Source organism: Peromyscus maniculatus, chromosome 8 (genome assembly GCF_049852395.1).
Source record: "Peromyscus maniculatus bairdii isolate BWxNUB_F1_BW_parent chromosome 8, HU_Pman_BW_mat_3.1, whole genome shotgun sequence".
NCBI lineage: Eukaryota > Metazoa > Chordata > Mammalia > Rodentia > Cricetidae > Peromyscus > Peromyscus maniculatus.
The window spans coordinates 82,827,942-82,968,743 of NC_134859.1; the positions used below are offsets into that span (position 1 = coordinate 82,827,942).

General features: G+C 48.1%; 5 protein-coding genes and 1 non-coding gene across 10 annotated transcripts; 2 read left to right on the forward strand and 4 right to left on the reverse strand.

The window, feature by feature from the left end:
• Positions 1–927: 927 nt before the first annotated feature.
• On the reverse strand, positions 928–1,034 carry LOC121831843 (U6 spliceosomal RNA). Its single transcript, XR_006075447.1, has one exon. It is a non-coding gene; the product is annotated as a U6 spliceosomal RNA (small nuclear RNA).
• Positions 1,035–13,293: 12,259 nt separating this feature from the next.
• On the reverse strand, positions 13,294–56,967 carry Igf2bp1 (insulin like growth factor 2 mRNA binding protein 1). Of its 3 annotated transcripts, none has more exons than XM_006971914.3 (15): positions 56,489–56,967; positions 55,270–55,330; positions 30,210–30,258; positions 29,771–29,822; positions 25,125–25,188; positions 23,925–24,206; positions 23,044–23,178; positions 21,090–21,212; positions 20,286–20,421; positions 18,757–18,879; positions 18,249–18,368; positions 17,284–17,358; positions 16,405–16,536; positions 16,008–16,121; positions 13,294–13,746 (listed from the first exon to the last, which is right to left on the reverse strand). In XM_006971914.3, the coding sequence occupies exons 1-15, from the start codon at positions 56,661–56,663 to the stop codon at positions 13,654–13,656; spliced, it is 1,734 nt and encodes a 577-aa protein (XP_006971976.1). In that variant the 5' UTR covers positions 56,664–56,967; the 3' UTR covers positions 13,294–13,653. The 3 variants fall into 3 exon arrangements, with proteins under 3 accessions (XP_006971976.1, XP_015863369.1, XP_076399325.1); XM_016007883.3 differs by having other exon boundaries at positions 18,249–18,365; positions 56,489–56,774; XM_076543210.1 differs by lacking the exons at positions 55,270–55,330; positions 56,489–56,967 and adding an exon at positions 32,878–32,897.
• Positions 56,968–74,121: 17,154 nt separating this feature from the next.
• Gip (gastric inhibitory polypeptide) lies at positions 74,122–84,134 on the forward strand. The gene is made up of 6 exons (XM_076577771.1): positions 74,122–74,228; positions 75,495–75,602; positions 78,817–78,963; positions 79,492–79,581; positions 80,883–80,984; positions 84,017–84,134. The coding sequence occupies exons 1-6, from the start codon at positions 74,125–74,127 to the stop codon at positions 84,024–84,026; spliced, it is 561 nt and encodes a 186-aa protein (XP_076433886.1). The 5' UTR covers positions 74,122–74,124; the 3' UTR covers positions 84,027–84,134.
• Positions 84,135–90,066: 5,932 nt separating this feature from the next.
• Snf8 (SNF8 subunit of ESCRT-II) lies at positions 90,067–102,708 on the forward strand. 2 transcript variants are annotated; one of them, XM_006971912.4, is made up of 8 exons: positions 90,067–90,219; positions 90,497–90,547; positions 94,501–94,639; positions 97,304–97,408; positions 99,034–99,106; positions 100,616–100,757; positions 101,516–101,590; positions 102,496–102,708. In XM_006971912.4, exons 1-8 carry the CDS (start codon positions 90,166–90,168, stop codon positions 102,631–102,633), a joined length of 777 nt encoding a protein of 258 aa, XP_006971974.1. In that variant the 5' UTR covers positions 90,067–90,165; the 3' UTR covers positions 102,634–102,708. The 2 variants fall into 2 exon arrangements, with proteins under 2 accessions (XP_006971974.1, XP_076399326.1); XM_076543211.1 differs by lacking the exon at positions 90,067–90,219 and adding an exon at positions 90,249–90,353.
• Positions 102,709–104,022: 1,314 nt separating this feature from the next.
• Positions 104,023–124,897, reverse strand: Ube2z (ubiquitin conjugating enzyme E2 Z). Its single transcript, XM_042282680.2, has 7 exons — positions 122,536–124,897; positions 120,560–120,632; positions 118,451–118,638; positions 115,697–115,808; positions 111,378–111,490; positions 110,370–110,460; positions 104,023–105,953 (listed from the first exon to the last, which is right to left on the reverse strand). The coding sequence occupies exons 1-7, from the start codon at positions 122,865–122,867 to the stop codon at positions 105,783–105,785; spliced, it is 1,080 nt and encodes a 359-aa protein (XP_042138614.2). The 5' UTR covers positions 122,868–124,897; the 3' UTR covers positions 104,023–105,782.
• A 6,767-nt stretch (positions 124,898–131,664) lies between these two features.
• On the reverse strand, positions 131,665–134,297 carry Atp5mc1 (ATP synthase membrane subunit c locus 1). 2 transcript variants are annotated; one of them, XM_006971911.4, is made up of 5 exons: positions 134,255–134,297; positions 133,618–133,664; positions 132,617–132,694; positions 132,124–132,302; positions 131,665–131,879 (listed from the first exon to the last, which is right to left on the reverse strand). In XM_006971911.4, the coding sequence occupies exons 2-5, from the start codon at positions 133,654–133,656 to the stop codon at positions 131,765–131,767; spliced, it is 411 nt and encodes a 136-aa protein (XP_006971973.1). In that variant the 5' UTR covers positions 133,657–133,664; positions 134,255–134,297; the 3' UTR covers positions 131,665–131,764. The 2 variants fall into 2 exon arrangements, with proteins under 2 accessions (XP_006971973.1, XP_006971972.1); XM_006971910.4 differs by having other exon boundaries at positions 134,185–134,292.
• Positions 134,298–140,802: the final 6,505 nt, after the last annotated feature.

The window sequence follows — 140,802 nt, forward strand, 5'->3', positions numbered from 1 at the left end:
TGGGAACCAAACCTGGACCCTCTGCAAGAGAAGCAAGTTCTCTGAGCCATTGAGTCATGCTGTGGGATGTTCTGTATGTTAAATGTGTTGCTCTGATTGGTTAATAAATAAAACACTGATTGGCCAGTAGCCAGGCAGGCAGTATAGGCGGACAAGGAGAGAAGAGAATCCTGGAAACAGAAAGGCTGAGGCAGAGAGATGCTGCCAGCCACTGCCATGAAAAGCGAGATGTAAGGTACCAGTAAGCCACGAGCTACGTGGCAACTTATAGACTAATAGATATGGGTTAATTTAAGATATAAGAACTAGATAACAAGAAGCCTCCTGCGGCCGTACAGTTTATAAGTAATATAAGTCTCTGTGTGTTTACTTGGTTGGGTCTGAGCAACTGCAGGACTGGCGGGTGAGAGAGATTTGTCCTGACCATTGGCCAGGCAGGACTGGAGAAAACTCTAGCTACAGAGTCATCTCTCCAGACCCAAGGTGTAGAAACTTTGTGCATCCCTGTGAGCCTCATGAGTGCTAGGAGAGTGCTCTATTGCTGAGCAACTTTTATTTCTTATAGAATTAACTCACGTCCTCAGGTCAACTGACTCAAAGTGATTACATTAAGTATCACAATTCTCAGTTATTGCTGTTTTCTAAATATAGAAACGTTTTAAGTCTACAAATGTACCTTTTTCTGTTATGCTGGCTGTAGTGGCTCGTGCCTTTAATCCCAGCACTCGGGAGGATCTCTTTAAGTTTGAGGCTAGCTTGGTCTACAGAGTAAGTTCCAGGACAGCCAGAGCTATTACACAGAAAAACCCTGTCTTGAAAAACCAAAGAAGGAAAAAAACAAAACAAACAAACAAACAAAAAAAAAAAAAACAACCACCATCACAACAAAAAATGTATAATTTTTTTATAATTTATTTTCTATTTTTGAAAAATACAGATTGCTTCATGAATTTGCATGTCATCCTTGCTCAGGAGCCATGCTAATCTTCTCTGTATCATTCTGATTTTAGTATATGTGCTGCCGAAGCGAGCACTATAACTTATTTTATAAATTGTGTGTATGTGCATGAGAGGGGTACACACACATATACACGCCATCACTAATGTATGAAAGTCAGAGGACAACTTTGTGTAGTTAGTTCTCTCCTAAATAAAAACAAAAGGATTAATTTTTTTATTTGTTTTTATTTTATGTGTACAGATGTTTTACCTGCATGTATACTATGTACTGGGTACTATGTGCATGCAATGCCTGTGTAGGTCAGAAGAGGGCGTCAGAGCCCCTGGATGGCCGAGAGAACTGAACTCAGGTCCTCTGCAAGAGCAGTACACCTATTAACCACTGAACAATCTCTCCATCCCCTTTCTACTTTTATGTGGGTTCCAGGAGAGCCAGAGACCAACCCTGTTTTCTTTTCTCCCCCCCTCAACCCCCACCCCAACACAAGAGTTCTCTGTGTAGCTCTTGCTATCGTGGAACTCACCATGTAAACCAGGCTGGCCTCGAACTCAGAGATCCACGTGTCTCTGACTCCAGAGTGCAGGGACTAAAGGTGAGTACCACCACATCCAGCTTCCTTTCTAGAATTCACCTTTACTATGCTAATTAGTAACAATGGCTGAACATACGGAATGAAAATATTTTGTGTCGACATTCTGTGTTGTAATCAAAGCTGTCTTAGGAAGAACATTGACAGGAGCTGGTTTAGATGGGTCAGCAGGTAAGGGCACCAGAGCTACAAAACAGAGCAACACTGCCTCAAAAGATAGACAGACAGACAGACAGACAGGTAGGTAGGTAGATAGGTAGGTAGGTCGATCGATCCTTTTTGGGAAACGGAGGTCAGTGATAGACGTGTGCCTAGCATGCCCAAAGCCCTAGGTTTGAACGCCAGAACGGGGAAAAGAAAATAAGCCATGTACCACAATGTGAGGGAGTACAAACAAATCTGTTTGACTCATTCTGAGGGAAAAACCAACACTAAGGAAAGGACCTCAAGAAAACGAAAAAAAAAAACTACGATGACTCACCCTCACTTCACTGCCAATCACTAGTCAGTGAGACTGTGGCTCCAGAGGAGTGAGTCTCTTCATGGCGACGGTTAGAGGACGGTCTCTTCGTATGTACCATCACCAAGGGGTCTGGGGTCTGCAGCATCCTCCAGTGAGGGCCACCTGAGGCCGACCATTCGAGTGTCTCTCTCTCGGACACTCCCAGAAGATGCCACCTGGGGCTTTACCTCCGAGAGGATGACCTCTTCTCCCTCAGGTAATTTTCTGATTATCCTTTTACTGTTCCCTGTTCAGGCACCAGAATATCTCGGACCGTGGTACCTTAGGGTAATAAAAGGAATGCCTCCGGGCAGCGAGGGATTCTTGTTATCTGAGGGTATTTAGAAATAAGTTTCTATCTATTTGGTAAAATAAGAAAACACACACACTTTCTGACGTTAACTTTCTCTTTTACTTCATCTTAAGAATGATCTCTGCTACATATCTCCACACAGCTACATATCTCCACACTGCTGCACACAGCTACATATCTTTACATACATACATTTTTCACATGGCTACACATCTTTCTTTTGCATACATTTCTCTTCTACATTTCTTTTCTATACAGCTTCATCTTCTTGTCTCCACAGTTACAAATATCTACCCAGCCACAGCTAAGCAAGCATCTCATTACACAGCTCTCTCCCCACACTGCACTTTACACAGTTCCTGGGCACAGGTCCTCTACGTGGCAGCAGCCCCTTCACACAGCTCTCTCTCACACTCACTCACACACACACATACTTCTACATTATTCACTTTTCCCTCACTCTTTCACCCACTCACTTCCTCACATTTCTCCCATGCTTCTTATTCTTTGTCTCTCACTCGGCACACACACACACACACACACACACACACACACACACACACACACAAACACACACACACACACACACACACATACACCACTGCCTCCCAGATCAGGATGTAAAGCTCTCAGCTACTGCTCCAGTACCATGCCTGTCTGCTAGACTAACACTGTAAAACAGTAAGCAAGTACCAAAATTACATGCTTTTTAAAGTTGCCTTGGTCATGATGTCTCCTTACAGAAAAAAAACAAAAAACAAACAAACAAACAAAAACCCAGTAACTAATGCAGATAAATAGCACTCGGAGAGCTATGGGAACTCCAGGTGCCTACTGTTTAAATGATATCTAAATTCTAATCATGGGTCTTCCCACCTGTGTGTTCAAAACTCAGCTAGCAGCCTAGCTCATAAACTTGTTTTCTGAGGCAGGAAACTTCTGAAGGATGGCCAGTCTATGAAGTCTCAACATGTTCCATGCCCGGAACTACCTTTGGTCTCCTTCATCTCCTGCCTCTGAAAATCGTACTGAACCTGTGTTCCGGGTTCAAGTCTCCACTGACTCCTGTTAATGCCTCTTTATGAACCCAACTCCAGTACCACCTACAAGTATCCCATTAAGACCCAACAGCCTAGAACACCAGGCTGTCAAGGCCCTAAACAATCCTCCTTGTAGGCAGAGTTTCTCTGTGTCTTGGCAGCTGCTCCCACATAGAAACTTAATATTAATTATAAATGATCAGCCGATAGCTCAGGCTTATTACTAACTAGCTCTTACAACTTAAATTAACCCATTTCTATTCATCTACATTCTGCCACGTGGCATTACCTCTCTTTCATCCTGCACCTCCTGTTTCTTGTCCTTGTCCCGCTGGTGACTCCTCTGACTCCACCCCCTCTCCCCAGCATCCTCTCTGCCCCCCAAATCCTGCCTAGCCATTGGTCAATCAGCTTTTTATTAACAATAAGAGCAATACATGTTTACAGTGTACAAAGATCGTTCCACAGCACCTCCTCTGCCACAATTTCCCTCCACAGCAGCCCCCTCTCTGGTCCCTGTGTACTTTCCATTCAACATGGATGCTTATCTTCTCCTCCTGCCCAGCCCTGTGCTAAACTAGACGGAAGAAGCCTCTCCTCCTGCCTGAACCGCTTTTCTGTCTGTCCACTGCCAGTCCTTCCAACCCATGTGCTCCGAGTGGTTACTCACTCTCTGCACAGCTCTCTCTACATTGGCACCGAGGGCCACTCAAAAGGTTTCCATGGCTGTCCCTCCCCCATGAGGCTCTAAGCTGCTCATGCACGGGGAACCAAACCTCGGAAAGGACATAAATTGCTAGACTTTTTGAAAAAAAGAGTTTCCCCTGTGTAGTCCTGGCTCCTGGAACTTGTTCTATGCACAAGGCTGGCCTCAAATTCAGTGATCAGCCTGCTTCTGCCTCTGCAGTGCTGGGAATAAAGACGTGTGCAAACACCCAGGGTGTAATTTTTATTAAAATGTTTTTTTTTTTTAAAAAAAAGGGGGGGCTGGAGAGATGGCTCAGTGGTTAAGAGCACCAACTGCTCTTCCAGAGGTCCTGAGTTCAATTCCCAGCAACCACATGGTGGCTCACAACCACTTGCAATGAGATCTTGTGCCCTCTTCTGGCCTGCAGGGACACATGCAGGCAGAATACTGTATATATAATAAATAAATAAATCTTTAAAAAAAAAAAAATCAGTCACTAAAAAGAATTTTTTTTTTTGGTTTTTTTTCGAGACAGGGTTTCTCTGTGTAGCTTTGCGCCTTTCCTGGAACTCACTTGGTAGCCCAGGCTGGCCTTGAACTCACAGAAATCCGCCTGGCTCTGCCTCCCGAGTGCTGGGATTCAAGGTGTGTGCCACCACTGCCCGGCTTAAAAAAAAAAAAAAAATTTTAAATAAAAAAAAAAAAATAGTAAGTTAGGCTAGGCTGGGAGTGGTGGTACGCTCTTTTAATTCCAGCCTCAGAGGCAGAGGCAGGAGAGTTTCTGTGAGTTTGAGGCCAGCCTGGTCTACATATTGAGTTCTAGGACAGCCAGGGCTATGTAGAGAGACCCTGTCTCGATGATGATGATGATAATAATAATAATAATCAGTAGTAGTAGCAGTAGTAGTAGTTGCCAAGGTGGTTCAGAGGTTAAGAACCTGTACTCTTCCAAAAGACCCGAGTTCAGTTCCCAGCACCCACATTAGGCAGCTCATAGTTGCCTGCAATTCTAGGCCCAGCAGACCCAAAGCTCCTGGCCTCTACAGAGCATTTGTATTCATGGGCATGGGTGCACATGTGCATCTTGGGAGCTAAAGAGATGGCCCAGTGGTTTAGAACATTTGTTGCTCTTCCAGAGGACCCGGGTTTGATTCCCAGCATCCACATAGTGGCTCACAACATCCTTAATTCTAGTTCAAGAGGATGCAACACCTTCTACTTACCTCCGCGGGTGCCAGTCACATGCAGTGTACATACATACATGCAGGTAACACATTCTACACACACAGTAAATAGATCTAGGGGTTTTGCTTTCTTTTCTTTTCTTTCTTTTCTTTTTTTTTTTTTTTTTTTTTTTTTTTAGGCATGGTCTCACTGGAATTCACTTTGTAGACCAGGCTGGCCTGGAACTTGCAAAGATCTACCTGTCTCTGCCTCCTGAGTGCTGGAACTAAAAGGCATGTGCCACTAGCAACTTTTTTTGGGAGGGAGGGGGGATTTCGAGACAGGGTTTCTCCGTGTAGCTTTGTGCCTTTCTTGGAACTCACTCTGTAGTCCAGGCTGGCCTCGAACTCAGAGATCCGCCTGCCTCTGCCTCCCAAGTGCTGCGGTTAAAGGCGTGGGCCGCCGCCGCTGCTGCCGCCACCCCCCCCACCCCCCCACCCCCGTCAACCTTTCTTGGAATACTTATTCATATGGTTTCTTTGGGTCAGTGGATTTTCTATGGTGTATTAAAGCAACGGTTTTCACCCTTCCTCCTGCTGGGACCCTTTAATATAGCTCCTCATGGTGCGGTGACCCCCAACCACAAATCTACCTTCATTACTACCTCACAACTGTAATTCTGCTACTGTTATGAACTATAATGTAAATATTTTCTGATGGCTTTAGGTGACCCCTGTGGAAGTGTAGCTCGACCCCCCCAAAAGGTCTCCACCCACAGGTTGAGAACCACTGTGTTGCTGACGAGATAACTCTGCCCTCCAAAAGTGGGAGTACCATTTTTCACTTTGTAAGCTTAGGTGTGGTGGGGCACAACTGTAATCCAGCCCTTGAGAGGCAGAGGCAGGGTCTATCCCAACTCAAGACCAGCCTGATCTACATAGGTTCCAGGACTACTCAGTGGGACTTTTGTCTCAAAGAGGGAGAAAAGACTGAGGACAGGCTGCATTCCTGTAGCCTTCAATGGACAAATCTCCTGCCCTCTGCAGGACGGTCCACAGACCGGCCAGGAAGTGTCTCGTTCCAGTGTGAAGCAAATTGGCAGATCTTAAAGAGGGGGCCCAGAAACAGCTTAACACAGCTTCCAGGGAAACTCCATGGTTTCCAGGTCAAGGTCACCGACTCTCCCCTTCTCCAGTGGCCTCAAGTCCCTCCCATGGGTGAATGGCATGCAACCACTGAATGGGTGTGGTAGATGATGGAGGAGTCCAGGAACTAGCCCAGGCGGTAGAAACCAACTCCATGTGAATGGCAACATTCCTGTTGGGGTTTGCCAGAAAAGGCAACTGTAGTAAGAACCAAGGGAAGGAGCCAAAGACTCGGGGACAAACTAGGGTGGTAGAGCCAGAGAGAACAAAGAGAAAACACCTTTCAGGAAGCAGCGCAGGCAAGGTTTGAAGTAAAAGGAAAGTGGCCGATGGGGGGGGGGGGTGTTCCGCTCCTCTCCAGACCTCAGCCATCAGAAGCTGAGGCCCGGCCGGGTGGGATGTTGTTCATATACCTGGCATACCAGCGCTGAAGATTATAGCAGGTGATTAAGAGTTTAAGGCCAGCCTGTGCTACACAGTCAGACTGTACCTCAAAAGAGCAAAGAAAAAAAAAAGTGGGCTTGAAGAAAGTTACCCCCATTAGACAAATTAAGTTTATTAGTTACTTTTATTTCTATTTCACGACAAAACAACCAAGTGTTTTAACCCGCTGTTTCGGGTCATCAACGGCAGAGCCGAGCACAGCTGCCCCTCAAGGCAGGAAGGGAGCAGAGGGAACCTGGGCTCTGATTCCTTCCAGCCAGGCCAACAATGGGGGCTCTTCCTCTCCAGTCAGTCCTCAGGGAGCCCCCTCAGGCACACCGAAGGATGCTCTCTCTCTCTCATGCTGAGCATCTCACCTCCCAGACTCCTGTACCCCTTCACAGACACACACACACTCGGGTTTCAATAGACGTTTCCTTTTATTTCGAGACTGAAACAGTGGAATGAAATTGCTTTGTGGCTGAAACAACATTCACCGGGAAGGACCCCGAGTGCTCATCCATTCAAAGAACAAACTTGCCGCGTCCGAGCCAGTTACCCACCTCCCGCAGCTTCCAGAACAGACAAGGAGGGGAGGCGGGCACAAACAAATTCAGGGTTTTGACGGCTGGCAGAGTTCCGGTCAAGTACAGTTTTCAAAGTTGTCGTGATTACAGAATACAACAGTCACAAGCAGCAATCCTTCAATCCCTCCCCGATTTCCACCCAGAAAAATTAATTCCTCACTGGAAGCCGTGTTCTAGGACTGCCTATCCATCCATTCTGCCTTAGGGGAGTGGGCTCTTTTGACTTAACTGGTTTTGGGGACCGGAATCAAGATTCTAAAGGGAGACGCCAATGGTAGCCATGTTTACTCACTGTGTTAATTTATAATCGCTTCAATTCATTTCAAATGAGCTTTCTTACTAGCAATGGTCCACACAAAACTGTCGTCACCAGTGGCCCCCCCCAAGCCCCTGCCAAGCGGAAACACCAAATCAGGGCAGACACACCCCAACCCAGTGTTCCTTCCTGCGGAGTGACAGGAAGCACAGGTGAGGCCCGCGGGCAGCCGTGGGGTGGGGTGTGACAAGCCAAGGCCACACTGAGGACACCGTACCTGTCCATAGCCATCACACTGTCTTAAGTGAAAAAGACTGCCAGAAAGTGAAACTTATGTATGGGGGGAAAAAAGAAACCGGATAGGAAATTAATCCATTGGTTACTGGAAATTGTCTCCCTCCTTTAAAAGAAAAAAAAAAATTTTTTTTTTTTGGTTTTTAATTTTTTAATATTTTTTGGGAAGCATTTTTTAAGGTAATATTTTTTTTCCTTTGGAAAAAGAAACCTTTTTCCCCCCCTAACCTAAGCACGTTGAGTTGCCGCTACCTAATTTCTCTCTATTGTTTTCCTAAGAGGTAGATAAAACAAAAGTGAAATGGGGCTTCTAGAAGTTTCCTTTCGAGGGTGGGGAGGGGCGAGGTCACCCACTGGAATCCGCCCACTAGGAAGAAGATGGCCTGAGCGAGCCTGATAGACTGGGCCGGGCCCCAGGGCAGGATCCTGCTCCATCTCTTCTCCTCCCAGAGCCAACTGCCCCCTCTTGGAGAAGGGGGCTCGGTGGAGGTAGAGAATCTTCAAGAAACCCTGTTGAAGAGGCCCTGGTTCTAGGACTTGGGGCCGCGGGAGCTGGGGGGAGGGGGGGGCCCGGGCTCCAGGCCAGCTCTCTAAGGGAAGAGCTCACCCCTTTCCTCCCCTGCAGGTGAAAGACAAGCTGGGAGATGGGGGGAAGCTCGGGTGGGGGAACAGAAAAGGGGGGACGGGACGAGGTGACGAACCCTGCCAACCCGACCGATATGAATGGGGATCCTGGCAGGCCTGCCCGATCCCCACGACAAACCTTTTGTGGCCTAAGCCTCAACTCTTCCGGCTGGGACTCACGCCCTCATGCATGAGTCCCTGCCCTTATTTCCAATCTTACTGTAAGGACTGAGGTAGTTCATCCATTCATACTCGTAGCATTCATCATCTGTGATCACAAAAAACACGCGCTCCAGGAGCTTCCTGCTAGTTAAGAAGAACAAGCGCTCTCCTCTGTCAGTCCAGATTCAACCGTTTGAGGTCATCAGCTATGGTGCCGTCAGACCATGCAGGCCTGAGGCTTTAGCCCATCCACAGACCCCTTGGGCGTGTGATCTCTCCCGTATCCTGTACCCTCACCGAGAAGTACCCAAAGGAAGGAAACAGGGAGTTTCGGCTGGTTTACACTCTATGTCTGAATACAAGAGAAACATTCTGCACCTAAACCATCGAGTATCTGGAAGGAAAATGGCTTTTACATCCCCTGGCGTTGATGAGGCTTTCTCTTCAATCTTTCTACAATGTCCTGTCAGGCGGAAATGTTTTCCTTCTATTGGTTTTCAACAAACAGGCAAAACAGTTGTGTGGTCTGAATGGCAAAGCCACCAGGGTCTCCCCCCACGAACACTTCGGGAAAGAAAAGGAGACCTTGCCCCAAGAGAAGAGGTGCCTGAAGGCTCCAGCTCCTCCTGGGGCTCAGCGAGGCTTGGCGCCCTCTGGGGCTGAGGTAGTTAGGAGCACTGACGGTTCCCAGTTTGGCAGAGGGTGTCTGGGAAAGGAGGAGGGGAAGGCACCCTTGAGAGCTAACTGAGGTCCCTCCTCACTGCCAGTCTGCCAGGCCTGAAGGGAACCCCACGGTGCCGTCTCTGCAGTGGGGACAGGGGAGGAGAGCTGTCCACCAGGAGCCTGAAATGTCCCTCCTTCCCCAAAGTGCAACTGGGAACCCAAGGACCCCCTTTTTCCTGCTCCCTAGCCCTTGGCAAGCACCACTCCCAACCCCCCAGGAGCTTAAGAAGAGTGGGTCCTTGTCTTTAGCGGACACTGTCTCCAGGCCCCTCCCCTTTGCAGACAGGCCTAGGAGATGTAGAAAGATGGCCGGCCATTGCTTTTGTCTTAGGAACAGCCTCTCAGCCTCTGTCTGTCTGTCTGTCTTTGGCACAAAGGAAAATGGACACACAGAACCCACTGGAGCATCCTGCCCCAGCGTCCTCTGGGTTTTTACATGGGGTCTCTTCGGCCAACAGGGAGGCATGAGTTTTCCCCAAAAGTGGAGAGCTTGGGGAGAAAATGAAAGCAGAAAGGACTAGAGAAGAGTCAAGGGCCACAGCACTTTCCTGTCCTCAGCTATGGCTCTCTTCTGCCTAGACACCCCCTCCAACAACTGAGGCCAGAGCCCAAACAGCAAAGGCAAGCAGACCCCAGAGGGGGTTAGAGCCTCCACGGTGTGACCAGCGGGCACAGCTTCAAAGTCAGTCAGTGAATCAAACCATTTGGCTTCTTATGTGTTTCAAAGAATTGAAAAAAAATAGATCCTTAAAGAGATGGTCCTTTCATAAAAATATATGTGTGGCGCACACACATACACCTCTTTCTATATATATACACCTTAGGGCAGGAAGCATTTTTTTTTAAAGTTGCTTTTCTCAATACCATCCAAATCTCCCAAGTGCTTTTTGTAATAGTTTTGCTTTCTTACCTAGGATGGGGGGAAAACAGGTGACCAGAAGGGCAAGGAGCTGCCCTAAGATCTGGCCTTCGGGTCACAGGACAACTCAAGACAGGACCGTCTCTTCCCGCCTGCTGACCTCTGACCCCTAATCCGTATTCTTGCTTTCTAGTAAGCCAACTTTCACAATCTTCCTGCTGGGTAAGTCCAGCCACAGTGGAACTTGGCCCAGTCCACGTAAGTTTCCAGGTCCCTTGCCACACTCTCTGATCTCTTCTGGGAGCTCAATCAACCAAAGGAAGAGGGCTCGGGCTGAAGGTGTGAAGGGAGCAGGCCCCCAAGGAATGGAACACTCCAACAATCTCATTTCAGGTACTCTGGGATATTCCCCCACCCCCCAATGATCACTTGAACCGTGTATCAAAGCATGCTTGCTGCAAGAAATCCACTTTAAATCACTAAATGGCCGATGTCTGAACATTGTCTGCTTTGTTTAGGGACAAAGCATGTAGAGCCAGCTGGGAAGTCGGGAGGACCCTTTCTTTGTGTCTGGGACAGGCCTGTTACTGTCCCTTCTGTTCTCTCTTTGGACTAGATGGTCTGGAGGCTATGGGGGCTGTCACAGGAGCATACCAAAGTTAAGACCCTGTCCCAGTCATCGTTACCATTTCCCCTTCCCTCTTGGCTACCCACCACCCTCTATCAAGAATGTCCTACCTAACAGGTTCACTTTTAGTATCAGCCAAATCAACCTGAAGAAGACCGGGAGATGGGGGAGGGCATTCACTGACGATCTGCCTGCCTTCCAGTCTTATGAATGATACAGACTAAGAATAGGTCGGATGGAAACGAAACAATAACCAAAAAATAGACACGGAAAGCACCGCACTGAGAAACCAGGTGGGCCTCCCGCGGGGCGAGAGGGTGGCCTTGTCTTTTTTCCCATAAATGGAATCTTGGCTCCCATAATTTTTAAGAAATACAGGTTTTCTTAAAAGGTTATATTTTTTAGTTATTATTTCTCTCCTCGATAAAACGGAGGCAATATCTTAAAATAACAACAGCACCACTGGTAGGAAAACCTAGCTAGGTCCTGTTTCACCACAGGGGGGGGAGGGTGCCCACGGGCCATCTGGTTAGTGGACACTGCTGTTTGCTCCCCAAGGGTCCAAGCTCTGCCAGATCTTAAATCCTACTTCCAGGTCAGAGATCAGAACCCAGTAAGGTCCCAGGCCTGGGGACCTTTGGGGTTATCCCCTCCTCCCCTGGATCCAGCCCCCAGCCCCCACCCTTCCCCACAGGGCCTGTTCTCCACAGAGCTCCTAAAGTTACTGGCTCATGTTGTAAGAAATTATGAAACATAACTTTCTCATTTTTTTCTTTTCATTAAAAAAATAAAATATTCAAGACTATCAGCTTCTCTTTTGCTTTTCTTTTTTATATAAAATATCAGCAAGCCGCAAAGAAAAAAAAAATCAGAAAAAAAAAAAAGAAAATAAAAAATGAAAAACCAGGGTTCAGGGAACAAAAGGAAATCATTGCTGAGGTAACTTCACACCTTGAGGTAGTTCACTTAGCACAGCACTGCCTGACTCCGCCCACATCATGGTTGCTCGTCACTGTTGTCCTTGCAATGCCAGGAAGAGGGGAGCTCTGTGCATGGGCTTTTCCACACGCAGAGAGAGGCCTTCCTTTCTTCCCAGCACGCATGATAGTATTGTCCAGGGGAGCTAAAGTGCATCACCTGGCTAAAATGCATTACAATCAGTACAGTATTAGGAGGGAGGCCTAGCCTCGCTTAACTGATGGCCACTGTCCTCCGGAAGGGCTAAACTCCCACCAGGATCTTACGGAGCCTGGTAAATTAATAAATTAAGTGTGTTCACCCTTTGTGTACAATGCTGCTGGTATTCTGAAGTTTGCTTTCAGGCATGCCTTTCCTAACGACAATGGCAGTTCATGGAGGCATATGCAGTCAGTTAAATACTCCTCTATAATAACAGAAACAATATTCTCCAATTCACTAAGTTTGCCAGATGATGGCCTTTAAGCTTTCTCGGGAGCTCAGGGTTGGGTGGTAGGTCCCACCACCACAAGGAAACAGTGCCATGGCGGGAAATACACCACAATGCTGCCTCAGCCCTTCTAAGAGCACATGGGTTGGAGGGAGGGTACCTTTGGACCACTCGACTCCTCCATGGAACTGAGACTTTATCAAAGGGAGCTCACACCCCCTTTCCCAGAGCTCATATATCCAATCATTAAAATAGACTTTAAAAAAATATAAAATCCGCCTGAGAATGATAGGAATCAGGGACAGTGGTCAGCCCTCACCCTGCTGAGCACGCGGTACCACCCATGTGTACCAGGGCACCATGCAGGACCCACAGGGTTAGATGGGCATAAATGTAGTGGGGGAATCTCGGTGGGGAAGTCCCAGCTGAGCAGGAGAAATTTCTGTTGTGCCAATTTTTCTAGATGGCGATCTGCAATAGCCCACCCACAAGGGTGTGCTATCTTTTTTCTTTTTGTGATGCCAAGGATGGAACCCAGGGCCTTGAACATGCCAGGCAAGTACTCTGACCACTGAGCTCTATCCTCAGCTCAAGGACTCCTTTTAAACGTGGATCAGTATATATTTTAATTATCATCTCTCCTTCTTCTTTATATCTTGCTGTTTGTTACCACTGGCTGGTTGAGGAAGGATCGGAATTGAAGTACTAATAACAAGTGTTCTCCACAGTCAATATTGTAAACAGAGTTGTGTTCCAGCCCCCCAACATCACCCCATAGTAACAAGGCTAAAACAGTGTAAATGAATACAGGAGGCGCTAAGTAAGGTATTGGGTCAAGGCATTGAAAATAGGAGGAATTTTCATCAAGTTAACCAAGGAGTCAGGTTAGAAAGATTCTGGGGTCAAGAAACAAACCATCCTTTGAGGTTTAGTAAAACCTGAAGGAAATTTTATTTCTCTCCCCCACTGGGGGCTTACCCATCTTTCTGATGGAGGCTGGAGAACTTCCTCAGAATAATCCACGTTTAAAAGTAACCCAAGCTACATCTGCAGCGGTGACATTCCAAGGGTGGCCATGGTGGCCACCTGACTGAATTGGGGGCAAGAGATCAGGATTCCTCACTGGGACATTTGCTCAAGACAGTGGGCAAACCTGATCTCCAGCCAGACCCAAAAGCCCTGATTCCCACTCATTCTCAGGCCTGCTGGGAAGAGCACACTGGCCCTCCGCCCTCCAGTTCTGCGGTCTGCCTGCTGATCTGGAGCCAACGGGACAGGAAGGGGTGGTCACTTCCTCCGTGCCTGGGCCTGGTTGCACTGCCCCTTCTGGTGCTGCTGCTTCACCTGAGCCAGGATGTCTCGGATCTTCCGCTGCGCCATCTGCATGGAGAAACAGGCAAGGATGAGGCCGATGGGGATGCTTTGCGTACCAGCAGCAGAAAGCAAGGGCACCTGGCACTCAACCACCTCTACCGAATAAAGGAAGACCTGAGTCAGGGAGGGGTGGGCGGGTGGGGTGACACTCGGAGATGCTGCTACCGAGGCGGAAATGGAACCGCAGCTCCTAGGCATAAGTAAGCGTCATGATGTCCCCATCATATATTACAGTGGTGGGACAGGTCCCCTATGAAATGGGTGAAGCCCCCGAGAGCAGCTTCCACTTTCAGTCTTAAAGTCCTTCCACTGGGGCTAGAAGGACGGTGTAGCAGTCAGGAGCACTGGTGGCTTTTCCAGAGGACCTGGGTTCATACCCCAGTTCCTACATGGAAGCCAACAACTGTTAACTCTAGTTTCCAGGACAACCCGATGCCCTTTTCTGGCTTTTGAGGGCACTGAGTAAATGTAGTTCACACACACACACACACACACACGCACACGCACACGCACACGCACACGCACACGCACACGCTGGCAAAACACCCATTCACATTAAAAAACAAAACTATAAATTTCTCCCCACTAGGTGTAGTGGTACACACCTTTGATCCCTGCACTTGGGAGGCAAAGGCCAATGGATCTGGGAATTAGAGGCCTGGTGTATGTAGAAATTCTACATCGGGGCCACATAACGAGATCTTTTCTCAAATTTTCCCAGGAATAAGAATAAAGTTTTAGCCAGGCGATGGTGGCGCACGCCTTTAATCCCAGCACTCGGGAGGCAGAGGCAGGCGGATCTCTGTGAGTTCGAGGCCAGCCTGGGCTACCAAGTGAGTTCCAGGAAAGGTGCAAAGCTACGCAGAGAAACCCTGTCTCGAAAAACCAAAAAAAAAAAAAAAAGTTTTAGAAGGGAAACGGACTGCAAAGTGGGATCCACATGGAAGTTTCCCTGGCTGTCTCTTCTCCATAAACCAAGGGCTTGGTTGAAGAGGAAGCTGGTCTGTATTCAGTATTTATGAGTTCAGACCAAGTATGGTAATCCATACACACAGTCAACATGTGAAATGAAGGCCTGAGAGTTCGAGGCCAGTCTAGGCTACATAGTGAATCCTCACGCACGGACACAAGCACAGACACACAAGGGAGGGAAGGGAGAAAGGAAGGAGGAAGGGAGAGAGCTCACTGGCCTTTGAAGCTTTTTATTTACATAGATTTCCACTGTTCTTGTGAACAGCTGAAATGGTGTCGGCAATGCACCTGGAACCGTGTGAGCGGGGATCCACCACCGTCCTTACCAGCCTCGTTTCCCTCATTAGAATAATGCAGTTCTTGTGAGGCTTAACTGAGTTAATGATAGACAAAGCCCGTGAGACAGGGCTAGGTCCAGCATAATCCTAACCCTTAGGTACCATTCCCGAGGCTGTCACTGTTTCTCAAAGATCTTAAAAGCAAGCTACCCGTACCAGGTGCCTCAGCAGAGAGGGTCTTGGGTTGGGCTGAAAGTTCTGGCCCTGCCTGCTCCAACAGCCCCCAAGGGCCACAGCACACTGGTAAGCTGGAGATGTGTACACTGGGACGTGCTGAGGGTTGAGGAGAGGCCCTTTGTCCACCTTTTCCTCCCCCTGCTCAAGGTCAACCAGATCTGAACCTGAGACTGGCACTGCTTTCTGGCTTCAGAGTCGCCCTGTGACAGTGGGAAGGGGATGATGAAGAGTTGCAGACGACACAAAGCCAGGTGCGGTGACGTATCTGCAAGCCCAGCTTTAAGGAGGCGGAAGCAGGATTACTCCGAGGGGAAGAGCAGCCTCATCTGTATGGCAGGCAGAGGGTGAACTGGGAGCAGGAGAGAATCCAGGGGTTTGACTGTTATCACTCCATGGACAAAGTTGAATACTAACTTCCTATCCAGTGCAGACGGGGTTCAGGACAACCGAGGCGACGATGAGTATATACTAGATACACAACCATTATATGTCATACACAATATACTTGGAAACTGATAACGTATTAATTGTGTGCATCCGCACACTTCGTTCAGAAGACCATTTCCAGAAGCCGGTTCTCTCTGCGAACACATGGGTACTGAAGACTGCACTCGGGTTTGTGTTTGGTGATAAGCACTGAAGAGTGTAAAGAGGACCACATTCTCACACTCACTCCTGCAACCTGAACCAGACCAACCAGCCCAGAGCAGGCAGGTATGGGGAGTCCCCAGAGGACCCTGGCTCCTGGGCCCTCTGGAGGTGGGGGGAGATGGTACCTACCTGGCTGGCATAGAAATGCCCGATGATCTTAACGATGACTTGGTCGTTCTCATCCGGGGTCTGGTCTCTGGGCACCACCACCTCGGCCGCCGTCAGGTTCTGCAGCTCGTTCACCTAGGGGCGGGGCAGCAGGCAATGAAATGCACAGGAAGAGGAGGAGGGCAACGCGTGGTGGAATGCTTTTGTTCAGCGCATGAGGTCCTGGGTTCAAGACTCAGCACCACAAAAAGAAAAACAAAAGAGACAGAGTGGGCCCTGAGGGGGAGGGTTGGGTGAATGGCGCCGGGCCTGGGAACTAGAGTCAAGTCAGTGGACAAAGGAGGGTAAAAGTGAAAACAATGGACGAAAGGGGGGTTTTAGCGAGCGAGGCCTGGCGCTGTCAGCCCTCAGAGCTCACCGTTTTGCCGCCTTTGCCGATGACCCGGCCAGCCGCTGAAGCTGGTACCCGTATGTGGGTCTCCAACTTTACTTCCTCCTTGGGACCGAAGAAATTCTCTTCTTTCAGTTTGCCATAGATTCTTCCCTGAGCCTAGGGAGAGGAGGTCATGGTTAGAGCGGCCGGGTATCCAGGTGGAAGGCAGGCACGTGCCCCCGGGCTCCAGTCCAGCCTCTGGCATCCAAGTGGCCAGAACCCTACCGAGGACCAACCAGCTGAGGAGGCGAGTGGTCGCAAAGCCCTGGTGGGTGACTTCCAATGGTTCCCTGGTTATCTGTAATGCTGGAGGCCGACCGTCAGACTACGACCCACGAGTAAATCAATATCCCAGCACCACAGAGGCAGGAGGATCACCATGAGTTCCTAGCCAACCTGGTCTGCAGAACTAGTTCTGGGCCAGCTAGAGTTACATACTGAGACCCTGCCTTAACCTCTTCCCACCTCCCTCCTAAAGAAGAAGTGACTAAATACTTCAAAGGAGGTACCACTCACAGGTTCTGGGATGTGGCAGGAACTAACCCATCACAACCATGAACGGCAACAACTAGCTACTCTGTAGTCTCTCTCCTCACAGATCAAGTGAAGCGGTGGAGACACAAGAAGAGGGGGTGTCGGCACCAAATGCAAACACCTCGGATGCCCTTCTTTCTCACCGTCCTGGGTGGACTGTGAGGCAGTGAGTGGAAATGAACAGAAATTCTGCTTGCCGGCGCTCTGAAGCGCTCCGCAGCTGTGGACCCGTGACAGGAACCTGACGGCAACCAGAAGCTGTCCCAGCCTTTCCCTGCACGTTAGGTTCCCTCCCCTGTACCCACCCTGGAAAAGCAACGTAGACCAAACCTTGAACTGAGCCTCTGGGGGTCCAGTAATGATAACCATCCGAACTTTGGAGTCAGGTGTTTCCGGTGGAGCAATCTACAAAGCACACAGGTGGTCAGAGGGGCTGCTTCCGGAGGAAGACGGAGGCATCGCCATCCCCTCTGGTTCCCTCCCATCGCCCACCCTGAGATAAAGAGAAGAAAAAGCCTCAAACCCAAGTTCCTGTCTGCACACAAGACCTGTGAAGACAGCATGGGCAGCAGCTAGAAGGACCTGCCTCAGTGATACTTCCACAGCAGGACTGCTCCCCGCCACCACCCCATCTGAGGGTTTTAGCAGAGGGCTGTCGAGGGGCAGGGGATTATGAAATGGAGAAGGTAGTGGCTACACCTCTCGGGGTCGGGGAGGGACTCACAAAGCTTTAAATGCCATAGAATGAAACCCATGAATCTGGACCCGTGAGATTAACAGCACTGGTTTTGCTCTCCTGGATCCTGGAGGCAGGGAGCTAAGACAACCAGTACCTGGTGCTCACTGCTAGGCCCCGCCTGCTTCCTACATCCCACACCAGGACACTGAGACTTGACGGAGTCCAGCAAGGGGTCGGGGTATTGGTTTAGGAAGGGGCTGGGACAGGCCGGGCAGCGGTGGCACCCGCCTTTAATCCCAGCACTTGGGAGGAAGAGGCAGGCGGATCTCTGTGAGTTCAAGGCCAGCATGGGCTACAGAGTGAGTTCCAGGAAAGGCGCGAAGCTACACAGAGAAACCTTGTCTTGGAAACTCCCCCCCAAAAAAAGAAAGGGGCTGGGACTGGGTCCATTTCTATTTTGGGCAATATCTCAGCCTGCTGCTGTATGCGTAATACTCTTCTATAGCCTGGAAACCTAGAAGCACTTAAGACACCCACAAGGGACTGGGCTTTCATTCCCCACGTGTGAGGGGAGCTAGAGTTCACACTGGACCCGGAAGATCTCAGGGCAAATCACCTTGATGGAGGCGCTGGCAAACCGCGAGAGCTGTTTGATGTGCTGGCCCTTCTTGCCAATGATGGCGCCCACAGCCTGGGCGGGGATGAACACCTGGACCATCTCCTGCTCCGGAGCCTGCTGCCAGGACAAGAGACTCCTTACTAAAGGACCAGGGAGTGGGGGCGAGGCAAGGCCCAGGAGCCCCTCTACCCTGTTCCCTCACAACCTCCAAAAGAAACAGGTGCGGGTACCCAGCTGCACCCTGGGCCACGGAAGGACACCACGGATCCCTTTTAGCCCCCTCCAGCTAAAGGGAAGCAAAACCCAGTGCAAAGCTGCCACCACACCACCACCACCACCACCACCACCACCACCACCACCACCACCACCACCACCACCACCACCACCACAGGAGCTGCTCTCCTTGGAGCTGGCATTCTGGCTGCAGGTCTCGCCTCCCTCCATCCTGCCAGTGTCCCCCTCCCCCCACTCCCGTGGGTCCCCGGTAATAAGACCTTCTACCTACCATGAAGGAGCTATAGGGGGCAGCCCCAGTGACGCTGCTGGGAGGTGGTGGGACGGCACTGGACGAAGCTGGGAAGAGACCTACAGCGGCCAGGTTGAGACCAGGGATGAGGTGGGACTGTAACTGGAGGAGAGACGGGAGGTCCAGGTCAGCTGGCCCACAGGCCCCGGTGAGCCTGGTCTGGGAGCTCAGCTGGCCCACAGACCCCCGTGAGCCTGGTCTGTGAGCTCAGCTTGCTGAGGGGCCTGCTGGGCCCTGGTGTGTGGCTCTGGAGGACCTACAGGAGCCGGCACCCCCAGGCAAGTCAGCTCCCCACAGGAGTTATTTGCTTCTGTCAAAACCTGCCTGCCATTGCGGGTTCTCTTGAGCCATGGAGATGTCCTCACTGGACTAAACTGGTATGTCCGAGCAGGAAGGCAACCAGCAGGTTTCCCATTTGTTTCTGCCACGTTGATGGAAGCAGAACAGGCCCAAAATCTGAGAATGTGATGCCCCTCTGTGAGAAACTGGGACACCTTTCCCTTTGATTCCGGGGGCCCAAGTAGTTGTGACCCTTTCTGCTAAATATCCTATCCCCCATTTCCATTCAAAGTCCAAGATGGGACTGGGCATGGGGAGAACAGAATCCCATTACTGGGAGACAGAGGCAGATCAATCTCTGTGAGTTAGAGGATAGCTCTATTTATCAAGTTCCAAGGCAGCCTGGGCGACATGCTGAGACCCTGTCTCAAACAAGACCAGATGGTGACAAGCAAAACCAGTGGTGGGGACGGGGAGGATGGCTCAGTGGGTAAGAGCACTGAGGACCTGAGCATCAATGCCATGTCCCTAAGCCCAGTGGGGTTTGGAGGAGAGGCAGGACCTGCTGGATTTTCGCTGTTACCCACCTAATTCTAGCCCCTAATTCCAGGTTTGTAAATGACCGTGTCTGGACAGAAGGAGATGAGTGATAGAGCGGGACATGTGATGGCCTCCTCTGGTCTCTGCATACACATAACTAACCCCCCCCCCACACACACACACATACCCTCCTGGGAGCTGGGTGTGGTGGCACATGCCAGTAATCCCAGCACTTGGGAGTCCAAGTGAAGTCTTACCTCAGAAAAAGTTGAAATTGTGACCCTTCTGTCTACTACGGTACACAAGTTTTAGCCAATCTTGGCTAAAGTATAAAAACCCATGAAGGGCTGGAGAGATGGCTCAGAGGTTAAGAGCGCTGACTGCTCTTCCTGAGGACCTGAGTTCAATTCCCAGCAACCACATGGTGGCTCCCAACCACCTGTAATGAGATGTGGTGCCCTCTCCTGTATACATAATAAATAAATAAATCTTAAAAAAAAAAAAAAAAACCATGAAACCCAAGATTATGCCCCAACCCCACCTCAGGAGGCAGATGACGAGCCCTGCCCTAAGTTCAGAGAAGGGTGCCGAGGGGCTAGGGATGTAGTTCAGGGTATAGCTTCTGCCTCTCTCCGGGGCCTGGGTTCGACTCCCTGCACAAACGCAGGAGGATGCCACCTTTCACTCACACTCATGGCGGCCACATCATTCTCGTAGGCCTCTCGAACTTTCTTCATGATCTCTTGCTCCGCCCTGCAGCAGTTCTCAATGGCCCCCTTCACGGTGATGGTCCTCTCGGGGTTATAGAGAGTGAGGTCCTGGAGCCTGGCAGGAGAGCAGGGCAGCGTCAAGCAGTGGGCAAGGCAGGACTGGACCAGGCCCCGCCAGGGACAAGGGCAAGGAGCAGCTGAGTGACAGGGCCAGCGTTTCTAAAGGCTGGCTAAGGTATCTCCAGCCTCAGGTGACCAGGGCAAGGAGCACAGGGCCGGCACGGAAATCCCTTCTGTGGGGACAGAAGCTACTATGAGGTGCGGTGGCCACGCGTGCAGGATTGCTGCAGGCGATCCTTATCGGCGCTGTTTTACACAAGAGTTACCCTGCAAACAGGTCAGTCTCTGAGGGAATGGAGAGGCAGGGTGCTTACAAAGCTAACGTGCACCTTTCACTGGGTCTCCTGAGGCAGCCCAGCATGCCCAGGCTAAAAGGACCACGGTTTGTGCACTCTCACGGTGGTACACCCTAGCTAAAGGCCTAAAGGCCACAACCTTGCTGCAGGCTTCCCTGGAGATGCAGAGGTAGACTGGGCCAAGAGGTGGGGTGTCCCAGCCCTTATCGAGAGGTAGAAAATGATCTCATCACTTCTCCTGTTTGCCTTATGCCAACGGAAGCAGCGCCCGATTTAAGAGGCAGGTACTAAGGCTCAGTGCCGAAATCCCTGGTCCCCCAATCCCCGGGCTCGCCTCGCCTGCACAGGGACCCAGTGAGAGCCTTACGAGGAGATGGTGATCTTTGTCTCCGTGTCCTGCTCCACCTTCTTCAAGTTCCTTCCTTCCTTGCCAATGAGTCGCCCCACAAAGTTATTATGGGCCAGGATCTTCAGGGGAACCTCATCTGCCCTGGGGGAAGAAGGGGGGACAGTCAATCATGCCAACAAAGACTCAAACATGGGGTCACTCACAACAAACAATCCCAGGACAAACCACAAATCGAGTTTCACAAGATTACAAAACTCAGCAGATGAGTGGTTTACGGAGAAATGGTGGATGAGGATGGCCTGTGGGAAGCAGGATGAAATCTGGGAGCCAAAGCTTTCTCTCAACTGTGATCATGGTTTCAACAGGTACTACCATATACAAATCGAAACTCAAACTGTACACTCGAAAAATCACCCAACTGGACACAGGAAAAGCAGGTGCAATAGGATCTGAGAATTTAGCTGAGCTGTCCACCCCCAAGGGGAAGGGGTTGAGGGAGCAGAGAGAAAGGGGAAATAATACACAATTAAGCCAGAAATGGTGGCATATGCCTACAGTCCCAGATACTCTAGGCTGAGGATCCGATGAGCCCAGGAATTCTAGGCCAATCTAGGCAACATGTCTACAAACAACATTTTTGTACTAATTGAATCCCAGTAAAGCTGTAACACGAAAATAACAACTGAGTCGGACAGGGGTGGCAAACACCTTTAATCCAGCACTTAGGAGGCAGAGTATATATGAGTTTGAGGCTAGCCTGGTCTACAGAGTGAATTCCAGAACTTATACAGAGAACCTTGTCTCAAATAAGAAACGAAACAAAACGCCTGCATTTAATCCCAGCACTTGGGAGGCAGAGGCAGGCACATATGGTCTACAGAGTGAGTTCCAGGACAAGAAACCCTATCATGAAAAACAAAACAAATAAAAAAGCCAAACAAACAAAAAACACCCAAAATAGTGTGATGATGTACACCTACTATCAGGGTAGGCAGGAGGACCGTAAGCTCCTAACCCAGACTGTGAAAGACTCTCTCTTTTAAGTGTGTGTGTGTGAGAGAGAGAGAGAGACACAGAGAGACAGAGGGAATGTGTGAAGATGCCCATGGATGTCAGAAAGGGGGCACTGATCCCTTAGAGCTTGAGTTTCAAGTTTGTGAGCTACCCAACATGAATGGTGGGATCCGAATTCTGGTCCTATACTAGAACACTATCCGCTCTTAACGGCTGAGCCGTCTCTCCAACTCCAGAGCCATTTAAAGAAAACAAAAAGAAACTGATTGTAATCCCAGCACTTGGGAGGCAGGATTACAGGAGAGTTCAAGGTTATCTTGGGCTATAGTGAGATCCAGCCTCAAACACTGCCACCCACACCAAAGAACCCCAACTCAGAAGGTATGGGAAGTGAATCCCCGGTACTTCTTTGCATTAGTGGGGCCCACACCCAGGTCCTCATGTATGCAGGCATCTACCTCACGTCACTGTGCTATAGTTCAAGCCCTGCGTCATTTCTGTCTCCGTGGGGGCTTTAGATTTACTGATAGATGTGTTGACACACACAAAAAAATTATAATGGTATAGAGCAGCACTTCAGCTGACCCTCTGTGCCGACACACGCACACACACTCACCTACACACACTCCCTCCATCTATGTGGACTCAAACATACACACATCCATATACATGGACACAAATGGAGACACTGAGCACATAAAATTTCTAGATGATTATACAAGGAAAAGATCTTAGAGTCTATGTTTCTGCGCCGTTTGGGACTCTCCCCTAATTAATCTCTGTACCGTTGCTATTAGCAATTGCAAGCAGAGGCTGGGTGGGGTGTGGCCCAGCAGCCAAGCGTCTGCCTGGCAAGTGTGAAGCCTGAGGCTTGACTCAGCACAGTAAACAGCAAAAGAAAAAAAAAGGGGTGGGGGGTGGGGAGGGCAGCAGTCCCCAGAAGTGCAGCCGATCTTACGTTTTGGTGTCCTTCGCCTCCTTATGCATTATCTCCAAGATCATCTTACAGGCCGAGGAGCAGCCTTCCGGAGTTGAGTGCACGCTGATGGCCTTCTCGGCAGCTCCCGCGTTCTCCTTCCTGTGCACGTCTATCCTGAGGACCACGAGGATAAAGCCCGTTAGTTAGCGTGCCTCCAATAACACCGACTTGCCCACCTCTTATCAAAGCCCAGAACCCACTCTCCTTGGAATGGGGCCTGTCAAGGGTAGAACCGGGAAGTAAAGAGAGGCCAGGGAACCGTGGCGGGTGCTGCTCTGCCAGCCTGTCGGGGTGGCTGGAGAGGACAATGGCGAACACCCCCCAGCCCAGCTGCTGGCTGGGGACACTCCCAGGTGTGTGTGGCTGTGAAGCTGTTTTCCCTTCTAGTGTCCTTTTTCAAACACTGTGTCAGGGAGAGACACACTGTCCCAACTACAAGGAAATAAACTATTTTCTCTGAATAAGGACACAACCGAGAACACAACCTGTTCTTTCCCATAAGCACCGATCGATCGTCTATAAAGATAAGGGAAGTGTGAGGTGGGACATAATTATGACTTGTGGCAAAGGACCCTGACTTTAGCCACGCTGTGGCCATCAAGTGGCCACTTATCACAGAATACCTGAGGAGTGAGGGACTCAACTCACAGGACTAGGTTTCCTGGAGCAACTTGATACAAGGAATTATGGTAATTGTTGGTGATAGTGTACGGCCCAGAGACCCATTCTGTCTCCCGTTTGCCCAGCCTCCACACACAGGTGGTATGGCAACAGTGACCACGAACCAAACAACAATTCCCAGGAGCCTCTCCGGGGCCCGATCTGTTTCCTGTACCCAGCCTCCCTCTCCCAGTACTCACTTGGATTGAGTCTGTTTTGTGATGTTGCGGATGGTGGCACCCTCCTTGCCAATGATAGCGCCTACATACTGCGTGGGAACCAAGAGCCGGAGGGGGATGTCTACTTGCTGCTGCTTGGCCGGAGCCCCCGATGCCACAGGCGATCCTTGCCGGGGCTGGCCCCGAGAGCCAAAGCCTCCACGGCGCCCGTTCTCGGGACCCTGGGCTATCTGCTCATCAGGTATGTAGGAGACCTTCAGGGCATGGTTCTCCAGCTGGTGGCCATTGAGCTTCATAATGGCTCTGGGGACAGAGAGAAGTCCAGCGGTCACTCCAACCATGTCCATCACATCCAGGGCCTCGTTCCACAAAGCACCGGCTGGGCTGCAGCTGGGACCACACTGGGGACCACGCTGCAGATGGGGCGCTAACCACCTGTCTGCCACCCCATCTCCAGGGAATCTTCCAGTCTAGACTAGGGGAAAAGTCATCAGTACAGCAAGGCCTCATGCTTTTCCACTTAAGACCACTGGAAAATGTTGAAGCAAGAAAACAAAAACAAAAACAAAAACCAAAATGGGGCAAAACCCTGTGACAACCAGGTAGGGCTAGAAACAATCAGTGTACACAGCGTGTGCTCTGTCCACCCAGGGAGTGAGAACTGTAAATGCTGGACCCAAGGGCGAAGGAGCTGGGTCCTGTGGTGGTGGTGGTGGGGACTCCTGGGTGGGGACAGCGGCTGGGCTCCTAACCATCCTGCATCACACACTGGAGCAGCAACCCACACCTACAATCCCAACGTTCGGAAATAGGGGGTAGGAAAATCAGGAGTCCGGGGTAGCCCTTGGCTATGTGAGTGAACTGGAGGTCACTATGGTCTCAAAAAGGAAACACACTTTTGATCAACCTTCGGTTTTTTGTCTTTTTAATGAGGCAGGCCCCCCTCATAACCAATAGATGGCGCCATCGACACATACAGGACTCTGCAGTCAATCTCCTCTCCTCGTTGACCCCCCCTCCCCATTCATTTTTATGGGTAAATTTCTCACTTCTGAAACAAAACATCAACGAAACATGGGCCCTGAAAAGGCCTTTTGTGGGATCCAACACCAAAAGGCAGCTGAGGATTCCAGCCTGCCTGGACCTACCCACAGGGGTCTGAGTAGAAACCATCTCCAACACCCCTCTGGAGACCCCCAGCGCCACTTCCGAGGTACTCACTGCCTGGTCTGCTCCCGGTTAGAGTAGGTGACGTTGACCACGGCTGTTTCACTTTCTGTGTTCACTGTAGAGACAACGGACCGCCAGAGTTAGCACTGCCAACAAACTCAAGCCTGTTTGTAGGCGAGCAGGGGACTGCCGAGCCTAGAATATACTCAGAGGACAAGTGAAAAGCAGTTCACTGGAGACCCGCCCTCCTTCACCGGAGACCCTGGGAGCCAGGCTGGCGAAGGTTTTCCTGCACCCACCACACACATCTCCACTCTGGAGGCAGACTCACCCTAGGAAAGTCCAACTAGCAAAAAAGCAACAGTTGGTGGGAGAGATTAGACAGTTACAGAGGTACCTGCCACAAAAATGGCCTGGGTTTCCTCTCAATGCCTGAAGTGACTTGGGACGACCTAAATCCATTCTGTAAGCTTGGATATCCAATAAAGACACATTTCCCAGAGAAGGAATTCCAGGCTGCAGCATTCTAAACATCTTGAGAGTGGGCATGGGGCACACTGGGCTACCAGTTATGGGTCATAAGAATCAATCCCATCCCAGAGTTTGGATTTGTTGGTTACCACCTTACTTTTAATTAATTTTGAGTCACTGGAAATTGAACCCAGGGCCTTTGCACATGCTATACAACTCTAGTATTGACCTACACCCTCAACCTTTGGCTCAGTGAGACAGGGTCTCACTCAATACCTCAGGCTGGCTTGCAGCTCACTCTATAGCTAAAGGCTAACCTTGAACTCACCAGCAGGACTAAAACTAACCCACTTCAGTGATGGGAAGTTGTTACATACAAGACAGAAGAACCTCAGGCCAAGCATGATGGTGTGCACCTGCAGTCTCAGAAAGATCGGGAATTGAGGACTGTACTGATAAGGAAAGCTTTGTCTCAAAATATACCTCAGAGATGGCTCAGTGGCTAAGAACCCCCAGGACCCGGTTCGATCCCAGAACCCACAAGGTGGCTTACAACCTTCTGTAATTCTACTTCCAGGAGATCCAATCTGGCCTCTTCGGGCACCGTACACACGCGGTGGAGACACACACAGATGGAGGCCGACACCCACACACATGAAGTTAGCAGTACCGAGTAAGGGCTGGTGCAGACAGCTCAGTGGAAAGCTGGCACCTGAGTCCCATCTCTGGGCCCCACGTGAAAACCACGCCCAAGTTGTCACCTGACTTCCACAAGGTGGGCACGGCATGTGTGCGTGCACACACATAAGCACAATAAATGTAAAATAAGGGGGCTTGGGCTGGAGAGATGACTCAGCGGTTAAGAGCACCGACTGCTCTTCCAGGGGTCCTGAGTTCAATTCCCAGCAACCACATGGTGGCTCACAACCATCTGTAATGAGATCTGGTGCCCTCTTCTGGCCTGCAGGGACACATGCAGACAGAACACTGTATACATAATAAACCTTAAAACAAGTGTTTGAAGGATAATTGCCAAGGCTACGCAGTGTGACCCTGTCTCAGAAAAAGTAAATAAAACTTATAAAAATTTTAAAAGAAAGTGACGTGGTCATGCACACCTACAATTCTGGCACTCAGAAGGCCCGAGGCAGGAATCCTGTCAAGACCAGCCTTTGCTACACTGTAAAATAAGCCAGTCTGGGCTAGAGGGAGAGCCTTTCTCAAATAAACCAGTAACTGGCATTTAAAGCGGGGTGCAGCAGAACACACTAGCAGCCCCAGCACACCCAGAGGATAAGGATGGCCGAGATCGCCAGGGCAGCCGGGGCTGACAGTGAGTGTGAGCCAGCCAGGACCACACTGCAAGGCTCCGCCTAAAATGAAAAGAAACCGTGACATCTGAGCTGGATGTGGTGGCGGAGGCCTGAAACTCCTGAGCAGGACTGTGTTGGAGGCCACTTCGGCTGGTGGGAGCCTTGAGCACATCTGTGGGATCCTCTTCATTTTTTTTTAAACTATTTTAAGTGTCTGTGTGTGTGTGTGTGTGTGTGTGTGTGTGTGTGTGTGTGTGTGTGTGTGTGTTCAGATGTGGAGGTCAGAGGACAACTTTAGGAAGTCAGCTCTCTCCATCATCACGTGGGTTCCAGGGACAGATTCAGGTGTCAACCTGACCGAGCCTGTCCGTGTCAGTGGCAGATGCTGCTCAGAGCGGCCCCCTGGTCTGTGTAACTCATAAGTCCAGCGGAAAACATGCGTGGGTAACCGCGATCAGCTCATTCCGCTGTGTTCTGGCATTTAAGATGAAAGGCAAGTTAGAGACTAGAGCAGAGCAAGCAGCGCTTCACTGGTGGGCAGGCAAGGTCTGTCATCATCTGTCAGCACACACAGCTTGCCCCTTCCCACAAGGAATTTAGAAATGAATATTTAAACCTCAGACAAAGCAATGGCTGCTCCTTGAAGATTTCCAAAAGTGGGCTGCTGCACTACTCTCAAGCAAGAAAGTGGCCAACAGGGGGCGCTCGCTCACCCATGCACCCTAACTGGCCCCAACACAGACTGGAATACTATTCAGTCATAAAAAAAATTGAAAGCCCAGCCGGGCAGTGGTGGTACACGCCCTTAATCCCAGCCTCAAACTCACAGCCTGGTCTACAGAATGGGTTCCAGGACAGCCAGGACTGTTTCACAGAGAAACCCTGTCTCAAAAAAAAAAAAAATAAAATAAAATAAAATAACTAAAGAAAGAAAAATAAAGAAAGAAATTCCATCAGCGGTGACTAGATGGAACCAGAAATGACTAAGTTAAATTAAATGAGCCAGGCTCTAAAAGACAAGAAACTACAAGCTCTCAAGACTGTGGAGGCAGAGAATGGAAGGGAAAGGGGAAAGGAAGGTGGAGATAAGGGGGGGAAAGGGGAGGAAGTAGGAAAAGGAGGACTGGGAGGGGAAAGGCAGTCTCGCTGAACTGAGAAAAAGATGGGTATGGGTGCCAAGGCCTGGGAGAGTAATGGGGAAGGGAAGCCTGGGGAGAGGCAGCCAAGGAGACTCTGACAGCCATAGACCACACTGCACCATGGACTTGAGAGAGCTACAAGATGTTCAATGTTCTCACCGAAGAGAGCTGACAAGGTGAGGAGCCGGGCAGGCTTAACGACAGGATACACCTATGCATCCCAACACCCATGAACATGGAATGCTCTCACGTGCTGGCTTTAAAAAAAGATCTAATAACAACCCTACGTCCAACCGAACCCCGAGCCCATCTTCTCTGCAAGAATTTACACCCCTAGAAACAGAGGACCCTCAAAAACCACAGCTAATTTTGACTTAGAATTCCTCTTCCTCTTCCCTCTGTGGGCACAGCTGTCAAAAGATTCTGCTTACAAAAACTATTAACAAATAAACCCTGTTTGTTTGGGGGGGGGGGGGTGTTGGTTTCTCCGGGTAGCCCTGCCTGTCTCAGAACTCGATCTGTAGAAACTCAGAGATCCACCTGCCTCTGCCTCCCAAGTGGGGAGATGAAAGGTGTGCGCCGCCACCACCACCCGGCCGTTGTGTGGATTTTTAAAACAACTTTTCAATTATTTTTCTTTTATGTGTAAGGATGTTCTGCTAGCATGTCCCCTTGAAGGTCAGAAGAGGGCATCAGATCTTCTGGAGCTGGAATTACAGATGCCTATGGGCTGCCTTTGGGTGCTGGAAATCAAACCTGGGTCCTTTGGAAGAGCAAACAGTGCTCTTAATCACTGAGCCATCTCTGCAGCCCTCCACTCCGGGCCCCCCCTCCCCAAAGCTCCTTTTATTTCATGCTGCTTTTACCTCATTTTTGTTTTTCCAAGACAAGGTTTCTCTGTGCAGCCCTACCTGTTCTGGAACTCACTCTGTAGACCAGGCTACACTCAGGAGATATTTGCCTCTGGAGTGCAGGAATTAAAGGCGTATACTACCACTCCCGGGATTTTTTTTTTTCTTTGTAAAAAACAAGGTATCTCTATGTAATCCTGGAGCTTGATACATAGGCCAGGCTGGCCTCAAAACTCAGAGATCCTCCTGCCTCTGCCTCTCAAGAGCTGGGACTAAATACACCCAGCCCCCAACAAGTTTCCATTCTTTTTGTTTGTTTGTTTGGTTGGTTGGTTTTTTGAGACAGGGTTTCTCCGTGTAGCTTTGCGCCTTTCCTGGGACTCACTTGGTAGTCCAGGCCGGCCTTGAACTCACAGAGATCCACCTGGCTCTGCCTCCGAGTGCTGGGATTAAAGGCGTGCGCCACCACCGCCCGGCTCAAATTTCCATTCTAAAACTTCTACTGAAACACTGAAATTCCTGAAAGCCTGGGGCTCAGACTCAAGGAGAAAGGGTGATAAATCAGATGTGGTGGCCCACACCTTTAATCCCAGCACTCAGGAGGCAAAGTTTAAGGCTAGCCTGATCTATACTCCAAATTCCAGGATAGCCAGGGCTACACAGTGAGGCTCTGCCTTGAAAAACCCAAAACGGAAAAATACAAGAGGGGTGTCCAGACTTCCTACCACATAGTAGTCCAGTTTCATGGCTCCACACGCGCACGCTTTGGGCACATGGGGGGGGGGGGTTGCCCAGGCTCTCTGCTGCTGCACCCACTGTCTGGACCTTCCCGGTGCATCTGATCACAGAACTGCACGGTGCTGAAGCCACCCAGCTCCCTGCACACTCACTTGCACACTCACTCACCCTTGTCCCAGCCTCACCTTGCTCACAGTTCTCCACTGTGCCATACTGGGCCAGCAGGCTGTCCAGCACCTGAAGAAGTAGAACACGGGTGAGTCCCCCAGGGTCGGACGCCCCTTGCCCCAGCGCTCTGGAGCACCAGCAGGAACTAGACATTCTGATCACTTTTCAGTTCATCCCCTCAGCCTCCTACTGCTGATGGCAACTCCAGTGTCTGCAAGGATGTACCTGGCTGTGTGCTAAGGGACTCTCTGAGGCAGACTACTGTAATAAAGTTCTAAAACTCTCAGGGGCACTCTCCCTAACTCCCTAATGCCTCTTGTCCCAGGGTGTGAACAAAAATGAGACCCTTCCACCCCCACACCCAGGGGAGACCTCTCTAGTCATTTCTACCCACTCAGAAGGACACCGAGCCTTGTCTCCGTCTCCACCCCACTGTGCGTTTCCCCAGACACTTACTTCCCATCGGAGCTGAGGTGGAATGTTTCGGATCTGAATTTTCCGACTCCTGAAATGAAAGAAAAAAATAAGTTAGAGAAAATTCCAGGTGCTTTAGGCCCCCATGACCTGGCAGTTTCTAATCTTTGTCCCAGCTTGTCATCTCACCATAATTGTAGAAGGGTGGTTTGTTCCCCAGTGCTGGGGACTGAACTCATGGTCTGGCACACGCTAGATCCCCAGCGGTGGTGGCACACGCCTTTGATCCCAGCACTCGGGAGGCAGAGGCAGGCGGATCTCTGTGAGTTCTGGTCTCCATAGTAAGTTCCAGGACAGCCAGAGAATAGCAACCCAAGAGGAATACAGACTTTTAGAGTAGGCGAGGCCTCACTTTATGGACCCAACTACTAACAGGACCATGAGAGGAACACAGAACCGTACGTGCTCAGCGTAATGGCAGCCAAACATTGTACATGATGTTGCTACAACTTAGCTTTTCCAAGTACCCTTCTGTCCAGCACCACAACAAAGTCAAGGGGCTGGAGAAATGGTACATGATCTCTTACAGACCTGGAGTTTGATTCCTGGTGCCCTGTGAGCCTGCTCACAACTGCGTGCAACTCCAGCTCCAGGGAATCCAATGCCTTGGCCACCTCAGGCACCTGACTCACGGGTACATACCCACATATACACAATCACACAAATAAATCCAAAGTCAGGTAAGGCAGTAACTATTCATTAATCCAACACCTCTTTAACTGGCACCCATGTCAAGCTCTACTTTGCTCCTGAGGTTGGGGCACACAATGAACAAAAGAGTTGGGATGCCTGGCCCAGGTGCTCACACCGTATTAGGGGAAACAATATATGTGAACAATTACATAAGATAATAGTACAGTGGTTAAGCCCTTGGCACAACTAGAGATCTAAACCACTTATTAGCACTGATCTTTAGAAGATTATTTAACTTCTGTGAGGCCCAATCTCCCCTCAACAGGGATAATACCTATTCACAGGTGGGAGGTGGCATTAGATAATATTTGTAAAGACTTGGAGTGAGTCCTTCATCTGTAACAATAGATGCATCTGGGAGTGGGGAAGGTTCTCCAGAGTGATTAACACATGAAGCCGGCACCAGGAGCACCTTCTCCCCCGGGTGACTGCACTATACTTACTCCACCCCAGCTTTCAATAGCTCGGAAAAGAAAAGATTCCCCTTGAGGATCGCTTTCAGGTTCAGGGCTAACTCCCAAAGCAACTGCTCACCACCCAAATCAATACCTTAATCCTGGAGTTTAAGACATTTCAATTGACTTGATGTGTTAGTCAATTGTCATTTAGATCTCTGTAGATCTTTGATCTTGCACAAACCCTTAGTTCAAAGACAAAGTTTTGGGGGTTGGAGAGATGGCTCAGCAGCTAAGAGTACAAGATGCTCTTCTAGGACCAGGGTTTAATTGTCAGCACGCACAGGGTGGGAGAAGGGATCAGACGCCCTCTTTTGGGCACTGCATGTCATGCAGGCAAAACACTTATGCACATAATATAAAATGAGTTAACATAAAGACTTGTTTAAGTCACATGACCTCAGGCCTCAGTGACCTATCAAATGAGCTTTGTTGGCCTTGGCTGTCCCAGGTCAGTCTCTTTACCAAGGCAGAATCTTCTCTGTGATTTCTAGTCTAAAATTCCGAGATTGGCATGTCTTTACCCATGAACTACAGCAAGGGAACCTTAGGATGAAACAGCTAAAGAGCTGGGAAGGAGCCGGGCAGCGGTGGTGCACGCCTTTAATCCCGGCAGTCCGGAGGCAGAGGCAGGAGGACCTCTTTTAGTTTGAGGCCTGGTCTGCTCAGTGAGGTCCAGGACAGCTAAGGCTACAAAGAAAAACTCTTGTCTCAAAAAGAAAGAAAAAATAAATAGCAAGGAAAGGTGGATCTGCTTGGAAGAGGATCTTTGTGGCTTATGAACCTGACCTAACAAAGTTAGATTACTAGATATAGTGAGGATCAGAAAACAAATCCAGCTGGGCCTGAAGGCACAAGCCATGATCCCGACACACAGGAGTCTAAAGCAGGATTGATACATAGAGTAGGGCAGTCCTTGTGAAGGCAGCATTAGAGAGAGAGAAAGAGAAAGACAGAAGACAAAGAGATGTAACTCAAGGGGCACAGTACTTGCCCGGGACGCACAAAGCCCTGAGTTTGAACTCCAGCACTGTAAAGAAAGGTAGCTATGGTGTCAAATGCCTGTCATCCCAGCACCCAGCATCAGAAACACCTCTCTCTCTCTCTCTCTCTCTCTCTCTCTCTCTCTCTCTCTCTCTCTCTCTCTCTCTCTCTCTCTCTCTCTCCCTCTCTCACACATACACACACACACACACACAGCCATCACGCCCATTTCTGAGTCCATAGACCTCATTCCACCAGGCACCAGGTCCAAGGATTGGCCAAAAAGAAGCTGTGGCCCCTTGTAAGGTTCTCACAAAACACATCTGCTGACCAAAAAGACACATTGGCTATTTTCCACTTGAAGAATTGAGAAAGAAATGAAGACTGCCTTGTTTAAAAGCAGGAATGGTCCAGCCCAGCACACCTCCTTCCAGCAAATCCTTTGGATGGAGGGCAGAAGATGATGAGGACTGCCTGCTTGGGAGTCTAAGTAATAGGCATAATAAAGCAAACCCTACCGAGTACAGGAGCCTAGTTTGGAAACAGTCCACTAGTGCAATCCATGGTGAAAGGCCAAAACTTCCCTCCTGGATCTGGTTCAGGGTCTTCTACTCAGGAAGGGCAGAAGAGAAGAGGGTGATAGCAGAAACCAGATCTCTGCAAGGACGTTAATCCAGATCCAGAAAGCAATGGCAGGCAGATCGGCTGGAATGTCTGGAATGTTACAGGAGAGGGAGGGAGGGGGAGGAGGGCAAGGCCACCCAACCAATGAAAGAAAGACATCCCAGCAGCCTTCCCTCACCCCTCTAGGGCACACACCCCACCCTGGGAACCCACTCTAGGCTTCTCCTAGGCTTCCTTTTCAGCAACCCCCTCCCCGCCCCGATTAAAACAGAGGGGGGTGGCCTGGAAGAGCTGAAGCATCCAAGGACCTTTGTCTTCTAAGCCTGGTTTTCCACTGCGCCTGGTGCCCTCTAATTCCTTTCAGGCCCAAACCGCACAAGGAAGGCAATGCTGAGACCTGTAACCTGAATTCCCTTGCTTACATTTCAACCCCCAGGACAACTCATTCATCCCACAGAGGGGAAGCCCAGAGTTGGCTGATTTAGGCTGGTGTGCCGAGGGCTCAGACTCTAGGCTGTTCTCAACCGGTGGGTCAAAGGACCCTTTCTCACAGGGCTCGCCTAAAACCACCGAAAAGCACAGCTTTAACATGATTCATAACAGTAGCGAAATTACAGTTATGAAGAACACGTTATGGTTGTCACCACGACATGAGGAACTGTAGAGGGGCCGGCACCGGGAAAGTTGAGACCCCACTGGCTTAGAAGCTCCTGATGGAGGGCGAGCAGACAAACTCCGATTTCACTCCATGTTGGTTTCTCCTGGTGGAAACTAACTCCAATAAAGCCCTTGTTAGTACTTCAAAGAAGACCAGAAGGTAGGGTGGGCAAGCACCACTGGGTGGGAGAGACCGTGACAGCCACCGCAGTATTTCAGTGGGTTCACAATGACGGGGAATCTTAGAAAGAACCACTGCCTATGAGCCCTACCTGACCAAGTCCTCCCCTCCACACCACCGCTTGTCCGACCTATGTACGACCTATGTATGACCCTGCTCCCATAACCAGGCCCCACCACGACCAGGTGGAGCAGTTTAGGCCCCACAGGTAAAAGGGCACCACATACAGCTGAGCACTTAGTGCCTGGAGGGCCAAGCCCTATTTCGGCAAGGAGAGAGAACCAGGAGAAACTCAGTAACTGCCCCCATCCTCCAGCGGCTAAACCCGGTGAAGAGTATGAACAGCCAGCAATGGCCATTAAAGGCAACGGGTACGCCAGCCAAGACGCTTCCCGAGTGCCAACAGCCTGTAGCTTTCATGTCCTCTGCCTGTTCTGACCGTCAGGGACCCAGCCCTGGAGGGGCAGCTCAACGGACATATGGTCATCAGGGAAACTCAATTCTAGACCTCAGCCACGCCGACCTGCGGATGTGAGGACCAGTCAGGAGGGACAGGTCAGGGAGATTCAGCAGAAAGACAGATGTATCAGGACATCCATTACATAGCATATACACTTGGGCTGGGGGGGGGGGGGATGTGCTGAGACTTAGATGCCTGCTAGATCCATCTTACACTCCTCCCACTGCCCAGGCCATCAGTGGCTTTGCTTGACAACCCAGGGCCCTGAGATTAAGAGGCTTAATGAATGTCTTGTCCACACAACCACTAAAGCCAAAGCCAGGAGTTGAACCCAAACTGACTGATTTCCATTTTGTTTGTGTGGGTTTTTTGCTTGCTTTTTTTGTTTTCTGTTTTTGTTTTTTTGTTTTGTTTGGGTTTTGGTTTTTCGAGGCAGGGTTTCTCTGTGTAGCTTTGCGCCTTTCCTGGATCTCGCTCTGTAGACCAGGCTGGCCTCGAACTCACAGAGATCCGCCTGCCTCTGCCTCCCAAGTGCTGGGATTAAAGGGGTGCGCCACCACCGCTGCCCGGCTGTTTTCTGGTTTTGAGACAGGGTTTCTCTGTGTAGTCCTGGCTGTCCTGGAACTCACTCTGTAGACCAGGCTGGCCTCAAATCCAGAGATTCGTTTGCTTTATGGATTCTAGGCGAGTACTCTACTACTGAGCTATACTCCAGGTCACATCCCATCCTCATTTTCCATGTGAGTCTTAACTGTAGCCCAGGCTGGCCTCTAACTTAGAGCAATCCCCCTACACCAGCCTCACTGACAGTCCTGAGTCACTTTTTCTGCTTGTTATTCTTAAGATCTATGAACTGCAGCGTTCATGTTAGGTGTATGAGCCTGCCGGTGTGTAAGTGCACCACATGTATGCGGTGCAGAGGCCAGAAGGAGCTTCTCAGATACCTTGTAAGCAGCCATGTGGATGCTGGGAACTGAACCTGAATCCTCAGGATGAGCAGTCAGTGGTCTTAAACTGCTGAGCCATCTCCCCAGACCCAGTTAAAAAGTTCTTATTCTCTGCCAAAGTGCACCTCACCCCCACACCCAGAGTGAAAGGTGCCACCTGCAATCAATGAAAGTTCAGGCCTGAATCAAGACAGGAAAAGATGAATGGAAAGAAAGGGAGGGGGTGGCGGCAGCATTTCTTTGGAATCCCAAACAATCTGCAGAGGCCCCAGGACTTTCATCTCCTGGAAAACAAGTTAAACCAGGATCTTCACGTCCACTCCACCCCAAGCTGTCCTCCACCTGTGGTCTCCAGTCAACCTTCAACTCTCTGGGGACCACTTCTCACATCTGGGGGCTTAAGCAGTAGGATTGGTTCATCTCAAGTATCTGGTGTCCCCAGACAGGGATCACCCTGTCTACCTACAGGCAACTTTCTTAAATACAGGAATTGCTGTACATTAATTGTCTGAGAAGCTCATTATTAGCTTTTCTTTTTCTTCTCAGGAATGTGATAAAAGGTAACAACACTCCATCAAAAAAAAAAAAAAGTACAGTATGTGCAGAATTTCAAGACTTCAGGGGTTAATGAAAACTTTGAATTCATGCAAGAACCCAAAGGTAAGACCTTCACACACACATCCACCCACAAACTTCAGTTAGATGAAGTCTGAGTTGTCAGGGAAGCCTGCAGGTTCTCTCACCGGGGGAGAAAGCTGCCCCAGGCAATGAGGAAATAGGGAGCTAGCGCTGGAGTTCACTGACAGGACACTTGCCTAGCGTGCTGAAGCCTTGGGGTCCATCATTCCTCATGCGGCGTTTCATAAATTAAAATAAATGCCAGACTAGTGGTGGGTTTGCTGCTGTAACTGGAATGCATCAAAATAGCTAGCCAGGGCTGAAGCCGGCTCAGTACTTAAGAGCAGTGGCCCTGGGTCTGGATCCCACAGCTGGTGGCTCACAATCATCTGAAACCCGTTTCAGGGCCTTTGCTCCTTTCTTTTGACCTCTGCGGGCATCAGGCATACATGTGATCCACATATACTCATGCAGGCAAAACACTCATATACACAAAATAAATCTGAAAAAAAAAAAAAAAAAACAGAGCCATGCATTCAACCCAACACTCAAGAGAGAGGCAGGTGGATCTGAGTTCAGGCCAGCCTGGTCTACACAGTGAAACCCTCCAAAGCCACCCTACCCCATCCAAAGCATATTACAGGGATGCTCAAATCTATAGACACATGCCATACTCCACTGAAGCATAGGTACTGAATTCTGAATCATCAGCAGAAAGCTGACTACTGGGGCTCGGAGGCATCTGTAATCCAACCACTCCTAACACAAGGTGGGACTTTAGGGAATCCCTTGGGCCAGCTGGTCTCAAGTAAAGGGAGAGAAAATAGACACACAGACACACACACACAGGCTTCCACAACTTTCCTACATTTCTGGAAAGAGTCCAACTGCTGGAGCCTTCTAATTCCAGAGGTTATTTTGGCAGCTCCGGTTGGGGAAGCCACTAATTCAAGACCTCTGAGGACCAACAATATGACCAAGAGCAAAAGAAGAACTGAATGTTGATTTTACTTCAAAGGTTTATATAATATATAAATTCTTGTTACTGTTCAATTTTTTAAGAGCATATTTACTTTTAATTGTGTGTGCCTGTGTCCTCAGAAGAGGGCATGGGATCCCCTGAAGGGGCAGTCAGTTGTGTTCCATTTGACATGGGTGTTGCATGAACAGTGCACATTTTTGCTTTTGTGAGACAGGGTTTCTCTGTGTAGCCCTGGCTGTCCTGGAACTCAGAGATCCCCTGCCTCTGCCTCCTGAGTGCTGAAATTAAAAGTGAGTGCCACCACTGCCCAGCAACAATCTTCTGATACATTTGGTCAAAAATATCTAAGAGCTTTGTGGTGGCTCATGCCTACAATCCCAGCAGGAGGCTCACGAGTTTGAGGCCGGCCTAGACTACATGAGACCTTGTCTTAGATCAATCCTTCCCCCTGCCCCCCCAAAAACAGCTAAGTGAGCTGGTGCAAACTTGTAACCTCACTCAGCACTGGGGAGGCTGAGGCACAGTAATTTAAATTCCAGGCCAGGCCTGGGCTACTTATTCAAGTCCTTTCAAAAACAAAAGGACACAAAATATTGTACATAAATGATGTGGATGTCTTTCGGTATGCTGTGAAAATATGTTGCTATGATTGATTGATAAATAAAACGCGATTGGCCAGTAGCCAGTCAGGAAGTATGGTATAGGTGGAAGAAGCAGAGAGGAGAATTCTGGGAAGTGGAAGGCTGAGGCAGGAGCTGCTGCCAGGCGCCCTGATGAGAAACAACATGTAAAGATACCGGTAAGCCAAGAGCCAAGAGCCAAGGTACAGATCAACAGAAATGGGTTAATTTAAGATATAAGAACTAGACAGCACGAAGCCTGCCATGGCCACACAGTTTATAAATACTATAAGTCTCTGTGTGTTTGCTTGGGTCTGAGCGGCTGCCGACAGGCCCAGATACAGAAAAACTTAAGCTACACATAAATATAGAATTCTTTCTTTCTTTTCTTTTTTTTGAGACAGGGTTTCTCTGTGTAGTTTTGGTGCCTGTCCTGAATCTCTCTCTGTAGACCAGGCTGGCCTCAAACTCAAGTGATCTGCCTGGCTCTGCCTCCCGAGTGCTGGAATTAAAGGCATGTGCCACCACCATCCGGCGTAATCCTTAATATTAATTACACACCAATCGGGATGGGGTCTCATGCTGGGCCTCAGCAGGCCTAAACTCTCACTATTCTCATTTCAGCCTCCAGAGTGCTGGGATTACAGAATTACATGGAACCCACTCACCTAACCCGTCTTTACTGTGGAGACTGTAATTGAAAACGTCCATGTGTGAACACATATACTCATGGTTTCTGTAGTTCCTCGAATGGCTTTGGCGTCATTGCTGCTCCGTGGGGCTGGACACTGTCCCACTGTGCGGAGCAGACTATGGTGGAGTTTCCAGTCCAGTGGTGGCCAGGCCAGCTTGGTGGTGTGGAAAGGAGGGAACAGCTAAGGCTGCTTGGGTGACAGGTTGTCGACTAGGCAGGTAATTCTGCTGTTTTGTGCCCCCCCCCCAACAAAAGCACCCTAAGGGACTGACCCAGAAGCCAAAGCTGGACCCTTTCCAGATAAGAAATAACGCTCATCACTGCCTCTTCTAAGATGGTCTTCGTCTTCCAGATCACCACAAGACTATCAATACTTCCTTCCCATCCTTCTTAACCACATACAAAACGGAGAGGTGGGCACCAAAACGGGTTGGAGTGGGAAGTCCAGAAAACTTCTGAAGGGGGCCGGCCTGGCACGCTCCAGGCAGGGCAGCAGCTGAGAAAAGGGGCGGTGCCGGGAAGGGAGAAGGAACTGGCTCCATGCCCAGGGCTTCGTGCCAGGAAGATCCAGAGGCAGGGCAGCCAGACGGGACGGGCGGCTGGCGGGCATTCTATTGAGTAGCTAGCTGCAGGTTAGGACTCAGGCTAAAAAAGTAACCAAGGTCTGGAACCAAGGCAGATGCCGTCACCACCACCACCCCAGGGAAAGCGCATGTGGGTGTGTACCAAGAAGGCTCAGCCATCAGTGGAAGGCAGCTGTGTGCACGCTGCCTTTTACAGATTTTTTTAAAATTTCGCTTGTTTTGTGTGTGTTTGGGGTGTGGGGTATGAGGTGTGCGTGCCACAACATGCGCAGAGGTCGGTTAACATGTTCAAATAGGCTTGGCTGTCTCCTTCAGGATGTGGGTCCTGGGGTTCAAACTCAGGTCATCAAGCTTGGCAGCCAAAGCCTTTGAACTTTAAATGTATACGGCACACACACTGTCCCACGTGTATCCTGATCCCTAAACTAATGCTAGAGACGTGGAAAGGAAGAGCCTTCTGCGAGACGCTCCTTGTCTAGACCTAGCCCTGATTTCCTCTCCTCCGGAAAGGTCTTTACCTGTGTAGAATGCTAACCTGGGGACTGAGGGCATCACCAGGCTTCTTATAGGACATGTTGTTTATTGCACACCTCTTGTTACCAAGAGGTTCTGGTTAAGGAAAATCAGATTCGTATTTCAGAGCTGCCCCCTCAACTCAGACACAGACATCAAGGTTCCGACAGGGCAGGACTAGCCAGCTGAGGGGAAGGACTGGAACTCAGCTCTCCGGGTTAGTCTGTGCCGATTTCACCAAACGGTGCTGCTTGTTCAAAGGAAGTTAGCATAGCAGAAGCCATTAAGAGTCTGGCGGTGAGAGCAGGAAAAATGCCCATATTCTGTATGGCTAAATGCTTGCCAACTGGCTTTTACTGCATGCGGCTCTAATTTGGGCACCAGATTTCATTTGCAGAACAGCTAACTACCCTATAATACGGCTGGATGGCTGTCAGAGATCTGTTACAGAGGCCAAAGGGTAGTCGTGACAGTTCTTCCCTTACAAAGTATTAGCTAGATCTAGAGCAGGCAAAGAAGTACAAGTGTGGATGAGGGGGAGGTGCTAACTGGAGGGGGGAGGGGAGGGGAGGGAGGGAGGGGAGGGAGGAAAGAGGGGAGGGAGGGAGGGAGGGAGGAAGGGAATGAGAGCAAGCGCACAAGCACCTCAGCATCCAAGTCACTCACTCACTTGGGAAAAAATGGGTTGACAAGAAAGCCCACAGGTTTTTTTGTTGTGGGTTTTCTTTTAATCCTCACCCCTTCCTCATCTGGGCAGCCCCAGAGAAAGCCCAAACAGAAGCTCTGGACAGCTGATCTCTCTCCAGGCAAGCTCCAGGTCCTCCTGAGCCAACTGCTGCCTCCACCCGGCAACCCGGGGCTTTGGGTAGCCTCTTCCTTTTTAACGTTTTACCTGCAGGGGTCTGGCCAAGTGGAGCTGAACAGTGGGGAAGGGGGAAGGAGGAACTGGGGTGGGGGGTGGGGGTACGACGTGAGGATGGAGCCTTTACTAAGGCTTCAAGTACACACAGAAAGAGTCTGCCCACACGAAGAACCTCCTGTGTTGTGTGGGTACCGAGCCATTTCCTAGGAGCCCTGCCCTCACCCTCTCAGGCTGTCGGTGGCGAGAGTTTCTCGGTCTTCCCAAGGCATTGAGGAAGAGTTAATAAGCTCTGAGGGCCCAGCACATTTGTAGCATGTCTTCAGGAGCCACATGGTCTAGCCCTGGCAAGCCCGAGAGGGCACGCTAAGGAGAAAGCATCGGAAGGCAATGTGGGGAACCTTGGAAAGAGGAGTCTACCCAGGGTGGAGGCAAATGGAGCCTACCTAGCTCAAGATAAAGATTTTGAGGTGGAGTTCTCAGAAGCAAAGAAAGCAGGCCAATCTCAAAAGAAATCAGGCAACCCACAACCTTGCCCAGTGAAAAAGGATTAGCATAATGCTGGAAACCCTTAGGATTAAAATCTAACTTCTTTTATCTGTAAACCAGAGCTCTGGTGTGTCCTCGCCATTGTCAACCAATACCTGTTGGAGGGTGAGTTCGTGAGGAGTGTACCCTAGGCGCTGGTGTTCTCAGACCGAGTCTCCTCCACCATTCCTGCCCATCCCGCGTTCTGCTTGGACTGGGCTGGGGGAATGGGTGGCCTGGCCCCCCGAAGGGCCCTCTCCCCCAAGTCCAGGGACTACGGAGAGGCAGGACCACCAGCGCTTTCCAAAATGGCTCTCGGGCCACCCTGACCAGGAAGAAAAGGCGGGGTCTCCAACAGCTCGCAGAGCCTAGGCCTTGCCCACGGGCTTTTGCCAAGACGGGGTTGGGAAGCTGAGCAGTCAGGGCAACTGAGGAGGCCGCGCCTGGGCCGGGCGGCGGCAGCTGAGGTGGGGGAGGGCGGCGGCAGCTGGGGGAGGAGGGGAGCCCCGCGGGCCGCGCAATGGAGAAGGCCGAGCAGCTGAGAGGCCCGGCGGCGGCCCTCGGGGCGCCCCTTCCCCCAGCCCCTCACCTCACCCAGGGGGGAGAGGGCGAGCGCGCTCTCCCACCCCAAGCCCTGGGTGGGCTGCTGCTGCGCGCTGCAGAGGGAGGAGGGGGCCGGCATGCATGCGCCCCGGGCCCTCGGCCACCGTCTAGAAGGTTCGCAGCGAGGCGCCCTGGGCACCCGAGGGCGGGCGGGCGCGCAGCCGGTGCTGAGCGCAGGGGCCCCGGCGGTGGCCCGCGGTGGCCCGGGGGAGGGGAGGGGAGGGGAGGGGAGGGGAGGGGAGGGGCGGCCCGGGGTGGGGGTGGGGTGGGGACCGGGACTTTGCCCTTTGTCTCTCGCCCTCCCTCTCCGCAGAGCCACCGGCCGAAACCCGACCCCATCCATCGGCGGGCTGGGCAGCCGGCGCGGGGCCGGCTCCCCCTCCGGGCTTCTTTAGTAAATCCAGACCCGACCTCCCCGTGGTCAGGGCCGTGACTGAGGTGGTCCCGTGGGGGAGGGGGCTTCCCGCCCGAGACCCGGCCTGCAAACATTTAAGGGGGGACGGCGAGGGGGCAGGGCGCCGGGAAGAGGCCCGGGAGGAGAAAATGGCCCTGGAGGCGGCCCTCCTCCTCCTCCTCGGGGACAGCGGCGTCCCCGCCGGCCCCAGGGCAGGGCAGGGACCAGGCTGGGGCGGCCCTCCAGACCAGGCAGCCGGGGATCCGGGGGAGAGGGACGGAACCGGGACACACCACTTAGGGGCTCGCCCAGCCACGGGGAGGCCAAGGCTCGACAGCAAAGTTGTAACTGCAAAGTCATCCTTGTCCCCACGATGAAGTAAGGCGTTAGGGGCTGAAACGACCGAACCCGCCCGTCCCTTCGGGGTGTCATCAGTTATTAACGTGCAGCTTTAGTAGGGCAGCTTTCTTTGCGAGGTACTCCCGAGTTCGTCTCTACACACAAAAATCTGTGAACCTGGAACATGAGGCTGCCGTGGGAACACTGCCCAGCTGGTAAAGGAGGCTCGGATTGACCTGCCCAAGGAGGCAATGGCCAGGACGACATAAAGCTTGTTTTCCTGCTTTCCAGAAAACCAAGGTGATTGGCTCTTGCTCCCTAGAAGCCCACATGTAAGAATTATGATTCAGTAGGCATTCAAAGGTCACTCTCCGTCCCTATCTGCAGGGAGGGGAAGCAGGAGGAAGACATTTCATTCTCTGCCCTGACCCCAAGTTCCGGCTCTCCCCACCCCACCCCTACCCCCTGCAGCACTTCACCCGGATTCATCAAGTTTCTAGAGATACATCAAGTTTCTAGAGAAGGAGAGAATCAGGGTGAGGAGACTAAAGGTCCAGAAGTAATAATGCCCCTGGATCCCACTGCAGAATCCCTATTCCTAACTTACTGCCCACACGAGGGAAGATGGCCGGTGGGGACCCACCATCTTTATTTCCTTCAGCCTGAGAAAGGAGGAGGAGGAGGCGCAAAAGCAGAGACAAATGCAGGTCGGGTGTGTTTCTTCGCAAAGCCTACGCTACTCCAATCAAGCTCAAGAAGATCCAGCCCGTGTGTGAGGGACAGCTCAGCTTTAGACACCAATGGTGGCCTTTAGACACCAAGCCCCCCTGCCGAGGGCACCCTGGGCTGGCTCTGTGGCTGTCACCTAACACAGCTGGAGCTTCGGTCGGTTGGATGCGGTGGGCAGAACACCTTTGTAGTTCTTCAGTTTGTTGAGGAACCCTGGCTGACTTTGAATTCAGGGCAATCTCCCTTCCACCCTGGCCTCCAAGAGCTAGAATTACAGGTGTGAACCCCCACGTGGGGCTCCTTTGTCGTCCTTGGAGAACAGCACGGAACCAAGTGAGCCACTCATCATAAGCCCCTCCGACTGTAGGAGGGCACCTTTGGGTCCCTGATCCTCCCATAATGCCCGAAGAGGCTCACGGAGAGCAGGAACAAGTCTCCGCACCTTAACTCTCACCGCTGAATGCCAACTCCCTGGCGGCCCACCAGCCCTCCTTAATCCACTGCTTTATTTCCTTTCTCTTGCCTGTACTCCAAAATCCAGTTTAGCTGCCACCCGCCTCCTCCTCCTCCTCCTCCTCCTCCTCCTCCTCCTCCTCCTCCTCCTCCTCCTCCTCCTCCTCCGTGCAAGCTCTTGAGTTATGAGTTAATGTACCCCACCATCTGAGAGCATAATCCCCGGCCAGTCCCACAGCTTTCCTGATCTAAAGGGAAACCGCCAGAGGGCAGGTAGGTGGCATTCCTCCTCCTGTTAATAGAAAGAACCTTGTCCTGTACCTCCCTCTTTGGGGAGGCTCGCTCCCTCGCTCCCTCCCTCCCTCCCTCCCTCTCTCTCTCTCTCTCTCTCTCTCTCTCTCTCTCTCTCTCTCCTCCCCCCCTCCCTCTCTCTCTCTGTAACCCCTCTGCCTTCCGAGGAGCCCCGGCTCTGCTAAATAAAACCCAATAAATAAAAACCATACAGGAGAGTGGTCAGCAACGACCCAAGACCACTTCATCGCAGAGGAAAGGGGGGGGTGCGAGCAGGAGACACCCCAAGAGCGGCCCGGCCTTTTCCGTGTTTTACTTCAGGTATCTAGCAAAGGAAGTGACTGACATCCCATAAACAGTAGATTCAAAGGATAAGCAGGAGTGGGTGAATGTATACATGGCTCCAAGCACCAACTCCTGCGACAATATGCAAACTCGCACAAAGTCAGTGCCAGGCTGCCAAATATTGGCTCACACTTATCTGCCATTTATTTTACAATTTTTAATAGCCAGTGGCTGATCGGCAAAGAGAATTTCACACCCCCAGGCAAGTGCTGCTGACAGTGTGGAATTTTTTTTTTCTCTCTTGAAAAAAAGAAGAAAAAAGAAAGCAAAGGCACTTTGGAACTAGACAGGTAGCATTCCTCTGGTTAGGAAGGCAAGGAAGATACCCATTCAAGGGCCAGCAAGGGTCGGAAGTGGGGCCTGATCAGCTCAGACAGACACAGGGTTCCTGAAGACCGGTCCCCCTCCACACAGAGCTCCTTTTCAGAAAGAATCCCTCCAAAGCATTTCTTTTGTAAGGGACTCTCACTGTGCAGTCCTAGCTGGCCTGTAACTCGGTGTGTAGGTAAGGATGGCCTCAAACAGAATTGGGATCACAAACAGATGGCCTCCCCAGAATTGGGATCACGGGTGTGTGCCAGCTGTGGGTTTTTTGTTGGCTGGTTGGTTGGTTGGTTGGTTGGTTCTGGTTTTTTGAGACAGGGTTTCTCTGTGTAGTTCTGGTGCCTGTCCTGGATCTCACTCTGTAGACCAGGCTGGCCTCGAACTCACAGAGATCCTCCTGCCTCTGCCTCCCGAGTGCTGGGATTAAAGGCGTGCCAGCTGTTTTTATTGCTTTTACTTGGGATAACTTAATGAAGAGGAAACCACTCAAGAGTGTTGAGAGGTGGGGGTGGTACAGTAGTTAAGGGCACTGGCTGCTCTTCTAGGACTCAGGGGCTGGAGCGATAAATGGCCCATTGTTTAAGAGCATGTATCCAGAGGACCTGACTTTGATTCCCAGCACAATGTCATGTGGATCCCAACCACCTGTAACTCAGGGAAATCTGATGCCTCAGGCCTCTTTAAACACCTGCACCCCATGTGCATATCCCCCTCAACACACATCATTTAAAAATATTTTTTAAAGGGAAAGAAAAACATACACATAAGAATAAATACTATTTTAAAAAGAGTAGGGCTGGAGAGATGGCTCAGAGGTTAAGAGCACTGACTGCTCTTCCAGAGGTCCTGAGTTCAATTCCCAGCAACCACATGGTGGCTCACAACCATCTGTAATGAGATCTGATGCCCTCTTCTGACCTGCAGTCATACATGCTGTATGCATAATAAATAAATAAATCTTTAAAAAAAATTAAAAAAAATAAAAAGTAAACCCAGGCCAGGGGTGTTCTCATTGGCAGTGTGTGCACCAGGCATTCAGCAAGGCTGGGGTTCCACCCCCAGGAGAAATACACACAAACAACAACAACAAAATTCCTGCTCCTCTGACCACCCCACTCAGCAGTCTAGTACCTTCAGTCCTTGCTCAGGACACACAGGCTTCAGAAAAGCCAGCTCTCTAAACAGTCATCCTTGTCCGTTAATGCTGGGCTCTATGACAGATGGACCTCTCCAGCCAAGTGACTGAGTCCTTGAGACTGAATAAAGAAAGCTTCTAAACGCTGACCTGACATCTCCAACTTCCTTCTCCAACAGTCCCATCTCAGTTACTACCTCCCCCTCATTTTCTCCTCCTTGGAGGATGTAATGAGAAGTTGATGAGCCCAAAGCCATCCCAACTGTGACACACAGCAATCTGCACTAACCAATTGTAAAACCTTTATAGTAACTGATTAAAGTCAACCCCTGTTAAAGGGCCAGAAACCACACAGACTGAAAACCTTTCCCATCCCCAATCCAGAGAGGTTTCCCACCTCGGGCTGTGGACATGTGCACCCAAGGTATGACATGTGCACTTGGAACAAGGACTGAAAGGAGAAAGCGGCCAGGAAAATGAGTTTTGAGTGGATTTTGTGGGACCGTTTGCAAAGCAGGGAACCAGGGAGGGACTGTGAGGCTGCGGCAGAGACAAAGGAAGGAGGAACTAGGGTCAGTCCCCTTGAGGGCACTCGGGGATCCCCAATTTCTAAATGCTTATTTTATGAGCTTAATAAAAGCAGAATATAAAAACCAACATCCCTATTATCTGCCATCAGGGTAAGAGAAGCTGCTTTTCCCTGTCAGGATTACCGCCCCTTTCCTCCCATCTGACACCTTCGTCAGGTGACAAGTGGTTCCCTCTCCTACACACACTTGACAGCAACCTCAACAGTGAAATTACGGAGAGGCGCCTGGACCCGGTCAGGACATCTAGGGAAATGTAACAAATAACCCATTTCTCCTGGGCGCCACCCTTGCCCAGGTACATCCCTCCAAGTCTAGGAGTTGGTAAAGTGGGAGCTCTGGAAGGCTGCCCACAACTGAGCATTCTGGTTTTGTTTTTGTTTTTTTTTTTTCTTTTTTCGAGACAGGGTTTCCCTGTGTAGCTTTGCGCCTTTCCTGGAACTCACTTGGTAGCCCAGGCTGGCCTCGAACTCACAGAGATCCGCCTGCCTCTGCCTCCCGAGTGCTGGGATTAAAGGCGTGCGCCACCACCGCCCGGCTTACAACTGAGCATTCTGAAGGCACCCTCCACCGAGCCCACAGTACAGCACCAGTACAATGCATGCCAAGCAGCATAAAGAGTTAGTTCCAGGCCAGACTGGGTGACATAGAAAGACCCAGTCTCCACAGAGAACCAAAACAATAAAATCATGACAAACAAAGTATGTGCCAAAGTCACCAAGGATACAAGCAAAAAAAACACCTAATCTAATGTCTTAGATAAACACCCCAAGCTGCCATACACAGTTGTAGTGGGTAGCCATTCCAGCTTTGATCTGGAAGTTCCAACCCCCATTGAGGCTTCGGCAACTGTCACACCTACAAGGCGGGGGCCAAGGGAGGCGCCGAGAGACCTGAGATCTGGATGGGCCAGCGCGCTCTCTGTTCCTGGACCCTGGACAGTGGAGGTGGACGGAGCAGAGCTCCAGAGAACACCACTGGATTGCGATACACCTTCCCCAGACCCCGAGACCTACCTATTCCTTCATTTGTAAGTTACCCACTAAAATCTTTTAACTACATGAAGTGGCCTTAATAATTTCACCAACACACAGTCCTAAAACAAAACCTTTCATAGACGTGTTTTCAAACTCCAACACCCTTGATCCACTCCAATTCTGGAGCAACCACAGCTCTACAGAACAGAACTGTGAAGTCTGGAAAGAGGACAAAGGCCTGCCAGTTCAAGTGGCAGCAGCAAAGCCCATGTCTAGAGCAAGGCAGTAATGCTACAGTGTTCTAATAATATAATAGTGCTGACAGTGTTAGCCGCTACATACTGCTCTTGGCACACTTTACAGTCAGAGAACCTGGGAGTCTCTGCTTTCAATACTGGCTCTTCTGTGAGGAAGATCGTTGCTCCAGTCTATTTACAGAAGGTGCACGGAGGGCCTTGGCTGGATCAAGACTCTAGCCTTGGAATGCTTCCTCCCTCCTGATCCTTAGGAGTTTTGAATAATGCCACACCTTTAATACCAGCACTCTTGAAGCAGAGGATCTGTGAGTTCTAGGCCAGCTTAGCCTATATAAGGGAGTTCCAGGACAGCCAGGGCTACCTAGAGAGATCTTGTCTCAAAAAGCAAACAGATGAGCCTGGCCTGGTGAAGCACACCTTTAGTCCCAGCACTCAGAGGGCAGAGGCAGGCGGATCTCTGTGAGCTTGAGTTCAGCCTGGTCTACAAAGTTCCAGGACAGCCAAGGCTGTTACATAAGAAATGCTGTATTGAAAAGCCAAAAAAAAAAGGGGGGGAGATTTGAATGATTCCTCACCCCCTAAAAGACTCCATAAACAACCTTAATAAAATCAACTTTTTTTTTCCTTTTTTGAAACAGGGTGTCTTCACAGAGCCACTGCTGTCCTGGAACTCTGTAGACCAGGCTGGCCTTGAACTCAAAGACAACCCCAACCCCATCCCCGGCCTCCAGAGTGCTAAGATGTGTGCCCATCTTAAAACCAACTTTTTTGTCTTTGTTTTGTTTCAAGACGGTTTCTCTGTGTAGCCTTGGCTGTCCTAGAACTCATTCTGTAGACCAGGCTGGCCTCAGATTCAGAGATCTCCTCCTGCCTCTGCTTCTTGGCTAAGACCACTTTTTAAAAGATTTCTTTTAAGGCTTTTCACACTCGCTCTGTGTGTGTGTGTGTGTGTGTGTGTGTGTGTGTGTGTGTGTGTGTGTGTGTGTACACACGAGTTTGTGGAGGCCAAAAGAGGATATTGGTGCCCAAGTTGGACAGACAGATGGCACTGAGTCTCTAGGAATGCAACTTCTTAAAAAGTTTTCCTGGGTGCCTGAGAGATGACTGTGGATAAAGCAGTGGCTGCACTTCCACAGGACCTGGAATCAATTCCCAGCACCGACAGGTTGTCTGCCAGTCACCTACAACTCCAGTTCCAGGGGCTCTAACTCCCTCTTGGGACCTCGTGAACACAACGCATCTACACAGCACACACACATCCATGCAGGCAAAGCACTCACACACATAAAACTTAAAAAATAAATCTTAAGCCACCCTAGCTACATGGTGAGACCGGTCTCAAAAGAAGCACATAAGCCAGGCAGTGGTGGCGCACGCCTTTAATCCCAGCACTCAGGAGGCAGAGGCAGGCGGATCTCTGTGAGTTCGAGGCCAGCCTGGTCTACAGAGAGTTCCAAGACAGGCTCCAAAGCTACACAGAGAAATCCAGCCTTGGGGGGTGGGAGGGAAGCAAATCATTTCTAAGTTTTCCTCTTAAAGATTCAAACTCTGTTCAAACTATTCACTCAGATTTTGCTCATACTGAATATTTCCATTTCAGACTTAACCTGAAATTAATTCTAAATGAAGATATTTGGAAAATGCCCTCTTTTGCTAAAGAAATATAAACTAGAATGCACAGAACAGACAAACATTACAGACAGAGAAAACACTTGGCACTTGCCGCCTCCAGAAAAAAAATTTCCAAATGGCCTTCCCCAAACTCAAGAAAAATTCCCAGTCACCCCTTATCACTGTGTCTTCCAGCCCCAAAATATCAATTGTGTAAGACTGCCCCAGGGACTTGAAAATATCTGATCATCCAGTCAGTTCTTTTTAGCCATCCAGCTGTTTACTTGGTATTTTTTCATCTAAAACAGTCGCCTAGTGGTCAACTTCTGCAACTGGGCTACTTTTCTGATGTTTGGTCAGTGTGCTGCAATCAGATTTCCCTCTAACTGTATTAAAATTATGAGGGCCAGACCTACTTTGGAAAACCTCATGATTTATCTGTAATCAGCACACATTTGATTTCAGTGGCTTGTGTTTTGAAAAAAAGCTTGTTCCTGTCATATTTATTCCAAACGTACAGCACTGCAAAGGTAAACAAACAAACAAAAAACAACAACAACAACCTGGGTCTTATAAAGCTGACTGTGCAATAAATATCAGCACTAAGAGGACCGATCTGCCTCTATGAAGTACACATGGTCATCGCTGATCAAAGCCATCCAATTCTACACGGGAAGAATTTTGGACTGAACTGAACGTCTTCCTGCTGGTAATCTACCCTGTGTTTTATCTTATAGGACCATTTCTAACCAAATCAATGATCAATAACCAAATGGACATCTACCTTAAAAGCACATGTTGGGTTTCTTTGTTTTGTTCTGCCTGCATGCATGTCTGTGTGAGGGTGTCGGATCTCCTGGAACTGGAGTTACCAAACAGTTGTGAGCTGCCATGTGGATACTGGGAATTGAACTCAGGACCTCTGGAAGACCAGTGCTCCCAACCACTGAGCCATCTCTCTCCAGGCCCCTTGTTTCATGTAAGAGAGCTTTGCTTCTGTTTTTGAGAGATGTTTAAAAAGGACCGTGGAAGTGGACGGGAGCACAAGTTTCCTTCCGACAGGGTATAAGACATATTCCGACAGGGAGTAAGTCAAAGCCTGCCCTGGGGTCAGCTGTAAGACCTGTTTATACACTTATTTTGGTTGTGAGCCTCGCTCGCTCGCCTTTAACTGAGCTGAACCATCTCCCCAGCCCTATCTTTATACATTGAAAAAGCAGAAAACAACAACCCACAGACCCTCTCATTACCATTACTGTCTCAGTCGGCCTTCAGGACATACAAACTGATGTCCCCGTCTGTAAAGATCACAGACTACATAAACTGACAGTTTAGATGGGGTTCTACGCCCAGCAGCCAATGGCGGTGGTGTCTGGGTAGGGTAATGTAAGCGCCGCGGCGGCATGTGCGGCATGTGCGGGAAGGTCTGATGAGGGAGCGGCCCCACAGAGCCCTCCGACTAGGAAATAGTTGGAATCTAGGTACCAGGAACTAAGTCCTGATCCAGGGTCTTGAGGACCCTGGGAAAGGAAGTGCAGCTCAGGAGAGCACTGGGTGCAGGCATGTCGGCCGGGAAGGTCACAGTGGGAAGGTCAGACAGGAAGGTCCAGGAAGAGCCTCCAGCACTCAGCTCTCTCCTCTCCCACCCCACCCTCTGTTTCTGAACACGGAAGTCCAAAAACTCAGGGCAAAACAAAATTAGCCTTGCCTCGAGCTGACCGCATCTGTCTTCCTAAGCCTGGTGACAGAGGGTGACCACGAGCCTCCAGTGGCTCTTCCTTCAATGTGAGGTGGAAATCCAACACCCCAGTCTCTACTGCCTCACCCCCCTCAGTCCCTGTCTCTCCATTTTCTCCTTAACACTCCCCTCCTCACTCAAAGTTGAGCTTTCTAGAACAACATCCCCATTTTAACAGACGGGGACAGACAAGACAATTTAAATTTTAACAGATGGGGAAATGTCACTTCCTCAATCGCCTTAGGTTCATTTTTGTCTTATGACACTATCCCTACCTACCACCTTCCACACCCAAACCGAGGCATGCACCAAAAACAGCTTTCTTCACCATGAAATCTCTAAACTTCAAATAGCCAGCCAGGTCCAGTGGCTGTAATCACACCTGTAATCACAGAACTCTGGAGGCTCTCTGAAGCAGGAGGATTACTATTAGGCTGGGGGCAGCCTGGGATACACAATGAGACTGACCCAGTCTCAAAACACAAACACTTGCTAGTCTTCCCCCTTTTCACTTAACCAAACCAGATGGGAGGATTTTTGTTTGTTTGTTTTTGAGATAATCTCTCTACATAGCCCTGGCTGTCCTGAAACTCACTACGTAGTCCAGGTGGGCCTCAAACTCAGGGAGATCTGCCTCTACCTCCAGAGTGCTGAGATTAAAGGTGTGTACCACGATGCCCAGCTCAAATGTAAGGTTTGAGTTTGTTGGTTTTGGTTGGTTGGTTGGCTGGCTTTTGTTTGATTTTTGGAGAGAGGGTTTTTCTGTTTAACAGCCCTGGCTGTCTTAGACCAGGCTGGCCTCGAACTCAAAAATCCGCTGCCTCTACAGGGATTTACTCTGAGGGGATTACTGGGCTCAAATGTAAGGTTTTAATAAAATATTTGTAAGTGTTTTTCACTAGTCTGTCTTAAATGATATCTTTGTCACTGACTGTTATACATTAAAACAAAACTAATAAAAAACACCAAAAACCTCCCATGTTTTAAAAGCAGCCACCCACGTGTATTAGATTCAAATTATCTATTAAGGTAATTCTGAAAGGCAGACACCCAGAACCCCTGAATCAAGAACCTTCCAATTGCGGTTATGCATTTCACCCCCAAAACACTGAGACCACCAAAACATATGTCAAACCCAGACAACTGGAATAAAGTCACTCTGAAGTTAGTGATGGGAATCCCAAATCTTCCCTTCTTTACTAAAACACTCTCCATCTGAGAAACCATCAGAGTTAAAATTCCAGAAAACCCAGGGCTAAGAAATTCACAATGCTTTCAAGAACAGTTAATTATACTCAGGCAAGTTTCGTCTTCAAATATGAACTACCAGATTAAGAAACTATGGCTTTTTTCTAGCAATAAAGGAAATTTATGAATTTGTAAAATTCATTTCTAAGTGGAAACTTAAAATGGAGGGAATGAACTTCAGTATCTACATTTCCTCCAAATACTAAAGAAAACAAAGACAACCATTTTTTCACTTAAAAATATACAAGGTAACATCCTTTTTACTAAAAAAGTTATAAATTCTTTCTATTATAAACTTCTTGTTGTTTTGTTTTATTTTCCAAGACAGGGTTTCTCTGTGCAGCCCTGGCTGTCCTGGAACTCACCCTGTAGACCAGGCTGGCCTTGAACTCACACAGATCCTCCTGCCTCTGGCTCCCAACTAAAGGTGTGTGCCACCCACCTCACCCCCACCCCACCCCCGGCTTACACCTAAGTGCTTTAAAAGCCCAGGCTGCCATCTTTTGACCTTCTTTCCATTTTTCAGCCTCTAGCTCCAAACTGTGTGCTGTGTGCTTTCTGATTAAATGCAAACTTATTTCTAAAGGTGATTTTTAACATGTTTTGAAAAGATTTAGTGACTCAATTATTCAAGGTTTCTACAGTTCATTTTAAATAAGTTGAAAACATTTCCTGTCATGTACAAAACAACCCTTCACGGATTTTAAGGTGCTGAGTCCAGAAAATTAAACTTATATAAAATAGGAATCAAATTGGAATACATTCTCTTTTCAGAGTTTTTCACCACTGGAAAAGAGACCTAGTTTTCATTTTAATCATTGGAAATTTAGGAGAAAGTATTAACCCACTTCATTTTAAGTCAATTTAAAGGAAAAGCACTACTATCAACCAGCCCAAAGAGATCAAAGTTGGAATCACCTGGGGAAAAAATATCTTTCATGTGTTAAGGGCAACATTTTATTTTGATGATAGCAGTTGACAAGTAAAATGCAAGGTTTAGGACACTCCTAGAAAAAAGGCCTCAGGGGTAGGTGTAAGAAAAGTTTCATTCTCTTCAAAAGTAAATCAAATCATTTCCCTCCCTAAGAAAATCTAAGATGGCAGGCAGCTCCTTCCTTGCCTAAATTTTTCTAAAGTCTCCTAAAAGAAGACACATCTAAACACAAATGCTGCATAACTGTTTTTAAAATGTTTTGGGTCCTTCTCCTTTGTACCAACATACGCCAGTGAATAGATATAAATTATAGAACAAAATTGCCAACTAAATTCCCAGTACTGGCTGACAGAGTTGGGGAAGATAATAGTGAAATTTAATGTCTCTCATATTTAAAATTCAAATTTGCTGTTTTCAGCTTAAATATGATGCTAAGACTACTAATTGGGTTTTTGAAAGGTATAAATCATATTTATCAAATATATTCAAAGGAACAACAAAATACAGGAATACTTTTAAGTCAACTCATTTGCACTTGAGTATATCAGGAGTTCCATTTTTAAACACTGAAAACACAATACACATAGACAAAATACACTTCTACAGGTGTTCATTTTGCTTAGAATGTTGGTCCTGACTAAATTCACGTCTGTGTTTCCAGAGATTGAAAATGCCAGCAATAACTCAACGGAAGGGGAATGCTCAGACACACACGACACAAGAACCAAAGCTGCTCCTCAAGGCACACGAACAGAGCAAACTGACTTTAATGGAAACAAACTTTTTTTTTTTTAACCCCAAGACTTCAAAAAATCAGTTCATGCTAGAAATAACCTCTTCCCACACCACCATCCAGAAGGGGGAAAAAAAAATTACAACCGCCTCAATGTTTGGTTCAAAAAATATTTCAGTAAAAGGAGAACACACAAAAGATGGAATTGAATATGGACATGAAGAGGGAAATTTTTTCTAAGAACCATCTTCTCAGAGACCCTCTTTCCATTCCCACTCACAAGAGCTCTTAGTAATGCATTTTGGAGGGAACAAGGAACCTGGACAGGAATGCCATAAAGCAGGCAGATGGCCTGAAGAGAAAGATCCACAAATACTGGGCACCATGAAAATTAAAATATAAATGTTTGAGTTCCATTTCACCACAATTTGCTATTTCTTTCTCTTTTCCCTTCTTCGGTTTTAAATTTTAAGCCACTCTCAAGAGCAGGGGGAGGGGGAATTATCACATTTTTCAGAATTCCAGTTATTAGATTTCCCATCAACACAGCTTTGGATTTAAATATTCATAATCTTCAAAGAATTTAACTCAATTATGTTATTTTCAACTCCCAAAAAATTTTTCGAAGGCTTTCCTTCTTTCCAATTTTCCTTCCTTCCAATTTCCTCTTTGCTCCTAATTCTAATCACCTTTCCAATAAATTTCTCAAGCATTTGACAACAAATCACATACTCTATAAACATAGACCCAAGCCATATTGATCATCTATAGATACAATAATTCAGTCACTTAAAAAATCTAAAGCCAAACCACAGAGGAGTTTAACCTCCAGCTAAACTTCCTACATCATTTTAAAAATACCTCCTAGATTATTTTAAAAATACCCCACCACACACCTTTCCACCTAGGAAGAGCCAAAAACCGTTCAGAAATACAGGAAGTTTCCAGTTGAAAGGGGGTTGAGGGGATCAAAAACGCAGAGGGATGCTTCCGACTACGACAGGAAAGAAAACTGCACTGTCAACATGTTCCAAAAGTCTGATTCGAGAAACACTACCCTTAGGCTCTACAGCCCGGGTTCAACCGAACACTTCAGAATTCAAGGCAGACTGGAAAACGCACCCCGAATTTTAGGGGAGCAAGATGGAGATACCCCACTTGGCCGGAAAAGACGGAACACAGGGTGAAAGGAACTCACATGAGAACACACACACACCCATTCATCCCCGGAGTTCTAGACCCTCCAAAGCGCCCCAGCTCCCAGCCTGAGCACAAAGCTCTCACCCCAGATGGTCCCTGGTAACAATGGGCTGAAGGAGTGGGGGCGGGGGGGCTGGAAAGGGATAGCACAGCCAACGCAGATTCTTCGAAAATCCAGTTGAAGGGGCGATATAAGATGTGAGGGGCTGGGGGTGAGGGGCTGTGAGGGGGACAACGAAACCCATGCCCGGAACAGAAATTCACACCGCATAAGGAGATTCTAACGGGGGTAGGCGGCTCATTGATTTCACCCCCAAGAGCAAAAGGACTCCCTTAAATCCACTTTCGAATTATGATATGGATGAGAGAAAAAAAGGAGGCTAGCAGGAAGTTGAAGAGATCACCCCCGCCATGAGTTTGAACTCTGCGTATTTAAGCTCCCCTAAAAACATGGTCCCATACTCTGAATTAACTCCACAGGGCTTCTACACTATTGATTCTTTTTCTTTAATCTCTTCAAGTAACATCTTTTGGCCCACCCCAGTTCCAAGTTGTTGAGTTTTTTTTTTTTTTCTTTTTTTTTAAGCTGTAAAACACCCATTACAATATCTTAGCCAATCTTCTCTCCCAGCCCCCAACATCCGGAGTTGGGGGTGGAAAGGCCAGTCATGGGTTTGTTCCACTGGAGACGCTATGGACCCTCTTAATATTCGTCTCAGTTCCCCCAAATGAGCGCTTTTCCTACCTTTGTTTTTTGGGGACCGAGTGTTCAATCTCTAGGCGTTTTCCTTGTAGTTCTACTTTCCCTGAAGATTTAAAAAAATAAATAAATAAATGAATGAGGGTTCGGGGGTGGGGGTGGGGGGGAAGGGTGGGGAAGGGGCATTAGCTGCATTCGAGTTCCTGGGCCCCTCCTAGGCATCCGGGCACCAGCTGCCGAAGCCTGTGCGGGGAAAGGTTTGCTCCAGGCATGGTGGAACCCGTCCTTTCGTTGTTTTTTTCAAATTTTTCGTTTGATTTCCACTCATCACGTGGGCGAGCTGAAGCGCCTGCTCCGAGAGCCAGGTTTTGGGAAAGGTGTGAGCGCGTTTTGGGGGGGAGCGCGCTGCTCCTGCGACTCCCAGAAGTCGCAGGCAGGCGCCGGGCGAAAGGAGCACCCGCTCAGTCCGAGTGGGGCGGGTGGGTGGGAGGAGAGTGTTCAAACTTTATTTTCCTGCCGGGGCCACCGAGAAGAGCTTGGGCGACCCGGCGTCACCTGTCGGGGCCGGCGGAGGGCCCCGGGGCGCGCGGCCCGGCCCGGCGGGGAGGGTCCCGGGCGGCAGCCGCGCGCGCGCCTCTCGGCCCAGCCTGGGCGTCTCGGGAAGCAGCATGGCGACCCGGCGCCGCCGCGCCACCCGGCTCACGCCCCACTTTCAAATCAAAATGGCTCAAGCCCCGGGCCTTGGGCGGGAGCCCCTTCCTCCCGCGTCCTGTTCGCAGGGCTCGTCCCCAGGAAGAGCGGGAAGCCCCGAGGTGCGGGGACACCCCTCCTGCCAAGGCCTGAGGACGGAGAGCATGGGGCGTGGGGGTGTTCCAGCAAGGGGGGGGGGGCTTCGGCGGAGGGGGGTGGGGGGGCCGCGGGGAAACCACGCCTAGACCCGGACCCCGGGGCCCGTGAGACCCACCCCCACCCCACCAGTTGCCAACGGGGGCTCCCGCCCCGTCGGTGGGGGGGGGGGGTCAGGAGCCCCGAGCGTCCCGGGCTGGGGGAAGGGGGAAGGAAATCCCGACTATTTCTGCGTGGGGAGGGGGCGTCGAGGGCGGTGGGTGGACGCCGGGGACCGAGGCCGAGCCCCGCGGGCCCGGGAAGAGTTGGCGGGCCAGGGAAGAGGAGCTGCAGGTCTCCGTTGTTCGGGATTTCGTTGTGTGTGTGTGTGCGTGCGTGCGCGCGTGTGTTTTTTCCGGGGAGGTGGCCGCGCTCTTACCCGAGAAAGTTTCGATGGCCTTCATCGCCCAGTGCTCGTCGGGGCAGTCCACGAAGGCGTAGCCGGATTTGACCAAGAACTGGCCGCTGTAGGAGATCTTGTGCTCCGCGAATACTTTCTCCAAGTCTGCGGGGGTCACGCTCTCGTTGAGGTTGCCGATGTAAAGCTTGTTCATGGTGGCGGTGGCGGGGCAGGACGCGGTCCCGGGCAAGGCCGAACGGGCGAGCGCGGGCGGAGAGCCTCCTAGGCCGAGCGGCGTGGAGGCGGGCGGCAGGAGCTGCAAACTTTCTCCGCACCCCACCCCTGAAGTTGTCCGGAGCTCCGGGCGGGTGGGCGGCCTGAGGGCACACGGAGGTCACGGGAGAGTTCGGGTTAGCCCGGGAGAAGTGCCTGCGGAGCACAGGGAGGCGGGCGACGCGGCGCGGCTCCTTCCCTTCGGTCCGAAACCCCTGCGAGCGGGCTGGTGTGTCACGTTTCTCCGCGGCCGCCCTGGCGCCGCCTCTAAATAAAATCGACTTGAAAAAAAAAAAAAAAAAATGGAGCGGAAAAAAAAAAAAAAAAAGGCGAAGCCACGTGGTGACAGCCCCCACCCACCCTGCAGGGAGAGACCCCCGACGCCACCGGGCCCCTTGGCCCCTCCAACCTGGACCAGCCCAACAGCCTCTTGTCTTGGGGGGCACTCAGCGCACCCCAGGGGTAAAGCGGGAAGGTGGAGACGGAGTCCCCGAAGCTCTCCTCGCCCTCTCCCCCTTTGCAAGAACCTGGCCCCTAAGGCGGCGCCCCGCCCCCACCCATCTTGCCACTGTGACCTGCACTGGGGGGGGGGGCGGAGGGCGGTGGCGACCCAAATCTCCCCAATCCTTAGGGGTAAAATGTACGGTCATTTTTTTTTTTTTTTAATTCGTTTCGTGGAGACTGGGCTGCCCACCCCACCCCGGTAAACTGCTAGCAACTGACAGGCGGGGGACGGCCGAGACAGACAAAGAGAAGCCGAGGACTCTGGGGTCTTCGGGAGGGGGTCGCAAGAGCCGGTTATTGAAAAGGAAAGACGCTTTTCCTCTACATTTCTAAGTAGGGGGTCACTGTCTCCCCCGCCACACCCCCACGGGACTTCCCTGGCCTCCCGGGTCCAGATCCGGGGGGACCCTGATTGCGCGGGACCAGGAAGCTGAGAACACGGGGGGGACAGCGCCTGGGAACGAGGGACCCGCAGCAAATCGTGTTTCGGGATTCCCGCTGGAGGAAAGCTGGCTCGCACCCAGTCCAGCTGCTGGATGACAACACTCGAGCGTTCTTGGGGTGGGGTGGGGGGGAAGCCCGCGACCCGGCTCGAGATCACCCCCGAAGGACCAGCAGGGTGGGAGAGAACGATGAGGGGTGGTCGCTTCACCCCGAGCCAGCGAACCAAAGGGGGTTGGTTTCAGAAGGGAGTGACCGGGTGGAGACCCGAGAGTCCCCTCGCCCTCCCCACGCAAGGAGCGGACAGGTGGCGCCGCCTGCGCCCGCTCCACCCGAGATGCCAAGAGCAGCTGTCCACGCGCCGGGTTTGGGTCTCGGAACTTAGTTTGGGGTGCTAGATTTTGGAAGGCCGCCTTGGAGTTGGGGAGGGGGGGGGGGACGACGACGACGAGGCCCCGCCCACGTCCCCAGGTCAGCCCGAGCGGGGAGGGGGTAATTTCCGCTCGGCGCTCGAGGAAGCGGGAGGCGGGGGAGGGGGCTGCGGCCCTCCTTCTCCCCCCCCCCTTCTTGGGGAGGGGGAAGTGGATCCGCCCAGGTCCCTTCCCTCGGCCCGGACCGACGCGTTCCGGATCCTCCGGCTCCCGGAGCCGGAGGGAAAGACGGGACTGGGCAGGGGGCGACACGTGGGCGGTCGCACCCCGTCTGCGCGGTGGGGGAGGGGCCGCGCGCTGGAGTCCCGGACACGCAGCGGAGCGCGGGATGCATCGCACGCGCAATCCCGGGATGCCCGGCTCGACGCGGGGACACCGACTTTCCAGCAGCGGAGGCTTGGGGCTGCGCCAGGGGGTGTCGGAGAGCGCAGCCCGGGGACCCGGGAGAAGCCCCCCTGCCCGGCCACACCGTGGAGAAGGGGGCCGACGACACCCGCCCCCCCCCACCCCACCCCCGAAAGAGGGATGTTCCCTGAGCCGCGCGAGTCTGCGGGAGGGAGGAGGGTTGTCTGGGGCACGCGTGCTGCCAGGGCAGGTGAAGACGGGAGTCACTCTCCCCTTCCCCCGTCCCGACCCCATTGTCTCAGTCGCCTGCGGCCCGGGCCGGCTCCGTAACACGTGTTGACTGCACCGATATGAATGGCTTGATTTTTTTTTTTTTTTTATTGTTATTTTTTCGTTTGCAGAGTCCTTAAGCCAACTCCGACTTCGGCTCACCGCCCTTCGGCCGGATGATTTCCTACCGTTTGCAAAGTCGGGAGTTATAACACAACACCCAACACCTTTGTCCCCTCCTCGTTTTCCCGGCGCGCCGGGAAGAAATGGGGCGGGGGAGGGCTTCCAACTCGGTCTCTGAGTCTCCTCCACCACCTTCAGAATCCACTCTCTGAAATCGGCGTTTTGTTCTAGCCAGCCACGTGTTTGTCGGATTTTTTGTTTTTGTGACATTTTTCTTCCCATGAAGCAACAGGAATTTAATATTACGAGCTATTAGTTGCTTAGTCGGGAAAAAAAATGTTTTCTGTCCACGAAGGTGAGAGACAGCTGCGTCTCTGTCCCCACACGCCCTCCCCAACGTCCCCCAGCCCCCACTTACTTGGTGTTTTGTCAGCTCTTGATCACAACGGAATTTTTAACAAACTAAACCAATGAGCTGGAAACAGTGCCTGCCACATAGTAGGCACTCACAGTAAACATTTTTGAATGAAAGGAAAAAAATGCAGAGTAAAAAGAACTAGAGAAAATTAAAAGTCCAGCGGGGAGGGATTCTCTTGGCTAGAATGTGGGGATCTGTTGCCTGGGGACTTTTCTTAGTGATGTGTGTGGATTTTTGAAAAGGGCTAAAAGATGGTCCCAGAAGCTGTCTGTAGTAGTCTTTGGGTCTTCATAAATAGTAACTCTGTCTCCAAACCTTTTGTTATATTTATTGGGGGACAAGGGAGAAGGTACCTAGGCAGGACACCCCAGCTCCCAAAAACTTTAGGAAACTATTTGTTTCATTTACTTTAAATCTTTAGGGGTTGATTAAAAAAAAAAAAAAAAAAAAACCTTCTCAGATAATCTCCCTGGGTAATCAAACCACTGCTCCCTTTCTTCCTAAAACAAAAGCAACTTAACCCTCAAAAAAACAAAAAACTCTACCCGGACTTCTAATCTCCTACAAAATGCAACCCATCGTTTGCTATCCTAGAGTTCAAGAAAAACCAAACTAATATAAGTAGTAATTTAATTCAGTTCACTTTTAGGTTGACTTTTTTTTTTTAATGTAAGAAATAATTTAATTTTTTCTCTTTAAATGACAGTAGAAGAAAAAATAGAAATTCCAGAATAGGCTACTTCTACAGTCTATTTTTCAAATCTCTTAAAAAATTATTTCATTAACAAAGTACCAATTATTTCTATTCACAGATTCTTTTTCAAAGTTAGCTGTTTCACTAAATTCTAATCCTCTCTCCTCCCTGCCCCTTCCCCCCACAAGACAGGGCTTCTGTGTTTACAATCAGAGGCTGCAAGAGTTTTTAAAGAGCCCAGAGTAGTGGCAGCTGGGGGTAAGATGCAATCTCCAGCCCTGACAGGAGCTTTGCCTCAGTGACCTGGCTGTTTCAGGTTGAGATTGGGGGAACTACATGGTGTTGACTAACCATTTAGACCTCCTCTGTGAATGTGCCCAGCACTAAAATGAACCTGCCCAAGGGTTGTGTCTTGCTAGGACTCACATTCCTAGGTGGGGGTAAGGGGAACAGAAGACATTTCAGCTCCCTTGACTAGAGTTTTGCTTTAGTTTTGACATTAAAAACAAACACTGTGTTGTTTTTCCTATTTTTAAGAAAAGATGAATCTTCACGGAAGTTTCTGTATGAGTTAAAAATATTCTGAAGGAGAAATCTCTTTAACAACTGCATTTATTATGTAATAATATTCACAATTACAGTTATTACACTCCTTGCTTTTTGTCTCCCTTTCCTCCTCCTTCTACTTCACTTCTTTCCTAAAGAAGTGTTCGGTCCGCTCCCCTCTGACTACAAAATCCTGAAACTGGATTCCATTTCAAAGATGGAATTCTGTCCATTTTCCTTCAAAATGAACATGCAGAGAGAAAAAATGTAAAAGAATTAAGCCACTTTTTACAAAGTGGAAAAGTGGAAAAGCAAAATTCAACTCATTTTCAAGTGTTTCTTGGCAACATTTTTCAGTTTGTACTAGCTTTCTGTTTTATCTTTTTCTGTCTTTGTTTTTCACTGCTGTAGCATGGTCCTTGTTACACTGCCTCAAAGTTTTAATAACTAACTATTTTATCCAGGATAATAGGGACAAGTAATGTATTGTTAGAAAAAATACGTTGCAGTATTTTTAAACTTTTGTAAGTAGTGTAGGAGGAAAAAGTAGTGCAGAAGATATATTTTTGTAGAATTCTTTTTTTTTTTATTAACTCCTTTGTATTTTGTATTAACTTTTTTTTTTTATTAACTCCTTTGGATAAGTCCCCAATATCCATATTGCAATTTAAATCTAACATTTACCTGTGATTTCTATCTTAAAAAATTTGATATGTTCTATAAAAGAGAGGACACACACACACCAAAAAGAAAAAAGAAAAAGAAAGAAAGAAAAAAGAGAAAAGGAAAGAAAAAACCTAGAAAGCATTAGGGAAATATATTAAAATAGAGTTCCTTATTTTGATATAATTATGGTTGCTATGCAAAATAAGTGAAACCTCTCCTGAGGACTCTGACTTTTAAGTTTCTGGAAGTTTTGCAGTTCTTTGGGTCTGGGTTTTATTTTGTTTATTTTGTTGTTATTTGCTTGTTTTATTGTTGTTACTGCCTTGGGATGTTTTCTTTCTTCCTGCAGTTGGAAGTGTGGTTCTTTTTAAATGCCTATAAAGTTTGAGAAAGTGTAAATTAGTCCCAGTTTTTAAAAGGACAGGCAGCATTTTCTCCTGTCAAATAAGTAAGGATAATTATGTGTTTAGGCTATCTCATGAAATAGAAGAGAACCATAAGCAGAAAAGACATTTTCCTCATTCAAATCATCATCCACTTAAAAGGGTTTCAAACCCTTAAAGGAGTGTGCTTTTAGTTCTGGAGCTAGGAGGGCTCAAGGGGGAGAAGAAGAACTTTAAGAACAATTATTTGTTTTACTGAGTCAGTGTGTGTGAAAAAAAAAACCCTCAGAATTAGTGTGGAAACCTTAAAGCAAGGAAGTAAATAATTAATTCTAGTAAATACTTCTTTTTTTAAATACATGTTTCCAAATTCCTTTGCTAATAAAACTCCTCTGCTCTGCCTGTTTGGTAGGGTACAGCGTCTAAAACAGTCTTCACACCCTTGCAGCTCTTGCTTTTTCTGTTTAACTCCAAAGTCATTTGGTCAAAGATAATGAGAGGTTTTGTCTCCTGTTGCACAAAATGCAAACTAGGTCCCTGGTTTCGTTTGTAGAAAAGAAACTGCACAGTCCAGAAGAGACAAATGTTGTTTTTCCAAATAAAACAAATTATGGAAAGAGGGAATCTATACCTAAATATTATTTAACATGGAAGTAGTAATGAGGTCATTTTGTACTTGAAATCACAGTTATCATCTAAGTATTTAAAGTATTTTGATTAAAAAGGGATGCCTTAGGATGTCAAGACAGATGAAGTTAATTCAAGCTTAGCTACCAGCATCTATGCATGCATTTTTACTAGAAAGTAAATTATTTTCGTTTGCTTTTTACAAGTTTTATTCTTAAGATGACTTGATTTTCCTAGTGTTACTTGAAAGGATTCCTCCACCCCCAGGAGCTGCCTCAAATATTGCAAAGTTCTTATGGGAAAATGTTGCAGTGAGTTTTTAGTTTTTCATTTAAAAAATTAGTACACGGATCACTTCACTAGTATTTCATCACACACACACACACACACACACACACACACACACACACACACACACACGGGGTGGGGGGAGGGAGGGATCATTAGAAAACACTTCACTCTGTTTCCATGTACAAACCAATTTTACAAACAGAAGGGATTCAACCTAAGTGTTTTGTTTTTACACTGGTTGTTCGACTAAACCAGGATATGATTCCTGGTTTTCAGCAGTTAATTCGGGGAAAAAATTTGATTCAATTACCTCTCCCAGAAACACTCCAAATTTAAAAAAAAAAAAAAAAAAAAAAAAAAAAAAAAAAAAAAAATTCTTACTATGACAACTAGAATTTCCACTCTAGAACCTAACATGAAAATATTTGCTCAGCATTTTTGTGATAAATTATTGCACCATTTATTTTTTGCCCTTTCATTTCTACAATGTGTTTATACAGTGTGCAGGAGGCAGAGCCTAGAGTTCTTTCTAAATTGCTTTCAAATGAGGCTCTTGATCCCATCCCTTTCCCTTCCTCTTCCTCCAGCCCCTCCCCCTCCCTCCCCTCTCTCTTCCTCCCCCTCTCCTTTTGTTCCTCCATTTTTCTTCCTCCTCCCCGACACTGTCAGTTCCTCCCCTCCCCCTTTACCTTCGTCCTCTTTTTCAGCTCTTCTGTCTTCTTTGTTGCCCCTCTCTGCCGGGTTCTGGGGCTGCTGCCCCTCCACCCCTCACCTCTGCTCTCCCCTCTGTTTAATCAATATGCTTATCCACACTCCTCCTTCCCCTTCCCCTTCCCCTTTCCTCTCCCACTTGTTAGCATTCAAACCGTTATCTCTGGGGCCAGAGGGGATGCAGAAGTGCTGGAATTGTCCTACCCACCAAAATGAGAGAGGTGCCTTTTTGGTTTTGTTTTTTTTTTGGTGTTGGTTTGTTTTTTGGTTTTAAAGACGAACTCCAGGGTGACAGACCCCAGAGCTCCTTCATCCCTACAGTCCCAGCATCCCCTGGAGAACGGTCACAGGACACTTTGACATTTTTTGTATGGCTTTTCCTTGGCTTGTGTTGCTTAAGACTAATTTTGTTATTAGTTGTGTATGAAATCTTTGAGAACAAAGACTATGGATCACAGGGAGTTTATCATGATGCTGACAGATGTCCACCAAAAATACATTGAATAAATCACTATATGAGAAAAGGTGGACAGTGTGATTAGATAAAATGCTGCTTTGGACTGTTTGCCTTTTTATTTCTTATTTATTTATTTTTTTAAGTAAATGACAATACAGCACAATCACACTGAAAAGGCTAATTGGTCTACACAAAGAAGAGCAACCATGGGCACCTCTGGGCTTGTCGTGCCCTAGCTCTGTGCTCATGGCAGTCCTGTGCTGAATAGCAACTGTTGAACCTGTTTCCTGCGTTGAGTCAAACAGTCTGAGCATCCTTCTGCACCCAGGGTTGGAGGTAGACAGGCAACCACATCAGCTGCTTGCCACATGCCTTCCTGTCCTGGATTCCCCCGGGGCCAGACAGCCAGGCGAGCAATCTCTAAGAAGGGCTCCACTTAAGGCTGGCTGCTGAGAGCCAGCTTAGCATCTTCCTTCTGGGGTTGTCACTCACACCCCATTAACCAAAGAAAGATTGCTTATTTTGTTATGTCATTCAAAACTGTCACTTTGAAAGAGCTATTCTTGGTGATCCCCCAAGCCCTCTGGGGTTCCCTTCTTACTTATACCAGCTAGTTGGTAACTCAGCGTTCTAGCTATCAGTCCTGCCACCAATACTAAGAGGGGGCACAAACAATGTTTATAGTGACCTAAGTTGAAAGTAAAATTGAGCATGAAAGTATGACTGGATTTTAAAAAGAATTCTAAGATTCATTACTAGAAAGAATATAGTGAAATAGTGCAACTTTAACCCCAGAACTCAAGGGGCAGAGGCAAGCAGATCTCTGTGAATTCTCGAGGCCAGCCTGGTCTACATAGTGAGTTCCAGGACATCCAGGGCTATGTAGAGAGAACCTGTCATATATGTGTGTGTGTGTAGCACACACACACATGTCCCATATGGTTTTATGAAATAATTTTTTAACCTGTTAGCCAAGTGGTATATGTACTCCTTTAATCCCAGCACTCAGGATGCAGAAGCAGAAACAAACAGATCCCTGTGAGTTCCAGGCCAGCCTGGTCAACATAGTTCCAGGACAGACAGGTATATATAGTGGAAGGAAGGAGGGAGGGAGGGAATAAGGGAGAGAGGGAAGGAGGGAGGAAAGAAGGAAGATGAAAGACCCTTTAAAAGCAGAGAATGATGTGCACATTGGCCCCTAGAGACGTATACAACATTATCATGACCAGTGATGGCTAAAAAGTGGACAAGAACCTGAGTTCAGTCCCTAGGACCCATGTGGTAAAAAGAGAGCACCAATTTCTGGAAGTTTAAACACCCACACACAATAAATAAGTGTAACAAAGGGTTTTAATAGAATAATATTTCATGCAACACTTGTCATAACAGAACTAGAAACCCCCAAAGCCTGCCGTAACGGTGTTGTGGGGTAGCCATGAGCAGTGACGGCTAGGGAAGTGACCGGGCACCAGCAGTACGGCTGCCTCACGGTGATCCAAAGCTCTGGGAGTGAGGAATTACACGCCTTTTGGTTCTAATTCTATAAGTTCAAGAATGCATAAAACTAAGCAGCAAATTGTTTAGCTGTACATCCGGAAGAAGCGAGGCAGAGAAAAGAGAGACCGCTAGACGCGAAAATGCAGAATGTGCTTGGCTCCTGCAGAGTATCTCAGGGCCGATCCCAGAAGGACAAACAGGGCACTTTGAAAGTACTGGGGTTGTTCTAGATCTTACTCTGAGGGGCAGCTATGTGCAGGTTCTTAGCGATTGTTTGGGAAACTATATAAACTTTATATATTATCTTTATTGATTATAGATAGTTCATACTAGAGCCCTGTGTGTAATTCCAGCACTTGGGAGATGGCAATAGGAAGCTCAGGAGTTCAGGTTCATCCTTGGCTATCTAACGGTACGTTTGAAGCCAACCTGGGCAACTTGAGACCCTGGACTCGGGGGTCGGGGTGTTAAGTCAGAAGTCTGATAAGAAACCACAGCAGTGGGAGGGTGGCTGAAACTCTGAAATAGGAACTCTGATAATAATTCTCTTTGGGAATATTACTACTCACCAACTTTCTCTCTCTGGTCTCATTCCCTCCCTTCTCATATTCTTCAAGACTTCCAGACAGAATCCACCATATTATTTACTGCAAACTATTAAAACGTCAAATGAATATTCAAATGACCCATCTGAGAATATGCTTATAACCCGAGTCAGGAGTAGTTTAGAATTGTTTGCTGTCTCAATTCGATGGCACCAGAATTTCTCCCATTAGCACCCAAAGGGGAGGGTTAACTGCAGCTTTTCCAGATCCATCCCGGATGCGGCCTGACTTTAGCTAAGCGTCTGATTAATTATGCATGTCGTCATAGTAAAATGAGATGGTGTGTGCTGAGACCCAGGGCCCACTCTATGCACAATGGAGGAACAATCACTCGGAGTCACACCTGGCCCCTCCGTTCTGGACCCTGCGGCACATCACTCCTTTCAAATCCCAAGTCTTTCTTTTCATTAGATCCTCTGGAATCCTCCGGAGGTGAAGCCAGGGAGTCTCCTTCACCAGTTCTGGAGTTTCTTCCTGTGGGATCATGTTCTCCAATACACTAGAAACCACAGGACATCATCCATTCTGCTTCCTCTCTCTAAGTGAGTGGTTCCCATTATTTTCGCCACACAGACCCTCTGTTATATTTCCATGAGCTCAGGGGTTTGAGAAATGTTGTCTATCGAAAAATTCCATTGATCAAATAATAACAAAGGATTCTGTGGCCCCAGAGACCATCTGCTCTATACAAATTGCAAAATTCCTCCAAAAGCAAAGACACTAAAATTTGCCCATACAAGCCTGGTGTGGTGACCTTCACCTTTAATCTCAGGACTCAGGAGGCAGAAGCAGGTGGATCTCTGTGAGTTCGAAGCCAACCTCATCAACGTAGTGAGTTCTAGGACACCCAGGGCTGTGTAGAAAGACACCATCTAAATAAAAAAGAAGGAAGGAAGAAAGGAAGGAAGGAAATTGCCTATACAGCCTTGCCTTTCTTCCCTCCTAGAGTCTGGTCACTCTGGAGTTGGATTTTTAAAACATAACCTTGGACCAGTTTTCCCTTTCTATCATTTTCCCAGGAAGAGAGTTTGGAAAGAACTTTCCAAAATATGGCAAATAACTATGAACCGGATTATATCGTTGTTTCTATTAAAAATGTTATTTCATGTTATGAGTGTTTTGCCTACATGTATGTATGTGTCCACATGCATGGCTGGTACCCTTGGAGGTCAGAAGAGGTCATCAGAGTTACAGAGAGTTGTGAGTCGCTATGTGGGTTCTGGGAACTGAACCTGGGTCCTCTGTAAGAGCAACAAGTGCTCTTCCACTGCTGAGCCATGTGTCCAGTCCTTGTTTCCATGTTTTCAAACGTCATTGTGTACATGCATGAATTCTGTGAGTGCGGGTACAACGTGTCACGGGATGCTTAGGAACATCAGAAGACAGCTTTGTGAAGGCTGATCTCTGTCTCCACCCTGATGTTGATCTGAGGAACAAGCCCAGGTTATCAGGCTTACACAGCAAGGGCTTTAACCACTGAGCCACCTTGCCAGTCACACTTTTTTTGTTTGTTTGTTTGCCTGTTTGTTTTTTGTTTTTTGAAACAAGGTTTCACTGTAGCTTTGGAGCCTATCCTGGAACTCACTCTGCACACCAGGCTGACCTCGAACTCACAGAGATCCGCCTGTCTCTGCCTCCAGAGTGCTGGGATTAAAGGCATGCGCCACCACTGCCCGGCGGCCAGTCTCACTTTTTAAAAATAACTTTTTGCAGGTTGGTGGCGGTGGCGGTGGCATGCTGAGAGGCTCGATATTGAGTAGGTAACCACGGCTGTGTGAGCCTGGGGTAGGTTTTCTGAGAGCAATGCGATCTTTCGTGGCTCTTGGTGAGCTCAAAGAGGAAGGCTCCCTGACAATCATTTGCCACCAAAGCTACCTGAGCCCAGTGGCTTCCCAGTTCATTGTCTCATGACCGAGAACAAGAAGGACACTCCGATAAGGAGTGAGCAGAATAAACATAGATTTATCAAGGAAAAGCAAGAACGAACTCCCCAGATTGGGAAGGACCCCAGGGAGGAGCATCTGTGCTGTCCTGCAGTGGGGACTGGATGGAGTCTGAGGTCATCTCTACTGTGATCGGTCTTTTTTCACCAAGTCACTGGCCGAGTCAGTAAGAGGTCCACATACATTATCTTGCCTCTTGTTCCCTCAGCCCAATTTAAGAAGTGCTCCAATGTCAGTCACTCAGTCATAGGAAGGATTATGGGTGCTATATGATTAGTTCATGATCCACTGTAGGCCCTTCATTTTCTTTCTTTTTTTCTTTCTTTCTTTTTTAAAGATTTATTTATTTATTATGTATACAGTGTTCTGTCTGCATGTATGCCTGCAGGCCAGAAGAGGGCACCAGATCTCATTACAGATGGTTGTGAGCCACCATGTGGTTGCTGGGAATTGAACTCAGAACCTTTGGAAGAACAGCCAGTGCTCTGAACCTCTGAGCCATCTCTTCTCTCTCTCTCTCTCTCTCTCTCTCTCTCTCTCTCTCTCTCTCTCTCTCTCTCTCTCTCTCTCTCTCTCTCCAAGACAGGGTTTCTCTGTGAAACAGTCCTGGCTGTCCAGGAACTCTCTCTGTAGACCAGGCTGGCCTCGAACTCACAGACATCCGCCTGCCTCTGCTTCCTGAGTGCTGGTATTAAAGGTGTGCGCCACCACCACCCAGCAAGACCTTTTCTATATACGGGGAGTCAACTCCTGTCTCAAGTTGATGGGTGCAACAACCATGTCTTATCTAGAAGACAGTATTTACACATGACTCCCATCCTCTTACGTTTCCTGCTCCCTGAGCCTTTAGTCGGGGTGTGGAGGGAATAGAGGGCATGTGATACAGATGTCCCATTTAGGGTCTTATCACTCAGTAGTCATTTCTTCTCAGCATTTGATCAGTTTACAAGTGTCTGCATTACCACCGCCCACTGCAAAAGGAAGCTCCTCTAACCAGTGTTCAGAGCACCTTTGGGTATAAACATGATTTTAAGATTTATTCTTGTTGCCGGGTGGCGGCCCACGCCTTTAATCCTAGCACTCGGGAGGCAGAGGCAGGCGGATCTCTGTGAGTTCAAGACCAGCCTGGTCTACAAAGCGAGTTCCAGGAAAGGCACAAAGCTACACAGAGAAACCCTGTCTCAAAAAACAAAACAAAACAAAACAAAACAAAACAAAAAGATTTATTCTTGTTATTTGGAGGGGCGTGTGTGTGTGTGTGTGTGTGTGTGTGTGTGTGTGTGTGTGTGTGTGTGTGTTTGTAACTGCTTGCCCAAAGCCAGAAACATTGGATTGCCTGGAGCTGGAGTTATAGGCAGGTGCCAGCAGCCTGACATGGGTGCCAGAAATCGAACTCGGATCTGTCTTCTGCAGGAGAGCAGAGCACACTCCCAAACTGTGAGCCACCTGTCTAGTGTGTGTGTGTGTGTGTGTGTGTGTGTGTGTGTGTGTGTGTGTGTGTGTGTGTGTGTAGTGGGTGAGGTAGCCACAGAAGTGAGCTACTGGGCAGTAGATTTTGTTGTTGCATAGTTGGTTTGCGTTTGGGGTTTTTTGTTTGTTTGTTTTGTTTTTTTTGTTTTTTTTTCTCTTTGTTTTTGAGAGAATATCTCCTATAGTCCAGGGTTAGTCTCAAACCCACTACCTAGCTAAGACTGACCTTGATCTTCTGATCTTCTGGCCTGTGCCACCCAAGTGCTAGGATTACAGGCATGTGCCACTACACAGTTTATACAGTGCTGAAGATCAAATGCAGGAGGCTAGGCAGTGGTGGTACATGCTTTCAATCCCAGCACGAGGGAGGCAGAGGCAGGCAGATCTCTGAGTTCCAGGTCAGCCTGGTCTACATAGGGAGTTGCAGGACAGCCAGGGGCTACACAGAGAAACCCTGTCTCTCAAAACCAAAGACCAAATGCAGAGCTTTATTCACACTTGACAAGCAGGCTGTCAACTGAGATACATCCCCAGCTCCTGAGATGGAATATCTAAACTGATTCCTGGCAGTAGACAGCCAGGGAAGCCTGTAGATAGTCTATTCTGTTTTGAAAAGCCCTCTGGAAAGAACGTATTTTTATCTAAGTGAGATGGACGTCGGGAAGGGGAACATGTTAGTGATTGTGCCAGGGGTCCTTCTGGGAATCAGAGTAACCAGATGACACATCAGCAAGCTCTGTGTCACCTCTGGTCTCCCACTCTGCAGGAGGTGGAGGAGGGATCAGAGAGGGATGCGGCTTTCTGAGTCAGCCAAGGAGTCTGGAGACCAGAGAGCATCAAAAGCAGAGTCCAAGGCAGGGAAGGTCTGCTCTGAGTCAGCCCGCCACTGAGGCAAGCCGGACCTGGAATGTCGGCAGGGTCTGTGGGGGGAGGTGGTGGTGAGTCACGGGTGGGGCTGGAAGAGCCAGCAATCACCCTGAGAGAAAACTGCTGTTGTTCCAACTCAGAACCCAGGACGGGGCCAGGGAGTGCCAGCTTGCTTCTCACGTCATGCCACAGTACACACCACTTCTCTTGTGCGTGTGCGTGTGCGTGTGAGTGTGCGTGTGAGTGTGCGTGTGCGTGTGTTTGAGACAGTGTGTTTCACACTGTCACTCAGGCTAGCCTGGAATTCACTTTATGTCTAGACTAGCCTCGAACTTGGAATTCTCCTGCCTCAGCCTTCCAAGTACAAGTATTACAGGCAGGACCCACCACATCAGCTTCTCTCTACCTCATTTTGAAGTGCTGATGTTCAGGGGTCCCTCACATCTCCTATTTTACGCATTCTCTTCACCTGACTAAGTCTGGGGCCGGTTGAGGTGTCCTCATGACTCACATTGCCTGTGTCCTTTGACCCCTCACATCCTGAACCTTCCTGTAGGGAAATAGGCAGAAGGGGACTCTGCCCCCTCCTGAGCCTGCCTCCTCCCATCTGAAACCACACTGAGCACCAGGGCTCTGCTCCTTTTGGTGTGGTCTGGCGTGCTGGGCTGCCTCTTGGCTTGGATTTATTGAGCTATTTTGATAAAGTCCTGCAGGCCTGTGCTAAGGGTGCCAAGTAGTGGAGTGCATGCTTAGAATTCGTAAAGTCCTGGGTTTCATCCTCAACACTGCAACTAGAAGGAAAAAAATTCTATCAGGTCTTTCCAGTCTCCAGAAACTTCCCAGGACCTCCATTTTCCTGCCTCCTAAGGTGCCCTTTGGGGACCTGTGGCTAGCCTCGGGATGTCTGGCTTTTTTCTGGTCTCCACCCACCATCTCCTGTTTGCTTTTTGTTGGTCCTGGAAAGAGGAGAAATTTCTAGACTCCAGTCCACCACTTGCCTTTCCCAGAGCCCAGGGCACATCATCTTTGATTTGCCTATTTCAGGGCACAAGAACCACCTCACGATCAAGGAGAAACTTTTGTTTAAGGTACATGCCGGCAATCCCAGTGCTTTAGAGACTGAGGCAGGAGGGCCACATATTTGAAGCCATCCTGAACTACAAAACAAGACTCTGTTCCCCAAACCAAACAATTTAGGTGTAGTGGTTAGTTCCTGTAATTAAGCATGGAGGAGGCTGAGGCTAGAGGATTTCTGTGGGTTTGAGGTGGCCAGCCTGGGATATATATATATATATATATATATATATATATATATATATATATATGTATATATATATATATATATGTGTGTGTGTGTGTGTGTGTATGTGTGTGTGTGTATAGGACAGCTACGAGTTTCAGGACAGCCTACGCTGCAGACTTGTTCTCAAAAAAGCAAACAAAACAACCACAAGACAAAACAACTGGGCACGGTAGTGCCTGCCTGGAACCCAAAATCTCAGAAATGCCAAAAGAATCAGAACACCAAAACCATTCTCAGCCATTCAGTGAGTGAGCTAGCCTGAGGTAGCTGGGTTACCTGAGATCCCCATCTCAGACAAACGAACTGGACATGGTGGCACACCCCTGTAGTGCCAGCACTAGGAAGGTTGAGGCAGGAGAATTATCTCAAGTTTGAGGCCAACCTGGACCACAGTAACGACCAAGAAATCCAGGGGCAGTTGGGAGACAGCTGCGGAGTCTGGCGGAAAAGGAGCGGAGGCACCATCTCCAAACACTGGGCAGAGGACTCTCTTGGCCTTGGGAACTTCACAGAGCCTTCCTTCACTACGCTTTGGCACCAGATTCTAGCGCCCCGAGAATGGTGTCTACTCTTTTCCGATACCCTCCACCTTCAAACTGGAGTGCTCAGGCTTGGATGCAACTCCCCACCAGTCCTTTAGCTAGGTTTCTCAGCAGGGTACAAGATCTCCAGCAGCCCCCGCCTCCCCTCTGGACGCTAAATCTGCCCTGACATCTAATCTCAGCCTGTTGGTAGCCGGGAGATGCAATGCAGAGCTTGCTCCCAGGGAAGAAGGGCTGTCCAGGTGACAAGTGATGGCGGAGTAGGCGGCCTGGGTTTCCAAGAGGCAGAAGGGAGCAGTCTTTCCAGTCCGGCGACCTCTCATCCCACAAGGGCACTTAACTGCATACTGCATCTTCCACTGAGGCCACCAGAGCAACAAAGTGACCTAGATTAGCCCCCGGAGCTATAGGCAGGACATGAGCTTGCTAGGTTAAGGGTTCCAAGAACCAGAATGTTGAATTAGGAAAGGCTCAATGAAGAGGCCTTCCCTTCTGGGGCTGAAAAATGGAGTCCGAACCCTGGCCAGAGCCAGGCTCTAAGTACTTGTGGAAAGACAAGGAAAGCTTTTCAAGGGTTTTTGGACTGAGCAGGAGACAGCCCTGAACCCCAAGAAACTTCATTACGGTGAAAGGATGTGGTCCTTTGTCAGGGCTCCGCCTAGAGAGCCTTCAGACCGATAAGGGATAGACGGCCCTGGGTCAGAGCTCAGAAGTGACCTCAGAGGGCCCCACGAAGATAAAGGAGGCAGGAGAATGACAAACCTTGGCATCTGAGGAGGGGCTCAGGTTTCAAAAGCAAACAACATCTTCTTTTCTTTTCAAGACAGGGTTTCTCTGTGTAGCCCTGGCTGTCCTGGAACTCACTCTGTAGACCAGGCTAGCCTCTGCCTCCCAAGTGCTGGGATTAAAGGTGTGCACCACCACACCTGGATTTTTACAATTTTATTTATTTATTTTTATTTTTATTTTTTATTTTTTTGGTTTTTCCAGGCAGGATCTCCCTGTGTATCCCTGGCTGTCCTGGAACTAGTTCTGTAGACAAGGTTGGCCTCGAACCCACAGAGATCTACCTGTCTCTGTCTCCTGAGTGTTGGGATTAAAGGCATGTGCCACCACTGCCTGGCTCATTTATTTTTTGTTTGTTTGTTTTAAGATTATTTGATGTTTATGAGTGTTTTGCCTGTATGTATGTGTACTATGTGTATGGAGTGGGCCACAGAAGATGGCACCAGATTCCCTGGAACTGGAGTTATGGATGGCTGTGAGCTGCCATGTGGGTGCTGGAAACCAAACCTGGGTTCTCTACAGAAAGAACAAAAGCTATCCAGCTCCTTGATATTTCTTTTCACGGATGGATTAAAATTGATTGAGTCAGGGTCTTGTTATGTACCATTTGCTGTCTTCAGACTGGCATTCTCTTCTTGCCTTTGCCTACCAGATGCCAAGATTATCAACATGCACCACTATGCCCAGCCTTTTTTATTTTATTTTATTTATTTATTTATTTTCTTTTTCTCATGACAGGATTTCTCTGTGTAGACCAGGCTGTCCTGGAACTGGTTCTGTAGACCAGGCTGGCCTCCAAACTCAGCTGGGATTAATGACTTGCACCACCACTGCCCAGCCCTTTTTATTTTTTGAAATGGTTTTATTATGTAGTCCAGACTGACCCCAGATTCTCAGCAACCCTCTTTCCTCAGCCTCCTGAGTACAGGCATACTCCACCACGATTGGCTCATAAATCTTCACAGGGCGCCAGGGAATGAACAGCTAGGAGCATGCTTGCCTCGCATGTACAAAGCCCTGGGTTCAATTCCCAGCACTGCACAACCTCAGCCCTTACGAGGCGGAGGGAAGACCAGAGGTTCAAGGACATCAGCTGCCTATCAAATGAGACCAACGTGGGCTATGTGCCTAAAAAAAAAAAAATATCTTTGTGGAGGGAGTTAGATCTTTCTGGAGACTCCCATACATAATTGTGCCCTGTGATCCCATGTCGTCCTGTCCCCAAGTAGGAAACCATGTGACTGTAAAGTCCAGGTTCACCAGAATTACTGGAGTTCTGAAGACACCCACCCCGGGTAGCATCATTTCTGCAATGCCACTATGATCAATTAATATCTGCTGTGGTGGGCAGCTGTCTCGCTGTGACCTTGAAGCACCGCCCCTAGTGAGGCAGCAGCTAACTTGGCTGCATCTGCCTGTGACCTTGAAGTACATGTCCCTTGGGCGTGGCCACTTGGGAGCCTTAAGAACCGGGATGCACAGATGCGGCTCTCTCTTTGCTCCTTCGTGGTTTGGATGCTGAGACTGACCAGGCAGATCTCAGACTCGATCTGTGTGGGACCCTACGACAAATTTTCAGTGCTGTGGTGAGTTAACCCCTAATAAATCCCTTTGCTCATTAAATAGGCTCTGTGGATGTCTCGCATTCATCCATATCTGGGATTCAGACTACCGTGGTCTCTTCTGTTCCCCCAGAAGTCACCTATGGCTTTGTGGGGGTGCTCCCTCCATCAGAGAGTGCCACCTCAGTTGATCCTCACCCAGGTAACCCTTTCTACCCACAGCACCCAGCAGGAAGTAGGGCAGAGAACAGTAGGCCCTGTGCCCAGAAAAGAAGAGGGGAGGGGAAACGGGGTGTTCCAGCGCCCCTGCCCACCGAGCACGGTCCAGATAGGGCTGGAGATACCCAAATGTTAATCACCTATTAGCACAGTCCAGGTGGAAAGGAAAATGTCATTAGGTGTTCAGTGGGCGTCTCTGGGCAGGGGCAGTGGGCTTGAGTGCCCGAGATAAGAGCCTTTCAGCTAATCAGCCGCACTGCGGTGCCTGGATATAAAGAGGCTAAGAGAGGGTCTTGAAGCAGGATCCTGAGAGCCAACAGGGAGGAGGACCCTATCCTGCCCTCTGGAAGAGCTAGGAGAGCACTGGGGTAAGAGAGAGCCTGGGATATTGGTGGGCTGGCCTGGGAGGAAGTGGGTCTCCTTGTCCGTACATGAATCCAGGAGACAGTTCAAAGGGCTTCCTAGGGAGACCAGATCTTGCAGCCTTGGGCTAGATCTGGCTTTCAGGGATCTGGAGGAAGGGTTTCTTGCTCTGCTATCTCTCCAGAAGGCTGAAAGGGGTCCAGACCCCAGAAAAAGTTCAGAGGAAACTTCAGGAAGAACTTCTGAGTTGTGATAGTTAAGTTCAAGTGTGTGTGTGTGTGTGTGTGTGTGTGTGTGTGTGTGTACAGGATGGTTCTCTGTGTGGTTTTCATTTAGGGAAGGGATATGATGGCTGAGTAACAGCTTAGATGGAAGCGGGAAGGTAGGCTGCTGTGAACTTCGTTAGGGCTTTAAAGGGATAATCTTACCAAATCCTATCCCTGTGATGTCTGGTAATGAGCCAAGAAGGGAGTTCCCACCACCTAGGCCTTTGCTACTTTCTTCCCAGACCTTCCATCCCACCCTACTCAGAATCCACAAAGCAGGATCAGCTCTGGGTCAAGGCCCCATGTCCCTTCCAATCACTTCATGTAACCCCACTTGTTCCTGCCCCCTCCCCAGCTCTCAGCACTCACCCAAGTCCCTGCATCAAGGGGTCTCTTAGATCCCGCCCCCCCTCAGAGCGGTACTGGCCCTTTTTCTTTTCAGCTCGGGCACACAACCTAAGAAGATGGTGGCTGTGAAGACCTGCTCTCTGCTGCTGGTGCTCCTCTTCCTGGCGGTCGGGCTGGCAGAAAAAGAAGAGGTTCAGTTCAGGTGGGAGTGGGAGGAGGGGGGGGCTGGAATATAAACTGGTGTGGGGCAGGGGCGGTGAGGAGGGCGGGGCTCCAGGCGGAGAGGAGGGAGGTTAAGGAGGAGAGCCAGTCTGCAGCCCGAGGAGCGTGCAGCGAGGAGAGAACTGGAGAATTATTTATTAAGCGTTCCCGTTGCGGTGAGAAAGACAGTGGTTAGCTAGGTCTTTTGGTGGCAGAGTCTGTAATGTTGAGTCTCCCTTGTGAAAACTAACGTCATTGATCCTACATACATTCACTCAGCTCTCATAGGAGCTTCCTGTGTACCAGACCCAGGTCAGAATACATGTGAACAAAGGTCCACTGATGGCGCCTGCCTTCAGTGAGCGCACGGACCACGGCAGACACAGAAAAGAACCACATAAACATGTTATAGAGTACCGTGGACCAAAGCCGCGACAATGACAGGGTAGGGCTGAGTGCGGCAGCTGCTTACTCCTATAACTCCAGCCCTTGGCAGGCAGAGAGAGGCAGGGGGATTGGAAGTTAGAGGCTAGCCTGGGCTACATAACAAGACCAGAGTCTGGAGGGAGATAAAGAGAAAGAAAATGAGGAGGAGGAGGAGGAGGAGGAGGAGGAGGAGGAGGAGGAGGAGGAGGAGATGAGGGTGAGTATAGCCAGGGCTCTGATAGTGTGTTTGATGTCTGAGGCAGAGACTTGTCAAAGTAGTACTGGTTTTTCTCAGATGCAAGGACGATCCATGTACCATACAAAGTTGGCACATGTAAAGTGTGAGGAAAAGCTGTCAGTAATAATTGCAAGGAGGGCAGATCTTGTGTCTGATAAGAAAAAGACTCAGGATGAGCAGTAGTGGTACATGACTTTAATCCTGGTACTCGGGAGGCAGAGGTAGGCAGATTTCTGAGTTTGAGGCCAGCCTGGTCTACAGAGTGAGTTCCAGGACAGCCAGGGCTACACAGAGAAACCCTGTCTCAACAATCAAACAAACAAACAAAACAAACAACAAAGTCCAGGAATAGTAGCACATATCTTTATTTCCTGTACTCTGGAGACAGAGGCAAGGGTGAGTTCCAGGTCAGCCAGGGATACAGAGTGAAACTGGTGGTTGTTCAAGACAGGGTCCTCTGTGTGCACCACCATGAGGCTAAAAGTGGTAAAACTCTTTTCTCTTTCTCTCTTTTTTTTTAAATTTTCATTTATGTGCATTGGTGTTTTGTCTGCATATATGTCTGTGTGAGGGTGTCGGGTACCCTGGAGCTGGAATTATAGACAGTTGTGAGCTGCCATGTGGGTGCTGAGAATTGACCCCCGGTCCTCTGGAAGAGCAGCCAGTACTCTTAACTACTGAGCCATCTCTCTAGCCCAAGAGTGGTACAACTCTTACCTGGCATGTGCAAGGTCCTGGTTCAGAGCACTGGTTGTTCTTTCAGAGGACCAGAGTTCAATTCCAGTACCCCCATGGTAGCTCACAGTCTAACTCCAGTTCCAGGGGATCCAGCACTCCCACACAGATATACATGCAGGCAAAACACTAATGTACAAAACACCTTTAATCCCAAGCACTTGTGAGGCAGAGCCAGGCGGATCTCTGTGAGTTCAAGGCCAGCCTGGTCTACAGAGTGAGCTCCAGGACAGACTCCAAAGCTACACAGAGAAACCCTGTCTTGAAAAAACAAACAAACAAACAAACAAACAGGAGCGGGGATACAAATAGTACCTGTCTCCTAGGGTTGTGATAGGATAATTTTATGTCCTAAAAGGCTGGGGATATGTAGACTGGGGATATAGCTTGGTGGTAAGACACTTGCCTAGTGTGCACAAGGCGCTGGGTTCAATCCCCAGGACTGAAAAACCACAAACCAAGGAGCTCATACAGCCCTTGACTTGTAGTAAGTACTTTCTGTGACCCCACCAAGTACCGTTACTGTTGGTGGTGTTGTATTGAGACAGGGTCCATATATGTAGCCCAGGGTGCTTTAAAACATTGGCATCTGGGGCCAGTGAGATGGCTAAGAGGGTAAAGTCACTTGCTGTCCGAGGATGCAAGCCTAAAGACCTGAGTTCAATCCCCAGAAGGTACAAAAGGGTGCAAGGAGAAAAACAACTCCCCAGGGGCGTCCTCTGACCTCCACACGCACTCTGTCACAGGAAACACCACATAATAATAAAATGTAAACAACAAAACGTGAGCTCCTCCTGAGCGTTGAGATTACTAATTCGTTCATCTGTTCTTTCTTTCTTTAGGATGCAGGTTTTGGGAGTTGGTTCTCTCCTTCTATCGTGTGGGTCCTGGGACTTGAACTCAGGTTGTCAGCCTTGATAGCAAACCCCTTTATTTACCAGACAGTCTCACCAGCCCCTGAGTTCACTATTATTATTACTCAATAATGTATTTATCTTCATTTTTATGTGCATTGACATTTTGCCTGCGTGTATGTCTGTGTGAGGGTGTCAGATCTTGGAGTTACAGACAGTTGTGAGCTGCCATGTGGGTGCTGGGAACTGAACCTGGGTCCTCTGGCAGAACAGTCGGTGCTCTTAACCACTGAGTCATCCAACCTCCTTTTTTTTTTGTTTTTTGTTTTTTCAAGTCAGGGTTTCTCTGTGTAGTCCTGGCTGTCCAAGAACTTGCTCTGATCCACCTGCCTCTGCCTCACAAGCCATAGGATTAAAGGCATGCACCACCACCACCACCCACCTTTCTTTCTTTCTTTCTTTCTTTCTTTCTTTCTTTCTTTCTTTCTTTCTTTCTTTCTTTCTTTCTTTCTTTCTTTCTTTCTCTCTCTCTCTCTCTCTCTCTCTCTTTCTTTCTTTCTTTCTTTCTTTCTTTCTGTATCTGTTTGTTTGTTTATTTATTTACTTTGAGACATGGTCTTTCTGTGAAGCTCTGGCTGTTTTGGAACTCACTGTGTAGACCAGGCTGGCCTTGAACTCATAGAGATCTATCTGCCTCTGCCTCTTGAGTGCTGACATTATTATTATTATTATTATTATTTCATTTTTACTATTATAGAGATGGTCTCTTGCTACACAGCATAGGCTGGCTTTGAACTTTCAGTGATCCTCCGCCTCTACCTTCCAAGTACTGAGATTACAGCTCTCACAACCAGCTGAGTTCACTTTGTTACTATGAACCAAAGGACTTGATCAAACAATATGGTCTTCCCAACCTTTGTCCCTTCACTGGTATATCCTAGTTTCTATCTCTCACCTCTCAGATCCCGCGGTAAATTTGGTAGCCCCCGGCCTCGGGACCGGAGGTATGCAGAGGGGACTTTCATCAGCGATTACAGCATTGCCCTGGACAAGATCCGCCAACAAGACTTTGTGAACTGGCTGCTGGCCCAGAAGGGGAAGAAGAATGAGTAAGGGACTCCCTACCCCCTCCTGTCCCCAGGCTGACTCTGCTGTGCTCACACCACCTCCTAGGAGACCATATGGGCTGTGAGGTGCTCAGCTCCACAGTCAGTGAGGATGAGGAAGCGGCCGGGGCCCTGCAATAGAGCAGTCTGGTGCAGGATGAGGTGTTCTCCCATCCTTTATTTCTAAGGGGAGGAGCCAGAGAAAAGCGTGGAAGCCCCGGGGGACCCCAGAGGTCTGGGGATGAAGGCAGGAGGAGCTGGGTTGCCTGTTTGCTGGTGGCTACTTTGGACTCTGGGAATAAACCACTACTGTGCCTCTCCCAACCTACGCCACATCTGGTGCTGCTGTTTCGTCAGTGGTGGAGGCAACTGACTACAAGCGGAGGTGGGGGTGGGGTGTTGGGCTGTAGAGTAGAGGAAGAGGCACCATTGCTCCTGCTGGGTATTAAAGATCCCAGCGTCCCCCGGGGTGGGGGGACTTCAATGGTTCCCTCCAGCAGACTCACACCCAAATCCTCTTCATCTCACCAGCTGGAAACACAACATCACCCAGAGAGACGCGCAAGCCTTGAAGCTGGCAGGACAATCTCAAAGAAACGAGGACACAGAGGGACAGCAGAGGTGAGTCCACCACGAGGGGAATCAGGCTGCAGCCCACTGGCTTGGTGCACCCTGTAGCAGTCTTTCTTTGGGCTGCCAACCAGCTCCCAAATCATGACACAGGACATAATGTTAGTTAAGAACGCTCGGCCTTAGTTTAGGCTTGTCCCACTGGTTCTTATAACTTAACCTGTTTCTCTTTATCTACATTTTGCCTTGGGGGCTTTCATGCTCTATGTCCTACTCTGTGTCTGGCTACCTGGCGACTGGCTGTCTGGCTAGCTAGCTGGCTGTTTGGCCCCAGGCACCTCTTCCCCTTTCTCCCTCTTATTTTCTCCCTTTTCTCCTGAGGCCAGCTATTGGCCATTGAGCTTTTTTTTTTTTTTTTTTTTTTTTTTTTTTTTTTTTTTAAGATGGTTGTGAGCCACCGTGTGGTTGCTGGGAATTGAACTCAGGACCTCTGGAAGAGCAGCCAGTGCTCTTAACCACTGAGCCATCTCTCCAGCCCCTGTTCAGCTTTTCATTAGACCCGTCAGGTGCCTTAGGCAGGCAAGGTGAAACAGCAACACATCTTTACATAATTAAATAAATACAGCATAAACAAATGTAACACCTTTATACAGTGAAGGTAACATTCCACAACAGCTTCCTCTCAGATTGCAGAGGAGCGCAGGGACCCCACAATAAGCACCCCCTTCTCTAAGAGCTCAAACGGGGCGGTGGGGGGGGGGCGGCTCAAAGAAGTGGAGTCCTGGAGGACCCCTGAGGGCTTTCTAAGATCTGTGACTGAATATATACGTGGATTCACTGTATCAAGGAAGAGAGCAGGGAATGAGGGACCTCAGGGTTGGCTTCTCCCTCCCAAACCTCAGGAAGACTGTTTGAGAGACCAGGGCATCCCCCCAAAGCCAGACCCCTGCAATCAGCCACTCACCCTGAAAGCGAGGCCTAGGGACGTTCTCTCTGGGGTCACTGGGACGCATTCTCAGACGCTTTCAGAGGTGAGTGGATAAGTTTACAGCACTGAAAAACTGTTTTGCCTGGACTGAGGATCCTGTAGTCCCTGGGTAAGCAGAACTAGGTAGGGCCCAGTACAAAAGAGGCAGGAGATCTGAGATTGGAGATAGCCCAGAGGCAAGGCAGCTAGCTCTGTTGGCTCCTTAGCTCCTGGCACACGCTTGAATCCCAGCTCTCCAGGCAGAGGCAGCTCAACTCGGTTACATAGCAAGTTCTGGAATAGTCAGTCAGTCAGGGCTACAGAATGAGACTGTGTCTGAAAACAAGTCACCCCGACTCCTGCCATCTGTCTGTCTCCCTTGCAGCTCCTCGCCCAAGAACTCCAGTGACGAAGATGTGCTGAGGGACGTGCTGTTTCCAGAGCTGCTGGCCTGGATGGCCGACCAGATAGAGCTCTGCCGGCTCAGGTGGGGAGCTTGAGAGGTGTGGGGGCGTTACAAGGTTGTTAGTTAGGAGTTTAGGCTTCCAGGTGACATACACATTCAGATCTGTGTGTGTTTGGGTCTCACTGTCTGTGTGCCATGTATGTCTTGTTGGGAACTGAACCCAGGGCTTTGCAATTGCTGAACAAATGCTCTACCACTGAGCCACATCCCCAATCCTGCTTGGTTCTTTGCCTAGCTCAGGTCCAGAGCACCTTGTGTAGCCTAGGTTGGCCTCAAACGCATGATCCTCCTGTTTCCCCAGTACTGGAATTATAGGTGTGTGACATTACATGCACTGTTATCCTTAGACCTTATTCAGCTCTTCGTCCTAATACACACTGGCAGAGCACTTCCTTACCCTTTAGAACCTCAGAGTAGTTTAAATCAGAGCTATAAAGGGGGGTCGGGGGAGTGTCTCACACCTGTCACCTAGCACTTGGCAAGAGGATCTTGGGAAGATTGTGTAGAAGCCTGCGTCTAGTCTACACTAGTGAGTTCTAAGACAGCCAGGGCTTCGTAGTGAGGACCTACCCCCAAAACTAACACTAAAACAACAAACTATAACAAAAAGAAAACCAGAGCCGGGCATGGTGGCTCAAACCTTTGATTCCAGCACTTGGGAAGTAGAGGCAGGAGGATGTCTGAGTTTGAAGCCACTCTGCTCTCCAGGGAGAGTTCCACAACAAGAAAGAAAAACCAAAAAAGTGATGTGTGACTTACTTATACAATCCCAGCACTCAAGAGATAGGGACAGGAGGATCAGAAGTTCAAGGTCACTCTCCACTACTGACCTTATTTGAGGCAAGCCTGAGCTACAGACTGTCTCAAAACCAAACTGAATCAACCAAAGGACCAAACAAGAAAAGTCAAGGCCACGTAAGTCTTTCCATGGAAGGTGGTGTGGTACAACACTTGCCTAGCAGGTGAAAGGACCTGGGTTCTCTCCTTCATACTGAAGAAAAAAGCTTATGGGATTGTGGCTAGGTTCAACTAAGATCAAGCAAGTGAGGTAGCCTAGCCGTCTGGAGGCACACACCTGTAATCTTCAAACTTGGCAGGCAAGCCAGGTGGTGGTGGTGCACTCCTTTAATCCCAGCACTCGGGACGGCAGAGGCAGGTGGATCTCAGTGAGTTCCAGGCCAGCCTGGTCTACAGAGCGAGTTCCAGTACAGTCAGGACTGTTACACAGAGAAACCTTGGAAACAAACAAGCAAACAAACAAACACCCCCAAACTTGTCAGGCAGAGGCAGATGGATCTCTGTGAGTTCAAGGGAGTTCTCTGCTAGCACTCTCATCCCCCAAAAAAGCTGGGGTTGGGGTGGGGAGGTGGCTCAAGGGTAAAAACCCCCCAGTGGAAGGAGAGGACGAAACCCTGCAGTGTGTTCTCGACCCTCTGTGGCATGCACGCTCATGTGCACACACCATAAATCAACGTAATAAAACAGAGCAGAGAGGTCAAGCAAACGAAGAGAGAGGACGATGTATTTGAGGGCTGAGCAGTCTTGCCGCTACCCTTACTTCCAAGACGTTCTCCTCAGCTTCCTCTGTCTGCCCCCTCTGTTCTCAGCTTGGTTTCCCTCCTGACCTTTGGGCTCTGGCACCTTCCCTGGGATAGGAACCCATGTTTATTGGTGCCATATTGCCCTGCTCCATAATCATGGTTCGTCCCAATCGCCGTCAGCTAGGTTCTATTCCAGAGTGAGGGCCTCCATACACGAACCTCCTGGTGATAGAGGACCTTGATCCAACCCACCAAAACTAAAACACACCCAGACTTTAATAATGGGAGCTGGAGAGGGAGGGAGGGAGGGAGGGAGGGAGGGAGAAAGTCTGGGTGCCTTCCAGGGTAAAAGGGGAGAGAGGGTCGGGAGAGACGGCTCAGCCGGTAAAGTGCCTTTGAGCAGATGTGAGGTCCTGAGTTCGAGTCCCTGCTCTGAAGAGAAAGCCAGGACCACAGCAGGCCTTTAACCCCAGTGCTGGAGTGGATCCAGGCAGATCACTGGGGATGGCCAACTGGTCGAGCTGACCAGTGAGCTCCAGGTTCACTGAGAGAGCCTTCCTTAAAAAATAAGGTGGGAGGGGTTAGGGATTTAGCTCAGTGATAGAGCGCTTGCCTAGCAAGCACAAGGCCCTGGGGGGAAAAAAAAAGTTAGCCCGCCTTTGATCCCAGAACTAGGAGGCAGAGGCAGGTGGATCTCTGTGAGTTCGAGACCAGCCTGGTCTACAGAGTGAGTTACAAGACAGCCAGAGAAAATAGCAAAACCTCGTCTTCAAATAGTAAGGTGGACAGAGGCCTGAGAGATGGCTGAGTGGTTAAGCTTTTGCTGTTCTTCCAGAGAATGTGTGTTCTGTTCCCAGCACCTACATGATGGTTAACAGCCATCCATTAACTCTAGTTCCAGAGGATTCTCCTCCAGTCTCCACAGGCACTCTGTCCACTTGTGCACACACATACATACAGGCTAAACACTCAAACACATAAAAGGAAATAAATCTTTTTTAAAAAATTAAGGTGGACAGCAACCTCTGGCCTGCACATATGTGCACGTGGCACACACATGCACAGACACATGGGTACACATGAACATGTGCACATACAACACACACACACAAACATGGAACGTGATCAAGCCAGTGGAGATGAGAAATCTCTGTAGGAAGGTGAGGAACTGTCTCTGTACTTTTGTGAATGATTTTGAATGCTGATAAATCATTTCGAAAGGTCATTTGAAGCTGGGAGATGGTGTCGAATGCCTTTAATCTCAGCACTAAGTAGGTAGAGGCAAGTGGATCTCTGCGAATTCAGTGCGATTTCAGGCCGGCCTGCTCTACAAAGCGTGTTCTAGGACAGCCAGGGCCACACAGAGGAACCCTGTCTCGAAAAAACAAACAAAACAAACAAAAGGTTATTTGTAGGTAGGAGTGGTTTATCTCTGCCTGGGTGCCAGGATAAGCTTGCTGAGCTGACTCTAAGTTGTAACCACCCCCTCTTTTCTTGCCTGCCCTCTCCCAGGTCTCAGTGACTGACCGAGCCCAGAGTGGACTCTGCCCTTCGCTTGCTCACCTCCTGCTTCCGCCCTGGTCCAAAGTCTCCGAGAGAACCAAACAATAAAGTCTTGAGCTGAAGTAAATCCTTGTGTCCACTGTGAAAACTCATTCAAATGTCAGCTGAGCACTCACAGGGCATGGCCGGGTGTGTCCTGGGTGTGTCCATGCCTCCCAAGGAGAAAGGACACATCCAGTTATTCCTCTGTGCAGCATCCTGTGATACAAGTGTACTGGAAACTCTATCCCATAGACAGGAGGGATTCTGTCAGAATCACTGTGTAAGCAAACAGACTTTACAATGGCAGACCTTCATGCTAACCGAGCATGACGTTACAAGCCTGCAAAATCAGTGCTGGAGAGGGGGGGGGCAGAGGATCTGGAGCCTACAGGAGCCTGGCTGTCTTAACATCTCAAGAGCAAGCAAGCAACCACAAAAAAGGAAGGGTCTTCAATACACGGGCCTCCCAAGTGGCTGGAACAAACATGCCAGTAGTCCCTCATCTTTAAACACACTAACACATTCCTAATCACAGTGTGCTGAGCCATGTGGAGAAAGAAGAAAAGTCCTGTCTAGATGTCATGTGGTGAGAAAGCCACACGTGTGGAGGGCCACACGGTGAGTCAGTGAGCTGCAGAGAGCACTCAGTGGTAAGATTGAGAGGATCAGAGTTCGGTTCCCAGAACCTCCTCCAGTGGCTCACAGTGGACTGGAACTCGTGCTCCAGGAGATCCAACACACTCTTCTGGTCTGAGAGGGTGTGCACACTCCCTGCACACACCCCTGCACAGACACACATACATACACATAAATTTAAAAAAAAAGAAAAAAAACTAAGTGTAGATGAATTGCTAAACAGTCTTACTTAAAAAAAAAAAAAACAAACAAACAAAAAACAACCCTAGAGCCAGGTATTGGGGTGAATTCTGAACGATCAGAGAAGCAGAACAAGCCACAGCCAACCTCACCTCGCCAACTTCTCAGCCAATCCTGTTTCCTCAGACTGGAAGCCTCTGAGTCCTCATCTAAATGGATCTCAGCTGAACTGCTGCTCAAAGCCTAAAAGCTTAAAAAGCCTCTAGTTCCTGGTCCTCACGCCTTATATACCTTTCTGCTTTCTGCCATCACTTCCTGGGATTAAAGGTGTGTGTCTTTCCAAAGCAAGACAGGAGATCTCAAGCGCTGGGATTAAAGGTTCGTGTCACCGTGCCTGGCTATTTCCAGTGTAGCCTTGAACCCATCCAGATTTCTGCCTCCAGAATGCTAGGATTAAAGGCGTGTGTTACCACTGCCTAACCTCTGTTTAGTACAGTGGCTGTTCTGTTCTCTGACCCCCAGATAAGTTTATATCAGGATTCGGGCCTCAGAGGGATGGCTCATCCCGAACTGCAGCACCAGAGAAGATGAGCAGATTGCTGCAAGCTTGAGGCAGCCTGGGCTGTAGTGAGAGGCTGACGTAGTGAGACCTCGTCTCAATAGAGTAAAGTGTGGGGTGTGGTGGCCCACATCATTAATCCTAGCACTCTGGAGGCAGAGGCAGGTGGATCTCTTTGAGTATGAAAATCAGTCTGGTTTACATAGTGAGTTTAAGGCCAGCAAGGGCTACACAGTTGGACTCAAAAAAGAAATTTAGCCTAGAGAGGTGGTGCATGCCGTTAATCCCAGCACTCGGGAGGCAGAGGCAGGCGGATCTCTGTTAGTTCAGGGCCAGCCTGATCTACAGAGCTAGTTCCTAGTTCCAGAATAGCCAGGGCTACACAAAGAAACCCTGTCTCAAACCAAAATAAAGAAAAAAAAACATATGTACTTTACAAATATAATTTGAATATAATTATTTTGAGGGGTAGTTGGACAGATGGCTCTGTGGTAATGAGGAGCACTGACTGTTCTTTCAAAGGATCTGGGGTTCCATTCCTAGCATCCACGAGACAGTTCTCAACTGTCTAAAATTCCAGTCCCAAGGGTTCTGATGCCCTCTCCTGGCATCTGAGAGCACTGCCCACATATGGTATACACACACAAAGGCAAAACATACATATACATAAAATTTTAAAATATTTGAAATATTCTTAGATTTTTGAAATTATTACTGTTATTACTATTTATTATTATTATTATTAGCTTTTTATTTTCCAAGACAGGGTTTCTCTGCTCCTTTGCTGTCCTGGAACTCGATTTGCAGACCAGGCTGTCCTTGAACTCAGGGATCTGCTTGCCTCTGCCTCCCAAGTGCTGGGATTAAAGGGGTGTGGCACCATGTCCTGCTGATTTCTAACTTTTCATGCATTTTTGGTGATAGTTTTTTACCTTCTAAACCTCTGCGTCTTCTGAAGTCTGTATCATGCAATTATGGGCCCGTCTTTGCTCAGAGGGTTATTTTACTCATTCTCCCTCCCTCTCCCTTTTGAGAAGGTAGGACTGGAACCCAGGACACGCAGCACCTGATGGCTGAGCTATGCCTTCATCCTTATTAAGTAGTTTTTACATTTATTTATTGTGTATGTACACACCTGTGTGCATGTTTGCACACATGTGTGTGCACTGGAGCTCTTGTGGAGGACAGAGAGCCAAGAGTTGGTTTTCTCCTTCCACCCTGTGGGTTCCAGGATTCCAATTCTGGTATTCAGGCTTGGCATCAAGGCACGTGCCTTTTGATGCTGAGTCCTCTTGCCATTATTATCTTTAATGAAGCTGTTAGAATTTATTAAAAATAGATTTTAGGCCGGGCGGTGGTGGCGCACGCCTTTAATCCCAGCACTCGGGAGGCAGAGCCAGGCGGATCTCTGTGAGTTCGAGGCCAGCCTGGGCTACCAAGTGAGATCCAGGAAAGGCGCAAAGCTACACAAGAGAAACCCTGTCTCGGAAAACCAAAAAAAAAAAAAAAAAAATAGATTTTAGATGGGTAATGGTGGCACATGCCTTTAATCCCAGCACTTGGGAGGCAGAGGGAGGTGGATCTCTGAGTTTGAGGCCAGCCTGATCTATAAAGCAGGTTCCAGGACAGCCAGAGCAACACAGAGAATCCTTGTCTCAAAAAAAAAGAAAAAAAACAACAAAATAATAGGCCGGGTGGTGGTGGCACATGCCTTTAATCCCAGCACTCGGGAGGCAGATCTCTGTGAGTTTGAGGCCAGACTGGACTACCAAGTGAGTCTCAGGAAAGGCGCAAAGCTACACAGAGGAACCCTGTCTCGAAAAACCAAAAAAAAAGGAAAAGAAAGGAAAGGAAAGGAAAGAAGGAAAGAAAAAAAAATTATTATTTTTATCTTTTTTGTTGTTTCTTTCTTTGTTTTTTGAGAGGGTCTCACTGTGTAATTCTGGTTGTTTTGAAACTCACTCTGTAGACCAGCCTGGCCTCCCACTTAGAGACTTGCCTGCCTTTGCCTCTGGAGCATTGGGAATTAAAGGCGTGGACCACCATGACTGGCATTTAAAATCATTTTTTCATTAATTTCTTTCTGTATGTGAACACTGAAGCTCCCCACAGGGTGTGTTTGTGTAGGGAGTGGGTATGCGGTGGCACCCGTGAGGTCAGAGGACAACTTGGAGGAGTCAGTTCTTTCCTTCCACCATGTAGGTCCCAGAGATCAAATCCAGGTCTTTAGGCTCGGCCATCTCATCTCCCCCGCTGGTTTTGTCTGTTCTACTGTGAGACAAGGTCTTGTGCAGCTCACGAGGCCTCTTGCTTTCTGTGTAGCCAGGACTGGCTTTGAACCTCTGATTCTTCTGTCTCCCAAGAGCTTGGATTACAGTTGTGCTTACCTTACACAGAAATTACATTACCAGCTAGAAATTACATTTTTGTCTGTTTGAGACAGGGTTTCTCTGTATAACTCTGTCTGTCCCGGAACTCACTATGTAGAAGCTGGTCTTGAACTCTCAGAGATCTGTTTGCCTCTGCCTCCTGGGTGCTGGGATTTAAGGTATAAGCCACCAAGATTGGCTTAGAAATTACTTGAAGGAAAGGATTACATTTTACTTTATGTGTATGAAATATTTACACACATATGTGATGTATACCATATGCATACCTGTTGAATCCTCCAGAACTGGGCTTATGGATAGTTATGAGCCACCATGTGGGTGATGGGAATCAAGCTCAGGTCCTCTCTGCAAAAGGTAACATTTGTCCTGTGCACACTTTTAGTCCCAGCACTGGAAAGGCAGAGGCAGGAGAATGTCTGTGAGTTCCACACCAGCCTGGTCTACAGAGCTAGTTCTAGGACAGCCAAGGCTACACAAAGAAACCCTGTACTGAAAAACAAAACATAACAAAAAAATAACGTGCTCTTAACCAATGAGCCGTCTCTCCAGATCCTAGAAATTACTTTGTACAATGGGCTATGTTTTACTGATTCTTCATGATAGAACTTATTGTGGAAGTCACAAAGTTGTTCTGACTTCCTCATGTGCACAGTAGCATGCATGCCCACATACTAACACACAGACAATAATAAAAAAATAAAAAGAATTTAACATTTTAGGGAGATGTTTGGATCTACACTTGTGGGGTCTTGGATGTCTGAGGGGAGAGTCCAAGAGTTAAAAAGAGTTACAAACTTTTTTCTCCCTTTGTTTGTATAAAGTTCTTTCTACAAGCCAGCCATTGTAAAAGGCTGTCTATAAACACAGTTTTTATTTATTTATTATTTATTTTATTATGTATACAGTGTTTCTGTCTGCATGCATGCCTACATGCCAGAAGAGGGCATCAGATCTCATTACAGATGGGTATAAGCCGTTATGTGGTTGCTGGGAATTGAACTCAGAACCTCTGGAAGAACAGCCAGTACTCTTAACGGCTGACCCATCTCTCCAGCCCTAAACACAGTTTTTAATCGCAATGATCTCATCTAAAGCCTCATCACCACTCTGTAACATAGTAGCAGGTGTTAACTGCATGATGCTGTCTGTGTGAGGCAGACAATTAGAAGTCCATGCAGTGAGCCTGTCTGCCACAAGGACAGAACCCCTTTTGACCTAATGAAGCTTACCTGTTGGATTCTTTTGCAGAGATTCTGAGTTGGATTAAGAATTTACAGCTAAACCGGGCAGTGGTGGCACATGCCTTTAATCCCAGCAGTCAGGAGGCAGAGGCAACAAGATCTTTGTGAGTTCCAGGACAGCCTGGTCTACATAGTGAATTGCAGGACAGCCAGGGCCATGAAAAGACCCTGTCTCAAACAAAATCCCGTAACACCAAAAAGAATTTACAGCTAAGAACCTGAATTTGAGCCAGATTGCCTGAATCATAGCTAAGTCCTAGTCTAGGCAGTTAAGTAAGTAATTTAAGGCAGATTCCCGAATCTTTTGTGAAATACAATACCAACTCAGGAATTTGAGTGTTTTGAAAAAATATGAAACAAAGCAAGCTGTGCAGGGCGTGGCACAAAACTTTCAGAGTGCTGCTTCTTATTCTAAGAATATTTTATTGCTGGGCGGTGGTGGTGGACGCCTTTAGTCCCAGCACTCGGGAGGCAGAGGCAGGCGGATCTCTGTGAGTTCGAGGCCAGCCTGGTCTACAAAGTGAGATCCAGGACAGGCTCCAAAACTACACGGAGAAACCCTGTCTCGAAAAAAAAGTTTTATTATTGGCTCCCTCAGACACTGGGCGTGGTGGCACATGCATTTAATCCCAACATTCAGAGGCAGAGGCAGAGGCAGGAGATCTCTGTAAATTCGAGGCCAGCTTGGCTTACAATGTGAGTTCCAGGCCAGCCAAGGATATACAGTGATGTCTGGGGGAAAAAATGGCACCTTCCATGGCCAACACTGCACTTGGTGACGTCCCAGAAGCATCTGTTACTCTGCAGACCCTGGAGCCACGGAACACCAGGCACCAATCTTCGTGGGATGCATAGACGAATATAACAGACCCTAGGGTTCGCGCCTTCGACGGCGTCTGGGCTTCGTGGAACGTGGCCCCAGCAGAAGGCGAGGCGGCCCACTCCCACCCCCCAGGACACTCAGACTCGCGTCCGGAAGTGGAGGCGCGACTTCCGGCGCGCGCGGATGACGCGCCGCACAGGGCTTCCGCGTTGGGAGCCGGCAGCCTAACCTGGGTCGGAGAGAGCTGGGGTCCCGGCTGCGGGGCGGCCCGCGGGCCCGGGGTGGGGATGCACCGGCGCGGGGTGGGAGCTGGCGCCATCGCCAAGAAGAAGCTCGCCGAGGTGAGCGGGAAGGAAGCCGGGCCACAGCCTACTCTGCCCGCGAGACACCGAATTCTCCCGGAGCGGAGTTCTCTTCCCCCAAATCGCCTCCTGACAATCTGTAGAAGACAGGCTTCCTTCCCCGGAGCCCGGGAGTGAGTGCACTGGAGTGTCAGGAAGCCGCCGATTAAATCGTTGTTTAAGACAGATTCCTGCCCTTACACACTAAAGCTGTGGCGGCACAAAGGGAGCCTTGGCGCTCGCTGTCTCGACTCATGCCGGTCTTTTTGTCTCACAGGCCAAGTATAAGGAGCGAGGGACTGTCCTGGCTGAGGACCAGCTGGCCCAGGTGAGTGATTGTAAGGCCCCAGGCAGGAAGGGAGACCGAACAACGCTGCTCAACATACCTTTGATGGTGTAGATGGTCTGGACTGAACTAAAAGTAGGGTGTCAGGCAACTCCAGGTTTCGTTTTAGGGAGATTGGCTAATAACAGCTAAGATTTTTGAGTGATTAGACATGTGCATCCCCTCCCTTTTCGTTATTTTACTTTTTTTTTAAATGTCACTTATTTATTTATTTATTTATTTATTTATTTATTTATTTATTTATTTATTTATTTAATTTTACAATACCATTTAGTTCTACATATCAGCCACGGGTTCCCCTATTCTCCCCCCTCCCATCCCCTCCCCTTATCCCCAGCCCACCCCCCATTCCCACCTCCTCCAGGGCAAATCCTCCCCCGAGGACTGCGATCAACCTGGTAGACTCAGTCCAGGCAGGTCCAGTCCCCTCCTCCCAGACTGAGCCAAGTGTCCCTACATAAGCTCCAGGTTTCAAACAGCCAACTCATGCAATGAGCACAGGACCTGGTACCCACTGCCTAGATGCCTCCCAAACTGATCAAGCCAATCAACTGCGTTATTTTACTTTTTAAGATGGTGTCTCACCTTGCGATTCCCCAGTCTCAGGTTCCTGAGTACCGTATGCTACGCACCATTCCCTGCCCTGTATTCTTTACATATATACATGGTCGTGGTCAATCCGAATTACAATTCCATGTCAGTGGGCTGGGAATGTAGCTCAAAGGTAGTGTTTGCCTAACATGCACAAATACTTGAGTGCCATTCTCAGCACAACAAAAGTTTAAACACTCTTTATAAGAATGACAACTTCTCCCTAAGAATACTAATATTTATTTGCACATATCATTGGTGTGGGAATAGCATCGCATTAGGAAAACCTAAGCAAGTTGGATCCATGAGTATGTCTGAAAAAGTTGAGACAAAAAGTTTTATTTTATTTTATTGCTTTGGTTTTTTGAGACAGGGTTTCTCTGTGTAGCTTTGGTGCCTGTCCTGAATCTTGTTCTGTAGACCAGACTGGCTTCAAACTCACAGAGATCCGCCTGGCTCTGCCTCCTGAGTGCTGGGATTAAAGGCGTGAGCTTGAGAAAAAGTTTTTGAAATCATTAATACATGAGATATTTTAAATGATAGTCTTTAGTCACAATGATTTATTAATGGTGTTGTTCAAGTTTAAACAGTCTGTTGAGCAGGTGCCTTTTTTGTAGTCTCAGCAGTCCTGGAACTCCCTGAGATCCTTCTGCCTCTGCCTTCCAAGTACTGGGATTAAAGTCATGTGGCACAGTGCCCAACTTTTTTTGGGGGTGGTGGTTAGGGTCTCACTGTGTATCACTGGTATGGGATCAGCTGTGTTGACCAGACTGGCTTTGAAATCAGATATCCACCTGCCTCTGTCTCTCCACTGCTGGGATTAAAGGAGTACACCACCACAATCAAATCCTTTACTATGGTGTTTTATTTTTTTGTCGTGCTTTGTATCAAACCCAGGGCCTGGCATATGCTGAGTATGTGTGCCATCACTGAACTGTACCTCGACTCACAGCTTTTATTTTAACTATCTCACAGTAATGAAAATATGCCTCACCTGTTGAACCTGACAGTTATAAGAACAGGGCCCGCACAGGAGGATGGATGAGTGACAGGTGCAGGTTCCTTCTCTAACATCACCTTTTTGTGTGTGGACTCTGAATAAATGCACTTGGGTATTGTGACTGGTGAAAAGGAGGAGGTGGGTCAGCTTGAAATGGGCCCCTGGTCTGAGCAAAAAATAGACACAGGATGTCCTTTACATTTTTAAAAAGATTTTGTTTTAGGGGGAAGGTTTGAGACAGGGTTTCTCTGTGTAGCCCTGGCTGTCCTGGAACTCTATCTGTAGACCAAGCTGGCCTTGAATTTAACAGAGATCCACTTGCCTCTGCCTCCCAAGTGCTGGAATTAAAGGGGTGCGCCACCACCGCTCAGCTTTGTTTTTTTCTTTTAAGTCATGATCTCATTGTGTAACCCAGTCTGGCCTTGAACTTGAGATCCTCCCTTTTCAACATCCCAAGTGTTTGACCACATTTCCCAGCTAGATTATGCTTCTAAGAAGCAGTTATTTGGGGGCTGGAGAGATGGTTCATCAGTTTAGAGTGCATGCTACTCTTGCAGAGGACCTGGGTTCGATTTCCAGAATCACATGGCAGCTCACAAGTAGCTATAGTTCCAGTTACAGGGCATCCAAAATCCGTGTTTTGTTTTTTTGTTTGTTTGTTTGTTTTTTGTTTTTTGTTTTTCGAGACAGGGTTTCTTTGTGTAGTTTTTGGAGCCTGTCCTGGATCTTGCTCGGTAGACGAGGCTAGCTTTGAACTCACAGAGATCTGTCTGGTTCTGCCTCTTGAGTGCTGGGATTAAAGGCATGCGCCACCACCACCTGGCCCAAAATCTTATTACCTCCTCAGGCCCCTGTACACATGTGGTACACATATATACACTGAAACATTCGAACATGAGGTAAATAAATATTAAAAGGCAAATAAATAAGGCTGGGTGGTGGTGGTGGTGGCTCATACCTTTAATCACAGCACTCAGGAGACAGAGGCAGGGGATCTCAGAGTTAGAGGTCAGCCTGGTCTGCAAAGTGAGTTCCAGGACAGGCTCCAAAGCTACCCAGAGAAACCCTGCCCTGAAAAACCAAAATAAATAAATAAATAAATAAACAAACAAACAAACAAATAAATAAAAGCTATTGTTTCTAGGGAATGTGGCACATAAGTGTTAACTGAGAATGGTCATTAAAAGAATAAAGAGATTTCTGGTAATTTTATGTGGAAAATGAGAAAGAGACGTTGGGTCAGGAATGATTCCTCCCGGTATCCTGGAAGTTGTTCTTTGTTAATTAGGAAAGAGAAAGGGTGATACAGGTAAAACAACGGTCCTAATATCCCCAAGGTTACAGCTGGCTTTGGGCTGCAGCGTGCTCCACCATACCAGTTCCTTTTCTGGAGTTGGCTCTAGGAGGAACACGAGTTAAAGGTTCGCCTGGCGGTGGTGGCGCACGCCTTTAATCCCAGCACTCAGGAGGCAGAGCCAGGCGGATCTCTGTGAGTTCGAGGCCAGCCTCGGCTACCAAGTGAGTTCCAGGAAAGGCGCAAAGCTACACAGAGAAACCCTGTCTCGAAAAACCAAAAAAAAAAAAAAAAAGAGTTAAAGGTTCAATAACCAATGCAATCCCAATCCTTAGTCCTCATCCTTCCTATCCAGCCTTTCCTCTAGTGGCTAAACATCTGGATTGTTAGATGTACCTTCAGATGAGTGGATTTCTCCAGCAAGGAGAAAAAAGCACATTAGATGTATATGCTGGTATCAGGACAGGGACACATGAAGACAAATACAGGTTTTAGAATGGAGGAGACACATCATCTCCTTTCTGCCTTCAACACAACTGTGCAGAAGGGTACCTAGGGAGAGAGAGCACAGAGCAGAGCATCACTGCAAATGCCTGTAATCTCAGGACCTGGGAAGTGTGAGCAGAAGGATCAGGAGTTCAAGGTCATCTTCCACTAATATTACAGTGAGCTCAAGCCCAGCTGGGCCCCATGAGACCCTGTCTCAAAAAAAGGATACACACAAAAAGAGAAAGCACAGAATAAACAGGGCCATTATAATCTGAGGGAAACTGGTTCCTTTTCTTTGTCATGTTTATTTGTGTGTAGTGTATGGGCTCCTGCCACAACACACGTGACGAGGTCAGAGAACAGTTTACAGGGAGTGACTCTCTCCTTCCCCTTGTGGTCCAGGGATAAAATTGAGGTTGTCAGACTTGGCAGCAAGTGCCTTTACCCCTGAGCATCTCACCAGCCAGAAACTGGGTATTTTACACCCTTCTCTGCCACCGGGCTGGGAACCTATCTTTAGCCTTGGGTTGCTCTGATCTCCCCCCTGCTCTTTCTTAACAGATGTCAAAACAGCTGGACATGTTTAAGACCAACCTAGAAGAATTTGCCAGCAAGCACAAGCAAGAGATCCGGAAGAACCCTGAGTTCCGAGTCCAGTTCCAAGACATGTGTGCTACCATTGGGGTGGACCCTCTGGCCTGTAAGGGGTTATCTGTGGGGCCTGATGTTCTTGTAAGACCCTTAAGGGCGAGAAGCTCACCTGAGGTCATCACTTCTGTGGGGCATCTCTAGATGGGCCTGCAAGGACATACAGAGGATGTGTGTTTAGGGAGCATGTAGGAGGATGGCATCTGCCCTTCTGGTGTGGAAGGTGGAGAGCCTGGAGTGCAGGCTGTAGTCTGTGGGTATCAACTTCCCTTGGACAATTTGTAGTACACCTTTTGTTTCCTCCTGACTTTCCTCTTATTATTTTAAGGATTTATTTAAAAATAGTATTTTACAGATTTATTTTGATTATTTTTAAATATGTGTATGTAGGGTATGATGTGCATGTGAGTACAGGTGCCCTCTGAAGCCAGATCCCTTTGGAGCTGGAGTTATAGGCTGTTGTAAGCTGCCTGACTTGGGTGCTGGAAAGGAACTTGGGTCCTCTGGAAGAGTAAGAAATGCTCTTAACTGCTCGCCCATCAAGAGAAGAATTTTCCTCACTATGAAGACTGTAGATTTTCCTCATTCTGAGCCTCCAACTCAGAGATCTGCTCACCTCTGTCTCTCTAGTCCTGGGATTAAGGGTGCACGCCACCACAACACCTGTCTTTATTTATTTATATGGTTGTTTTGTCTTTTCTTTCTTCTTTCTTTCTTTCTTCCTTCCTTCCTTCCTTCCTTCCTTCCTTCCTTCCTTCCTTCCTTCCTTCCTTCCTTCCTTCCTTCCTTCCTTCCTTCCTTCCTATGGTTGTTTTGTCTTTTCTTTCTTTCTTTTTCTTTCTTCCTTCCTTCCTTCCTTCCTTCCTTTTTTTAAGAATTTATTTTTATTTTATGTGCATTAGTGTATGTATGAGGGTGTCAGGTCCCCTGGAACTGGAGTTACAGACAGTTGTGAACTGCCATGTGGGTGCTGGGAATTGAACCCGGGTCCTCTGGAAGAGCAGTCAGTGCTCTTAACCACTGAGCCATCTCTCCAGCCCCTCCCTCCTTCCCTTTTCTCTATCTATCTATCTATCTATCTATCTATCTATCTATCTATCTATCTATCTATCTATCTATCTATCTATCTCTATATCTCTCTCTGTGTGGTCGTTTTGTCTGATTTATTTATTTACGTGTATGGTCATTCTTGCTTGTTTTATGTATGTATGTATGTGTATGGTCATTTTGTCTGATGTATGTATGTATGTATGTATGTATGTGTATGGTTGTTTTGTAGGCCTGTGGACCACCTGCATGTCTAGTGCTCAGGGAAGCAGGAAGAAGGCTGAGTTACAGTTGTGAACCATCATGTAGGTGCTGGGAACTGAACCTGGGTCCTATGGAAGAACAGCCATAGTTACTGAGCCATCTCTCTAGTCCCAAGAGAACAATTGTTTGTTTGTTTGTTTTGTTTTGTTTTTAAGACAGGGTTTCTCTGTGTAACTGCCCTGGCTGCCCTGGAATTTACTCCCAAGAGACCAATTTTAAGGACAGCAATACCGGCTCATGCTGTCAGTCAATAAAGGGCTGTATGAAGGAGAAGATAGTTTCTTGATTCTGTCCTATGCAGAGGTTAAGTACCATTGGTACTTTAAAGTGCAAGTGGTCCCTGACTCAGGGTGCCTCTGCCCACCCTTAAATTTGTTTTTGAATTATTTTTAGTCATGTGTATATATGTGTGTATTGTTTAAACTTATGCCACATGTATGCATGCCTTCAGAGCCTAGAAGGGGTTGGTGGACCCCCTCATCTGAGCCCATAGGTGGTTATGAGCTGCTTGACATGGCTGCTCTGAACCTGGGTCCTCTGGAAAAGCAGCCGGTGCTCTTCTTAATTTGCTGAGGTATCTCCAGTGGCGTGCACCCCTCCACCCCACCCCCTTTTCAGAATTTCACTGTGTAGCTCTGCTGGCCTGGAATTCACTATGTAGCCTAGGCTGGCTTTGAACTCATCGTCTCATGTAGACTAGGTTGCCTTCAAACTAGCTGTATCTTATACCTCTCAAATGTTGGGTCACAGGTATATGCTGCTCTAGCTCCCTTGAATGCATTTTCAGTTCACAGTGAGGGGTTTACTAGGACATGATCCCATTGTAAGTGGAGGAGCTCTCTAGACAGCGTGTGTGTGTGTGTGTGTGTGTGTGTGTGTGTGTGTGTGTGTGTGTGTGTGTGTGTGTGTGGTGCAGGTCAAAGGACAACTTTGGGTGTTGTTTCTCAGGGCCTGGAAATCACACACTAGCTAGGCTGGCTAACAAGTGAGTCGGGTATATGCTTATCTGCTTGTCCTGGGTCACAAGCACATTCTACATGCCTGGCTTTTTTTTCAACATGGGCTCTAGGATCAAACTCAAGTCCTCACTTTACCAATTGAGTTATTCTGCTACCCTGCTACCCCCACTTTGAGACAGAGGCTCATGTAACTCAAGCTAGCCTCAAACTTGCTATGTAGCTGATAGCTTTGAATTTGCTTATCCTCCTGCCTCCCCCTTCAGAACGCTGGGACTGCAGGTCTGTATTCTACATCGAAGTGCCTGGCTGAGAAGCTCGTGGTAGTAAGTGAGGCAGGACTTCGGGTTAGGTAGGAAGACTTCCCACAGGCTAGGAGCTTTAATATAGTATTCAAAGAAGAGACGGGATGACAATGAGTAATACAGCTCTTATTTTTCTGTCTTTAGCTGGCAAAGGGTTCTGGTCTGAGATGCTGGGCGTTGGGGACTTCTATTATGAGCTGGGTGTCCAGATTATTGAAGTGTGCCTGGCCCTGAAACATCGGAATGGAGGTAAGGGTGGTTGGGTCTTGTGGCCTGGGCGTCTCTGATTTTCTTTCTAAAGTCCTATAGCTTGCAAGCCTGTGAGGTCTAGAGACATCTTAGTTGTTTCATGTGGTTGAGTCCCTTGCTGGTCTCCACAGCCAAGGCTACGTAATATGGAGGTAGGAGGCTCTGTACTCTAAGTGTACCCTCGTCTGGGTTATGATGTTCTCATTGTGACTATAGGGAGACCTATAGGCCTGACCTGCCTCTCTGAAATATGTATCTGAAGTATACATATATCATCTCTTAGCAGGTGATGCCTGCTAAGCCTTTGGGTTACCAGATTTATGACCTTAAAATTGGACATCTGGGGCCAGTGAGGTGACTCAGCATGTAAAAATGTTTGCTATGAAGCTGGGCAGTGGTGGTGCACACCTTTAATCCCAGCACTTGGGAAGCAGAGCCAGGCGGATCTCTGTGAGTTCGAGGCCAGCCTGGTCTACAGAGCGAGATCCAGGACAGGCCCCAAAACTACACAGAGAAACTCTGTCTTGAAAAACAAAACAAAACAAAACAAAACAAAAAGACATATTTGGGACTGGAGAGATGACTCAGTGGTTAAGAGTACTGACTGTTCTTCCAGAGGGCCTGGGTTCAATTCCCAGCACCCACACGGCAGCTCACAACTGTCTGTAACTCCAGTTCCAGGGGATCTGACACCCTCACACAGACATACAGACAGGCAAAACACTAATGCACATAAAATAAAAATATATAAAAAAAGTGTTGCTGTGCAAGCCTGATTACATGAATTCAACCCCTGCATCCCACATAAAAGTGGAAGGAGAAAACTGACTCCACAGAGTTGCTTTCTGACTTCCGTATGTACATCATGGCATGGCCACACAAATATCCCACACATAACAGGGACACACACAGCAATAGTAAATAAAAATAAAAATAAATCTTGCTTCCCAGTAAGGGACATACCTGTAATTTCATTACAAAAATATCAGGAAGAATCACAAATTGGAGGCCAGCCTGGGCTATTATTGTAAGGTAAGGCCACCTAGGTTACATAATAACCCTATCTCCATAAAACAAAACAAAGCCAGGGCTGGTATAGCGCACTCATTATCCCAAGCACTCAGGAGGCTGAGGCAGACAGGTTTCTGTGAATTCCAGTCGAACCAGGGCTATATAGTGAGACATCTTGTCTCAAAAAAAAAAAAAAAGGTTCAGTTACCGTGAGTTGTTGGAGGCCTGCCTGGCTACCAGACAGAGACACTGTCTCAAACCAAACAACAATCAGCTTGGCCCTCTGGTAGTGTCATCTCTTTGTTGGTTTGAGATGAGGTCTGGCTGGCTATGTAGCCCAGGCTGGCTTGGAACCCGTGGTCTGTCTTAGCCTCCTGAGTGCAGGGAAACTCGGGGTAGGCACCATGCTCGTCTGCCTTCGTTTTCCAATTCTCCTGGGCCCCCAGGAAACGAGGTCTCAGGCCTCACTTTTTTGGTCTGACCTGTTCCTTTAGGAGACTGAGGACTAGGGTGACATTTGTTCCTTGTGGTTGACTGGAGAGGCTGTCCTGTATGGACAGTGGGTGGAGCCATCTAGGTGATGTTTCCCTTTTCTTTCCGTCCCTCTCCGACAGGTCTGATAACTCTGGAGGAGCTACATCAGCAGGTGCTCAAAGGAAGGGGCAAGTTTGCCCAGGACGTCAGCCAGTAGGTCCTGCTCCCAGCCCCTGGAGAGTTAAGGAGTTCTTTGAAGAAAGGGTCTCTGTGTAGCCCAGACAGCCCTGGGACCTCACTATGGAGCCCAGAGTGGCCTTGAACTCCTCATCTACACACCTACACCTTTTTTCTTTACATTTTATGTGTATGGGGTTTTTGACCACGAGTATGTCTGTATACTATGTGTGTACAGTGCCATGGAGGCCATAAGACAGTTTCAGATCCCCTGGAATTGGAGTTAGAGATGGTGGTGAGTTGCCATGTGGGTGCTGGGACTCAAACCTAGGTCCTCTAAAGGAGCGGCCCATGCTCTTAACTGCTGAGCCGTCTCTCCAGACCCACCACTTCCTGAGTGTTGGGATTACAGGCCTGCACAACACTTGGCTAGAAAGAACACTTGCAGAATCGTACAGCACCTTCTTCCAAGTCCTCTAGTGGTGAGGCCAGCTTTGGAACCATGCTTTATCTTCTGTATGATAGAAATATGTTCCTTTTTTCTACTTTTGGTGGTATTGTGGATCGAACCCAGGTCCTTACACTAGGCAAGGACTCCATTACTTGAACTACACACCTAGCCCTATAAACCCCCCCCCCCCTTTTTTTTTTTTTGAGGCAAGGTCTCAATATGTAGCATGGAACACAGTATGTAGACCAGGCCAGCCTTAACCTCACAGAATTCCACCTGCTGCTGCCTTAGTAGTATTAAAATCAGAGGTGTGTGCCTCCACATCTGGTATATGTTGTTTTTTAATTTTTTTTTTTTTTTTTTTGAGACAGGGTTTCTCTGTGTGGCCTTGGCTGTCCTGGAACTTGCTCAGTAGGCCAGGCTGGCTCCAATCTCAGAGATACCCCTGCCTCTCCCAAGTGCTAGGATTAAAGGTGTGTGCCACCACCGCCTGGCTGTTAAATTTTTTAATGGGATGAGATTTGGCTTCAAGATTAGAGCAGGCACCTAAAAAGGCTGGGGACCAAGGTGAGGGTCAGGTGATGGGGCATACATCGACCTAGTTGACCCAACTGTGTGAGTCCAGTTGAGAAAAGATAAATGGCTGTTTCAGATGTAGCTCCCAAGAGACCAGCCTCAGATAACATACTGAAGACCAGGAATATTGGGAAAAAAGCAAGCTATGCTTTATGCACATCAGTTTTTTCAGAAGAGAGGGTAAGCTAGTATATTCAAAGAGAGTTGAGTCTGTTCTAGGGCACCGGAAGGGCATCAAACCCCTGATGTCCTTCCTCTGGCAAGGGGTGTGAACCTCTGTGTGTGTTTGCTGTGCGTGATCAGCACAGGTTCTGTGGGTTTCCTTTTTCTCTTCATGAGTTGCAACTATAATCAGATAATGTTGCAGTGATCAGCTGCTGCCCCTTTAAAAATGGTCACGGGTTCTCATTTGTAGTTCACACTACAGCCTGTTGGCCCTTTGGTCACTTTTTCACTTTACGTATCTGAGTGTCGGGCTGATCTGCCAAGGGTTTTTAAGGTGCTCTTCCTCACTCCAGAGACGACCTGATCAGAGCCATCAAGAAGCTGAAAGCACTGGGCACTGGCTTTGGCATCATCCCCGTGGGCGGCACTTACCTCATCCAGTCTGTTCCAGCTGAGCTCAACATGGATCACACTGTTGTGCTGCAGCTGGCGGAGGTAGGGTGTGCCTTCCGGGTGCTGAGGGGCAGTCTGGGCTGGAGTGGGGAGCAGTTTCCTCCTGTCTACTGTCAGGCCTTTTGCAGACTGTCGTCTCATGGATGAACTCCTCATGCCTGTGCTCAGTCAGCAGACATTTATTGAGCAATTACAGTGCAAAGCACTTGTCAAGCTGCAGGACAGAGGCTGTTTAGTCAGGTAGACAGACATGCAGTTTCTTGGGGGCAGACAGACCCTCTGATGTCTTAAACTCTTTTGTGGATTCCTCACAAATTTAGAACTTTGCCAATCCCCCTACCTCAGTTCCTCAGCATGCCTGAAGCCTAAACATCCTCCATCAACGTCATCTTCATGACATAGGGTAGAGGTGTTCATTTTTAATTCTGGAATGGAAAACAAAATAAGCAAGGGCTTTCAGTTTTGGAGGATGGGTAGGGTGAGGTGGTGCAGTGGCTTCATGTTTAAATATTTAGATGAAATTTATGACTATCCCTGTTCCTTTTTGGTTAACCATTCTGAATCTTGTCTTGGCATACTCAGGAATTCTCTGTGAAGGTGTAATTTGGTATCTTAGTGCCTCGGACCCATTTTTAAGGTTGAATCGGCCAGTCTTTCTCCATCCTCTCAGGCTCCAGGCTTGTTGTGTGCTCAGGCTTGTTGAAGGCAGCCTGACCAGATAGATGTCCTGCTTCTAGGCAGGTGCTATGTTCCAGGGAATGAACGCTAACTGATTCAGGTCCTATTCTTCCTTCCTTCAGAAAAATGGGTACGTGACTGTCAGTGAAATCAAAGCCAGTCTTAAATGGGAGACGGAGCGAGCGCGGCAAGTGCTGGTACGTGACAGAGGGGCCCGAGGTCAGCAGGCAGCCTCGCTTTACTTCCTTACCTTGAAGCCTGCTACTGCAGCACCAGCAGGAAGCTGAGCATCTCTGCCGCCATCACTGAGGGCAGAACTTCCTAAAGCTGGCCTCTTACCTTGATAGGCACACTTGCTACCAAGGGACCAATGATACCCACTAGCTTTCCTGGACACATGAAACCTGGAGCTGTTGGTCAGTCATGACAGTAATATAGTTTGTACTAGAAATTATAGTACAGAGCGAGGGGAATTGGTGACCACTTAAGATAATTACTTCTCTGTAATTACAAACTGTATATTATATGGTGGATAATTTTGTATATACAAACTTGTGCCAATGAAACACCTAGGCTAAGAGAGAGAGAATGAAAGAACACTATTTTCGTACCTTTTCCTTATCCCAGCAATTCTTTGCACTTGTATCTGTAAAATAGAGAACATAAAATATGTGCCTAACAACACTGGACAGACACAGCTCATCTTGGGAACCCAGTCGATTGTAGTTGAAGTATGGTCCTTCCCATTTGCTCTCCGCCAGTTATGTCCCAGCCATCCAGAACACTGAGCTCTCCTTTGCTCTGGGGAGCTAGAGCAGAAGCAGTGACTTTGACACCATATATATAGCACAGACTGCTGGAGCTTTGCATTCTTTCCACCATCTCCCATTATACTGCAGCCGGACAAGTTAAAATACCTGGTGCCATTTGTTCACACCTTGGCCAAAGCCAAACACAGCATTCCCACTTGGGTGTGTGAACAAATGAAGGCACATGTAGCGCGCCTGAAAACTTTTCAGAAGCTAGAGTAGGTGTGGGGTGCTTAGCTCTCTAAACGTCCTATAGGTCCCTTTCCTCAGCTCAGTCCTCTTCTTCCCTCCAGGAACACCTGCTGAAGGAAGGACTAGCTTGGCTGGACCTGCAGGCTCCAGGGGAGGCTCACTACTGGCTGCCAGCTCTCTTCACGGACCTCTACTCCCAGGAGATCTCAGCTGAGGAGGCCAGAGAAGCCTTCCCTTGACTGTGTGGAGGTCCACAGCAGCAGGCCAGGAGGGGCCTGCCTGTGAATAAACCTGGACAATTTTGTTTATAAAAAGTTCATTCCGAGTCCTTCTTTGTCCCCTCAGTATTTATTTTTAAAAGTGCCTTCTCGTTTCATCTGTTTTGTTGGAAGCCTCATTCATCCAGTAAGAATAACGCAGTAACAGATAGCAGCCAGCACATAAAAAGGTGTGCACAGAACACCAACCAATTCAGTGCCAGGCCACGACACGGTGTCTCATGGCTAGCCTAAGGAAAGCTGAGAGTTCCCACTCCACTAATGCAAACCTCTTCCTCACACCTTTCCATCCTGCAGGCCTAGGCTCTCACAGGAAGTCACTGTGACATATCTGCAGTGTCTTTTTTTGTTTGTTTGTTTTTTGAGACAGGATTTCTCTGTGTAGTTTTAGAGTTTTGGAGCCTGTCCTGGCTCTTACTCTGTAGACCAGGCTGGCCTCAAACTCAGAGATCCGCGTGGCTCTGTCTTCCGAGTGCTGGGATTAAAAGATGTGCGCCACCACCAGCCAGCTTTCAGTGTCTTCTGTAGAGGTTCTAGTTTGAGAGACTGGAATCTGGTGCAGTTCATGGGCAAGTCAACACTGCATTTTGTTCAAATTCCTCACTAGCTCCTGACCAAGTCCTGTAGACCCAAGGTGGGGATTACTGAGTCCCTACCTTATGCTCTTTCACGTACACTGCCCATTCGTCCTTAAGCAGGGATCTGACTCCATGGGGAGGGAATGCCAGAGGCCATTGGCATAGGCAGTGCCAAAGCTAAAGCCTGCCTCTACTAGCCCCAGAGCCCATCTCCCCATCACTGCTCTCATGGCACAGGCGGGCAGGACATAACGTGCACTGGATATCTCCATGCTCAGGATCAACCAAGAGGAAAAGCCCTGCCTCAGAAAGCAAGATTCTCTCACAGCAAGTGAATGAGGTGGCAATGGGGAAGAGGCTTGACTTCACAGCCCAGTATTCATGAAGTGCTGGATCAGTACCTGGACACTGAAATACAGCGACTTCTCCATACAGAGAAATCTTTCCAGACACAGCCTGGGCCCATCTCTACTTCCATCTGTCCTCACAGGACATGCTCAGTCCTGAAAACTATTTTTAAATCCACTGAGGGTTAGTTGTTCCTTTCATTGACTCACTCCTAAGGGCACAGCATATTAAAAAAAAAAAAAAGCCCCTCCATTTCCAAATAACATAATACTAGCCATAGTTTTCTTCCCACAAACATTCCAGTTCTCAGTGTCTAGAAACTGAGGATTCCCCTCCTATAGTTACTTGGCCCGGGTGAGGTATGGTGAACACTGATTCCATGTTTTTTTACATAAACCCTCCCACACCCATAGGCGCTTCCTCCTTCTGCCAAAACAAACTTTATTGCACCAAAAAGGAAAAAAGAAAACTTCATTTATGTACAGTCAGATATAAAGACATCTCTTTGACTCCTGTGCATATATTTCCTCAACTTAAGATTAGGGCATAAAAGTCAGGCTGCTATGCCGGACATGCTCTGCCCCATGGCAGGGCCAAGGAGAAGATTGTCACTTGAAAGTGGGAACACTTAAATGGATGACAGACAACACTGGACCCACAGACCAAAGGCATTCTTCTCGGCCCTGGACTAGCTCTGGGAATGGAAGAGGGAAATTGGAAGCAGGGTCCCTTTTCAAGTCTCCACATCTGACCCAGCCTCCAGGTAGCCTAAATAAACTTCTGCTCCCCAAGTGGACTGTCCCCGTCCAGTTCTCGGCTTTCTGCCCTCCCAAGAGGTCCCTCTTTGTGCCCTATCTTCTCCCTGTCTCTCCACGGGAGTCCCATGATCCACAAGGCAGAGACCTTTATAGCAGCGGGCAGGGCAGTTCTCTCCCTTCCTCAGGGCTGGACACTGACCAGGAGGCCTGCATCCCACGGATCACCAACCACCTAGTAGGAGTCGCAACAGCAAACCTGCAAAGTGTGAACTCTCTCAAACTGGCAAGGATGGATTCTTCTGACTCAACCAGCTGAAGGATCACTGTAGCTAAATTGAGAAAAGGTACAGAGCCAGTGACAGAGGGAAAGGTGAGGGAAGGGCCTCCAAATTCCCAGTCACAATCCCACCTTGCCACTGGCTCTCCATGCTCACAAAGCCCCAGGAGATGGAGGTGGGGCTGAAGGGAGGACAGGGACTACAGACTGGGATGAAAATACAAAAGGACAGCTAAACAAAATAGGGACTAGCATCCGTCTCCCCGTGCTCTACCCCAAGAAAAACACCCTCACTGACTAGTATTCAGGAAAATCTGTAAGAGACTATTTTATGTAGTGGCTCAAATCCCATTCCCGCTGCAGCTGCCTGTGCTGGGAACCTTTCAAATCAGTGATTGTGGGAACACAGTAAGCAGCTTCTTCTGACACCTGTGCAGGCTTCCCAGAGCCCTGGGCTAAGTCCCAGTGGGATTTACCTCTACCTGTAACCTAAAATGCTGAGGAAATGGGGCGAGGGAGAAAGGTGCTCAGGTGCTAGGTAAAGCTTACTATCAGCAGCCCAGACTCCACCACTGTTCCTTCTCTTTGGTCTGTCTAGAACAGTGACTATATAAATTAGGAAAAACAAAGTTTTATGCTGGCCCATGGGAAATAATGGGGGAAGGGAGAAGAGGGTGTTGGGAAGCCCTGCTTCAAGACTGAAGACAAACAGATAACCAACCAGACTGCGTAAGCGTCACAGACAGCACCCCCACCCAAACTCCCAGAGATCCCTATAAACCACTTGGGCATGCTCCCTCTTGGGTTCTCATTTTCTGTCTTCTCCTATTCCTAATTAGCTGGCCCTGCGGAGAGGTGTGTTGGTTGTTTAGCTTTGCCAGAGGCCATCACTCCAGGCACTCTCGCAAAAGTATCCTGGCCCTGATCCAGGATTGACTATAGCCCAGGTGCTCCAGCACCAAGGAGGTCAGATTGGGAACAGCCCCACTCCCACACCCTGGGATTGAGTTTGCTTGCTTCTTGCCATCTTGCGGGATGCCGGGATGCCGACACTTTTGAAGGGAGATGCACAGTGCTTCTCCATCCCTGGGGTGAGGGGAGGGGCTCTGCTGGGACTCTCGAGTTGGGGGAGGGGCAGGGGAGCAGGGTCTAGACCCTCAGGCTCCCATGCAGGTCTGTTTCTGTCCCAGAGGAGCTGCTATCAGAGTCCATTTCAGCGTTCTCGTTATGGAGCCTCTCCAGCACTTTCTGCCGAATCACTCCTAGACGCATCAAGAGGGACTGGTAGTCAAAGTGGCCCCGCTTCTCTCCAAAAGGGTCCTGTGGGGGGAAAAGGAGACAAGGGTATGGAAGATTCACGTCTACAGCTCAGGCTAGAGTGCAGCTTTGAAATGCAAGCTCACCTTCTGGGCCACAGAGCAGAGGAGCGCACAGCGCAGCACAGGGGTCCAAATGACAGTGTTACTGCCCCAAATAGGTCCAGCTTAGGCTGACACTAAAAACATGTCTGCACTCTCAAAGCAAGCCAATATGCAGAGAAGACATGGGGGAGTTCTAGGAGGGTAGCAAGGAGAGTGTAAGGTGGGTCTGTTTTCTTTTTAATTTTTTTTGAGATTTTTTTTTTTTGTTTTATGTGTATGAGTACATTGCCTGAATGTATGTTTGTGCAGCACATATGTGCAGTGCCCACGGAATCCAGAAGACTGCTTCAGATCCCCTGGAACTGGAGTTATGGGCAGTTGTGAGCTGCTATGTGGGTGCTGGGAATCAAACCCTGGTCCTCTGGACGGGCAGTCGGTACTTTGAAATACTGAGTCATCTCTCCAGCCCTGAGGGCCTGTGTTTTCATTCAGCTAACCTCTGAACACTCAAGAAAATAATCTCCCTCCATCTTCTGTCCTCATAGAGGACACTCTGCTTTTTTAAGGTCACAGGTAGGTCTGAACTCAGTACTGACTTTCTGATAAACACCTATACTCTTTCCCCAGAGATGTGCACTCCTATCCAGGTTACTGGGCAATGTTCCAGGGTCACCTAGCCTTGATCTCAGTCTGTGTCCTTCTGTGTCCTGTAGATCAAAGATCACTAAGCTTTTTTGTTGGAGACAGGGTCTCACTGTGTAGCTCTGGCTGGCCTGGAGCTCACTTTGTGAACTACACTGACCTTGAATTCAGAGATGGGCCTGCTTCTGCCTCCCTAGTGCTGAGATTAAAGAGATGGCCACCACACCCAGCCGAAGATCACTAATCATTTTGTAGATGTAACTGTCTTCAAAGTATCAAAAATAACTACAGTTGGAGTGGAGTATATTAAGAAATAAAAACAGGAGCTGGAGAGATGGCTCAAAGGTTAAGAGCACTGACTGTTCTTCCAGAGGTCCTGAGTTCAATTCCCAGCAACCACATGGTGGCTCACAACCATCTGTAATGAGATCTGGTGCCCTCTTCTGGCCTGCAGGCCGAACACTCACTGTATACATAATAAATAAATCTTTAACCAAAAAAAAAAAAAATAAATAAAATAAAATAAAATAAAAACAGATTTTTTAAAGTAAAATATAGGAGTGAGTTCCAGGTCAGCCAGGGTTACATAGTAAAACTCTATCTTTTAAAAAAAAAAAAAAAAAAGGCGCAAAGCTACACAGAGAAATCCTGTCTCGAAAAACCAAAAAAAAAAAAAAAAAAAAAAAGAGGAGGTGGACATGGCAGCACTTGACTTTAATCCCAGTACTTGGGAGGCCAATCTCTGTGAGTCTGAGGTCAGCCTTGTCTAGAAAGTCAGCCCCAGGACAGCTAGGGCTGTTACACAGAGAAACCTTGTCTGGGGCGGGGGCGGGGGCGGGGGCGGGGGCGAAAGGCTACACAGGGACTGAAGGGCAGCAAGTTCACACGGACAAGGTTCAAGCAAATGGGACCTTTCTTTGCACGCCAATCACATACACACAAAAAACTACACAATTTACACTATTCCCTCCTCTCTGCATTCCTCACAAAAACCCCTTCTAGTTTTTTCTTTTATGGTTATAAAGATTCATTCTCTAAATCCCGTGAATTCTATGCAAGTGTACTACAATGAACTACATCCTCAACCAACTTCTCCTATTAGTAGCCAAACATCAGTCTTAGGAGGTGTCAGTGGATACCAGTCATGGTCACTGTAACAATGGCCTACCCTTTCATTCCCAAGGGTTATAGTCCTCGAGGCTGGAGTCTATCTTTACTTGGGGACTATCAGTTCTTCAAATGTTCTTCACCCTTGGCAACATTTCCCCCACCCCCATCTACCCAGGTCCTGCCCCTCCCATTCCATCCCTTACTGAACACCTGTTTTCCTTCACAACCTGAATGGTGGTGATCACTACCAGTGACATTTTCTCACAGAGAACAGACTTGGGCAGGCTTCCTCTAATGTCCCCCTAAAAAGCAATTCATGAAACAAGTTCATTCTTAGCCTGTCATGTCCTTTGTCCTTAAGCAAGGCAGGTAAGCAGACAGAGAAACTACCAAGAAACAGACAACTACTGTTAAGGGTGCTGCAGAAATAGAAATAGCCCAAGAGCTGGATCCAGAAAGCCATCAGAGTTTAGTCAACTGTCTAATTCATCCCAATCTCGTTTTTCTTTTGGGGGCTACAAAGTTTGAACCCAGGCTCTTCCTCCTGCCAGGCAATTTGACCCCTAAGCTAAAATCCTCAGGCCTTTATTTGAAGAAAGGGTCTCCTTACATTGCCCAGGCTGCCTGCCACTCTGTGGCAGTTACTGTCTCCAGTAACTGAGACTTCAGGTATGTACCACCACATCTAGCCAAGCCATCCCATTTCTAAACAAGACCACCAGGAAGGAACCCAAATCCACTGAGCTGATGCTCCAAAACAGGAAGACTCTTAATCTTTTAATCAAGCAGATGAGTCTATCTATGACTTGGTCAGTAACACTCTCGTTGCTAAAACAAGACTCTCCCTCCCCTGCTTTGGGGAGGGGTTTTCAAGACAAGAGTTTCTCTGTGTAGTCCTGGCTGTCCTGGAACTTGCTTTGTAGACCAGGCTGGTCTCAAACTCAGAGATCTCCCTGCCTCTGCGTCCCTAATGAAATCAAGCCCCTCTTAAGCTGGATGTAGTGGTACATGCCTTAATCCTAGCACTTAGGAAACAGAGGAAGGCAGATCTCTGTTAGTTCTAGGCAAGCCTGGTCTACTTAGGGTTCTAGACAGCCAGGGCTACATAATGAGACCTTGTCTCAAAACAAATAAAGGCCTTTCCTTAATCGGTATTAAAAAAAAAAAAATTGCATCAGGGTCTTACTATGTAGTCTAGGCTGGCCTCTAACTCATAGCAATTTTCTCCTGCCCAAGCCTCTCAAGTACCAGGATTACAGAAATGCATCACCATGTCCTGCCCATGCTTTTAAAATTATTACTGTATGCATGATCTGTGTGTGTAAGCCATGGCATGCATACTGCGGTCAAGAGGACCAAACACGCCGGGCGGTGGTGGCGCACGCCTTTAATCCCAGCACTCGGGAGGCAGAGCCAGGCGGATCTCTGTGAGTTCGAGGCCAGCCTGGGCTACCAAGTGAGCTCCAGGAAAGGCGCAAAGCTACACAGAGAAACCCTGTCTCGAAAAACCAAAAAAAAAAAAAAAAAAAAAGAGGACCAAACACAACTGTAGTGTCAGTTCTTTCTTTCCTCCACCTTTACATGGGTTCCACAGGTTAAATTCAGGAAACCAGGCTTGTGTGCCAATTGTCTATCCACTGAGCCATGTTACTGGCCCCATTACAGCCTATTCTTAGATGAAGCTAGGACACATTTCCCCAGAAAAAGGAAAGAATGAACTAGTTATTTAGAGTAGGAATCACCACGAAACCACACAATATGGCTACCCTAAACCACCTTGCCCTGTGAGCTCTTAGGGTCAGGCACAGAATTCTATCTCTTTATCATCTTTGAGATTCTGAGCAGTCTAGATGTTCTTGTTAGAGTTGAAAGGACTAGACTAGAAAGGAAGGGGTTGTGATGCACTTTCCAGAACAGATTGTTCCAACTTGACTGAGGATGACTGCCATGACTAGGAACCATCTCTATACACGTTCTTAAGCAAGCCAGTTTTTTCTCTGGCTTTGGCTTCAGCTCCTCAAACAACAAAGGATTCTTTAGTTGTGACATTTTGAGATGTGAATGTAACCTGTATGGGGGGGGGGGTGTTGAATATTATTTTAAGGTGTGTTACTTTTATGTTGCATTTGCTTAACTCTGTGAAGCTGTGTTACTTTGCCTGTCTAATAAAGATAGTCCGATAGCTTAATAAAGAGCTGAATGGCCAATAACAAGGCAGGAGAAAGGATAGGCAGCGGTGGCAGGCAGAAAGAAGATACAGAAGGAGAAAACTGGGAGGAAGAAAGAAGTAGTCAGAGAAGGTGGAAGACTCCAGGGGCCAGGCACCCAGCTCCACAGTAAGCTACAGAGTAAGATTAAGAGTTACAGAAGTAAGAGAACAGGAAAAGCCCAGAGGCAAAAAAGGTAGACAGGATAATATAAGTTAAGGAAAGCTTGGCAAGAAACAAGCCAAGCTAAGGCTAGGCATTCATAATTAAGAAAAAGCCCCCTGTGTGTGCTTTATTTGGGAGCTAGGTAATAGCGCCCCCCCACCAAGAGCAAAAACAGGCAACAACAGAGAGGAGGGGGATTTTTTTGTGTTCTGTGTAGGGCTTCTAGAACTAGCAACAAGAAACTGTATTACCTGCATAGTCTGGCCTTGAAGATGCAGGCGATCTTTGCAGGCCACCTCATAGAAGTCATAATACTCCAGGAAGGACTTTTCCATCACACCCCTGGGAATTGAACAGACAAGCCAGAAACATAAGGTACAGGTTCCCCTTTCACTTCCTAATCTTAGATTTTTTTTTTTCTTCTTTTGGTTTTTACAAGACTGGGTTTCTCTGTATAACCCTAACTATCCTGGAACTTGCTCTATAGGCCAGGCTGTCATATCTGTAACCCTACTGCACTCAGGGAACAGACAGGTATTGAATCCCGGGGTCTTGTTGGCCAGCCAATTGAGCAGAAATGGTCAACTCCAGCTTCAGCTGTCTCAAAATAAAATAAAACAAAAGCCAGATGTGGTGCGAAACGCCCTCTATCTTAGCACTCAGAAGGCAGAGGCAGTCGGATCTCAGAGTTTAAGGCCAGCCTGGTCTACAGAGTGAGTTCCAGGACAGCCAGGGCTACACAGAGAAATTCTGTCTTGGAAAAAAAAAACAAACAAAAAACAAACCAAAACTAACAAAAAAAGAAAGAATGATAGCGAAAGACCCAATGTTGACCTCTGGCTTCCACACACCTACCCACAGGTGAGTGCAACAAACACACAACCAAGGAGAGGCAGATAATAAACAAAGGTTTGGGGCTCAGTGTTAAATGTAGGTCTGGAGCCAGACACGGTGGCACCTTTAATCCCAGAACTCAGGAGGCAGAGGCATGTGGATCTCTGTGATTCAAGACCAGCCTGGTCTACGTTGTGAGTTCTAGGACAGTCAGAACTACACACTGAGACCCGGCCTCAGAAAAACAAAACAAAACAAAATAAGCAAACAAGAAAAAATTAAAAAAAAAAAAAAAAAAAAAAAAAATCCACCCTCTTTCTCCTTTTCTGTATCTCCTAACAATGGACTCTGATGCAAAGGTCCTCCCAGGTGCAAAATGAATCTCTAAAATGGATGGACACTTAGTAGGTCCTCTGGACACATACCGTAGGGGTTCAGGGCAGGGGCACTTTCCCTCCATCATGTCACAGACAGCCACTCTGATGGTCTCATGCCGGATACATTCATTATAGTTTTTACTGTCTCCTGGATGTCTTTCCTGTAATTTGAAAGATGCCATAGTACTCATTTAGTCAAAGAGAAAAGTTAGTACAAAGATACTCAGGGTTAGTACAGGGTATACCACCCAAATACACACACACACAGAGTCCAAGAACATCTTACTCATTGTAGGACCCTTGACCTCCTTATATATAAAAACACCCAATCTATTATAGGTCAAATGATTGTAATCAGTAGACTAGATCCATTAGATTTATCCTGAGTCTCAATATAAGGCCTATAAGTAAGGATTAAGCGGGGAACAACTCTGGAACTTCCTGGTTAATTCCTTTTCATGTCTGTAGTGTTCTACCATCACTAACTACTGTAAATTTATCAAAGGAAGAACCTTTAAACTTTTCAAACAAAAAAGTCAAAAGTTGGGGGCTAGACATATATAAGTTATAAAGCACTTGGCCCTATGGTTCTATCCCAAACATTCATGTGCATTATGCACCCACAAGCACACACACAGATTAAGCCTGAACTCCATGAGACCATCTGAAAAAAAAACAAAAACCTTTATTACCTCACTTGAAAACTAGGACAATAGTTACCTCATAGTTAGCATAAACATTAAACAACACACATATATAGGAAGAGCACAGCCTGGAATATAGCATTACCCTTGGCAAATGTGCATTTCCTATGCCCTTTCTTTGGTAATGCAAACTAGAACATTCCCTTTTTTTTTTTTTTTTTTTTTTTTTCCTTTGGTTTTTTGAGACATGGTTTCTCAGTGTAGCCTTGGCTGTCTTGGAACTCACTCTGTAGACCAGGCTGGCCTTGAACTCAGATCCACCTGCCTCTGCCTCCCAAGTCCCGGGATTAAAGGTGAGCGCCACTACCGACCAGTGGGAAATATATTCTTGCCTATACTAATGACTAGCTTCTTTAACTACACCAATAATATAGTTAATATAGTACACTTTCAATCTCCAAAATAATAGATAGCTAGAGAAAGCTAGAGAAGGACACAGTCCTGTGATTCTCACTATTGGGAAAGACTGAAGCAAGGAGATTAAAACTTCAAGGTCTAGTATAGTGATATATTGTGTAACCAATATATAAAGCTTATCTGGGGATCAGAGGAGAGAGCCAGCCGCTAGATTAGACACATAGGAAAGACAGTGGTGGAACATACCCTTAATCCTATCACTCGGGAGGCAGAGGTCCTTTCTGGATCTCTGTGAGTTCAAGGCCACAAAGGAAACAGAGCCAGGCAGTGGTGGCACACATCTTTAATCCCAGCCTTGATAGCTCATGCCTTTGCCAGCAAGTATTTGGGAAGCACACACGCCTTTAATCCCAGCAGTAGGGAAAGGAAGATGGCAGGGCACAGAAAGGTATATAAGGCATAAGTAAACAGGAAGTCTCACTCTGGAGGCTGAGGAGTTGGTAAGGTGAGTTTAGCTGTGGCTTGTTCTGTTTCTCTGATCTTTCAGCTTTCACCCCAATATCTGGCTTTGGGTTTTCTTTTTTCTTTTTTTTTTTAAATATTTATTTATTTATTATGTATACAGTGTTCCGCCTACATGCCGGAAGAGGGAACTGGATCTCATTATAGATGGTTGTGAGCCACCATGTGGTTGCTGGGAACTGAACTCAGGACCTCTGGAGGAATAGCCAGTGCTCTTAACCCCTGAGCCAGCTCTCCAGCCCATGGGTTTTCTATTAATAAGACCGTTTAGCAATTTGGGAGAGTAGTGGAGAGACGACTTAATAGTTAAGTGCACCTGCAGGTCTTCCAGAGGACCAGAGTTTAGATCCCAGCAATCATATCTAGCAGCTCACAATCTCCTACAACTTCACCTCCAGGTGACTGGACACCCTCTTCTGGCTTCCATGTCATGTGCATATGTGCATGCATGTACATCATACAACACACACTCAAGTACAAGTAAAAACAAATCTTATGGGAAAAAAGTTCAAAGTCTATTTGGAATATAGAGAATTCAAGACTAGCCTATTCAACTCCAGAGAACCTGTCTCAACATAAAAAATGCTGGGTGTGGTAGCATACACCTTTAATCCCAGAACTCAGGAGGCAGAGGCAGGAGGGTCTCTTGAGTTCAAGGCAGTATAGTCTACAGAGTGAGTTCCAGGACAGTCAGGGCTATAAAAAGAAACCCTGTCTCGAAAACCAAACCAAACCAAACCAACAACAACAAAAAGCCCAAAAGAAAAACAAAAGGAAAATTCAAAAAAAGAGTTAGCTCATGGTTGAGCTCCCTAAATTCAACCCTTGGTACCATGGGGGTGGAGGGGCAGATAACAGCTAGCTTAGCAGGGCAGTAGTCACTATGGAGCACCTTAAGGCTATGCTGTAGAAACTTCAAACCCTCCCTGGCAGGGAGCTGGAGAGGTGGCTCAACAGCTAAGGGCACCTGCCACTCTTCTAGAGGACCAGGGTTTGATTCCCAGAACCCATATGGTGGCTGATGTCTGCACCCCCAGTCCCAGGGCATCCAATGCCCTCTTCCAACTCTGTGGCCATCAGGCACTCAAGTGGTGATGGGTGATATCGGTCTGTATGCTGCAAATGTGTTACTCTGATCTGTTGATAAATAAAATGCTGATTGGCCAGTAGCCAGGCAGAAAGTATAGGTGGGATAAGCAAACAAGGAAAATTCTGGAAACAAGAAGGCTGAGTCAGGAGAAGTCAGCCAGCCACCCAAGAAGCAGCATGTAATGGCACACAGGTAAAGCCACAGAACACAGAGTAACAATGTTACTGAGTTTAAGTGTAACAGCTAGCCAGTGGTAGGCCTGAGCTAATGGCCAAACAGTTATAAATAATATTAAGCCTCTGTGTGATTATTTTATAAGCAGGCCACGGGACTGCAGGGCCCAGACAGGACCAGAGAAACTTTCTTTTTTTTTTTTATTTAAGATTTATTTATTTATCATGTATACAGTGTTTTGTTTGCATGTATCCCTGCAGGCCAGAAGAGGGAGCCAGATCTCAATACAGATGGTTGTGAGCCACCATATGGGTGCTGGGAATTGAACTCAGGACCTCTGGAAGAACAGCCAGTGTTCTTAACCTCTGAGCCACCTCTCCAGCCCCCAGAGAAACTTTTAACTACAAAGTAGTGCACAGACACACACAGAGAGAAAAAAAAATCCATATACATACATAAAATAAAAAATTTCTAAAGCATGCTCAGAACTGATTTACAAATGACAACATTTACTTTCATTCACTAGGTTAACTCAAACCCAATTTTTTTGTTTTTGTTTTTTGAGATAGGGTTTCTCTGCGTAGCTTTAGAGCCTTTTCTGGAACTCACTCTGTAGTCCAGGCTGGCCTTGAACTCAAGAGATCCGCCTGCCTCTGCCTCCCAAGTGCTGGGATCAAAGGCGTGCATGACCACAACAAGGTGCACCAGAGCTGGTCCGTCCTGTCCCCCCAACCCCCGAATCAGGGTTTCTCTGTGTAGCTTTGGTGCCTGTCCTGGATCTCACTCTGTAGACCAGGCTGGCCTCGAACTCAGAGAATTGCCTCCCTCTGCCTCCTGAGTGCTGGGATTAAAGGCGTGTGCCATGGACGCACCAGAGTTTTTAAAAGTGAAAAGCACTGTGGATAATTGCACTGCCCGGCGCTCCAGGGCATGCTTGCTCACGCTCGCTCTCTCCCTCTCTCTTCCTCCCTCCCTCCCTCCCTCTCTCTCTGTCTTTAAAGTCAGGGTCTCACTATGCAGTCTTACCTGGCCTAGAAATCACTACATAGACCTTGGTCACCTCCACCTCACAGAGCCACCTTGCTTCTACCTCCCTAGTACTGGGATCAGAGGCATGCTTCACCATACCCAGCGGTTACTGTAATTCTTGCAAATAAAGGACATCCATGTCAGTTCCCTTTTTAACTCTCCTACAGCTAGCTGTGTTAAGTGGGGCTGTCCTATTAGAAAAAGAGGAAGACTCGGAGCTGGAGAGATGGCTCAGTGGTTGAGAGCACTGGCTGCTCTTCCAAGGGTCGAGTTCCATTCCCAACAACAGGATGGTGGCTCACAACCATCTGAAATGAGATCTGGTGCCCTCTTCTGGTGTGCAGGCATACATGCAGGCAGGACATTGTATACATAATAATAAACCTTAAGAGAGAGAGAGAGAGAGAGAGAGACAGACTTTCAAGAGGTATCTCAGAGCACTTATAGGCCCTGATATTGCAGGCCTCAGCACACAGCCCAACAGTCCTTACCTGTTCAAAGCCTGGCTCGTTGTGGTAGGGATTCTCAGTCATCAGGGATTGGATGGAGATAAGCACGGAAGAGATGCTCTGGGCTGGGCTCCAGGCAGGGCCAGTCCATGTACTGCAAACACAGCAGAGGGATGGGAAAAGGGTGATACAGAGGACAGCCAGGGAACCCTGACAGCAGCAGCATCACCATCATTAGTGACTCACCGTAAGTTTCTCTTTCACTTAATACTTGGAAAATTCCCAGCCTTGTCTTACTCTCATTTACCAGAACAGTCAAATGCCTACATTCTTTTTTTTTTTTTGTTTTTTTCGAGACAGGGTTTCTCTGTGTAGCTTTGCGCCTTTCCTGGAACTCACTTGGTAGCCCAGGCTGGCCTCGAACTCACAAAGATCCGCCTGCCTCTGCCTCCCGAGTGCTGGGATTAAAGGCGTGCGCCACCACCGCCCGGCCTGCCTACATTCTTATATCAATTGAGAACAGAAGAAAACAGAGAGCAAACAAGACAACTCTGAAAAGACTTTGAGCTGGAAAAGAAACAGTAGCTAAGGAAGATCACCGCACCAAAACAAGGATCCAAGTTAAGGAAACTAACTCTAAAGGTTGTCTAAATGTTAACCTCTATGACTTCAAAAGGCTTCTGTATTTATTGGTGTGACAGCTGGAGGGAAAACAGCTAATCAGAGGCACAAAGGTGACTGAAGATGTGGCTATGAGGCTACATGTTGAAGTTCATGGTCAGGGACTCAGCTCTGTAACAAGCCAAGCAGGGTAAGTTCTCTGAAGATGCACAACTCTGCTAAGATAGAAAAGAAGTTCTGCATTTTCAGAATGTGGACAGTCTGACAATTTCTAAAAATACCAGATGGAAAACAAGTTGAACACCAGGGAAAATACCCCACACGCTTTCTTTTTTTAAAGACTGGGTCTTAGAATAGTCATGGCTATTCTCAAACTTAAAAGCAATCTTCCTGCCTCTGCCTCCTGAATGCTAGGGATTATAGGCATGTATTATACCATTCCTGACTAAACCACACCAGGCATTAAAGAGAGTGGGATTGGGCCACTTGTACATCAGTGCCTTTTTTTTTTTTTTTGGAGGTAGGGTCTCACTAATGTACTAATTGTCCTAGAATTTGGTACATAAACCATGCCAGCCTTGACCTTACAGAGACTGAACCCACCACGCATGGCAGGTATTTATTCTAGCTCAATTAATTACAAGATGCCATGAGAGATAGAAGCAGAACACAACCTGAGCCAAGACTAGCTTACTGAACTGAGCACTGCCTTTTCCCTTCTACTCTTGGGACAGCCCAGGTCAGGGCTATGGGACAGTAACTTCTAAGACTGCTCTCTCCCAGGGTTCCCTAGGAACTCTCTCGGCCTTCTACTTCCCACTTTACACATGTGGGAATTCAAGTCAACAGGGTTATTAGTCCATTCCATTTCTATCAGCAGGCAGCCAGCCCAGCGGTTCTTACTAGGTATGAAGAAAAGGAATTAGCCAATAAAGCTAATGTAGCCAACTAAAAATGTGTAAGAATTTTTCTACTCCATGATTCTTAACTGTAAAATTGCTATTTCAGGATAGGTCTTCTTTTCCATGCAACAAACTTCCACCACTCTCATCCAACCATTATTCTTTGCCTGTTCTGTGTGTGAGCTGTTAAGTGTGGAAACGGCTTCATATCACCTTACTGAGGGAGAACCTACCACATACACTTTCAAGAACAAATTTCATACCAAACCCAAGACTCAACTGTCATATTACCAAGGGGCACGCACACACACCCAATCCCACCAGCAGAGACACTCATGGAGCCTAATAAGATGAAGGACTTATTATGACAATCTGCTTCAATGGGACTTCCTGGCTGTCACCTAACAGTATATCATATCCTTAGATTTCAGAGTTCTAGAAAAATACAATCCATAGTTCCAGTATGTTTCAGCTGCCTTTCTCACACACAAACCTAGAAATGTGCTGGATAGAAGGAAGAAACAGGATCACCAGTTTGGCCAACTTTCTCAACATTCAATTCATACTTATTCTCTACCTCAAGGAAATCTGGACCACAAAAGAGCAATTTAAACCATGCTACAAGACACTTCATTCTGAATTTTAAACTAACAAAGGCAGCTGATACAGAGTGAGTAAGAACTCCACACAGCAATGCCCCAGTAGCCCCCAGGGAGTGTACCAGACACCTGTCCTGTCTGACATGCTTTCCAAGCTCAGATGTCTTTACTCAATTGTTAAATTATCATTAGTACCACCACTGCTTCCAAAGGCACCCATTAAGAGACTCCAATCAGACACCCACTACATGAATACAACAATCCCGGAGCCTTTCTCAAGTCTCATGGGAAAAAATAAGGCCCTAATGTCCTAAGGGAGTAGTTTTCAAAGGAGTACACAGCGTAATCACTTGCACAGCCCCTAAAAGCAGACCACTGGCATGCCCCAAAATTTCTGACACACTTCTAGAATGGGACCTCCAAATCTGCTGACACCGTGTGGCAGCTCTTAAGGACCATACTTAGTAAACCACTTCATAAGACATTCCTTGTATGTAATAAATTGATTTTACTCCTTTCCATCTAAAATGATACCAGTCAGGAACCATCCTGAGAACTGAATAGTCGATCACTTTTATGCTCTGGGTTCAGATGAGGAACCCCAGTTGACAATGGCTGCTCTAAAGTGATAATTTGCTAATAACCAACTCGGCCACTTAGAAGTCTCCTCTTACCCTAGAATACTCAAGCAGACTTTCCCATTGCGGTAGAAGTTGGGGTTAAACCTCACTGTGTTATTGCCCGTTGTCATCAGTTTGACCCGAGGTGGGTGGATGGGATAGTCGGGTGGACACCGAAAGACGAACAGGAAGAAACCCCCTTCATAAGGAGTGTCAAATGGGCCTGTGATCAATGCATGAATCTGCAAAATAAAACCCCATCTCAAAATTGTGAGGTGATGACCCACCACAACCCCTCCTGGCTTCCACCTGCTACCCCCACCAGAAGCAGTGACAATCAGCATACATTGCCTGGGGTTCATATTCCACGTTCTCACCATACAGAATGAATTAACTGCCTGGGCTCACTCATATAAGTAGGTCTTCAATTTAAGGAAATCTCACTATAGTGGAGTAGCTTATATTCAAAAGTTAAAGCCCGAGGTACAAAGTACCCTAGTCAATATTACCTTAAAACAGTTTGTTTTTTTCCTATGAGACCTCCCTGATTGGTATATGGACAATAAATGGAACCTAATACGTAAAACAGCAATTTCTTACGTTTAAGAAATGACTACGTTTTTACTGAGATGTTTGAATTTGCCAAACAATGTTAACCATGCTCATGATGCAACTCCACTCTCTATTTGTATGAAGGAAGGGGAAGGAAGGCGAATGGAAGGAAGGGATTGGAGGTTACAGCACCAGCACCAATAACGGCGTAGAACTAATGACTACAATGGATGCACAGGGCGTCTGCTTGCTTCCTCTGGAGGATCAAAGCTATCGTGTCAAAGATACAAAAAAATGGGAAGACTCAGAATCCACTTATGGCTACCAGACCATCCCCCAACACTGTTGTAAAAAAACAGATAAAAAATAAATCAGTATTCCTTCAAACAGAACATTAAATTCTCTTCCTCCACAAGCCATAATTATTGGACATAATTTCCCTTCAAGAAGAGAAGCAAACCTGAGCTGACTCAATTCTATCTCTGTGTAGCCCTAGCTGTCCTAGAACTCACTCTGTAGACCAGGCTGGTCTTGAACTCACAGAGATCTGCCTGACTCTGCCTCCCAAGTGCTGGGAATAAGGGCATGCACCACCACCACCTGGCTCAATTCTATCTCTTTTTCAACGACTCCTAACAACTTAAGTATGCTTAGAATTTAAACAGCAAAAGGGAAAGGACTTTGCCCTCCCATTCCTCAAATCTATAATCCTACCCTGCCCTGGCAACACAGTAGGTTATATTCTAGTCTGTAAACTCTGGAAATAGTAAAGTCAACTGGCATTAATTCTAAGGCCTCAAAGATTAGCATATTACTCTAGCATTTGACTGGACAGCACGTCCCAGGAAAAACATTTCCAACCACATGAAAGAAAAAAAAAATCAATTCAAAATAAAAAAGTAACAACAATATAAAGTTTGAGTTTTTAACTTTAGGAAATCTAAACCCATTAGTTTTTGCTTAAAACACTGGATTTAGGATATCTGATTTCTTCCCAACATCAGCTTATGTGCAAATCCACTCCTTGAGACCATTCAATGAGAGAGAAGCCTAGGTATATATGCCAGAGGAATATGACAATTATGTAGGAAGTCTTCTGTGTAGAAGACAAGAGAGGACAGTCTCTGGAGAAGGGAGACACTCCAAATCAGTAAGAATAGGAGCCTTTAGATCACAAACACTTAAACCAAGATGGCCTCATCCCCAGCCTTCCCTGGACCTGACTTGCAGTACCACAGTAAAAATCAAGATGCTAAGATGGAACAAGAGCTGGGGAAAATGGACAGGGTGATCGTAATTTATAACACAGGGTGGAGCAGGAGAGGGAAAGAATGGCCTGGTAATAGCTAAGCTGGAACAAGAGGTACACCTTGTCAATCTGGGGATTTCCCAAGCCAGACAATTCCTATGTGTACCCTAATAACACACCTACTTAAGATTCTGCTCCACTTCTCACTGTGTAACTCTGGGCAAGCCACTCAATTTCTTGGGGTTTTGATTTCTTCATCTATATAATGAGAGGAAAGCTAAATAATGTTTTAGGCTCTTTCAACTTTGTGGGTCTAGTTTTCCAATAATTCCCCTGCCCCCACCCCCCATCAAGTTACATACCTTAGTCATGTCAACAGTATCAGGTACAACGAACATTCCTGGAGGAGGCTCCTTATAAATGGACATGATATCCCTGTATAACATCAAAAGAGGTTGGAGGGATGAGGAAGGAAATGGGAAAACCCTTGAGCGGGATAGTTATATCACCTCAATGAGCCGAGGGATTCGAGAGAGTGGTGCTTGGTACCACAAACGTCTGCACTGTCTTGTTGGCTGAGAAATCTCATCTGAATACTTGTCAGGCAGACAAAGAGCAAATTATTATCAAAGGGGCATTGTTTTTTTTTTTTGGGGGGGGGATGTAACTGAGAATAAGCCAATATCCCAACAGTATCAGACATCATCCTGGAGAAGCCGCATCCCATTTACTTCTTTCCACATGTAAACTCCTTTTCTTCCCATCTAGCTCCCAGATTCCCAGGTACTAAACCTGAGCACAGAGATTTTCTGAAAAGTCATCAGGAAGACATCATTAAGTCTACTACAAAACTTGTTCCATAAGCCACATGGTGGACCTTTGCTGGTAAGGAGACTGTACGAAACCAGCAGGAACAAGTCTACCCTGACCTGTATGTCCAGGAAACTAACAGGATGGAGTTCTTCATGTTGTGGAGAAGGGAACTCTCTGAAATCATCAGAATTTCGTATCTGGAAGATGACATTTAGTAACTATGATAGATGAAATTTCTAGGTCATTATCTAATCAACTAGAATAGATCAGTTGAGAACTGCCTCAAGAAAAAGTCAATTATGAGGAAATCCGGGGACATGGTAGGGTAATAGACATGTTCAGGCCAAACTCAAAGGCGTATCAAGAACGGGAGAATTCCACAGCCACGGAGCTGAATTCTGAGTTTAAGTTTGAGGGAGCAATCTCTGTGAAGTTGCTGTTCTGCATCAGGCACTGTGCCAGGTACTTTACAAGCATGGTGTAATTTCTTTTTTATTAGAAACTTGAAAAACATGTAGATGGGCAAACACCTGAAGGGACTTGGAATGTTCAGGATAATACCTATACGGAGCATGAAGAGAGTCAGTTTGGTCATCAGGAAACAGGTCCCAGAATTAACAGCTCAACAGTGCTACCCTTTCCCATGCAATAGGTATGGTATCATGTAAGCACTTTTGCAAAAACACGTTTACCTATGGAGTGATATGACCTAAGATCAGTCGCCCAAGAAACACGCACAGAAAGGCAGTAGGTCTTTTGTTCCTATTTTGAACAGAGTACATCTGCTTCGCAAAAGTAAACCAGACAATCCAGGGGGTAAAATAACAGGGAAAAAGTTCTTGAATAGGATATTACAACCCAGAGTGATGATACTGGGAGAGGGAAGGGACGCTGAGTTTCTGGAACAGGTGTGAGAGTGGGACAGCTTTGGGGAGACCGGAAAAGGGGGTGCAAGAGAAGATCTGGAAAGTCAGGGAGGCTATCCAGTTCAGGGGAAGGGGCCATATGGTGGGGATCTGAGGCGAGGGAAGGTAAAAAGGAAGGCTGGCTTGAGTCTGCAGGTAGGCAATGCAGGCAGAGTATGTTCCATGCGGGGCTCCAGAAGAGATGGAGGGGGAAACCTATGGGTGGGGCCTGAGGGCAGCCTCTAGGTAGGCTGGTGGGGTAGGGAGGAGGGGAGGCGCGAAGGGCGGGACCCGGTGCCACTGAAGAGCAAACGGGTCGAGTTTCGGGTGAACCGGAGGGGGTAGGGAGAGAGCGTCCGGAACCGAGTCGAAGGGTCACCGGAGGTCGCCAAGGGGCGGGGTAGGCCCGAGGGCACCCCTAGATCGGTCTGGGCGTGCAGGGCTGAGTGCTGAGGACAGAGAGAGAGGGAGACAAGACACTAACGCCCGGTCAGCGGAGGCCGGCGGGGTGTGGGCCTGGAAGACATGAGGCGGGAGTGAGCCCCGATGGGGAAGGGGGGGGGGGCGGGGAAGGTCGAGCCCTGGAGCTCCCGGCTGAGGGAGGAAAAACCCGGGCTCACCGCTTGATCCGAAGTAGACACTGAGGCGCGGTTCGCTCGCCGTCCCAGTCCGAGCTGAGCGTGGGGTCCCAGTGGCTAAGCAGCGCGGCCCCGTGGGCAGCGGCCGAGGGCGGGAGTCCTGGCAGCGGAGCCAGGCCGCTCCCCGGCCCCCCGGCCCCGCCCGCCGCCGCCGCCGCCGCCCACACATCCGGCAGGAAAGGCGGCCCGAAGCCGCCGCCGCCGCCGCCGCTCCCGCTAACGCCGACCACACCGGCAACGCCGCTGGCCCCTGGGCCTGCCGCCCCGGCGCCCGCCGTCGCCGTCGCCGCCTCCTCAGTCGGACTCTCCGCCATCGCTGCTTCGCTTCCGGGACTGCTCAGCAGCACGTCCGCCGACCAGAGCGGCCGCTGCTCCCGCACCACCGAGAGCCGGGCCAGAGTGTCCCCACCCTCCGCTTCCCCAGCCCGGGCGGCGCTGGCTCCGCCCACCTCCTCCCGGACCAGCGAGAGGCGTGCTGCCAGAGCGTCCACCCACGGTCCTCCAGGGCTGGGGGCGGGGGCTAGCGGGCTCTGGTTTCGGGCTGGCGCTAGTTCTGTTCTCCTCCCGAGGCTCCGGCCGCCCAGCTTCCTGGAAGGCGTCGTGTTCAAGGGTTGATCTGGACGAAGGAAGTTCAGAGGCGATGGAGAGGGCCACAGTTTCTCCTCTAAAGGGAGGGACCATCGGATGCTCTTCTAGGGTAGGACTGAGGTCCAGCTTCCCTGTAGGACGGACGCTCGGAGGGAGAGCTACTAATTTAGGGCGCTTCACGTCCCGACAGCTCTGTGATGGATCATCCCTTTCGCCAAGGACTACTGTTGCCCCCTGCCTGCGGCTGGACCAGGAGGGAAAACGGAAAGAGAAGCTGCGGATGAAACACCGCCTTATTTCCGTTTATTCAATATTTATTTAAGAAAGGCCTACTTAAGGTCAGGAGCTGTTGCTAGGCATTGCCCTGGAGATAATGACACAAAGTAGACCGCTTGGTAGCGGGAATCAGACGTCAAGCTTGATTTCAAGCTCAGTGCCTTTTCTCTCTGCTAACACTAGAATTAAGGGGTTTGAAATTCTGGATTTCTTAGAACTATGCTGAGATTTGTAATAAGAAAATTAATTCTGTGACTAAGGGGAAAAGACCTTAAACCCTGTCCTCCTGACATGAATATGAGTGTGTGTGTGTGTGTGTGTGTGTGTGTGTGTGTGTATGCTCATAATATTGCCAGAAAACCAGTGTACCACATGATTGAGAATTTAGACAGCCTTTCCAGCTGGACTGAGGCAGCATTTATAACAGACTGATACTTCTACAACAAAGCGTATGAAGTTTTTTGTTTGTTTTTGAGACAAGGTCTCCAAAAATAGCTGCTTACCTCAGCCTCCCCAGTGCCGAGAGTACCTGCATAAACCACCACACACAATGAAATATTCATATTATTTTCAGTACATTTATGTATACTCATTTTGAACAAATAGCCAGAGCCTCACTTTGGATTACGTTTCCCCAACATTCTCCCCACCACCCCGCCCCCAAAGTCTGCCTCCTATGATGGCATGCATGCCTGTAATTCCAGCACTGGGAAGCTGAGGAGACAAGAGGGTCTTGAGTTCCAGAATGGTTGGTCCCACAAATTGAGTTCAAGGTCAATCTAGGCTACTAAGTGACACCCTGTCTCAAAAAACAAAAACCAACAAATGAAAGGCCTGGGTTTTGAGCCAGGCAGTGGTGGTGCAGGCCTTTAATCCCAGCACTGGGAGGCAGAGGCAGGCAAAAAGATCTCTGCAAGTTTGAGGCCAGCCTGGTCTATAGAGTGAGTCCCAGGGAAACCCTGTCTCCAATAACCAAAAACCAAAAAAGCCTGGGTGTTCTTAATTTGTGGTCTGGGGATCTGGAAATAGCTAGTACTTGATTCTGTTTTGAAGCTGCCTGCCGTTAATTGAGTGCTTAAGGCCACACACTTTTTATCTCCTCTATCTTATTTATTCCTTTCACCAGTTCTATGATCTCAGGCCTGTTATTAGCCTATTCTGACAGGTGGAAAGACAGCAGGTATCCAGAAGGTCAGCCACACATGCAGTCACACTGAGAGCAGGAGACAGGACTGGAACTGACTCCAGACGAGTTCAAACCGCTTCCTGCTACTGTCACCCCCACACTTAGCTACGTGTCCCCTTGTCACCTTACTAATTACCGTCCTTCCTTCGGGATGAGTTGCCCTGCCCTCTGCACCCTAAAACCACACACACCTGGGGCTCTATTTTGTTTGTTATTTGTGAATTCAGCTTAGGCCTTAGTATAATTTATCTTAGGAACTTAACATGAAATAAAACTAATCAGTAAAATATTTTATAGAGGTTCCATGTTTCATTGATGTATCTTTGTTTGGGTTTGATTTTTTTTTTAATGAGAACATTTTATTAAAATATTTTATTTTACATTCATGAGTGTTTTGCGTGAATGTGTGTCTGTGTACCATGTGTGTGCCTGGTGCCCATGGAGGTCAGAAGAGGGAATTTTTGGATCTCCTGTAACTGGAGTTATGGATGGTTGTGAAACCCTGTGTGTGTGCTGGGAACCAAACCTGGTTCCAGTCACAGAGGCCCCAAACCTGCCTTTGGAATGGAGGGATTCCTCAGTATATTTTCACTTCTATGACATTGTTCTCCTCTCCCTCCATCTAGCTATCTAGCAAGATTAGCCTCAAATTCCCACTGATCTTCAGCCCCCTGAGTGCTAAGATTATAAATGTGCACCACCATGCCTGGTTAAAACACTTTCCAAGTTCAAGGTCTGGAAATGATAGGGCAATAACCAGGATAAGATTGCCTTAGATTCAGAAATAAGGTTAGGTTCTTTGGGTTGGTTTGAGACAGGGTTTCACCCTGTAGCACAGGCTGGCCTCAAACCTGAAAGGATCCTCTTGCCTCAGCCTCCAGTGCTAGGATACAGGCCTCTGCCGCCATGCTTGCCTAGTTGAAGAGATTTGATTTTTAGAGCCAGGCATGGTATCACGTTCCTGTAATCCTAGCACGCGGGAGGGAGAGGTAGGAGGATCAGGAGTTCAAAGTCACCCTTGGCTGTGTATCTGAGGCCAGGCTGGGCTATAAGACCCTTTCACTAATACACTCCCCAAACAGATTAGGGGATTTTGTTTGTTTGAGACAGGGTCTCACTGTGCAGCCCTGGAACTGACTGTATAAACTAGGAATCTACCTGCCTCTGCCTCTCCAGTATTGGGATTAAAGGTGCACTTCATCACACTTGGCCAAAGATTTCTTTTTAATGTGTGCAACATCCCACCTTCTTTAAGTCCATTTTTTTTTTTTTTGCGTTATACAATGTTGAAGATACCACCCCTCGAGGCTTTTCTGAGGATGTGAGGGATGTCTGCACCAGCAGGGGTTTTCTGTATAGCCCTAGGTGTCCTGAAACTCTCTGTAGACCATGCTGGCCTTAAATTCAGAGATACGCCTGCCTCTGCCTCCTGAGTGCTGGAACTAAAGGCATGCACCAACAAGCCCAGCTGCACCAGAGTTTTTAAAAGTAACAAGCACTGTAAGGATATCTGGCACCTCCCTGACTTGTCTCCTTCTCCTTTCTACCTCGAGTCCCCCTTTTTAGACAGTACACTATACAGCTCTGGTGGCCTGGAACTCACAGCAATCCACCTGTCTCTGCCTCCCTGGTACTGGGATTCAAAACATGTGCCACCATGCCCAGCTATTTTAGGCCTTCCTACATATACTGTTCCTGCTTAAAATACTTTTCCCCTCTGCTCTACCATAATAAATTTTACTTAACCTCTCCAAACCTCTGTCCCTCATAGTAAAACTGGGACAACTGTAGATACTAAAAGCAGAAAATGTGATAATAAATGGGCATAATGACTGCCCAGGGCTAATAATAAACTCTTATTATTCTTACACATCCTTTAAAGCCGGTTGGAATTCCACTTTCTCTGCCAAGCCATAACATTTCCAGGCATATTATTATTAGCATTAGTTTTAATTACCCCTCTTCTGGTTCTTATGGTTGGGTATTCATGCCTTTATTATTATAGCGCTCGCTACTTTATTTCAGTGGTTTGGTTACTCATGTCTGGCCATTGACTAGGCCTCTTCTAGAGCAGGAAGCCGGGGCACCTGTCCTTCTAGCTCTAGGGCCATTAGGTTGCTGCACAAAGGTCAGCCGGATGGACAGGAGGCCCTGCAGGACAGCCATTGGCCCTTCCCCTGGATAGCTCTCTAGCATTTCACCTCTTCCCCACCTCTTCCTTAGGTATTGTGTTTTTAAAGGGCTGAGCCAAACTTGCACAAAACCCCTGCAAGTCAAGGCCCGAGGGTCTGTGGAGGATGGCAGCGGCTTAAAGGGCCAGCGCACCACCCTCCCCACCCTCCGGAGAGACCCTGGAGGCACTGATGGTGGAGGTGGGGATGCTATGAGGAGACAGGTGAACAGAAAGGAAGTTGGCAAACTTCTCCCAGTGTCCATTCCCTTTTTCAAGGCAACATCTGGCTCCTTTCCACAGGGAACTTGGCCGGAGGGCAACAGAATGCTTTCTGGAACTCTTTCTGTGCCCTCTGGGGATGGCTGACTGTTGAGCCATCGGTGTCCGGCTCTAAATCCCCCCAGCTTCTGCACTGGGTCAATACAGTTTGAAAACACTTGGCAAGTGTCATCCTCACACAACAGGGGTTGACAAGTGTTCAGATGGCCTTTCTGAAAAGATGCACCATGAAGAGTCTTCTCCCATTTCCCGGGTGTGTGTGTGTGTGTGTGTGTGTGTGTGTGTGTGTGTGTGTGTGTGTGTGTGTGTGTGTGTCCCCATGCTGTTTGGGTACTTTTTCCCCTCCAGCACTCAAGCTTTTGTCTTGATGCGATGCCAAGAATATGCGAACATTTCGCTACTAGATCATAAATCCCGAACTAAGGAAAAATCAGAACTTGGACCAGATATTTTAAAATTTCTAATAATTGAAAATACTCGCCAGGCGGTGGTGGCGCATGCCTTTAATCCCAGCACTTGGGAGGCAGAGGCAGGCGGATCTCTGTGAATTTGAAGCCAGCCTGGACTACAGAGTGAGTTCCAGGAAAAGGCGCCAAGCTACACAGAGAAACCCTGTCTGGAAAAACCAAAAATAAAATAAAATACTCCCCTCCCGCAGCCCACCCACACTACACAGACATACATGAATATATTCAGTTTTGTTGGTGGTGTTTGAAGCAGCCTAGACATAGCCTGGGCTGGCTTGGACCTAGACCATGTAGCAAAGGCTAGCCTTGAATTCCTTGATACTTCTGCCTGCATCCTCGGGGCAGCACTGGGGTTACCAGCATAAGCCGCCACACTCATTCTCAATAGCTGTGTAATAATGTAATAAAGGACACTGCAGTAGGTAGAGTGCTTGCTGCCCAAGCACGAGACCCTGAGCTATGATCTATCTCCAGCACTCACTAAAGCTAGGTTTGAGGGGCTGGAATGATGATTCAGCAATTAACAGCACAGCGTGGTCCTCTTGCAGAGGACCCATGTTTAGTTCCCAGCACCCACACTGGGTCGCTCACAAGTGTTTGAAACTCCAACTCCAGAGGATAAGACACATCTGACTACCTCAGGCACCTACACTCACACACACACATACCCACACACAGACACGTGTACATACACATAATTAAGGGCATCTGAGCTCCAGATTCAGTGAGACTCTATGTCAAAAGATAAGGTGAATAAGGATAGGGTGTAGCTCTGTTGGTTGAATGCTTGCATAAAGCCCTGGTCCCCAGCAACATGTAAAACCTGGCACACATACATGCAGAAGCACACATGTACACATATGCAAAATTTTGTAAATTATCTCATTTACACCTATTACCCATATTGCTTTGTTTTGTTTTGTTTTTCCAGGCAGGGTTTCTCTGTGTTTTTTTGGTGCCTGTCCTGGATCTCACTCTGTAGACCAGGCTGGCCTCGAACTCATAGAGATCTGCCTGCCTCTGCCTCCCCAGGGCTGGGATTAAAGGTGTGCGCCACCAATGCACAGCAGTATTTTCTTTTGTTATAATCACCACAAGTCAGTCTCATCTCCATAGTAGATGAAGAAGTAACCACTCAGGAGATATTAACATCTTAGTTAGGACAGGGCTGAGATTTTGTTTGCTTCCCAAGCCCATGCATTTCTTATCTGCCTGCCCCCTCACTGGGAATGGAACCCAGGGTTTCAAACATGGTAGGCAAGCAGTCTACCACTGAGCCACACTGCCGGACTCATGTTCAGCTCCTAAGATTGGGGTTCCTAGGCTCTTCTCAAGAGCACAGTTAATTCTCAAAAACCCCCAGGATCAAAACATCTCTATTCATTTACAAATATTTTGCACTAAGCAAAATGGTCTCACGCCTGCATCAACTCCTATGCCACAGACCCCGAAGAGCCTTGGGGTGGAGGTTATAACACTAACTAGCCTAGAGTGGATATGAAAACGTCCCCTCCAAGAGTCCACCTGTTGGACTCCCAGCTCTGCTGATCTGTGAAGTTCAGCCAATGCCAAGGCTCTGTGAAGCCTGGGATGGGATGGAAGAATCTTCTCAGTCTCTTGAAGAAAAATAGGTTCCTGGCGTTTTACAGGAAGGAAAAAGCAACTACTTTCTCTGGGGAGTGTTCCTTGATTACCTCTAAAGCAAGTGACCCAGTAAGGGTGCCAGCACCGTGTCCCCAAGGGTTATGGTATTCCGTAACAGCATTACCAGTTAATCTATTGCTCCCGTGGTGACACTTTGCCAGGTCAACCTCAGTCCTCTTCTTTGTCTTTGACCTGAGATTGCCAGTCTGTTTTGGGATTTACCTCTGGTCAGCAACCCTGGGGAATTTCTTTAGGAAAACCAAACAGGAGGTCATTTGTCAACGGTTGTCAGCATGAGAATCTGTTGTTACTGGTACCTAGTGGCTATGGTAGGCATGCTCCTACTACCCCACCAAACTTCAGAAACACCCCTCAAGACAACCATTAGACTACCTGGCCCCATACACAACAAAACTGAAAAATGCAGGATTAAACATCAAGTGGACTTGGGTTGGAAATGTTGGCTTGCTGCATGACCTTGGGCCAGGCACTGAACTCAAACTCTCGCTGAGTTAGCATGGTGATAAGAACAGGTTCTAGTGTTGTTATGCAACTTTAGGCAGGATTCCCGCTTCTGAGCTTTTCCCTTCATTTCGTTACTTATAAAGACTTGTTCGGGCCAGGTGGTAGTGCCATTGGGAGGCAGAGGCAGGTGGGTCTGAGTTCGAGGTTAGGCTGGTCTACAAAGTGAGTTCTAGGATAGCCAGGGTTATACAGAGAAATCCTGTCTTGAAAAACCAAAAACAAACAAAAAACAGACTTGTTCCAGATGGGAGAGCTGGCTTAATGGTTAAAGAGCGCATACTGTTCTTGCAGATGTGGGTTCAGGTTCCACTACCACTCACATGTGCCTGGAACTCTAGTTCCCAGGGATCTGACAGCTTTTTTCTGGCCTCTGAGTGACTGCATGCACATAAAAACTCATGCATGTATGTAAGTGTGTATGTATGTTTTGTCTGTCTGTGTATGTCTGGGGGGTGGTAGCAGTTTAATCATTTTCCCACCTGGGGTGTCAGTGCCATTTGAGCCAATTGAGGGTTAGGGAAGGCCTTGGCACAGGCCACAGAAAAAGATGCTGCCTGAAGCTGTCCTAGCAATTCATTAGTCCACACTCTCCAAAAGCATCTTCAGTTTCAAGCAAAGATCACAGATTCTCTAAGAGGAAACTATGTCTTGTTTACTCGAGAACATTTCAAAAGCTAACTGATGATGAAAATGAAACTCAATTCAACTAGATACAACAGAGAGGCTCACCCAACCTTCATCTTCTGTGGACTCCTAGAAGCCAACACAGGTCTACAGGCTACTGTGGCAAGAACCTTCGCTCAGATGAGTGTGGTGGTACACCCTTTAATTCAGGTGTACCTGAATTAATTGGAAGGCAGAGGCAGGCAGATCTCTGAGTTCAAGGCTGGCCTGGTCTTCAGAGTGAGTTGCAGGACAGCCAGGGCTACACAGAGAAACCCTGTTTTAAAAAAAAAAAAGAACCTTGGGGTTGGGGATTTAGCTCAGTGGTAGAGTGCTTGGGCAAGCACAGGGCCCTGGGTTCGGTCCTCAGCTCCCGGAAAAAACAGAATCTTTACCCCACATAGCCATCTCGCCAGCTCCACACTTCCACCTTTAATATGCTGCCTTAAATTTTGTGGCAAAATGAAGAGGACTGGGGGAGGAGAAACAGAATGAGTAGCACTTTTAAGTTTAGGTTAATTCCACTTACCTGCTCAGTGTTTTGGACAATTATTTTGCTTCTCTAAGCACAGGTTCCTCATGTACAAAACAGGTTTAATGGCTATACTTACAATTCATAGGACTGCTGTTAAACACTTAGCCCTGAGCTTATTGCAAATTAAGCTCCTCAAAAATGTTACCTGTTGCTGGGCGGTGGTGGTGTTCACCTTTAATCCCAGCACTCAGGCAGAAGCAAGCTGATCTCTTGTGAGTTTGAGGCCAGCCTGGTCTACAGAGTGAGTTCCAGGATAGCCAGAGATATTACACAGGGAAACCCTGTCTTAAAAAAACAAAAATAAATAAATAAAAGTTACCTGTTAAAAACAATAGGTGGCACATGCCATTAATCCCAGCACTTGAAAGGTAGAAGCAGGTGGATCTCTATGACTTCAAAGCTAGCATGGTCTACATAGCAAGTTCCAGGCTGGCCAGATTCAAAGCTAGCATGGTCTACACAGCCAGCTGTAGGCCAGCCAGAGGCACACAGCAAGGCAGGCCCGAGGTCTTGACAAAAATCAAGCAAGACCCCCCCTCCCCCTGCCAATCAAACAAAGCAAACCCCCCCAAAATGGCACCTGTCAGTATGCTAACTTGAAAGGGACAAAGCACCTTTACCCAGGCTATTTCAGAGCTCTTCTGAGACACTGGGACCCTTCTACACTCTGCCCACTTCCGCATCACCGGGGTATCACTGACCAGAGTATCACTTCTACCATTCCACCCAAGCCTCTTCCAGCCCCCACAGTAGAAAGACAGGCACAGGCATATGGTTTAGAGAAACGTTGTTTAATGGTAAAGCTTAGCACACTCCAGCACCAGGACCGGCATGGAGTCGAAGCAGCAGGGACGGCTGGGTGACCCCATGGAGCCTCACATGGCGAAGAGGATGAGGAAGGCGACCATCAAACAGAAGAGCCCCATGGCCTCAGACAGGGCAAAGCCCAGAATGGCATAGGAGAAGAGCTGTTGCTTGAGAGACGGGTTCCTGCCAGGGAGAGGAAAGGGTGAGGGGACAAGAGAGGGGAGGGCGCTACTGTTCCAAGAGGGCCTCGCCTACACCCACCCTGGGGACGTGGATAGGAAAGGAGACCAAGAACTGGGCAAGTTTACGTGGGGCAGGTGGGACTCATACTTCAATTCTGACTTAGGACAGTGGGGAAATAGGTGGTAAATAACATTGAAGGCTCCCTATCTGCTAAGATTCTGACTATGGGCAGCCCCAAACTTACCTGGCATAGCCAATAATCAAGCTACCAAACACTGTTCCAATGCCAGCCCCTGATCCAGCCACACCAACTGTGGCAGCCCCAGCGCCAATGAACTTGGCAGCTGTGTCAATATCCCGGGCAACAACACTGGTCTGGAATTCCCGTCTGGCCACCTGGAGAGGGGAGCTGCTGCAGGGAGGCTGGAAGAGAGGAAAGGAGGAAGGAGGGAGCAAGGAGGCAGGAGGCATCTGTCAGGTGGCTGGCTTCACTCTCACCCCACCCACCAGAGCTAAGAAACAGCTGGTGGCAGCCTGACCAGGGCAGAATACCCTGCTTGCAAGGCGAATGCCAGTTATCCCTAGGACACTTTCAGGAGGGGCTAGTCACACCTAGGACTGTTATTTGAGACTTAGAATCACAAGAGCTTCATAGATTCCCTAATTCTCCTAAGAGCAATTCAGTTGACTGAGGGGACCACTGCCTAGGGAGATCCTGAGTGGCCTTACTTCCTTACCTGTTTAGATGGGGCCTCTGGTCTACTCAAGAGGGAAGCAGACACAGGCCTGATTAGACCCCTGGTACAGGAGCGGATCTGTAAAACCAGAAAGACGTATCAGGCAAAAACAAACACATAAAAACCTAACCTAACTGACAAGAATCTGTCAAAACCAGTCCAGTTTCAAGGTCAACTAATTTATTCTTACTTCTCTTGGGCAGGTCTGCACCAGACACAGTTGTCCTGAAAGTCTGTAGTGGCCACAGTGGCAGCCAGCACCATTTGACATCATGTGCCAGGCTGGAGAGCACTCACAAGGCTCTGGGCTCAATCCTCAGAACCAAACCCAAACCAAACCAGGCACCAAAGTTCATTTCCAAGGGCACAGCCCTAATCAGTGTCCCAGAGTAGAGTAAGACCCAAACATCCAATCAGCTATAGGAAGTGAACCCAGATAACAAAAGGCACCATGGGGAGAAATCAAATGCACTTACAGCAACATACCCTTCATGCAGTGGGCCAGAAAGCCTGGTTAGGCCCTGGGAACAGCCATCTTAGGAGAGTCCCCAGTGAAATGGATTTCTCGACACATTATGCAGGGCAATGACTCTCAGACTTGGCAGAACATTGGAATCACCTGGGGAGTTCTAAAATATTGCTTGGGGTTCCACCTCCATCCTCACAGTCTATGCAATTGGTTTAAGGTGCAGTCTGGGCATTGGGAGTGTTAAGCCTTCCAACATGCAGGCAAGGTTTAGAAAAACTGTTTTCCGGTCGTCTGGCTACATCCAAGCCAGGACTGAAACAAAAGATCAGTTCTAGCCTCTCTGAGGTCACTCAAAAAGCCACGACAGCTGGTTTACAGGCCTGAATAAGCATAGGTAGCCTGCACTACATCCTAGAGCTTCCCCCAAAGAGCCATCACCATCATGGGGCGCCAGCTCCTCTTAGTTCATTCATTAAACAAGATCGCTCCCATACCATACGGCACTATAGGGTAACCCAGAGCCACAGCTTACCAGAACTGGAGAAACGAGCAGTGCCTTGGTGGTCTGCATTTTTCAATCTGCAAGGAGAGAGGGGGAAAAAAAAACACCATAATTCCTATGAAAGCCTGGTTGTCTGCTTCTAGTGGCGACCTTCTGTCGTCCCCATCCACCTCCGCTCGCTCTCCCAGACCCCTCTTTTCCTGTGCCCCAGCTAAGGAGGGCATTAGAGGTCAGAAGGACAGCGCCGATCCCGGGGTCAACCACTTTCTGCGCAGCGGGTCTGCAGAAGGACAGCAACTGAGATCGGAAGTAAAAGGAGGCGGCTCAGGCCCCAAGAGGGAAATGTTGCGAAAAGGAACAGTCTCCCGGGAAGGCTGGAGGCAGAAGCTGGCAGACGTCGCGCAGGATCCTGCCCACGTTACATAGCTGTCCCCTACTCTCCCCAGCGGCCGTTTATCGCTCATTACCGTTGGTAATTAACATTAATTGATAAAGCTTCAAGACTCCCATAGTCCTTCCCCACCCCTGGAGGCAAATGCTGCTCCACATGGCCCGGTCCACAGCTTTACGGAGCCCTGGCTCCCGGCCCCAAGTCACCTGCACTCCCACTCCCCTGCAGCCCCTGCTCGGCCCACGGCACTCTCCCTGCTCAAGGTGACTGACTCACCTCCCCGCTTTAGCCCTTGGTCACTGCGCCCCGCTCCCCCACCCACGTGTCCCGGAGTCCCTCCACTCCCATTGGCCGGTCCCTTCCCGCGCTCCAATTGGCTAGCGTCATCAAGTCCTTCTTTCTTATTGGCCCTTTTCGGCATCTTCCTCTCCCTCCACAGGGGCTTCGTGGCAATCCCCGCCTCCTTGCGGATAAAGGCGGGTTCTTTTTCCCAGATCGGGGTGGGGATTGGTCGAACCCCGAAGTGCTCGACCATAGAGTCGACGAGACTCGGAGGTTCTACAACCTTCAACATAAAATGGCGACCACGGTGCAAGCGGAAGAAAAAGGCGTGGGAGCGCTCGGCCACTTGACGCGGACGGACACGTGACGTCGGCTCCGTGCCCTCATTCGGCGGCTCGGACCCAGGAGCGCGATGCATGTAGGGGTTTGTAGTCCTGTCCCAGGGCCCAACGACCACCGAGATCCCGCGAGACGTTGCTTCCCGGCAGGGAGAGCCGACGCCTTTGCAGTATAGTCCACCATAGTGATTTGTGAAAATCCCAGCTTCCGCCTGAGCTTAATTAAGGCAGGTTGGAAAACTTCCAAGTAGTGAGCGTGGCCTTGTGGGCCTCTGTTAGTGGTCAACAGACGTGGATTTACAAACTGGATTTTTAACCCCCCAAACACAGTTAAAGCCAGGCTTGGTGTTTCACACCTGTAGTCTTAGCACTTGGCAGGTGGAGACAGGGAGGTCAGGAGTTCAAGGCCAGACTGAGCTTCATGAGCTTAGGTAAAAAAACAAAAACAAAAACAAAACAACAACAACAAAAAAAAAAACAAGGTCAGGGCAGAAAATTATATTGCAGGCGGATTCTAAAAGAAAACAATACTCGGTAGAATGAAGCCTGCAAAGAAGTTGGGTGGTGCACGCTTGTAAGCCCAGAAGACTAAGGCAGCAAGACCACGCCGTGGTCCACAAGCTCCAGGACAGTCTGGATTAAGTAGCAAAACCCTGCTAACAAAACCACGCATACGTGCTACAAGCCCAAAGAGTCCCCACACAGCTGGTATGAATTAGAAAACCTTCCTGGAAAGCAGTTTGGCAATATTTTTATTTGAAATGCTATGAATGAGCCATCCTCTTTGACCTGGTAATCCTTGAGTAATTGAGAACCTTTAAATGCTCCATCCTCTTTGACCCAGTAATACTGTTTCTAGGGACCTGTACTAAATAAATAATGTTATGCAGAGGTTCTGATGAAAAAAGATTGCATCACAGAGTTTTTGCTTTTGCTTTTTTGAGACAGGGCCCCTCTCTGTAGCCCTGGCCGTCCTGGAGCTTGATATGTAGACAAGACTAGGCTTGAACTCACAGAGATTCTCCTAGTCTCTGCCTCCCGATTACTGGAATTAAAGGCGCTATCCACCATGTACTGCACAGAATTTACTGAATATGAAAAGTAAATGCTGGGCTGGAGAGGTGGCTTGGTGGTTAAGAGCACTGGCTGCTCTTCAAGAGGTCCCGAGTTCAATTCCCAGGACCTACATGGTGGCTCACAGCCATCTATAATAGGATCTGATGTCCTCATCTGGCATGCAGACATATGTGCAGGCAGATATGGGGTTGGGGATTTAGCTCAGTGGTAGAGCGCTTGCCTAGCTAGCTCAAGACCCTGGGTTTGGCCCTCAGCTCTTGGGGGAAAAAAGCATTAAAAAAAAGAAAAGTAGCCGGGCAGTGGTAGCGCACGCCTTTAATCCCAGCACTTGGGAGGCAGAGCCAGGCGGATCTCGGTGAGTTTGAGGCCAGCCTGGGCTACAGAGTGAGTTCCAGGAAAGGTGCAAAGCTACACAGAGAAACCCTGTCTTGAAAAAACAAAACAAAAACAAACAAACAAAAAAAAAAAACAAGAAAGAAAGAAAGAAAAGTAAATGCCACACTGATAGTAAATGCTTCAATAAACTCTCTCTCTCTCTCTCTCTCTTTATATATATATATATATATATATATATATATATATATATATATATATGTGTGTGTGTGTGTGTTTTGCCTGCACGTATGTATGTGTAGCACATAAGGGCTCATACCTTTGGAGGCCAAAAGAGGGCATTGGATTCCCTTTAACTGGAGTTAGAATAGTTGTGAGTCACCATGTGGGTGGTTGGAATCAGACCCAGATCCTCTAGAGAACAGACAGCACTCTTAACTGATGAGCCATCTCTCCAATCCTAATTTTGTTTTTTGCTACTATATTTCTAAGTTTGGGCTTGTGTGCACTACACGGGCACTGTGGCAGTCAGAAGAGAACTTTCAGTTCACTCCTTCCACCCTAGGTTACAGGGATCCAACTCCTGTTGTTTGTCTTGCAAGGTCATTGCTCTTACCAGCCTTACCCATCTTACCAGGCCTGAATAAACTAGCTATGTGGTCTGCTTATAAAATAAACAGGAGCCGGTTGTTGGTGGCGCATGCCTTTAATCCCAGCACTTGGGAGGCAGAGGCAGGAGGATCTCTGTGAGTTTGAGACCAGGCTGATCTACAGAGCTAGTTCCAGGACAGCCAGGACTACATAGAGAAACCCTGTCTCAAAAAACCAAAAGAATAAACAATTAAATAAAATAAAATAAGCAGGAGCTGGAGAGATGGCTCAGCGGTTAAGAACATGTGCTGCTCTTCCAGAGGACAGGAATCTGGTTCAGGGACACACATCCACATGTAGATGCACTAACATATATGTAATTAAAATAATAAAAAAAGTCTTTGAAAGTAAACAGGAATATACATGAAATCAAATCATGATGCCCCTCCCCTTTTTTTTAGACAGGCTCTCAAGTAGCCTAGCGTGGCTTTCAATTCTGTACACAGTTCTGGTTGGACTTGAACTCTTTTTTTTTTTTAATTTAATTTAATTTTATTTTACAATACCATTCAGTTCTACATAACAGCCACAGATTCCCTTGTTCTCCCCTGGACTTGAACTCTTAATTCTCCTACCTCCAACTTCCAAGTTTTATAATTACAGGGATGCACCATCACACCCAATTTAAGAATATTTTCTTGCCAGGTGGTGGCACACACCTTTTTTTTTCCTTTTATTTTATTTTACAATACCATTCAGTTCTACATATCAGCCACGGGTTCCCCTGTTCTCCCCCCTCCCACCCCCTCCCCTTACCCCCAGCCCACCCCCCATTTCCACCTCCTCCAGGGCAAAGCCTCCCCCGAGGACTGCGATCAACCTGGCAGACTCAGTCCAGGCAGGTCCAGTCCCCTCCTCCCAGATTGAGCCAAGCGTCCCTGCATAAGCTCCAGGTTTCAAACAGCCAACTCATGCAATGAGCACAGGACTCGGTCCCACTGCCTAGATGCCTCCCAAATTGATCAAGCCAATCACCTGTTTCACCTATTCAGAGAGCCTGATCCAGCTGGGGGCCCCTCAGCCTTTGGTTCATAGTTCATGTGTTTCCATTTGTTTGGCTATTTTTTTTTTCAATAATTGAGTAAAACCGAAATTTATTATAAGCCACAGTCATCCTAGGGACCTCCATGCTATATATAGCCTCCATGGTTCTATGGGTTGTGGTCTGATTGTTCTTTATTTTATATCTAGAATCCACTTATGAGTGAGTACATACTATGACTGTCTTTCTAAATGTGTAGCCCAGGCTGGCCTCGAACTCGTGATCTTCCTGCCTCCGCCTCCTTCAGCAAATCCTACTAGCGTGCGCCGCTGCTGCTGCCACCACCACCACCGGCCACACCTTTTATCTGGGCACTCAGGAGGCAGTGGCAGGCTCTATGAGTTCGAGGCCAGCCTGGTCTACAGAGTGAGTTCCAGGACAGCCAGGGATACTCAGAGAAACCCTGTCTTGAAAAACCAAACCAAACCAAACCAACAACAACAACAAAAATGAAAGAAATAAAAAAGAATATTCTTTTCTTCATTCTTTTTTTCCCTCAGAGACAAGGTGTTGGTATGTAACCCTGGCTGGCTAAGAACTTGCTATGCAGGTCAAGGTGGTGTTGAAGTTGGAGTGGCTCCTACTGCCTCTGTCTTCCCAGGGCTGGGATTACAGGTGGGATTCTACTGAGAAAAATTTCAGGCCCATCGAGATTACATGATAAATAAATGTAATAAAAATTCAAAACAATTATTTTTTGATACAGGGTCTTTTTTTTTTTTCTTTTTTTTTTTGGTTTCTCTGTGTTACTCTGTAGACCAGGCTGGCCCCGAACTCACAGAGATCTGCCTGGCTCTGCCTCCAAGGTGTGTGCCACCACCGCCCGGCTAGGGTTCTTCTTTGTAGCTCTGGCTAGCCTGGAAATTCACACATAGTCTAGGCTGGCCCTGGACTTACAGAGATCTACCTGCCTCTGTCTCTGAAGAACTGGCATGAAAGGTATGGTCACCACGTGTGGCTGAAATTAAATTAAAAAAAAAAAGGAAAAGAAAAAAAAATGAGCCCACAAGGTTGGCTCAGCAGTTAAGAGCACTGGCTGCTCTTCTAGAAAGAAGACCCAGATTTTGTTCCCAATACCCACACAAGGACCCACAATTGTCTAACTCCAGTTTGGGGAGGTGACACTGTGCTCTGACCTTCAGGGTACTGGCATGCATGTGGTGCACATGCATTCATGAACTGAAACACACATAAAATATAAGTAGTTTTAAACTAGTGACGAGTGAAGTAAATAAAAAATAAATAAATATATTTTTAAAAAGCAGAGAAGGTTCATAATGTAAAAATATGAAAACCACAAAATGATAAACTGGGATGTTGGTGCCAGCCTGCAGTCCAAACATTTGGGGAGGCAGAGATGGTCATTGCAGCTGGAGGCCAGTCTGGTCTACATAGTAAGTTCGAGACCGGCCAGGACTATGTAATGAAGTTCTGTTCAGAAAAACACCAAGCAGCTAACAAAAACCCAGAGAGATGGCAGGGGCTGGGGAGGGCGTTCAGTCAGGAGACGGCTTGCTTTGCATGCGTGAGGACCTGAACTGGATTTTCAGAACCCATGGCTGGTAATCCAGTGCTGGGGATTGTCTGAGGGGGCGGGGCGGGTCTCGGGAGTTCTCTGGCTAGACAGACCAGTCTGCCTGGGAAGTTCCAGGCTTTATCTTTAAAAAAAAAAAAAAAAGATAGAAAGTACCTGAGACAGGATAGATTGTCCTCTGGCCTACACAGACAGACAGACAGACAGACACACACACACACACATACACACAGGCACGCAAACACACAAAAGTAAAAATACATACAGTAAAAGATCAGAGGAGAGTATGATTTTTGTTTTTAATTTTATTTTATACACATTAGTGTTTTTGCCTTCATGTATGTCTGTGTAAAGGTGTCGGATCCCCTGGAACTGAAGTCACAGACAGTTGTGAGTTGTCACATGAGTACTGGGAATGGAACCTGGTCTCTGGAAGAGCAGTCAGTTCTCTTAACTGCTGAGCCTTCTCTCCAGCTCTGCAAGTAGTTTTTTTTTTAAATCAACATGACACAAGCTGGTGTCAGTTGTGAAGAGGAAACCTCAGTTGAAGAATTGCCTCCATCAGATTGGCCTGTGGGCAAGCATATGGGGACATCTTGATTGATGGCTGATTGATGTGGGAGGCCCAGATTACTGTGGACAGTGGCATCCCTGAGCAGGTGGTCATGGAATAGGTAAGACATGAGCAAATAAGCTTGGGTGTGTGTGTGTGTCTTAGCATTTTTATTGCTGTGAATAGAATGTCTCACATGTGTGACAACATGACCACAGCAATTCTTTTTTTTTAAGGTTTATTATGTATACAGAAGAGGGTGCCAGATCTCATTACAGATGGTTGTGAGCCACCATGTGGTTGCTGGGAATTGAACTCAGGACCTCTGGAAGAGCAGCCAGTGATCTGAACCTCTGAGCCATCTCTCCAGCCCCAACAGTGATTTTAAAAAAACATTTAAAAAACAATATTTATTTTTTAAAAACTATTTTTAAATATTTACTTATATGCTGGTAGTGGTGGCACATACCTTTAAGCCAGCATTTGGGAGACAGAGGCAGGCAAATCTCTGAGTTCAAGGCCAGCCTGGATACACAGAGAAACCTTGTCTTGAAAAACCAAAAAACGGCCGGGCGGTGGTGGTGGCGGCGGCGGCGGCGGCGGCGGCGGCGGCGGCGGCGGCGGCGGCGGCGGCGGCGGCGCACGCCTTTAATCCCAGCACTCGGGAGGCAGAGCCAGGTGGATCTCTGTGAGTTCGAGGCCAGCCTGGGCTACCAAGTGAGTCCCAGGAAAGGCGCAAAGCTACACAGAGAAACCCTGTCTCGAAAAACCCAAAAAAAAAAAAAAAAAAAAAAAAAAGAAAAGAAAAACCAAAAAACATCGGGCAGTGGTAGCACATGTCTTTAATCCCAGCACTCATGAGGCAGAGCTAGGCGGAACTCTGTGAGTTCGAGGCCAGCCTGGTCTACAGAGTGAGATCCAGGACAGGCACCAAAATACACAGAGAAACCTTGTCTAGGAAAAAACAAAACAAAACAAAACAGAAAAAACAAAAACCAACCAAACAAAAATAAT

Bases quoted from the DNA above. Each gene is read 5' to 3' on its own strand.
- Igf2bp1 (XM_006971914.3), bottom strand. From the start codon at position 56,663: ATGAACAAGCTTTACATCGGCAACCTCAACGAGAGCGTGACCCCCGCA. The intron at 29,823-30,209 runs GTAAGTGTCTGG...CTACTTCTTCAG, and splicing joins CACCTCAGCTCCGATGGGAA to GTGCTGGACAGCCTGCTGGC. The intron at 23,179-23,924 runs GTGAGTACTGGG...CGTGGTCCTCAG, and splicing joins ACAAAACAGACTCAATCCAA to GATAGACGTGCACAGGAAGG.
- Gip (XM_076577771.1), top strand. From the start codon at position 74,125: ATGCGGCTCTCTCTTTGCTCCTTCGTGGTTTGGATGCTGAGACTGACC. The intron at 74,229-75,494 runs GTGAGTTAACCC...TTTTCTTTTCAG, and splicing joins GACAAATTTTCAGTGCTGTG to CTCGGGCACACAACCTAAGA. The intron at 75,603-78,816 runs GTGGGAGTGGGA...CTCACCTCTCAG, and splicing joins AAAGAAGAGGTTCAGTTCAG to ATCCCGCGGTAAATTTGGTA.
- Snf8 (XM_006971912.4), top strand. From the start codon at position 90,166: ATGCACCGGCGCGGGGTGGGAGCTGGCGCCATCGCCAAGAAGAAGCTC. The intron at 90,548-94,500 runs GTGAGTGATTGT...CTTTCTTAACAG, and splicing joins CTGAGGACCAGCTGGCCCAG to ATGTCAAAACAGCTGGACAT. The intron at 99,107-100,615 runs GTAGGTCCTGCT...TCCTCACTCCAG, and splicing joins TTTGCCCAGGACGTCAGCCA to AGACGACCTGATCAGAGCCA.
- Ube2z (XM_042282680.2), bottom strand. From the start codon at position 122,867: ATGGCGGAGAGTCCGACTGAGGAGGCGGCGACGGCGACGGCGGGCGCC. The intron at 118,639-120,559 runs GTATGTAACTTG...TTTATTTTGCAG, and splicing joins ATACTGTTGACATGACTAAG to ATTCATGCATTGATCACAGG. The intron at 111,491-115,696 runs GTAAGGACTGTT...TTCAAATTACAG, and splicing joins ACGAGCCAGGCTTTGAACAG to GAAAGACATCCAGGAGACAG.
- Atp5mc1 (XM_006971911.4), bottom strand. From the start codon at position 133,656: ATGCAGACCACCAAGGCACTGCTCGTTTCTCCAGTTCTG. The intron at 132,695-133,617 runs GTAAGCTGTGGC...CTGGTTTTACAG, and splicing joins TGCTCGTTTCTCCAGTTCTG to ATCCGCTCCTGTACCAGGGG. The intron at 131,880-132,123 runs GTAAGTTTGGGG...TCTCCCTGGCAG, and splicing joins TTGATTATTGGCTATGCCAG to GAACCCGTCTCTCAAGCAAC.